The sequence below is a fragment of the Zonotrichia leucophrys genome, chromosome 7 (assembly GCF_028769735.1).
Source record: "Zonotrichia leucophrys gambelii isolate GWCS_2022_RI chromosome 7, RI_Zleu_2.0, whole genome shotgun sequence".
NCBI classification, from domain to species: domain Eukaryota; kingdom Metazoa; phylum Chordata; class Aves; order Passeriformes; family Passerellidae; genus Zonotrichia; species Zonotrichia leucophrys.
In genome coordinates this window covers 24,882,428-25,004,323 of record NC_088177.1, presented here as the reverse complement: position 1 = coordinate 25,004,323, position 121,896 = coordinate 24,882,428, and the positions used below count along the sequence as shown (strand labels likewise).

Genomic DNA, 121,896 nt, shown 5'->3' with positions numbered 1-121,896 from the left:
CCTGCGATTGTGTGATTCTGAGAAGCTGACGCTCCGTTCCGTTCGCCTCACGCCAGCCCCACCACAGCGCTCACGGCGTGGGTGCAGGGTGCGCAGGCCGTAAGGGGCCGTACGACAACGCTCCTGTCCCAGGCCGGGGGGGCCACGCTGGCCTCCGCCCGCCGCCCCCGCAGCCCGAGGCGCCGGCACCGCCCGCCCTGCCCCGGCACCGCGCCCCCTACAGGCAGGGCACCGCGCCGCCCGGACCCCCGAGCCGGCGGCGGCCGCGCCTCCCCGCGGGGCCCGGCGCGGAGCGCGGGGTGGCGCCGCTGCGAGGCGGTGCGGGGGCGGCGGCGGCTTCGGCTCCCGGCACCAACCGGAAGCGCGGGGGACGGAGCGGGAGACGCGGTCGCGCCGGTTGTAGCCTGCCTCGCCGGCTCCGGGATCGGCGCCGCTCGGGTCCCGCCAGCCCGGAGCCCCTCGGGAAAGGTGAGGACGGCGAAGCGCCCCTCGCGGAGGCAGCGCTTGGGGCGGCGGCGCGGTGGGCGCGCATTCGGCTGGGCGGAGGGAGGCGGCGGGCAGCGGGCCGGGCCATGGGTGTCCCCTCCGGGTTTGACGTTCCCCGTGCTGAAGCAACTTCAGAAGCCCTGTGGAGGGAGGCGGCCGGCCGGGCACACGGGCCTGACCTTGCGTCGCCTTGGTCCCGCCGCGCCGGCCGAACGCTCCCGTGGTCGGCGGCGGCCACGTTTGGCCGCGCAGTGGGACGGGGGTCGGGAGACGAGCCGTGCCCCGCCGGGAGGGCAAGACAGGGCAGAGCGCAGCGGTGTCCGCCGAGCGACAGCCGGGCAGCACGGCCCCGCGCGAGAAAGGCGCTGCTGGCCGCGGCCGCCCGTGAGGACGGGCAGCGGGACCCGGGCAGCGGGACACGGGCAGCCGGCGTCCGGCCGGGGCTGCTGCGCTTGGCCACCCCTGCGCTCTTTAGAACGTCTTTCAAATGCGGCGCACCTGCTGCATTTTGCTGTTGTTTTGGGCATAGAATCCGTCGGGTTGAGATTTTATTCCCTCTGTTTTCCTCCTTTTTTAAAGTAAGCTGTCGTTGTTTGGTTTTGCTGTGTTTGCTTAAGTTAACTCGTTTCCAGCAGTATGATCTTTTATTAAGCTCGCGTGTGTGAGCTATTACCCTGTATCCAGCATGCTCTGCTGGGAGTTTTAGCGACAGAGCCATCGGGAAAGCCATGGATCATTACTTTTTCTAAGTTCCAGAAGCAGAAATAATTTGAAAGCACTGGATTAACTGGGTCACTGCCCGAAAACATCATAGCTTTCTGCAGGAGGCATGTGGTTAGATGTTTTCAGGACTTTGTCCTGGAATTGTAAGTCCTCTGAAACCTACTTATTTTATCTGTCCGTAATATGCTTCGCATACCGGTGGCATTGTGTTAATAATGGTAACTCTGGAGAACCTGGCTCACTGTGAGGGAAGACAGAAACATGGACAAAACTGAGGCCCAGGTCCTGCAGTCTGGCCTGTGCCAGGACCAAGCGGTGTGATGGGCCTGGGTGCAGCCTTAGCTGCCTTGTCTTTCTTGAGAGCTGTTGTGTGTGTACTACTGGCAGCATCACTTACAAGGTATAGTGTAAGTGAAGTGACCACTTTAGGGCATTTCTGAGAGAAAATGTTTTTTATTCAGTGTGAAGTCTTTATAGCCTTCAGTCTCTGCCAATGACACAGCTTCACTTGTAAGTGATTCTTTTCCTAAGTACTCAAACCGTTTAGGTGGAGTTGAGCCTTTTTTTTGTTGCAATGGTTACATAAATTAAAATAAAATTAGAAATGTTATTAATGGAAGTTATGCAGAATTCTTAGGTTCTGACAAAGGACAGGCTCAAATGTTGTTGAGTCTGTAACTAAGGTAGGTAGAGCCATTCCTCCAGTCTCACCATCTGCAGGACTGCTACTCAGTCTGATTAAGAAAGTTTAGGAGTTGAAGGGGTTGTTTGCTTTATTTTAAGTCATTGGGAGATTAGGAGATTACAATATATTTAATTTGGATTTGTGCTTGGAGTTTGTTTACATCTTATCGATCAACAGTTCATTATATGATTAAGGGTTTTTTTTTTATTTATAAAAACTTTTTATTGCAGCATGTTTTGTAGCTCAATGTCACTAACTCCTTTTTTGTTTTCCATTTGGACAAGACAATGATTAACCATGTTTTGGTGTTTGAGAGTGGGTTTTTTTTGTTGGACACTTTAATTTTTTTTAATATATATTTTTTAGACTGTATAAATATACTGCTGAAAAAATCCAGGTTGGTATGCTCAAGGACTGCAGGCCTTGTTGGATACAAAGGATGATTTGGGTCTAAAAATGGATGGTCAAAGATCCTGAAAGCAAATGGGCTGTTTTGCCAAATAAGGAAACTTGGCACATTCAGCTGTGTATTTTAAGATAGCACAAGTGTGGTGTGCTACTACTTTATTGGCAATATGTTGGCATTGTGCCTTCTTGCAAGAAGCACTGAATCCTACTTTGTGGAACCACACAGTAAAGCAAGGGGCAGGGAGTTGCATGGTTGTTTCCCATAATAAATTACAAAGGCTGTTCCTGCAGTAATTGAATACTTGAGCAGCGTCAGGTGCACGTGCAAGATGAGAGATGCAATTTTCGTTTTGCAGCCACGCACTAAACAAAGTATGAGTTGCAGTTACTGTGCAATTTGTAAATTATTTCCCCTCTCCTGTCTCTAAGTCCCTCAAGTGGAAGCTGTGTGTACTCTGGGAGCAGTAGCTGAATGGTCTTCTGTTTTGTACGTGAATAAAGCAGAGTGTTGGGCGTGGCAGCACTTCCCCTACATTGCAGTTTGTAGGGGGCTGGGAGGTGGAAGTGAATGTGCTGAGTTCTTCCAGTGTTGCTGTGCCAAGATGCAGGGCAGCCTGCAGCAGGGTCCTGCGTGTCTGGGGGGTGCCCTCACCTTGGGGGCATCTAGAGGAAGCAGCAAATGTGGGACCTTCGCAGGGCCAGGACCCTCACATGGGTTAATCCCCTCAAGTGCTGTAATCACAAGAAGCTAGTGCTGGTGGATGGTTTCCTACACCTGCATCACTGGTGTACTGAACTGAGCTTGGGGTGACATAATGTGGTGACTTCGCTTGCTGCGAAGTGACTCTGTATAACAGTCCTGACACGTTGCATATTATTGTCAAATAATAATTTCAAATGTTAAACACTGCCAAATGCAACTCAGATCTCTTACTTTTTGGTATGAAATGAAGAGCTTCCAACAGCACGCTCAAATATAAATTACTATGTGGAAAACAAAGAGCCAGGAGAAGATCTTGCAGATGTTGCTGCAAGATTACAAGCTCATGCTAACTACTAGAAATAAAACAGAAAAAGGAGAAAATTCTTTTACCCCCAGGAAGATCCCATAGGAATAATTGAAATAACCAGCAGTTTAATTATTTCCTGAAATACCTGTCATTCACTGTTTCTGAATTGTCATGTTTTTATTTGATTGAGAGCAAGCAACAAAGTCAGTCAATGCAGTGTCTCTCTGCTGCACAGTGATGGCACTTCCACACCCCAAACCGTGAGTGGGGAAGGAGGCTGCGGGTGCCAAACCCTCCTGAGCTGTGTGCAGGGAGTTGCTGCAAGGCCCCAGGCCTGGAGGCTGTGTTCCAGCAAGCTGCTCTCCTGTCTGCAGAAGTGTAAGAGGCAAAAAAGTGCCACACATTGTTGGAATGCTGTACTTGTTTCAGATGCAAGTGGAAAATTATACAGTTTAATGAAATACCTGATTTTTTTTTCTTTTAACCAGTTTTGTAAACTCAAATTGTTAAATATATTTAAAACAGGATGACAAGTTAATAACTGTGTGTGGATTTGTCACATACAATTTTCAATCTAAACAGTTGTTTTCTCAAACATAACATAGAAATTGATCTTTCTAATTGAGGATTACCTACCTTGAATCCAAAACTGTGGAGTAATGTTTCAACAGGCCTGTTGTCTCATCTAGAAAAAGAAAACGAATGCAGCCTGGTTTTAATTACAGATCTCTAAATAAAGAGTGTCTCTTGTAAATCTCCTGTACTTTCTCTGGAAAAAAAGCATCTGGAACAACCTGATGCCAACCAATGAATCATTCTTTAAATAACATTAACTTACTGTATGCTGGTGCCCTATAGTGTCTTTACAACCACCAAAAAAGAGGTTGTGGTCAGGCAGGGGTGAGCCCCTTCTCCCTGACAGCCAGTGACAGGGCAGGAAGACATGGTCGTAAAATGTATCAGGGGAGGTTTGGGCTGGACATGAGGAGAAATTTCTTCACAGCAAGGCTGATTAAACATTGGAATGGGCTGCCCAGGGAGGTGATGGAGTCTGTGTCCCTGGAGGTGTTTAAGGAAAGACTGAATGTGGCACTCAGTGCCATGGTCTAGTTGAGATGAGAGTATTCAGTCATACATTGGACTCAGTATCTCAGGCCTTGCCACCTGATTCATTGTGTGATTCTGTGATCTGCAGCTGGTTTATTGCTGTAGGTAAATTTGAAACTGAGAAGGTGTTTAAAGAATGAATGGTAGCTTCTGCAAGTGCTTGTGTGTCAGGCACTGCATTGTGAGTGCATGGAAATTGAGATAAAGTTTAAAGCAGTAAGGAGGACCCATCAGAAAAGTACTTATTTGTATTTGTCAGATGTCTGGTGTGCATGTTATTCTCTGCTAGTGTAATTTTCAGAAATCAAATAATCTACTAGTTTGTACGGTTGATTTGGTGATTCTGGTGAATAATAATGTTAAATAATTTGACAGCTCTTCAAAGCTATTGAATTGAGATAGTGAAGCCCAGAAATTTCTTTCCTGGGGTGTGTTTTTCTTTTCACTTGGTTTCCTTTTCCTTCTGCCATCCCAAATGAAATTATCTTTTTTTCAGCTGTTTCCACCTTCCTAAATTTATAGTCTAGTCAGTGCATATGCTTTTGCCTGTGAGTAACATCACTCTTCTAGCTAATTCTGTTGTCAGTAAGGAAATTGTTCACTCGAGTGTGATTACCTGTGTGCATAAATATGTGCAGGGCTGTAGCCTTAAATTGTGAGGTTTTTGAGTTGGGAAGTCAATCTGTTTTATTTGTGTGTAAAGTGTCTCATATGCTTGTTCATGTACAGAGCATGAACTCGGAGAAACTGCTGGAGTAAATAATGCAAATGAACTTTTGTTTCTGAAGATCTGCTAATTAAGCAGCAATGGCAAGGAGCAAAACATTGAAACTTCTCTTGGTTTGTAGGATTGACCAATTTCCTTTGAGCTTTCTCTAAAGAAAACGTGTGTAGGCTGTGCAGAAGATGACTATGGGATGACAGGAAATTACAACAGCAACAAGGTTAAAACAAGAACAGAAGGTCAGCAGGACAGTTCAGGCACTTGTATTAGGGAAGAGGCTGCAGAGCATTGGAAGAAGGGACTTTATTTCATATCCTGCTGGTAACCCCTGCTCTGACGTGCAGCTCTGGGGAGAGAGCATTCATGTTCCCTCTTCGGGAGCTCTGCAGGCTGGCTGTCAGTGAAAGGCTTGAAGCTGGCTCCTTGCTAAAAAGCCTTCAGTGCACATAGTAAAGTTGTCGTGGTCTGGTCACCATTTATCTTTATGGGTGGTCAAGAGGCATAAAATGAAGCAGACAGTTTCAGAGAGGGCTCTGTTATGTTGTGTGTAGAAAAGTGTTGATATCATCATCTCTCATTTGGAAAATAGCTGCAATCAAATAGTGCCAGAAATTCCTGATGTCATGATACCTTAAAATTTTAATCAGAGTAGCTACACAATCAGGAGAGACAGGGGACAAATAATGCTTTTGTGTTTGTTACAGAAGGGACTGGCATAAAGAGATTGTGGCAGTCAGCAGTACAAGGAGTTAACACAGTTGTGTTTTGCAACTCTGGACAACACATAACGTTTTATCTCAAAAAGCCCTATGGAATGGAAGCTCCCAGAAGACAGTATATTTTGATACTGTAATTTACCAGTGAAATTGGATGTGTTGTTTTCACCACCAACCCAAAATCTCTGGTTCTTTTTTTGCTTGTTTTATTAAAACTAATCTCTCCTTTTATGCTGATAAATTTACTGTCATTAATTGCAATTATAGTAACTTTTGCTGGTAATTAAACCTACTTTGTCTAGGCTGGTGCATATGAACTGAACCCGCAGCAGACTTGCAGATGATCTGGAGTATGCCGTGTCCTGCAGTCCCACTAAAGACCTGAGCTTTCTGATCTTATATCATTAAAAAAAGAAACCTAAAATTAGTCATTGTTCATGCATTTAGGTGATAATGTTTCTTGAAATTCGCTACAGCCATAAGCTTTATCACCATGAAATCTCCGAGGAGGACATTCTGTTCCTCCGTCAGCAGATTTGGGATCATCTCCTGAAACTGCCAACACCAGTCTTGGCACAGGCTGCAGAATTTCACATATTGTAACCCAGATGAATTACCCTGTACTTGCGCTTTGTTACAACGTGCAAACAGATCTGAGTCACTCAGGAAGAGAGATTTACCATGGCCAGGTTTTTCCACATCCTTGCACCAAGCGCTCCAGGCCTGGCCCAGGGCGCGCGGTGTTTGCCGAGGTGCCGCTGCTCGCTGTCCGGCCGGGCTGCCCCGTGCCCGTGTCCGTGCTTGTCCCTGTCCCTGTGCCCGTGCCCGTGCGTGGCCATCGCGGGCGCAGGCCGGCGTGCCCGGCGTGCCGGAGCGGGCAGGCGGTCGGGAGCCGGGAGCACGCTTCCTGTCTGTCCGCGGAGAAGGCAGCCACGTGCCTGCCTTTTGCAGAGCTGCTTCCAAGGTGCTCGGGAAACGTCAGGGTTGCTCCGAGGAATATTGTTAGTTGTTTCTGTACCCCAGCTCCTCCTAATAGATTGTGCAGATTATGCAGACTTTATCACTCCCTGTTGGAATGCACGTTCTCAGTCTCTTTTCCTCCTGTGGCCTGTGGATGTTACTGTAGTGTGCTTATGATACTGATTTTGGGGTGACTGAACATGGGTAAGAAAGTCCATAAATCCTTGGAGCATGTGCATTAATAAAAACTTTTCTCTTCACAGGTTTTGCTGTGGTATATTTTGTCATTATGAGATGTCGTCTACCAGTGCTTCATTTGTGCAAATTAAATTTGATGACTTGCAGTTTTTTGAGAACTGCGGTGGAGGGAGTTTTGGGAGTGTCTACCGAGCCCGATGGATTTCTCAGGACAAGGAGGTGGCAGTAAAGAAGCTGCTCAAAATAGAAAAAGAGGTAAAAGTTTACTTTTCATTCACTTTGTCTGCTGTGGTAACAATAGAAATTATTTTCTAGTGTTTTTGATCCTCTAGGTAATGCAGGCAAACAACCTTGGGATTTTTGTTTGTTTAATTACAAAACTCTGTAACCGATGATGCTACAGTAAGGGTGTAATGAGCAGTCCAACCCTTCACTCTTGTTGCCCACTTTTTTTGTTTTGCAATTCTCCTCTACCTGGCCCTGAGGAGAGCTTGCTGTGCCTGTGGAGCTACTAATTTCCTGTTGATACTACCAGCATGTTGCTAGATAGGAAGTGTCCCTGTCATTACCTGATTCCATTTTGTCCTCTTGACATCTGTTCTGTGGTTCACATATCTATGTTCACTACAGGCTTAGAGTTGTCTCTTCCCTGCCTGATGAAGATTTTGATCTGGGGCTCCACTAACTCCTAGTTAGTCATAGCCACATAGTCGTAGCTTGGTTTTGCAGTGAGGTAGTTTTAACCCTCACTGTTCTACCCGTCTCCTTCCCTTGGGGCATCTTGTGACCTGGAAGGGTGGATGAGTCCTTGGCAATCCTGGGGGAAAAGGCAGAATTAACTAAGGGCACCTTTACCACCTTTAAGGTTGGTTTGTTGTTTGTTTTTTTTTCAAAGCTTTTTAAATTTGCCTGAAAGTCCTTTTGACCCCTCAGCTTTGTACAGTTTCAGCAGAGGTGTGGTGTGTGTGGTCCTCACAGTGCTCCAGTCTGCCTGATGGTCAGCACCAGTGATGGAGCAGTGAGCACAGCCCAGTGTGGTGTAGTGATGGACAGCAGAGTTACTGGGCTGTTGTTCCATCCTGACTGGATGCAACTTGTATACAATCTCCTCAGACTGTTGCAGGAAGACAGTTACAAGCTGGAGGACAGCAGAGCAGTGCTAGGCATGATAGACAGTAAGTAATCAGACACCAAAGTTCATCCACTGCAGCGGCAGCTGAGCTGCCATGATTGTGTCATGCTTAGTGATGCAATTAGCATGTTTGATCATGATTAAGCATGTTGCAGTCTAAAATAATGTAAAAGGATCTCAAGATTTTTTCTAGGAGAATGGAGGATTTATACATTCTGTCCAATGTCAGTTTGTGGTGTTCTCTTTATCTCTACTATTTGTTAATATCAAAAGATAAATGAAAAGTAAAATTTGAGCTATGCAGTATCAGTAATGTGCTCCTTAAAAATAACCTGGCTGGCAGATCTCAGTCAGGGTCAGTGAAATACCTTTATTGAACATGTGTGTTTCTGAAGGAGTTACACCTGTATGTGTGCTAGACCTGTTGTTATGTACTTAAAACATTTTTTGAAAGTAAATTAAAGAACAATATTACTATGTTTTGTGATGGCATAAAACTTAATGAAATGGGAAAGGATAGAGGAAGAAAAATCCTGTGTATTACTTGACATAGTTTGACCATTCAGCAGAAATACATTTTTTTAAGGCAGTGCAACACAAAGTTCAGCTTGGAGTAGCAAGGAGCACAGGTTGTATAGTAGGAAAAAACCCCATATGCCAGAAAGAGCTTATTATAGTGTAAGGATTTATTTAGGGATTAATGAAGACTTGCAGCTCAGTAAGAGCTCATATCATGGTGCAGTTAGGCAAATTTGGTTAATTGTTTGGCATATGCAAATCAGGATAAAGTAATTTGTAACAACCAGGTGTGCTTTATCTTGTTATGTAGCACTGGGAAAATTGTTGTTAGACATATGTGGTTCTGTTCTGTTTAAAAGAGTGTCAATGAACTGTAAGAGCAGCCCAAGTGAATCTGCAAAACACCAAGTGGAAAGTTGGTGAATGTGGGGGTATCAAGAGGGATGAATATTATCCATCAGGATGAGTTGACAGAAGGGGAGCAAGTGCCTTCCATCACAAATTTGTTTATTTTTCTTTGGACTGGTTATAATTTACAACTTAAACTAAATCAGACAGGTTATGGGAACATTGGTATGGGCACTTTCTCTTGAAAGTTTTCTGAAAAGGCAGTGGAGAGGCAAGTGGTGATGCCTTAAATAACTCTGACAAGCTTTGGCAGAACTTTTCTGTCAACAGCCCTAGAGAATTAAAAAGTAAGAGCTTATATACAAACATTGCATTTTCATATGGAGAAAATGATGGGATAGTTTAATCTAGTGCATAAAGTTATTGCAGGAACTAGTGCTTGGAATCTGTAGCCAGAAAAATTAGAATGGAAAGAAAAGCACAAATTATTGGGAGTGAGGATGAGTAACTCTTGGCACAGACTACAAATGAAAGCAGTGAAGATGGAGGATCCTTTTCATCTGTCTTCTCATTGAGATGTCTTTTTAGACAATTGTTTTTGTCAAGTTGTTGAGCTCAACACAGGAGGAGCATTTTGCTGAAGTATAGTGGCCTGTGCTGTACCAGAGGCCAACTTGGTGGCCAAAAGGTCTTCTGACCCTAGTGGCCCTCACATGTTTACATATGTAGCATCTTCATCTGTAGTGATGACAATAATGAATGTCTGTGGCTGGACTGCACTGAAGTCATGGTGACTTAATGACTCTTCTGATATCAATACAAAAATAACTTGCTGTAACTCTTGTGTATCTGTTTTTAGTAGGTGTTTGGATGCGTTTAGTCCAGAAAACTAATTATTCTGTGCATTTGGACAGTGCTCTCAGGCACTCTTGGGGATGGTCCTGTGTGAGGCTGAGAGTCAGATTTGATGATCTTTGTGGGTCCCTTCTAGCTTGGCATAATCTGAGATTCTACTCTTTCTAGTTTATTTGGAAGGAAGTGTCCTTTTATCTCCATGACTGCATGTCTTGTATTTCTGTTAACTGCTGCCAGTGATCCATAACAACTGATTAAAGGGAAAACATGGGAGAGTTGTGAAAAACTTGCTCAGAGGCATTTCATGCTAGCCAAGTCCAAGGGAGCAAGCCAAGTCAATAGAGCTATGGTATCATTCTGCAAATATGTTGTATCTATGTGTCATTTTATTAAACAAGCCAATCACAACCAGTAAAGATCGTGGAGGTTTTATATTTGCCAAGGGACTATCAAGTTCTAACATGTGAAGCAAAGCAAGGTTTGTTCCAGCATCGCATATTAGAATATGTGCTTAGAAAAACCAAAAAATACTTGGAAGAGTGTTGCTTAAACAGATTGCTTTGAAACTCTTTGAAATCTGAGAAATACCTCTGCAAGGCATTAACTTTTTTATGCAGGCAGTAAAACAAAACTTAATGGGAAGAGATGTGTGTATATGTGAAAAAATACACCTGAACAAGTCTGGTAGGAAAAATACATATATGCTGCAAGGTCTTGGTTAGAATATCGGATGTGATACTGGGCAAGAATTGTGCTGATTAAGTAAAACATAGGAATGTAGCCTGAGTGATTAAATAGCAGCAAAACAAAAATTAAGTTGCCATTTTACTATCTAGTACAACCACTACAGTGGTTATAGGTTTAAAGTAGGAAACAGGAGTTCCTAGTGAATTGTTTTATAGAAAATTAAGCTGTCAGCGTGATGTTTATGATGCATGTGGCAGAGTAGAAATGCCTCCTGTAGCAGGATCAGTCCTTTTGTCCTGAGTCATAATTGTGTCCACTCATTGAAGAAAATTGCACATCTACCACTCCAGAAGTTATTTGGTATTTTTGTGAGGGATTTATATGAATTATTAGATAAACCCATAATTTGGCTCCCACTGAAATGAATGGGAGAGACTGAGGCCAGAGGCCTTATTCTGCAAACTGCTAGCAGTTCTTTTGACTCCATTATCCTGAGCAGATAACTGCTGGATTGAAGTGTTACAAATGTTGTTTTATGCCTTGCCACGACTGCTTTTCACTGAAGGGCACTCACCTCCTTTGATTGCCCATCTCTGAAGTTTACCTGTTATTTGTCATTGCTTTTGGTGGCAATTTGTTGGCAGCTGGTTCTTCTTGGTGTGGTTCTTCACCAGGAGGTTTATTACTGCTGGAATTTCACCTGAAATTTGAATTTAATTTTAATACCACAGGTCTTTGAAAGTACTCCATGGTCCATAATCTGTCTCCATGCTATTGATGGGCAGCAGTATTGCTTCAGCTTTTACAACCAGAGTACTTGGGTACGGGATTTCTTGATTTCATGCAGAACATATTTTCCTGGACTTCTTCAAAATGCTGGCAGTGGTCTGTGCAAACTGCAGGAGAGTGGTGGAAAAAAATCCAGTAAAATGTAATTGTAATCTTACTGGAAAATACTTAAATATTTCTGGTGAACTAACAGAACTAACTTGTGGATAGAAGAAGTTGAATTGAGCAGCATTAACTATGCATGCCTTGTTCAGTCGTGTCTGTACTGCATTTGAGTTTTATGAGACTCAAAAATAAAGACATGCTTTCTCTGTTTTTGTTGCTGTATTGCCTGGAGTCTGGCTACCATGGAAGTTAATTTTATGTTGTCAGGGTTTCTTATATGTAATACATGTGTTGTAAGCTTTAGGGGATATTTTAATGTTTTATAAAAATTTTCATACAGCATATAATGCAGCTTGTTCACTTTTTTGATTTTTATGATCCACTTCTGGAATGGGCTGTCCAGAAGGCGTAGATTGGGCTTGTACCTTCTGAAGGGGATGAGTTAAGTATAATCACATGCATGTCACTGGACTTACCTCATTCATGTTTGTAGTGCTAAAAGAGAGCATGTGATAATTTTTATGTGGGTCATGAGAGTAAGGACTGGCAATGATTTGCAACAGTAACAAGAGAAAAACAACAGAGTAGAAGCAAAACAAAACAAACTGAAATTGATACTTTAGCCCTGACAGGACTAAAAATAGTAGATGTTCCTTTTCTTTGTAGTTTGTAGCTGGTATGGGTGCTCTGGTGCCAGCCTAGAATGACTCTCCACACTGGGCCCTGGCTGTAAGGAAGGGAAATTTTGTTGTTCTATTAATATTTTATTAGCTCTTTCTAAGAGCTTCTACTCCCTTACCTCTCTCAGGTCTGAGTCAGCAAGTATTGAGAGTAATGAACACTGAGAGAGGACTTAGAGTGTGTGCTGTATGAAATTATTGCAGGGTGTAGGAATCTAATATATGAACTTCCCAGGGATATCTGCACCTATACTGAAAAATTACAAAGTTCACAATAACTGATCTTATAGGAACCCATCCAGCCCCATATTCATTGAAAGAAAAACAGAATCACAGAACCAACTAGATTAGATGAGACCTTTTAAATCATCAAATCCAATCTGTGACCTAACACCACCTTGTCACCTAGACTGTGGCATTGACTGCGCATCTGGTGTTTCCTGAAATACCTCCAAGGGTGGTGATTCCATCACCTCCATGGGTGGTGAGCTCAGTCACCCTTCCTGTGCTCAGTCACCCTTCCTGTGAAAAACTTCTTCCTGATGTACAGCTCAAACCTTCCCTGGTGCAGTTTGAGTCTCTGTCCTCTTGTCCTATTGCTAATTGCTGGGAGAAGAGACTGACCTTCACCTGGCTACAACCTCTTTTCAGGTTTACTGCTATGTAGTGTTAGCTGCTAAAAGGAGATAAAACTGTATTTACTATACCAGAGGAATGTCTTAAAATGTCTTAGTTTCTGTTTTACAGAGTGGTTATTTTGCAAGGTTTTCTGTTTAGGTTTTTAAAATATATTTTGGTAAAGGAATTGGCTTAGAGCACTCCTCTTGGTGCTGACTAGGGTATTCTCAAAAGGTATCAAGAGGATACTTAGCACTCTTTATAGACTGGAACTTGTCAAAATTGCTTCAGATGCTCCAGCTGTTCTGTATTCTGTATCTTGCAGAATAAATCATTTTGGATAGGACAGACTTCTGCAGTGAATCTGACTGATTCTTTATTTGCCTATTCTTGGCTTTCATTCAAGGGGTAATTTTCTGGAGGACTTTATTTTCTAAATGAATGTTACATTTCCAGGAATCAAGAAAGTCACTGCATGAGATTTTGTTAGTGGATGCTTTGGATATGACTGTGTTGTGTCATGGCATATGTGTTGCAACCAAAACATTGTCCAAACCCCATATTTGGGAGACACCAGTATAATGAAAGATGCCAGAATGCAATTATTCTTGCCCAGAGCAGGCTTTAGTTTCATTTTGACTGTTTTAAGAAACTTCATTCCTGTGTCTCTCTCTCCTAAAACAATCTTGGAAACACAGTAATCAGAGATAGAAAGGAATTTGTCAGTATTTTGCTACATTTTATTGTAGTGGATTTTTTTTACTCATGAATTTAAACATTTTTATACCAAGTTTTTCATTAAATGAGTAACAACTTGTGAGTTGCCTCATATAAATAGTGAGTATTTGTAGTACAAGTTGTGTGGTTTAGTGGTTTTTTTGACTAACTTAATTTGAGATTTTTACACTGGCTTGTATATGCATGGTTTTTTAAATCAAGCCAACTTTGGGGTTAATTTGATATGGACATCAGCTTCAGTGAAACTGGTTTGTCAGGGCCCACACTGGCAGTATGTGGCTTCAAAAGTTATTTTGAATCAGTTGAGACATAATAACTGTCAGTGGTGCAGGCCACTGGATTTTGTAGTAAAATTGTAAAGGGGCAAGTGCACGTCCTCTTGACTGGTGGCCAGTGTTGAACAGTTGCTACAGAAACAGATTTGATTAACAGATAAATTGTTAAGCTAAGATGCACCAGGTATGTCTGTTGCTTCCTTTTGCTTGTGTTTTGAATTGCCTTAAACTTTGTAAGTGAGAATTGAAATTACCTTGCATGTGCTGCTCGTAGGAATATAGGTACAGCTTCCTTAGCTTGGTTGAGTCACAGGAAATTACTGTGTGCCTGACCCTGGGTTAGGAATATCTCTAGGATATCTCTTGGACCCTTTTATCTCAGTTATCTCCAGTTGGTCTTCAGTTTCAGTGGTTTGTTTGTTTTGGGGATGTTTTTTTCAGAAGGTGCAATATCTGCAAGTGAACAAGTTTTTATGCTGGTTTCCTATAAATTATGAATAAATGTTGTTTAGAATGGGGAGAAAATGTCTGATTGTTTAGAAAACACTCTTTCTTATCCTCTTTGCTGTCCACAACATGCTGCATATGTCCACAACATTAGAATATTATTAAATATTCTTTACTTTCGTAATTAGTTTAATTCCATTGCATATTGTCATAAAAACTATTCTGTCAATTGCAAGTTTTTGACAGTGGGCTGTTCACATTTCCAGTAGATATTTAGTTGCAATTAAGGGCATTTTTCCAAGAGAGATTTATTTTGTTTGTTTGCTTGTTTCTTTATTTTGGGCTTTTTCTGTGTGGGATTTTTGCCTTTTCAAAAAATTTTATTTTTAATTTTTCTCTAGATAGGTTTCTTCTGTTTCAGTCTTCTTTTTGCATGCACTCAGTTGTAACTTATAATTTGGAAGAGAGATTGTGTTGCTTATTTTTTTATGCCAGCAACCCTTGACATCAAATGGCAGCTCTTCTCTTTCCCCTCCCACGACATTTTCTGACCCTGAGCTTCTGTTGAAGTGATTAACTGCAAAATGGTATTTTGGGGTATTTAAGCTGTCCTGAAGCTTTGCTGTGGAAATCTCATGGATACAGAAGAAATCCTTTCTTCTCAAAGTGCTGTTTTAGGCTGTTGCAGGCTCAAGCAATTGAGGATTGGTTCAAGTTAGACTTATGTAGACATTTATTTAACTATATGGTTTTCTTAAAACAGTGTTACAAGTAGAAAATCACAATGACAGGTGAGTGGTAATTTGAGAGATGATAAGCAATTGCATGTTTGAGTTTTGTGTGCTTTGAGGGGACAGCTGACAATTTACATGATCCACATGGAAATCTGTTGGTGTTGCAATTCCTGGGGATGCTGATTAAATAGCTTGCACTGACTTGCAGCATACAGAGTGAGAAATTGTTTCTGATGATCCCAGAGTAGCTCTTGAGGTGAGTGGAAGTACTGTTTCAATCCGACAGGGTTTCTAAGTTGTTGCACGCCTGTGTGATGGTTCAGATGAAGTCAGAGACCTGTGCTGGAGTTGATGTGATCTGAGGCTGGGACCATTCATCTCCTGGAGGCTGTTTTCCTCAGGAGTATTCAAAGCTGAGCTTGGGGGCTGCAGTCTCTGGCTGGGTCCCCAAACAACCTGGCGCACTCATGGTGGCAATGGAATTTGGAACAACGTGTTTTGTGCTCTTAAGAGGGCAATAAAATCCTCTATAGAACTACATAGGCCCTACTTTACTCCCCTTTTTTTTTGTTGTTTCTTAGTCCTTAATTTTAAACTGGCTGCATGTGAGTTGTGTAAGGGTCTGGAGAACAAGATTTCTCTGAAAACAGAGTTGAAGAAAAGGGAAAATATGTCTTAACTTGGATACAAGCATCAATATAAGTCTTTTTAATTGTAATTAAACAACTAAGACTGTAAAAGTTATTTCATATTTACCTATTTCCACTCACTAAGGTGCTGATAGAGAAAGTTTCCTTTTTAAGAGGACAGTATAAACAGTCACAGGGAAATATTCAGATGTGTTTATGTTAGCTGGAGGCTGCAGAGGAGCCCAGAGAACAGCTTCAACATTAACTCTTTCTCTTATACTCAGTTAATTGTGCTCACACACCAGGGAGATGAGGCCAGCAAGGGCAAACAAAGAGCTGTGCTTCTGACCCAACTGCCTCCAAAGTGCCCTGTTTATATTTTAAATGTTTCATCTGTTGCAATTCAGCCACTGGGGAAGAATCCCAGTTGCAAATACATGTTTGTTTATTAGACTAATGTTTAGAGAACCTGCATTCTGTGCAATTTCTATTTAAGAGAGCCAGCTCCACAGGGAAACTGGATGTCTTGCACACAAGAGGGGGGCCCCCTATGGGTGTACCTCTTTGGCAAAACAGGGCCTGGCCCTTGGATGTCATTGAAGGGGAACAGTGCCACACACTTACCCACTTATCTTCTGCCTCTGGTTGCTTATTTTTTTTACTCCAAATCTCCTGAAAATTGAGGTTCCTAGTGGCTAAATGGCGGAGGCAAGGGAGAAAAAAAATTGTGTTATGATATACCTGACTGACCAAATAGCTGTAGGTTTTGTGTATTGGGCACCTGATTTACCAGTAGCCACATCAGAAATAAGCATGGGTGGTAAAATCCCTGGAGCTGTTGTAGGAGGAGTGAGGAAGCTCTTGGTAGACAGCAGAAGATGAGATGCAGTTGCTTGTACCAAGTTGCTCTTGGAAGGTGGGATAGCCAAAAGAGAGGTGTGCAGGCTGGGCGGGTGGCAGCCTTTCAGTGAAAGCTGGGGCACTCTGCAAATTGTTATCTGGCAGAGGTAGCATAGGAGAGATGAGTAGATTGTTCTGGAAACTTGCTAAAATCAACTAGAAGTTGCACCTTTGAGCAGATGAGTGACATTTACTGAGAGGTTATCTTTTCCTCTTGGAAGGATTGTACTGCTGAGAAAGTGTAATGCATACCCATGTGAAATTAGAGGGGGGAGAAGGTGCAGAAATCACTTCTTGTCTAATCTTGTAACAGCTCTAATTTTAGTAATGTTAGATGCATTTGAAGCAAACATGAAGGCTTATAAGTAGTGATTGGTGGGTTTCCATCTTTGTGAACTGTGTACTTTTAATCTCCTAAACAAAGGAAAAGGCTTTTTGACTTTTCTGTGATATGTCTCTGTGTGCTGAGGGTGCTGTGTGTGGTATAAGTATGGAGCAACAGATGGCTACCATTTGGAGATGTTGAATTCCTCTTTCTTTTGGATGTTGCCTTGCTGTTACCCCTGTAAGAGTTTGTGAGAGCCCTAAAGGCAAATGCAGGATCCAGATCCCACTCAAAAGGACCACGCATTTTGGAGTTCTGCTCTTAACTTTTGGGTCCTCAGTTGTTTTTGTATTTGTACCAAAGTCTTTATTGTAAAGTCATGTCTCCAAGCCAGTGTCTCATCTGTCCTGTGCAGAAGTTGGCAGTACTGTGGTTTCTGGCACTGTGCTCCGAGTGGTTTACTCTGTTCCATTGCAGACCGATTCCCTGTAAATGCTGTAATTCTGGAAGGAGTCCTGCAATTTTTCACTGACTGGGAATAAAGTTCAGTCCTCCTAGGATCAACAAGTGTTCTGTTTTTACTTGATAAATTTGAAACCTGCAGTAAGAAATCTCCTGCCTTTTCACTCGTGTGATTCTGCGCTATACTGTGAGAAGCAGGATATTCACTGCCTGTTACAGCTGTTAGTGAGATGAATGTGAAGTAACAGCACTAACAGGGTGCCTGACTCAAGAAATTCAGGCCGAGTGACACTTGATTCTGCAGCAACATTGGCATCAGCTGTTAGCTCTGGTGACATGGTCATTGCCTTGAAACTGTGACCCGAGCTCCCTTTTTGAGAAATGAAGAACCTGCAAGCCCACTTCAAAGACGAGGGCAGCTGCTTTGTTTGCCTTTTAAAAATCTGTATTTCTGCCTTTTTGCTTGGTCAATGTTTAGAACCATTTAAAAAGTAAATGTGACATGGGGACTGAGATCCTGCAGCTAGAGCTCCTCTATAATTACATATTCAAGCACAGCCACACAAAGGGAAATGAGAGTCCCTTTTCCTTTATGTACCGTATTTCAGCTTTCCCTTAGGTTTAAATTGGCGTTTTGGGCTATGCTCGCTTGAGCCACTGAAGAGCTTATCAGAAAAAGAAGGAAACAGGGGGAGGGAAAGAAAGATAGATTTCCAAATGACAAGCGTTTGAATAGTCAGAGTTCAATCCCTAAAACAAAAAGTGGAATCTTTTTTTTTTCTAAATAATGTGCTTTACAGTCTCACCTCTCATCTTGAGAAACATAAAAGAGCAAGTAAAAGAGATGACCCAAATCACAGAGTCCTTTGAAAGGAGAAATTCAGCTGTTTTGAACACTTACAATCAAAGGAAGTGGTTTCCCTAATTACATGAACTATGTGAAAGCTCTCAGAATAGCTCTTCCACCCCAGGATTCCTTGCACTTTAGAAGTTTGCATAAAAGCTCACATGGAGAATCAGATGCAAAGTGTTTGATTCAAATTTTATTAGGCAGAAGTGAGCATACATTCCTATCTCTGGGTTTGACAGCTGCTTGGGTTTGGACCACAAGCCTGGGTTTGATGGATTTCAGTCCTATACTTAAATCTTTCACTCTTCAGATTCTCTGGTGAGACACCCCTATCGAGAAAAGTAGAATTGAAAAAATGGAGAAAGGATAGAGGGATTTCTTTGTGAGCTTTCAGTTGAGGATTCTTCACCCTGATTAGGCTGTTCATTGTTGTGAAAACCCCTCCGTGTACACAGCTTTTATGAGGAATTTTGCTTCTTCACATTTTAAAGAAACTGTGTATCTTAAAATATACATTTGGAAGAATTGCAATCTGAATTCTAAGCCTTTAGTATTATTCTAGCACCACCATTTACTTCAATCCATCAAAATTCTGAATTCAGTTGAGACTTTGAACAAAAAAGCAATATTTTCAAAAGACTATTACACCTTGTGGTTTCTTTTTGTACATACACAATAATAAAGGTATGTTAGTCTAAACTAAACAATGAGGACACATGAAAAGAGGCAGGACCCTTCTAAAGGCTTAAGATCTCTTGCACTGTCCCTGAGGATACAATATGGACTAATTAATGGTTTAAATATTTAAAAATAATATTTGCAAGGTTTGCAGTAATATACAAGACCATCACACTTGCTCTGCACAATAGTGACCTCAAAATGGTCTCATTCTCCCCTCAGAGCTAACTACAGTAATTATATACAGATTTGGATAGACAGAGATAATTGATAAAATCGACCTTGAGGAGAGATCTAAAAACTCTTCAAAGTGCAACAATTCAAACTCAAGAAGGAAAAAAGGCAGGAGGATTATGGCAGCCTTCTGCATATACGGAATTAGCCAAACCCTTTTTTATAACACTGCCAGTCATGAGATGCTAACTCTTCTTGAAGAGAAGCGGAATGTTTCTCTAGGTCCTTTTTCTCCTGCCAGTATTGTTTTGTTTTTCTCCCTCTCTTCCCAGGCAGAAGGAAGGACTTAACCTGGAATAAGGGAATTGTCTCCTAGAAGTAAATACCCTCAGGAGGCCAGTGGTGTTGCAAGCAAAAGGCTCAGCACAGCAGCAGCACATCTAGAAAGGGAAGGGAAGTGTTGCATAGCCATATAGCTGTGACAGGGTGGGAAAGAGTTCTTGCTGTGGCTTCTAGAGACTTGTGTCTCAGGCAACAAAACTACCAGAGGATGGTTTTCTTAGTTGAAGAAGAATGCTTGAAGTCATTCCAGCCTTGCTTGACCTGAAAGTGGCATGGAAAATTACATGTGCTTGTGTCTGATTCTTGGTAAGAGTCAGTTTCTCAGGCAAGGGTTTGGGTATGTGTGGCACTGGAAAATGGGAAGCTGTGGTATATGTGATGCTATGCTGTTGCTCTTCTACACCAAAGGACCTATTGCAGATTTGGATGTATTTTGTGCCACCAAAACATCAGGGAGTTCTGGGCCCAGGATCCAGCTTGTGAGCTCAGTTCATTGTACTGAACTTTGCTAATCTAATCCTTGTCATGCTTGGAGCATAAATCAGTTAGTAGTTATGCAAAGACTACAGGCATTGCTGGAATAGGAAGAGATGCAAATTCTCTCTGCTGCTCTCAGATTCAGATTGGAATTGTCATTAGCTGCAGCATCATGCCTTCTTTTCAGCTCTTTAGGTACAGCCCAGGAGAGAGGTTTGTTGAACTCTCTGTGTGACCCTGGTCCTGAAAGTTCCTGTGGTCCCATGTATATACAGTTCTGCTTCCTCTTTGCTTCATTTGTGGCAGGTCCTCAGCAAGCACAGTGCAAGGCGATGGAGGAGCTAGTGCAGGTCAGTGGTTTTGTAACCACAGAATAGATGATCTTCATTTGTAACTGGCCTTTTAAATGTTATTCATTCCCCATTAAGTATGTGTGATGTTCCTCTCATATTAGTACAGACGTGGGTGGTGGTTACAGTACCTCTGGATGTTCTTCCCTAATTTGGGGAAGGAATTGGCTAGAGATATTGTGGTTTCATTGGAGAAGAGCAATGGGAAAAGAGACTTTTGACTTAATTTGATGTCCTGTAGTGGTACAAGACCCCTGTGAGTTCTCTGTTCCTTGCAGGTCTGCAGGACTCAAAGCAACTGTCTTTGTAGGTTGGTCTGTAGTCTCACTCTTCTAGATAGGTTCTTCTGGATTTCCACCTTCTATGAGTTCAGAGATACTGGTATTCAAGTTATTAACTTCCTAAAAATGTATTTTGAGGCTACCTGTTTGTATTCCTGTATAGCAAGGATTAGAAATGAAATGGTTGTTACTGCCTTATCTGTGTAAGCTGAGAGCTGTAAAGACAGATAAAATAGGGAGTTCTGTGTACAAGAAATTCATCACAGAAGAGTAAGGGAAAAGCTGAAGTTACATGTCAAAAATATGTAGTAAAGTAATAATAATAAAAGTTGATGTATGACACTAACAACACTTTTAGAATATTACTGGGTTTTCTCTAAGTTTTTTATCTTAGCCATTGTTTTACTTGAATTTTTTTAGTTCTAATGGAAAAAAGATTGAGCTACCATAAAGGCAGCATGAAGAATCCCAAGAAAAAATAAACGCTTAGTCCATGTTTCATGAAGATTAAAGCTTAAAATTTGATGAGTTTTGTCTAGTTTTGTTGTTGTTGGTGGTGGGTTTTTTTTTGACCATTGCTACCCAGTAGAAGTAGCATTTGAACCAAGTTTCCAAGTAAAATACAATTTTCAGTCCTTGACAAAGAAGAGTGACATGTCTGAAAAGCAGGTAGAATTCACCATGATTCATGCTGGATCTTTTGGACAGTTTCACATAAAACCATGATGTGTGTCATTCAGATAATGGTGACAGCTTATTTTCCTGAAATTCTCGGATTTGTGAAGTTGTGCTTTGGGATCGGTAAAAGTCACAGAAAAATGCCTCTTATGTATGGAAGACTTTCATTCACTTCAGCAGAGTGCCAACATCTGTAGTTGGCAACTACTTTGCTTCTTTTTTGTGGCTGCTGGTCACAGCTGTAATTTCTGTTCTGAAAGTTTGTTTAAGTTAGGTGGACTCCAGGTAGGGAACTATTCATACCTTTTCTGCAGGGGCAGCTCAGTTTTGAGCGACAGCTGGGGAGAGCCTTGTGCAGAGCTCTAGCAGCCCGTGAGGAAAACAAAACCTTGTGGTGTGCTGTTAACATATAACATCTTGTGAAGTGGGTTTTTTTCGTAAGGGTGGGCTCAAACTGCCTCATTGAGTTACATTTTCAAGAATTATAACATTTACTAGAATTCCAATAAGAGAGATTCCCAACAAGTGTTGTCCCTGTCATTGTCTATAGTAGGATTGATTTATCCATTCCAAGACAGGCTTTAAGTGAGTGTTCACTGAGTACATGCTGGGTTTTTTTTCCTGTGGTTAAATTACAGTTTTCATGGTTAAGATGGAAAAATACTTCATTGTAAAGATCATAGCTGCTTTAGAGGAGTGGATCAGGATGCATAAGTACAGCTGTTGCTGTCTCTGTTGCAGTCTATGCTAATTGTTCAGCAAAGGCACTGTACAGTGAGATTTGGTTTGTTCTAGGTTGTCTTATCGAGTTTCCTTACAAATACCCTGCAGAGCTCAGGAAAATCACTGCTCTAGTTACATATGTATGGCCATGGCTCCTTGAGGGTGGGTTCGTTTTGCCCATCACTTTCATACCAAAATGCCTTTCCACCAAGGTGCTCATGAAACCTACAGTGACTTTGATCTCAGAAATAATTTCCTTGGATATTTTTCTATTTCTTGGGTCTGGAATGATCCCGTGTTGCATATTAGCGATGATATCTTCTCACCTGGGGAGGATGCCAGGAGTCAAAGTTTCAAGTTTTGTTATTCTGTTGTATTTTAGGAATGTTGAGGATTTTGTTACTGTTCTCCATAGTCAAAGGCAGTTTGTCTTCAAAGTGATTGTGAGTAACTTGGAAAATTTCCCAACATTGAAAAGAGAAATTATGATTGCTGAAAATAAAGAGCTCTATGGGAGCTCAGGTATTTCAGCCCTGCTGTTTAGTCCACTCATCTATTGTTTCTACTCAGTTGCTGGTGTTGCTTTGCAGCTGGAGGCAGCTCAGTACTCCAAATCTGCTTGAATTAAAAATTACAAATATTGCAGATATTGCTCATTTCTAAACTCTTACACCAGTACAAATACATAGTTTATGCATGTTTTGAATGGTTTTGCTTTATGTGAATAACAGTAGTGAAATCCAAACTAAACTTGTTCTTGACAGATCTGCCTTTATCAGATACCTTTTATTAAATGCTCATACAACCTCACATTGTATGCTGCGAAATGCAACAGTCCTTTGGGTGTATTTCTACTTGAAATCTGTCTGAAAAATTAGATATTTTTCCATAAATTTTGTTTATGTATTTTGTTTGTTTGGATTTTTTTTGTAAATGGCAGTGTAAATGTAACAGATTTTTTTCAAGCTTACTAACCGTTCTCTAAGGATTTTCTGCAGAAAGTGCCTCTGCTTAGTTTTGTCAGTCTGTTAGCAGCCTCTTGTCTCACAGCACATTTTTAACCCTCCTCGTGAGGAAAACACCACGATCCTGCAATTTCTTAGTGCTGCGTGGGCTCCACGTGGTCATGGCACTGATGGAGGTCAGAGGGAGGATTGAGCCAGTCAGCTTGATCTCATTCCCTCTTGCTGCACAAGGCAGAGGGTCTGCTGCCACATCACAAGCACAAAGCCCCTGTGATTTTTAGAGGGACCAGCCTGCTTTTCATGGGCTGAGCAAGCCATTGCAGTGTTTTGACAGACACCACCTGAATTTGCTAGCTAGTACTTTTAATCCTCTAGCCTTTAAATTATCCATAACATACCAATTTCTGTGCCAAGGTTGCTATAAAGAAATATACTAGAGTATAAAACTCAGTTTTCTTTTCAAATGGTCAATATCCAATACATTTCACTTCTAACAAATCCTGTGGTATTGCATGATGCAGATTAAATTTTTAAGTAAATTTCGTAAGATGGGATGAGTCTAGAACAGAATAAAATAAATTTATGTCCATATTCCTTATCTGTGGTATATTATGATAGTTTAATGGAAATGAGCTCTCTTGGTAATGTGCTTTTTCTTTCTTCAAGATTGTAACCTTAGAATCAATACAAGGTATTTAAAGTGTGTGTTTCTATCACAGTATCTCCAAAAGTGAGATTTTTTTCGTGATATACACCAGTGGATTTAAAATAATGGTAAAATGATTATACAGTAATAGGAATTTATTAGTTTCCTGTACATTTCCACTTTTATTCTCTGGGATTTGTAACAGTGTAGGACATAATTTTGGATGCAGATTTGATGCTGTGAAAGATTTGCTCAATCAAAATGCTTCCAAGTACAAATTTTGTACATCATTGTAGATGTACTTATGAGAATTTAATTCTGGTATTTACAGAAATGCTGGTGACATCAATCTGAGAATGTAATTTAACTCTTTTCTCTGTGGTTTAAGAAACAGGATACAGTTTCCTAATAGAGCCTGAGTACAGAGGCTGTGTTGTAAGGCGTAAATGCTGACAGTTTTAACATGTAAATGGCCTGTAGAAACCAGCTTTTTTTGGGATAAGTTATCATCTAAATGAATACTGGAAAAGAAGCCCAAGCTCATACAGTTTTAAGTGCCATGCCAACCATAGTTTTAAAACAATGATTGCCTGTGGGAAGAGGTGGTAGCACATGTATGCTGGGAATGTGCCCATTGAAGCACTTGGTAACTGCTTATTAGTGGGTAAAAAATCTCATTGAGGATTCTTTGGCTTTGCCATGTCCATGTGATTTTCCTCTCGCATTGTTAGTATTAAAGACTGTTTAATAGGTTTTACAAAAATTCTCTGAACTGGACAATCAGTATCCTTTGCCTGTTATTTGGGCCCCCAAAGCACAGAATTCTTGTTTATAATTTTTTTCTGTAGAAAACTTTATGACAACAGACAAATCAGTAGGCAAAGTCCTAAATTTCTATTTCGTAGCTGCATAATTTTCTTTTCTGTGTTCAAAACTGTAATAATTACTTAACATCACTGCTATATAATTCTTGGTAATAATTTTATGTTTCTGAAATTCTCTAAGTATCCCTTTATTGCATATTGAAAAGATAATTTGTTAGTTATGACAGATGCTGACTGTGTTTTTATTTCATCTGTTAAATGATATTTTGGGCTTGTTCACCTAGAGAAACTGATAATATAAGAGGTGTCATCCTTTATTAGACATCAGTAAATTCAGAGCAAAGGATTAATGAGACACTGGAAATGGACATAGACTGGATATATTTCTGAGCAGGAGTCTAGAAATAAAGGTGTGGGATTTATGTGTGTTAGCATTCTGTATCTTTTTTGTATGTGGTTTTCACTAATAGAAATTATTTTACTGAAGCATCAGCTGGCCTCTTCCAGCTGCCCTTGCATGAGACTGTAAAATCCCCTGAGAGTAGCTAAGTTGCAGCTCTCCCAAGAACATGACAAAGGTCAAAGCCTTTAAAATGCTACAGGACTTAGGAAAAAAATATCTTTCCAAAGCTGCCTTAAGTGTGTCTAAATACCTCCTTAATAAACATGGCAAACAGTTCTCTGGAAAATCAAATAGCCAAACTTTTGCACAGTGTAATAATATATATTATAAGGCAGTTAAGGAGGTTGTATTAATCAGATTAAATAGCTAACCATGTACAACTCTGTAATTTTGCATGGAGTGAAGGTGCCACTTGCTGTGTGGTTCCCTGATTTACTAACAGGTGATGCAATGGTCTCACAAGGGACTGCAGCTATTTCCTGTGTTAATCCTAAACCAGTGTGCTCAGACCAGGGTGGAAAGATACTTTACTCTCCTATCAGCTGCTCCAAAGGCACCTGGAAGAAGTGGTGGTTGAGTTGCTTTGGGCTCAGTTTGTCTGGACCAATGCAATAAAAGCCTTTTGATACTGAAGAACTCAGTGAACAGATGTCCTTCTACAGTTCCAGCTGTGCTGCTGGAGCAGACTGCCCAAACCCTTGATCACTTCTCTTGACTACAAGTGTGAGCATAACAAATTTCTAATATATTTCCAAGGAGAACCTGAGTAACTAAAATATGCTGAGTTGTTTGGTCTTTGCTAACTTTAACTGCCTTGGGATAGGGAGCTCTAACAAGAGCAGCTGCAGCTGCTCTGAGTAGCTGGCAAGCACCAACACAGCTGTTGCAAAGTGCCTCCGTCCCCATCCTTGCTGTCTTTGCGGCTGCAATTAAAGATCTGACGATGGGGCCTTGTCTGATTCCCAAGTAATGCCAGCTCAGCATCAGGTGGCCACTGCCCACATCTGCAGTCAGCACCGACCTTGAAGACCTCATCAGAGCTGAACTGCACTTGCTGCCTTTGCTGCACTGGTACAAGGCAGAGCAAAAACAAGGGAGGGCTTGGGTCGTCCTGGTGAGCTCAGGCTTGTGGGTCTCATAATGAGACCATGCTGTCCAGGCAGCTTGCTTTGTGCCCTCATCTGCTGCTGGCTGTGGTTAGAATTTGTGTTTGTGATTTCTGTGCAGCTATTGCTGAACACAGACAAGACCTGGAGGAGGACTTTGTTTTTACCTGCTGAAGCACCTGAAGATATGGTTATTCATGCATGGTTGTTTGTACTACAAGGTTAAGAGCAGTACTAGTGGGTCTACAAGCAGCTCTAGGGTGATATCAGTCTTGGATGATGTAACTGTCATTTTCACATATGTCAGTAAGTAGAGATTAAACAGGCATAAAACCAAATTACCTGTTAAACACTGTGATCCATACCATGGTTCAGAGAACACAATTACACTGTTTGTACACTTAGGGATTACCTGAATTACAAACTCTTACACTGTGATTGTTTTATGAATTGGCTTGATTTACAGTAAGCCAGTAAGCGAGAATTAAATGAAAAAGTTTTCAATGTAATTTGTTCTGACCTTGAACTTTGTGGTATTTGAATTATGTAAGCAGTGGATTAGGTTTGTTTAGAAATCTGAATCCCTTTGCCTTCAAGAAATGGTGTGTAGTCTGTAATCCCTTCAGCAGGACTCAAGAGAGGAACATAATTTCATCCATACCTGTGATGTAAGTGCAGTATGAACAATTTTAGCATAGTTTGATGGTCAGTAACAGGCTGTTACTAAGTTTATCATAGTACTAAGCATAATATTCAACTCTGTTGCAGTTACCTTGTGTGTCTGTGTCTCTATGCTATGTCCAGGGAGTTTGTATTTATGTGTTTGGATGTCTTTCATTCAGCTGAACTCCACTAGTTCTGCTTCAATCCAACCTTAAAAAAATTCTGTCTTTCACACAAAAAACTAATGCAATGAAGTAGTTGAATATTTGTTGCTTGTCATCACTATTTAGGAATTGGTGCTCATTTAGCTTGCTTAAGATAGGTAGCAGCTTTACTGAGGGGAAGTGTCATGCCCAAGCCAGCGAAGGCTGACTTCTTCAACAGCTTGTAGATAGGTAGATACATGACAGAATTTTCTTCCAAGCATTTAGGAATTTTGGATTAAAATACAGTTTTGATGCTTAAAGGTGATTCTAAATATTCTTGTTAGTGTCTAAGAGACCTTTGAAATACCAGTCTTTACTCACCACTTTGTAATTTGCTATCTGAAAGTAATTTTCATTGAAATACGGCACCTTCTTGCCAAAGGTAGTACAAAAGCTTCAAAGGTATGGACTGGCTTGGATGTGGTTCTCACTGTAAGGAATAAGAGTCTAAATTGGCTAATACAGTTCACAGCTGATCACAGCAACAGAAGAGAACAAAACATGAAAGGAATAGTCTAGAATCGCTAGTGCGAACAACAGCATGGTGATTAAAAGTATTTAGACAGGATTTCTTTGTGATATAATGGTCCTTTGGAAAAGTTGGAAATTTTTTTACCCCACAATTCTTCATTGTCATATCTGTGGGCAATTAGAAGGTGCTTCTCTGGATTTCTTAGATGGAAGCTTGCTTTGGTATCCATTAAATCCCAGATTAGAGTATGAACAGCAATGTGAAGGTGATGGTATTAGCTGTGGTCAATACAGCATTTTTTTTGTAGTTCTGCAATGTGATCTTTGTGTATATAACATAAATAAGATAACCTTAAAAATATTTTATTGCATTTCCAAGTGATATTTCCGTGTGTCTGTGCCTGTGGCAGTGAAGTACTCATCTTCTTGGCCTGACACTCATATTTTGATTGCAGTCCCTGTCAAGGTAACACTGGGTGATTGGTTGGTCTGGGGTTTGCTGCAGTGCAGCCCCTCCTGTTGTCCACGGACTCTGATGGATTTTACTGGATCCAGCAGCATCTTGTATGAGATGGAGAACAGTCACTGGGTTCTGCACATAGTTGTGGTGGGATAGGGAGCTATGGAACTTGGATTTGTTAATCACAGGGTGTTTTTAATCATTCTCTGAAAAGATTCACCAAGTACTTGTTTTATAGCCAGGACCTAAATATATTATGCTATTAGAAAATTGAATATGAGACCCATCAATTTAATTCAAATGACCTGTTGAAGTGCTTGTGTTGTAAACACCACAGCAGATGGTGTGCTCATAACTTTGAAGACATGGTGTGTTTTAAGTACTTCACAAGAAGATGGTTTTATTCCATTCCTTCTACCAAGGTGTTAAGGAAAAGGTGGTTTAGATAGTTTTTGTGATTGTTTGTATTATTCCTGCCCCGTATCAGAACATTCAGCTAGGCAGACAAGGAGAGTGAGGTCTCCTGGTAATCTGGCAGTAATGCTGGTAGGAATTAGAGAATTGAATGCCCAACTGAATATTTCCTAAGGAATACACAAAGATAATACAAAAGTTTCTGATATGGAGATTGGAACGACTCAGTGGTCACCTGCATCCTCCAGCCTAGGGAAGGAGGTTGGAGGTACAACTCCTGCCTCTGCTGCTGCAGGAGTTCCTTGTCTTGGGAGGTTGGTGGGGCTGCAGTTGTGGGGCAGAGCTCCTTCTGCTGGCAGATCCCCTGACTGGCTGAGTCTTGAGTGTTGCTGTTTACCTGCAGGCCAATCTTTTCACATTTGCTTAGATATCTGCCATTTAAATTATTTTGTGACCTTCTAGATTCACTGAAAACAGGAAGACTGTAACAGTTTTTATGCAGAAACCCACAGTACATCAGCTACTGCTATTCTAATAAATTTAGAGCTATAGCAAACCAGTATTTGTTTGGCCTATGTTTTATAGATGGTATCATGATACATGTGCTTATGTGCATAATTACAGATAAAGGCATTAGATGACTCAATTTTTTGCTGTTGTTGTTGCTTAAGGACTTTTTTGAGTAACTTCAACACAGTTTTGAAGACCTTTAGCTAATGCTCAGACATTTACACATGTGCAATTAAATCTTAACTATAGCTTTGAACTTAACTTGGGTTACACTAATTCTTCATGCTGCTTAGCCTGCTCAGCAAGAAAAACAGTATTACCATCAAGTGAGTAATCTTTTTTTCACAACACCAGAAAATTAACTTTTAAAATGTATGCTGTTTTCAGCAAATCAAACTGCAGACTGATTTACCTACAAGTCCACAAAATAAATTAATTGGCAGCTTTCTGAGAACATGTGTGAAGACTCAGCTGTGGGCAAACAGCAACACTCCCACTACAAGTCAAGGGATCTGTGAAGGGATCTGTCAGATACTTTTGATAAGTTCTAAGGCGTTAATTGTGATCTTGTTTTTGTTAGATGCTCTTGCCTGGTACAGAGTTAACATAATCTCATAATCTTAAAACATTACTGTGAAGAAAAATATAAAGTAGTACATATCTGTATTTGCATAATATCTATATTTGTATAAAAACATGTGTCTAAAATCTGTTATATATTTGTTTTGATGCACTGCAGAGGTAAAACTGTTGAGACACCTTCCCAGAAATACCTGACCTTTTTTCTCAAAAACTACAGGGCTTATATGTATTAATTTCTGTGGATACAGTCTCATTGTCTTGCAGTCTCTTGCTCAAACCCAGTAGCATTCTTCAAGTGGAATTTGAAGGTTTTGTACATTTTTCCAGAATTGCCAAACATCTGTAGTCTGCTTTGAGGAGCAGTTTTACCCAGGAGCTTTGCTGGGTATTTGGCAATCTCAAGCACGCTTGCTCTGTGTATTTAATCAGACTCCACAGCGCATGCCCAGAAATTCCACATTTCCAGTAAACATTGGATGGAGCTGTGTGTGCATGGAATGCTGTAACAGCCTGGAGTGCTGGACTCGCTGAACCCATGGTACTTTGTGCATAAACACCAGTTCTGGATTGGACTGCTGCTGCTCTGCCAAAAATCCCAGATCTTTCTTGGAACAAAGTTTTCCAAGATCTTCTATTTTTCCAAAGACTTAACTTCCTACATCAGTGCCTTGGCCATGAAAGAATAATCTCAAATTTATTTTTCCCACCTTCCCACCCCCCCAAACATACAAAGCATTCATCTGCCAAACTCTCACTAGGTTTTCAAATGCCAAGGATTTGTGAGCAGTCTTCCTTAGATATGTGTGTGCTTATATATAAATATGTATATTATATGCTGTATGTGTGTATACCCAGTGGGGTGTGAAATAAGTTATTATGATAAATGACCCTTCTGAATTGTCTAACTTGTTTGCTTATTTGTTTGTTTTCAACAGGCAGAAATACTTAGTGTGCTCAGTCACAAAAACATCATTCAGTTCTATGGAGCTGTCATTGAACCTCCAAACTATGGCATTGTTACAGGTAAGGATTTTGTCTGACCTTTTCCTTGACTCTGTAAAGCTACAATGTTACAAGGTTATCTCCAGTGTTACCCAATTACAGTGTTTTGCTAATTGTTCTGGTCTTTTTTAAGAGTGCTTGGCACTACCTGCCTCAATGTAATTGGGAGTGCTGGAGGTGGGAGCCAGGCTGGGAGCATAGCTGGAGGCAGCATGAGGCAGGTGAGGCCTAGGGTGTTCTTAGTGCACAAATACAGGACTCCTTTTAACAGTACCTTTCATTGTGTTCTTGTGCCCTGTTTGGAGAATTGCTTTCCCATTCTAATTGGTGTGTCACAAAAGTAGAGGTTTTCATGATACGAAGTTCTGGCTGGTTCTGTTCTGGAAGGAAGGTGGGCTGGGTGTCTGCTCAGAGCAAAGCTGCCCCATGAGTTCTGCCTGCACTGAAAGTAGGAGAATTTGCATTGTGAGGTTCACAAAGGGAGGAGTTTGAAATAGAGTCAAGGGTTAATAAGGCATTGTAAGACAACTCCCTTTATACATGGAAAACTAGGTTTTGTTTGTTTTGATATTCCTAGAATTATGCAGAAGTTGCTTTTTGTGGTATTGTTGAGGTATTTTGTTGGTGGTTGTTTTTTTTTCTGTCACCATTTTAAGCTTCCTGCTCTTATCTTGGGAGATGGTCCAGATAGAGAATTTTCTCCCTTTCCTGTATGGGACAAACTACATAAGATAGAAGTAGAAAGTAAACCGAAAGCAAAGAAATTTCCCAACTGCTCAAACAAATGTTTGAAGAGATAAAACTCATAAAAGTGTGGATTAGGAGGCATGTTTTGGCATGTCTGTAACTTTCAAAGCTCAGTGTGAAGAGTAGTCTTTTGCATGTGTCACAATCTAACACCAATTTGAGTCACTGCTGGTCAGGTTTTTGTTGGTTGGTGGTCAGAACTCGTGAAAATTCAATTATTTCTACCTGCCTCTTAGGCTTCTGCTTATCACAGCAGGTGGCAGTGTAATCTGAAATGCAGCACGTTTCAGGGCGTGGGGAGCTTTGCTTACTCCAGGAGTATCAGCCTACTGCAGGTCATGGTGTGGCAGACAGCATTCCAGAGGTGCTTGGGGTGACCACAGTCTGCACCACTTAGAAATGCACTGATGATGTCATATAGACAGGAATTTGAATTCCTTCTGGAAGCAGTAAAATTAATAGAAAGCTAATAAATCAAGCAATGTAATTTTACTATCCTTTTTAATATAAGTGTAAACCAACAAGGAGACTAGTAAAGGTGAGGTGTAATCAATGACCTGGGATGATGTCTAGATCAGAAGACCTCAGCTTGATCTCACCAAGATCAGGGTTTGGAGGACGTATGACCTGCTTACCAGTCACAGGGCTGACAGCAACTGAAGTATTCACTGTGCTGTTGAGAATGGGGACTCTTTAACTGCCTGTGAGATAGAGACTACAGTCTGTAGTTCAACAGCTTTGTTCCACAGGGAACTTTGATCACACCTGCTTGAAAAAGAAAGAAGTTTGGGGATTTTTTAGCAAACTGTTGATTCTCCGTGCAACTTCTAAGGAGACTGGAGTCCTGTGGATTGGAATGGAGGCAAGGCTCCCTTTCCCTACACCATTTTCAAATCAGAGAGAATGGTTACTGATAAAAGAAATGTTGATTACACTTCAAATGTCTTTTAGAGGGATTTTCACTTTGTGATCTTCTGGATGGCCTTCAGTGTTGCAGACAATCCAAACAGTGTTTAGTTAGAGATTTGTTTCTTGAGAGAGAAAATCCCAAATAAGAAGAAATCCTGAGAAATTAATGTTTCTTCGGAGTGATGGAGATGAGACCATTCAGCCAAGTACTGGCATGTACTGAGCATTAGCTGCATGTAATATCTCATGTAGGATTGTTAAGGAGTTTTCTGAGAACGGCTACAGCTGGAGTTAAAAAAATGTTTTCCTCCTAGGATGCATGTCAGTGTTCCAGCTCATCCTGCTGCCCGGTGAGCTGCTGTCATGGATCCCATCATTCTAGATGTTACTGGCCATCTCTGTCAGCAGCAGTCTCAATATGTAGCTTTCAGATATGGCTTTTGGCCACAGCTGCCTCATCCCAAAAGGTTCTCAGAGCTTGTGCCCCCAGTGCACAGAACCATATGTCTGCCACAGCATCACAGGGTGGGCCCAGTAAGGCAATCAGAGCTTTTCTTTCTAAAGCAAATATTTCTTTTCCATTAGTTGCAAAACATTGTCCTTGCAATAGGCTTTCCAAATCCACAAGCTCCTAGTAAATATCTGTGGCACAGAAACTGTATGGAAGAAATACTAACAGTGGGGCTTTGTTGATTGACGCTTACTTGCCTCTGTTCACACAAAGTGGCAAAGGGCTGAAGGAGCTGAGCTGTCCCCTGACCCTGATGGGTCGAATTATGCATTGTAAAGGCATGCAAAGCATGCAGCCAACCTGTTCCTGAAAAATCCATTTATAAGACAGATGATGACATCATGGGTAAAAAAAGCTTCTGTTTTAATTGTGGAAATGTGCGGGTCAGCAGCTTACTCCTCTGTCGGTGACATCAGAAGCAACATGTCTGTCCTTTCAGTGGGAGGTTGTACAGCAGGGATCCAAAGCTCACTTGCCACTTGAGTGTTTACTTTCACAGGACTTGCTATTTTCTCCCTCTTTCATTTAGCACTGGAGTCTTCCCATCTGACCTGCCACATTCTAGGCTGCAGATTCAGTTTGGTCTCAGTGTCTTTCCCCACACAGTGATCTCCCAGTGGTTTTTATTTTTTTGGTTAGGAACAGTGGAAATTTTTGTATGCATTTACACTATCATGTATCAATCATTGATTAATATTATTATTTTTAAAAATCAGATACATTTGATGTAGTCTTAAAGGCAATGATTTTGTGGCTGCTTTGAAATAAAATGAAGATTTTGAGAGTCTTCTAGATAGGTTCTAAATTCTGCCTGAGAAGCACATTGAATAGCCTTGGGAGAGAGGGACAAAAGGCTTAAGTTGCTCCTTGTATCCCCCTGCACTGGGTGGCATCTGCCTGCCCTGTCATTGCAAGCAGATAAAAGAAAATGTATCAGCTGTTTCATCTTATGAACCTCCTGTTGTGTTTTTGGTGAAACAAATTCTAAATGAGATAAAACTTATTTCTATTAATATTTCATATTAATAAATACTGAGCAGAAGAGCCACAGGCTTTAAACTGCTGTAGATGACCTGCAGCACAAGAAAATCTGTCCTGCTTATCACAGGGTTAGCCTTCTTGTTTCATCCTTCTGTTTTTTCATGAACAAGTTATTTGATCTGCTGTTTTGTTTCTCCATGGGGAAATAGGAAACTTTCTACTTGCAAACTCTTTCTTTGTAACAAAACATTATATATTTAGCATGTGGCTTTACTTAAAAAAAATAAAAAATAATGTTTTGTTATGGGGCATAATTTATACACAGTACTGCTTACAGTGAGGAGTATCCTCTGATTTTGGAAACAATAAAATGAATCTGATACCACCAAACTCATCTGTTAATTGTTCTTTGATTAAATGTGGTTAATTCACTGTTTAAAAAAGTCAGAATTTTAGGTTATATGAAAGTGGTACTGTAGAGATTTGAGTTGTCTCCAGTTTCACACCTAAATATGTGTAGGGCTGACTAGCTTGTTGTTCCTGCTTTAAGCCCCACAACTCTGACAGTCAGACTGGATTCCATCTGCCACAGTTCCAAACACCAGTGGGCCCCAAATGCCCTTGTTTGTACCCCAGAATTCTGCTGTGGGATTCTGTAGGTATAGTTATGGGAAATTAAGAGAAACATCTGCTTGTCCTGAACAAAGAGCTTGCACAATCTTTTACTCTGGAATTTGAACTGCTTTGCCTGATGTCTCTTTACGCCAGGCCTTTCTAATACCTTTTCATTTTAATGCCTGTTTTTCTATATGATTACACTTTTTAATTTGTTTTTTTAATTTTTTGTTAGTAGTAGCTTATGTCTGCATTGGGACAATCAGATAAACTCTCTTACTGTACTGGTAATAATATTAGGCTGTTGAACGCAAATTCTTTGTCATTAAGCCAGAGGACTGCTTTCTGGAACTGGCAGAGTTTCTATTATGTCTTTCAAGCTAGGTGCAATGTTTTTAAATATCTTGGTTTTATTTTTTTTTAACAGAGTACGCTTCTGCTGGCTCACTGTTTGATTACATTAATAGTAATAAAAGTGAAGAGATGGATATGGATCATATCATGACCTGGGCCACTGACATAGCTAAAGGTAAGCAAGAAGGGTGGCATATACTGCCCTACACAGCCAGCGAATGTACAGCTTCCTTCGTCAGGAAAGCTTTCCTAATCTTCCTTATTGAGATGGTAAGAAAACCAATCAAACATATATAAATGAAAAAAGCAAAACCCATTCACTATTCTTTTCAGTATGTTCCTTGTTTATTATGAATCCAGAAATATTCTGGAGTGAAAATGGCTTCTGTGAGCCAGTTCTGGTGTGCCCTTAAGTCCCAAGAGTATAATTTGCTGATGTAGTGTAATTATGAGGTAAAGTGCATAATTACCCTTACATTTGATTTGATTTGGGGCATTTAAGGAAGCTGAGGACTTATTCTCAGCAAACATACTGAAACTCTTCATATAATAATGTAGAATAAGCTGTTCCATCCTGTGTGTTCTTTGTGACTGACCATACAAGAATTAGTGTAAATTAATGAAAAAAAAGTAAATTAATATCTGGCTTAATTGTGTAGACACCTCCTTAACTATATAGTTAGAGAAAATAACTACATATGATGTTAAAACCCATTAGCATATCCAGATAGATGCTTTGAGAGATAAGTGAGCTTTGGTTAGTGCTTTTTACTCAAAGTAGATTGTGGGAAGCTTTGGTTCTCCTTCAGCACGTCAGTATGGCACACAGGTATGGCAACTTGCAATGAGTGCAACTAGTGGGAACCAGGAATCATGACTGCAGAAATGGGATGGCCCTGCTCAGCCTGTCTAACTAGATTATTCCTTTGTTTTGTGTAGGAATGCACTATTTACACATGGAAGCTCCAGTCAAAGTTATCCACAGGGACCTGAAGTCCAGGAATGGTAAAGTAGCAATGCTCTGAAATGATCTGCATTTACTGTTACACATTAATGTGGCATTTAAATCTGTGCCTGAGTTTTGTGAACAAGCAGAATGCGTAACTAATGCCATGGTTGTCATCACTTGTTGAGGCACAGAAAAGTTGTTCCCTCCTCCCCATCCTGAGCCTGTCTGAAGTTCATTACAGACCTGGCATCATCTAGAACACTGTGGAGGACTCTTTCAACTTGTGTCTTGCTGGTCATGATTGGCCAAGAAAACTGATGAAGCTTTCAGATACTGCCTGGGCACTCTTTACTTCTTTTTTCTCTTTGGAAAGGTTGAGTACCAGGAAAGGCTGGCAGACACCAGACACAATAGACTGGATAAGGCCTATTATTTCTTATCAGAAAATCATGTCTTTGTTGTGGCTTTTTTTGAGATTTGACAGATATTCAGGCTTTTGAGTCATACACGTTCAGTGTGGAGTCTGTACTTAGCAGTTGACAGTCATTTCTGAAATTTGCTGAACATTGCCTTTTACATGAAACTTCTACCACTAGTGGTGGGATAGGAGAGTCACAGATTTCAATGATGTATAATAGTCAAGAAACATGTAGGTCTCACCTCGGTTTTAGGCTTTCTCCTTTTATTAATGACTCTTCCAGAGAGCTTCTTGTTAAACCTAACTGTACTGGGGAGAATGAAGTTCATCTGTGTTGCTGTCCTTTAACTCAGTAAGGCCTGAAAGGTTTTGCATTTGTTCAGAGGCTTGCAGGTATTCAGCAGATGTTCTGTCAGCTTCCCAATGAAACCAGGACAGATGTGCACATTCAGATGCTGGCTCACCTTAGGGTCATTTGTCTTATTGAAAAATGAAGTATTTTGCCGTAAAAATGTGTTGGACTTGCTTTTTGCATTCCTGTAACCTTTTGTTTTTTCATTTTCAGTTGTTATAGCTGCTGATGGTGTGTTAAAGGTATGAACACTTTAATTATTTGTTGTGAGATGCTGCTGCTTGACTGGATGTTTCTATGTCTCATGAATGAGGTCAATACTCACAATACCAGTTTAATATTTTATTTATTTTTGCCAGATCTGTGATTTTGGTGCCTCAAGATTCCACTCCCATACGACACACATGTCATTAGTGGGCACTTTCCCATGGATGGCCCCAGAAGTTATTCAGAGTCTTCCAGTGTCTGAAACATGTGACACGTACTCGTACGGAGTGGTGAGTGCCTCATCTCACTGTGCATTGTGGCAGTGAGACAGAATTCATGTGCTGCAACTGCAGCAATTCTGAATAAGAACAACAAGAAATGCCACAGTTCCTTCTGTGACTGACCCATAATTTATAATTATATGCTTGAAAATGATAGGAAGAACATAGTATCTTGCATGTTTGGTAGCATCTCTTTAGATTAGCAGCATGCCAGTGTAGGAAGTTCCACAGTTATTCAGCATATGTCCAAAGGCTTTCAGGAGCTACTGAAAGCATCATGAATCTCTGCTTGTGGGGCTTTTTTTGTGGCACTAAAGAGAAAAAGCTTGTCTTGTAACGGGGGGTAACATTAGCATTCCACTTTCCCCAAAACAGTGTCACTGATTTTTATTAAAAAGCAGCTCCTCTATGCTCAATTGTTTAAAAGGCACTGCTATCACTATCTGTGAGAATAGACCCCATCTGAAAATACAGAAGCCCAGCACTGCTTTGCTGAAGGGTGAGGAATCAGTTATAGTTCATAAGAATGTCAGGTTTTCAGATTCAGTAATGTGAATTACTTTACTCTGTCAACAGTTAAACTCTAATTTAGTTTTGCTCTGCAATACAAAGCAGGCTAGAAACAGCCCTACTGGTCACATCAGTTGTGTGCCCAAGCCCATAGCCTTCCTCTGGCAGAGGACAGTAAAGAGTATTTGGGGCAAAATGAAAGGAAGTGGGGCTGTAGTTTCTATGCATATTGGTGCATTAACCATTTTTCTGTTTGGATTCAACAGTGGGTGGCAGAATGAGAAATTCTTCACTACCTGCCAAATGTTGTGTCTCTCTCTTTGAGGAATGGGAGGAGGTAGATGTGAGGGAGGCACTATGATTTTAAGCTAGCACCTATGGCTGTACACATCTAAGCTGATGTCTCAGTGGAGAGTGACTTAAACTTTTTGCCAAACAGTTGTTTATAGTGAGAAAAATTTTTGAGACATGATGTGACATCACTTACCAGTGAAAGTTTGAAAGTTTGCAAGGATCCTATATGGTCAGATTCAAAATCCTTGCTTGCTTAACTGAACTAGGTCACAAAGAGTAAGAGAACATAAGCTAACAAATATAAATATTAATGTAAACTGTTACTGGAAGCAATCACATATTGTCCACTGAAGGGAAACATTCCAGTTTCAAAACAGAACAACAATGTTAGAGGAAAAATTCCAAACATGGTGTTATAGTTCAAACTTCTCACATAGTCATCCTAGTTTGAATTGACTTTAGTAATGTTTTCAAAGTGGGAGAAGGTAAGAAATTGTTTAGTATCTTATCATGTCAAGTATTAACAGTGCCTTGGGAACATTATGTTGTGAAAAGTTTATTTGACCTCATTGAAAAAGTCAGGTTCCTTTGACAGTTCTGCGCTTGGAGGTAAAACTGGACTATCCTCATTATGAAAACAGTTCCGTGTTACCAGAATATTTTAGCATTGTTATGGGTGTGTAGTGCTACTTTAGAATGTCTAGTAATGACCCACAGTTTTTTAATACATTATTTTTAAATTAATGTGTTCTACTGTGAGTAGAAGCTTATGAATTCATAAGCACTTAGGTGTAATTATTCTTTTTATAACTCTAGTCTTGGAACAGCATTATTTTCAGAGGAGATAGATGGGTAGAAATGAAGAATGGCAGTGGCCCAAGTTCTCTGTTTCTGAAATAACTGATATTAGGGGGTTATACAAGCAAGAAATGGCCTGAATATAACATTGAAAGTTGGAATCTCGCTATAATAAGTGTTATAACTACCAGAGAAGTAGCTAGGGGTCTGAAAACTAGAAATATGAGAAAGGGTGTTTTTGTCTCTTTAAATTATTATCATCTATAAAAACAAAATGTAAAGAATCTCTTTTTGAAGCATAACACTTGCCAGCAGCTTTTGTGCTAGAGAGACAAATCTGCTTTACTTCAGTTAAAGTCCTCTTAACAAAGAACAGAATCCTTTCAAATGTAAACTAGTAAGATGCTAGGAATAGATATTTCAATTGCAATATTTGTCATCTTTCCCATGGTTTTCTTTAATTTCCTTTCTTTTATTTTTTTATCTGACAGTCTTTTCTTTCTTCAAACCCATCTGTGATTTTAAATGTTCTGCTTAAGCTGTGCAAGAGCTCTTTTCCCTGAAGTGTTGAAGCCTTTCTGCAGCCTCATAGGTCTGAGCTGCTTCTCAGCTGAAATGAATTTTCCTTTTTGTGAACAGTTGTATGCATGTTTATAGCTAATGTTTAGATTAGCTTGTCCTGCCCTTCATGGATGGTTAAACAGGCCTATGTATTCTCTGAGATACATAGTCAATAATTTATAATACTGTCATGAAATGCTAAAGCTAAATTTTCAAGGAGAATTTATTACCACACAGAGAGAGATCTTACACTTTCCTTCAGCTATGCTGTAGTTCCTCTTTCTGATCCATTTCCAAGTCTGTACTCTAAACAACTAAAACCAAGTGTTACAAGTGATCAACCCTGAAACTGACTTGTATGTCACTGTGTGTTGCTCAAAAATTATTCCTTGCCATCTCTGTCATTCCTTGCTGTCTCTGCCAGATAGGAAAGTGTATGTGGAATGACAGTGTCACTCTAAAAGCTGTTCAAAATCATGAAGACATATGCTCAGAATATATTATCCTGGCAGAACTGTTTGTAGTGCACCACAGTGTGTGTTTGTGTATCAGTATCAATGTATTTAATTGCAGAAAGCTTATCCAGTATAGTTGAATTATTTTATCATTTACAAGAACAAATAAGTAAAACCATTAATTGGCTATTGGTGGCCTAGAGACTGCCATTAAATGTAGCAGCTGTTCAAACACTGCTTTAGTTATGAGAACATATGTTATTTATAGAGGGAATGTTGGCCAGCTCCAGGGGTTATCCTTTACTCTTTTTGAAAAGAATGATGCGATCTTTAACTGCAGTTGGATCAATGCAGAGAAGACAGACCTAATTTTCATGCCTAAGGGCAGCACCTCTGTGAGTGCAATGCTAATGCTTTTGCTGTACCTCTGCTAACTGTGGCTCCTGACCATTGTCTGTGAACAGTTTCCTACCAGACAAAGCATAGTTTTTCCAGCGAAGGTGTTCAGAGTGTTTTCTTTTCCTCAGATTACTAACTTGGATGTTCTCCTATCCACATGGCACTTTGAATCTTTGTTGGCTTTGCACCAACGTGGGGACAGGGTATGGGGTAGAGGTGTTGTGGATTTAGTTTTTCCTTTGGGTTGTTGTCACATAATTGAGAGGATAGGAATTGAAATGCACAGCTGAGCTGACAGAAGTAAATGTGTGAGCTTTTTCTGAAGACCACCTATTTCTTATAGTCAGGTTTGTGTATAGGGTGAACATTCATACATTTCTCTCTCCTTTCTCTTCCTCTATATACAAAGATGAGTCCAACATCTTCAGAGGCTGCAGCTTACTGCACTATATTAAATGGCCTTGCTTTGTTTTTCATCATTGTTTCTAGCTTGGCTGTTTTCTCTGTGAGCATGTGCTGTCCATCATCACAGAAATGTGATGTGATTGGGAAAGGAGGTGATGCTCACCATTACATGTGGGAGGGAAAGTGAACCACATCATTCTCAATTAGGTTGTAGACCAGAAAGGAAAGATAAAATAATTTCCAAATGAAGTGATCCAGTAAAGATAAAATAATTTCCATATGAAGTGAGCCAATTCTGAAAATGAACAGAGTGTACCTCACAATGAAGAGGCTGGGGTAAGTTAGGCTGAGGTTCTTGTCTGTTGCTGAATCACCCTGGGGAGAGCAAGAGGCAAGTGAGAATGCAGACAGTACCCATTTGCTGCTTTTTAAAAGACTGCTGATGCAGTCATGCACCTTAGCTGATGATTCAGGGTAGCTAGTCCATGGGAAGGGGTGGAAACTCCTGTAAAACTGAAAATAGAGACACGTCACCGTTGGAAGGAAAGGCTTTCTCTGTATATTTGGCCTGAATATGAAAATTGCTTTGTTGTTAAAATATTTTCTAAACCTGTGTAAGTAAATGCAAGTATTTCCAACATCCCACTTCCGTATCTTTTACTTTCATTTGTTAGTAAAATGAAGGCCATTAAAAATCCTTCCTATTGTGTCAAATTGCTGTTTTTCTCTTCAACTGTGTGCAGTCTTGGACAAATTTTTAGCTAGCACTGTTGCTTTAGGGAGGCAGTGATCTGTTGGAGCAGTGGAAATAAACACTAAAGGTGTCATGATAAAGGAATTCGGTGCAAAATGTTCTGCACAACCGTATGTGCATGAATGAAACAAGACAGCTCTTAAGATTTGCAGTCTTCTGAAAGAAAGATAGCACAGCAGTAGTTTTCCAGCTCAAGGCTCTTGAAGACATTTAACATGTATTTCATTATGTTCTTCACTGGAAGGTTATTTAGATACTGCTCTATCTGATGTGCAAACTTGAGTTTTTTCCTCTGTAGTGTCATGGTACAGTCCCAACAGATGAAGTTGTTCTGCAAGGCTGCTCAACCACATGTTTGATTTGGTCCAGGAACCTTTGTTTTAAACTGACTGTTTTATACACTGCTTTTTTTGTCTGAAGTACATGGGACTGGTAATTTTTTTTCCTTCTCTCACAATTAAATTTCCTTCTCGACCAGTAGAGAGGTGATAACTTGAGTTACAATCGAGGTGCCTTTTTTTCCTTCTGAAAGGATTGAACTGAGGCTAACAGGATAATTGAATAGGTCTGTGATAATTCTCCCCATATATTTCTTATTCTCAGAAAAACTTTTCTTATTTTTCCAAGATACCCTTACCTTTACTAATCAGCCTTCTGACTCAAGCAGAATTATTGAAATAGGTCCATTGTTGGAGTACCCTGTTCACTTGATTAAAGGCCCAACTCGGCTTCAACACATTTTTTTGCTTGACCTCCATCTGTCAATATTGTTCCATTTGCTTTTTCATTATCTTCATAGCTGTCCACAGTCCATTCAAAATGTTGCAGCTGGAATAAACCTGGGCACTAACCCAAACACTGAGGATATAGAGACTTGTATAAGGATCTTAATGCATTTTGGCAAATTCTGCATTACAGATTCTTTGTTGTTGTTGTTATACTTCATATATGAGCAGAAGAAAAAGGTTGTAGATATCTGCAGCAAGATGTGTCTATGAAAGTTTTGCTTAAAAAAAAAGGGGGACATAAAGAAGTAGAGGTACAAAGTGCTATTAATTTTGTTGAATTCCAATATGTTGTCCCAATGGCAGAAAAACAAGTTGGATTCATTGACTTGAAGCCTTTTTGATGATGCCAAACTCTTTTCTACAGAGTAGCTTAGATTCTTGGGTACTGTGTTATCAAAAGGCTAAAAGCATGCAAAACTAGGAGATCTTTCTCTAGCTAAGGACAGTATGTCTATAAAAACTCAAGGAGAAGAGAGTAATTTTTTATATGATGTATATTGCTTAGTTTAATATGATCACATACTTGGAGATAAACAATTACAGTTTTGATTGCAAAATTGTATTTTTATAGGTATATCAAAGGAGCTAAATACCTTTTGGATCATATTCACTGGTTGCAGTCGCATAGAAATATTTTTAAATGAAAAATTACTGCAAAGCAATGTCTAGCTGGAGCTGAGAAGGAGAGGAAGAGCATTGTCTTCCCAAGACCCAGTTGCCAAATGTGAACTTTATAGTGTACAAAGATAGTAACAAAGCAACCCAGTTTTTCATCTTAGCTTTTCTGTAGAGGAAAAAGCAGAAACATTCAAATTAATTTTGTGAGAGGATCTTGCACACAAACACCGGTCCAAGTTCCTGCAAATGAAAACTGGTTGCCTGGTAATTGGATACAGAATAGTGCTGTATCAAGGTTTAATAATGTATTTAAAATACAAAGTACAGAAATAAAAATTCTTTTCTTTTTTTCTCTTCCAGGTTCTCTGGGAGATGCTAACAAGGGAGGTCCCCTTTAAAGGCTTGGAAGGATTACAAGTAGCTTGGCTTGTAGTGGAAAAAAACGAGGTAAGACTACGTTTCTACATTCAGGTACATAGATCAGAAAACAGTATTGGGGTTTTGCAAAAGACTTTTTCATCTTCTTCAAATTGAAAGTAAGTTCACGCGTATGGAAAGATTAGCAGTAGGAGCTAACACAAAGGGTCAAAGTGATGTTATTCCTCATGAATGGACCCTTTACATCTAATTGTTGCAGCTTCACGTCGTGATGCTGTAGATCAAAAATTGTACAAGTACTGTACTAGTTTCTCAGTCTCAATTGTAAAACCTAGGGGTTTGTTCTTAGTGATGAAAGAAGCCATTGCGTCCAAGGTAGGGGAACAGTTTAACTCCATCTCCTGCGTTTAGGACATCTTTTTACTGGCCGGGAGTTGATATATCTGTAAGAGACCTTCAGCTACTTCAACTTAACTCTCCCAGCAGGAGTCACTATAGTACAAGAAACTGCCGCTTAGATGAAAATTTCAAAAATAAAAGAAGAAAAAATAGTTTTAAAAAAAGAGAGAAATTACAGTTTTGCCACCTACGTTCAACACTACATTGAAGATGAGCTCCTCACTGGTATCGGCAAGGCTGTGGCATAGCTGCAAGCCTCCTCATGCAGAGTCTTTCCATTTCAAAAGCACTTCAGTGGTGTAAACACCGTTTGTACAGTGTCCCCAGCCTCGCTTTTCTTCTCCTCACAAATTGAGGCTTTCAGTTAGTTGGACATGTGAGCGTATATCTGAACACATAGTCCCTTGATATCAAAGACAGTAACTACATTTAAAAAACATTTAAAGTTGTGACTGTACCACACACAGACAAGCATGGAAATCCTCCACAAAGATGAAACCTCCTCTATCTAGACACAGCGGAAGCTTGGGAAACATTACAATGGCGAGGCACCGGCTGTACAATACAGATTTCTATTATTCTACATAAACTGTTTCTCAAAATGCTTCAGAGTTAAACAGAGGAGTTAGGTTTCCTCCTCTTAGTTTAATGTTTTTTGTTGGTGTTTTTTTCCCTCTCTCTTTTTTTCTTCTTTTTGAGGACTGGATTAATTCCAGTGTGATATACCAATTAGTTGGAAATGCTACACTAACAGTGTGAAGATTGTGAATGTGGTCTTCTACTGCATTTATGAGAGCAGGGGGCACAAAGACACTCTTTCTTCTAGTCCAGGAAAAGCCTCACACATCATTTTGAAGGAGGAACCTTAAAGCTTTCCATCAACAGTATTTGGCTCTTGTGCCTACCACATGCAGTTTTATGTAAGGGGTAAGAGTGGCATTGGGAATGTTGTAAAGACATGCAGTCACATGCTGAAACATGTCCGAGCGTACAACACACATTTCTCTGCAGTTTTGCAGAGCAAGGAATTGTGTAAAATCCAGTATGAACTAAATGTAGATATGACTGTTTTACTAATGGCTGAAGAAACCTAAGGGGTGCATTCTCAGAGCCAGCTCTTTGTCTGTCAGGTACCACTAGCCTGTTGCTACCACTTTTCTTAGGGGGCTGTGAGGGAGCTTAGAGGGTATTGCATACTTTTAATTTTTTCTGGCCATGACATGGGTAACATGTCCAGCATAGGCCTTGAAAAGTCAGCTTGTGCTACTTTTCTTAGTTTTCTGTGTCCCAAAACAAGTGTAAGGGTCAGGTTCTGCTCTCAGTTCAGCCTCTTGATATCAGTGGGATTGCATGGTTCCAGTCCACAACAGAACTGGATCACTGCTGAGCCACTCCTCCATTTTTTGGATTGCAAGTCTTTTGTTAAAATTAGTGAGGGATTGAGGCCAAAGCATAATTGCATAAGGTGAAAAATCCCCTTTGTAAAGCCTGAGGCTAGCAAATGGAGTAGATTCTAATGTGTCTGTATGGATCTCTTTTGACACTATGCATAATTTCACAGTGTTATTTTTATTCTGGTAGAGATTTTTTAAAGCCATTTTTTTAAAGAAGAGCAAAGCATGAGAGTTCAGGTTATGCTAGACATGATCTCATAATAAATTGCCACTGAGAAATGTGTTCTTTATTATGACATTTGGATCCTGCTACCTCTATATTACGTATTATATAGGCGACATTCTTCACAAGTGAGACAAGTGGTGATTGTTACTGCTTGTCCACCTCCTGGAACACTGAGGGTTACAGACAATACTGCAGCAAGACTAGCCAGTGTATTTTTAGGCCAATGACTCAATTAGACATCAGGCACCAGTGCAACTTCTTTGTGCCTTGTACAAATTTCTGTGTATTTCTTCCACAGAAACCCTTGCACATTAAGTTGTGACATTGATAATCAGACTTCTGCAGTGCCCGGCCTCTGTGTCTCATGTTTCCAGTTCTTACAGGGTTCAAATGCTTTTGGAACAGGATTTAACTCTTGCTTTTGGCTGCTGTGTCTTGTAAGGCTTTGCAGGTCACACTGCAGTAATGTAATGGTACAGAGAGACATAACTTGCTCTGCTTTGCCTCTGAAATGGCAATAGTAGGGCAGATGAAAGGGTCTTCTTGAGAGGATAGTCTGAACAGGAATGTAATTCCTGGTTCTTGCCTCCTAGAGGACAAGAACCCTTTTTCCAGCTTGACCCCTCTTACACTTGGACTCACTTTCTCTGAGAAACTGGTTTTCTATCTAACTTTTTAAAAATTATTTATATAATGTGAAACATCTGAAGTCAGTTAACAGCTTTAGTGAGAGCAGAGGGATCTCCTTCAGTTGTAATGTTGGAAGCATGTGCAATCAGCTGGAGAGGCTTCAGTATCTGTGTATGTGAGAAAGGATTTGCTTTTAGGCTTTCCAGTCTGGAGGCAGGCTGTTAATGTAAAAATCTTCTAATTTAAAACTCTCAGCAAATGAAACCAAACTAGCTGCAAACTAATTCTCTGTAGTCGGTGGTCCTGGCTATAACCAGCAACTCCTTGTCTTCAGTCATTAGGAAATATTTATGAGTTCACTGTGCTCTGTGAGTGCTTTCTGAGATCTGCATGTCCTCATTAATCCTTCTGACCACAGGCTCATGAAACGTCTCTTGTGTCATGTAGAGCTTCACTTAACTCTTTTTAACTCACTTAATGTAATCTATATTTCAGCTATTTGTGTGTCAAAAGTGATTATAGTATTGTACAGCTAGATCATTTATGTGGGAGAAAGGAATTAAGGCAGGCTGTACATTATGCCCATCTGACAAGCAACTTAAAATACTATGCAGTAACCTCCACAAATGATTATGTTTTAGTATTAAAAACTGTTTGTCTTGGTTTTGCTTCTTCTCTCTGAGCTTTCTTAAGGAACCCCATTTGTGCATTTGATATGTTACTTTCTTATAGGTCTATTAAAAATTATTTGTGCTTCTTGCTAGTGTTAGTAATTTTGATTTTTCTTTCTAATATGTCTCCACATTTTTATGTTGTATTTAAAAGAGAGAGTGTATTTTAGTTCTTTGAAGTCTATTGGTGTCATAGGAAATTGCTTAGTAGCAGCTTAAAGAGAAATGCTTCCAGTAACTGATACATTTTCTTTCCATTAGAGATTAACCATTCCAAGCAGTTGTCCCAGAAGTTTTGCAGAACTGATGCACCAATGTTGGGATGCTGATTCAAAGGTAATTAAATGTGTGTCTGATTTCTGCACCACCACCCCAGCCTTGTTTTGCAAAGTGCATTAGCATTTCTTTGGGGGAGAAGTCTGAGCTGACACCATTGACACATTTCTTGACAATGATACCCAGGACTTTTTTTTTAGTGTGTGTATATATTTATACCTAAATAACTCTCTCTCCCTTTTAATCAAGAGTTGCTATGCTGCTAACTTTGTAACTATTAAAGACAATGACAGGGAATGTGGTAGGATGGCAAAAATGTAGCCGTTTTGGAGCAAGTGGGAAAATTGTGGGTTTTATATTTTCTTTCAAAGGTTAATACTTAATCCCTCTTGGATGTATGTGAGCATCACGTTATAAAATACAAATTTCAAGGTCCAATTCTGTGCCCTACTGGTGTTGAAAACAACACAAGTATAAGTAAAGAATAAATTAATCCATAAAACATGGGTAGGAACAGCAGCAACACATTCTAAATTAACATTAAAACTTTCCTAATCTGTTCCCATAGGGCTTGAATAGTGAGCTTTATAATGACTGTACTGTAATAATATGATAATAGCAGTGCTGTTTAACCATGAAAACAGAATAGAAAGTTAAAAGAGCTGCACCATTGTTACTATTAATCTGCTGTTACAAGGAAGGGATTGAATAAGTATTTAGACAGCAAAAGCTTGTGTAGATTATGAGAGTTACTTTCTTTAAATGGACTTTGTGGCCATCCTGTTGTACATAAAACTGGCTGAAAAGAGCCTGTGGGCATACTAGCTTTAGTACCAAGGATGGATTAACATCCATTTCCTTTACCTATGAAAATATTTGAGACATTGAAGAATAGTTAAGCAAAGGAAATTGTGCTCTTTTTCTCAAGTCAAGGCACCAGGAAGAGAAAGTTAGCAACTACTTCAAGGAGACCAAGATTAATTCCAAGACAAATGAGAGCATATAGGTGCTCTAAACTAGAATTTATCACCAATGAGTAGCCATAGAAGAATAATATGAGAAAGGAAATATGCATTCTTGGTCTCTCTTTTAAAAGCAAGAGGTTGCTTTCCTGCAAGACTGGAAAGACTGAGATTCATCAACATGTGATTTCCACACGAACACACATATAATTGCCATTCTTTTAATACCCTCCTTGTATCCACAGAGGGGGAGAGGGGAGAAAAATGCTTCAAGTTTTTGAATCTGCAGGTAGGCTGCTTAAGTTCTATGTCAGTAATTACTGAAGAGGACTTTCAGTGCTGACTGCTTATCTTTACTATCTTTAGCTTTACTTATCTTTATCTTTACTTGACTGCTCCCAAGTGTCAGCATCACTACCAAAGGCCTCAGAATAAGAATTATTGGAGCTTCTTTTCTGTAGTTGTCACATACTAGATCAGCTCACTTTGCTTTGTTTGAACCACATCCATAAGTGTCCAAAAGACTGTTGCTGTTTCTCAAGGAGAGGGAGGGATTTGCATGTTGTAAAAGAATGATGCTTAACCATCAGGCTGAGTTCTGTCTGATAGAGTAATTTATCTGGGTGTGGGCTGGTTCCTGGGGACATTGTTCCCAGAATTCATGCAAACTGTGAATCTCATGTGAGATGGGCTTTTTCTGACAGTCTGCTCTTCGCTAGTTTTTTCGTGCAGCTCTTCTTCTGTTAGGCAATTACAGCTTTGTTCACATGACTGAAATGGAGTAATCTGTGGTCACAATTTGGACATGTGACTGACTTATTCAGTCACGTGCTGGGAAAGGGTCGCTACTCACAGCTCTCCAAGTGCTTTGATAAAGGGCTGTGTGGCCTGCTTGAGCCAAAAGATGGAGCACGCTCCTCTGAAATAGTGCTCTGTGCAGCGTTCCCTTTTGCCAGGATTAGCTTTAGAAAATCAGATCATTGATGCATGAACAAGTTACTGAAGGTCAAGCAGGGGTGAGCTTGAGTATGTCAGCTGCTCAAAAGCAGTTGCTAAGGTGCATACTTCTAGCCCACAGAATTCATGAGGTAACTTTTGGTGGCTTACCCCTGAGAAATGAGGGATATGCATTTATGGTGGGGCTAAGGAATACACTTGGAGAGCTGCTGCAGAGCAGCTGGAGTGTCAGACACGGCTCACACCATAATTTCTTCAGACATAGTTATTAATATTGCTTTGAATTCTTAAGAATTTCTTCACACATGGAGAAAAATATCTGTAGTGCTCCATGTGATACTTGGAATGGTAGTCTCTATGCAGTTTAAACTGCTAGTTAAAACAAACAGTTCACACCTTGCAATTTCTACCGAACAAGTTGCTTTTGCTTGGGTATTAGGTAATTGTAGAAACAAGGTTGCTCATCACTGATGTCTTTGTTTACTGGGGTTACTTGCTTTTGAGTAGTAGGTGAATAATTCTTTCTCATTTCATCTGTTCCTTCAGTTTCTTTCCACATCAAAGATGTTTATAAATTACAGAGTATTTTAATGGAAATCAGAAAACTGGGAACAGAGAAGAAACAAATAATGAAAGACATATGGATTAAATATCCTGATTTTATGGAGACCTATTCAGTAAGAAATACTGAGTGGAAGGAAACAATGAAAACATTAGCCAGAATTATTTCTAGAGGGGCATATATTTTAAAGATTTCAGTATGAGACATCACAGATATAAAGGGAAACAGTTTTCAAGGGCGACTCATGCCTTGATATTTTAAGAATCCCTTATAAGGACTTTCTAGAAAGTGCTAAGCAGTTATCTACTGAAAAGAAGATTTTTTTTTTTTTTTTGGAGTTTCTCAGCTCAGGCTCCCAGTTTTCCAAATCACTTCTTGCCAGTTTTAGCCAAGGTACCACTCTGCATTTAGAATGCATTTATTAAATCTGAAATTATCCTTTCCTAGGGGCAAGAAACCATGAAAACCCATGTGACAGTGTAGGCTTGTGCCTTCCTGTCAGGTTTGTCTCCATGCAAAGCTGCTGCCTGTAAATCAGGCAGCTGCAAAGCTGGCAGGGTAACTGCTGGCTGTTTACAGAATTTGCACAGCCAGAGATGTACAGTACTTTGACATTACTGTGTGACTCTGTCTGCATTTGTTCCAGCTCCAGTTGCACCAACTCTGCAGCCCCTTTGCCTGTAGTGCAGGACCCATCACATGATTGTTGCTGCTTCTCCCAAATCAGTTGGTTGATCCTTTTGCCTGCCCTTAGTAAAAGCCCTGTTCTCTGTCATTGGCTCCACTCTGGTTACTCCAGGCAAGCCTGATAGCAGAGCTAACTGTGCTTGCTTAGTGTCAGCCCTGCCCTGTACTTTCCTCTAAACATCTGAGAAAAAAGGAGCAAGCCAAAATCATAGATGTGTTTTGTAAATTATCCTGAATAGTCCATAAAGTATTGTAGATAATGCAGCATGGGAATGTTTGCCCTTGGTGTCTTCCTGAAAATAGAATTTGTTTTGTATAGGCACATTATGTACCTGCCAGTCTGTGGGACAATGCGTAGCAGTTGCAGTACCCTTCAGGGAGCCACCTGAAGCTTCTCACCATGTGGGAGGCCCTTGAATCCCTTCAACAGTTCACATCCACTGGTGTGGTCACAAGAGATGCAGCCATTGGAACAAAAAGGGTGTGAAGGCTGGTCAAAGGTTCTTCTGCCCCAAAACTGCACTGGAGTCGGTGGTGGTGGTACCAGGGATGGATTTTGTGCTCCGTGCCCCCAGTGCAGCTCACTCCTGACCAGCAGGTTTGGGCTCTTCCCAGGGTGTGTTCAGAGGATCTGCTCAGCTGTGGCAGGTCCAGCACCATCATACATGGGGAGCGGAGGACAGCTGTCTCCCCAGCCACTGTAAGGGCAGGGTGACGCTGCTGGGTCTCCATACAAGGGACTGTGTCACCAGTGCAAGCAATGAGCTGCTGCTTAACTGGTACCTGTTGCTGTGAGCTCTGGGTGCCCAGCCCACCCCTCTCTGCATGCTGGGCACTTGTGCTGGGCCAAGCATGTCTGTGGCAGAGAAAATGTGTGAGGCTCACTGAACTGCCCATTGCCTGAAATCATGGAGGTGGACCAAAAAATGACAGACAAAGCCTCCAGTTACAGCCGAAGAGTGCAGCATTACAGTATAAGAGAGCTTGTCTCTCTTTTTGTTATGCATTTGACACTTTTTCATGCTGTTTGACATTTAAAATAAAGAAATTGTCTGTCTTTTATAATGTGGAAATCACTTGGATCTTCCCAAGAGAGACACCTCAGCATTGTTCCTAATTGTTTTTGTGCTCCCAAATTAAAATGCACGTTTTAATTGCGGCATCTGTAATTTTAGCAGAAATGGTATAATTAAAGGCACAGCAGAGAGAGAATGTGCATCATCCCCTTATTATGTATCTACATTTTGTTTCAACCTTTTGTCTCAACCTTGTCTGGGGTCTGTCAAACAGACTAACAGAGTCAGTGCTCTTTCAAGAAACACATTTAACTGGCTTTTTCAGTTTTCAGTTATTATCCTACTTCATAGCTTCCCTTTGGGACTAAGGGAAAAGTGGAAAAAAAAAAAAAAAAACCAGAGAAATTTTACCTGGTCTTTCTGACTTGTGAACACAATGGGTCTTGGATGGAGAGTCCTGGAACAAAGTTCAGTAAATGAGCCCAGGACAGAAGAGCACAGAGTCCACTAACATGAGCTTAGCTGCCAGGCAAGACATCCTTCCCCTAACTTCAATCTTCACTTCTTCCCTGGCTGCTCCTGAAGTAGCTAAGTGAGAGTTTTTCTGAAAGTATCTCCTCTGCAAGAGGGGAACTGCAGCCAGAAACCTGTTTTTGATAGGCAGCTAAATGGCTTGTTCACACACCAGAGTTTATATTAATACCTGTAAAAGGCCATCTGCATAATTACCAGTTGCTGATGGTCCAGCCTTCTCTATTTGGAAGCATTTTCTCTCTTAGCTTGAGAAAAATTATTATTTCAAATTTAAAATCTAGATGATTGATGATACTAATGTTTAATCCTGTTTTACTAGTAGACATGGCAGACTAAGCTAAGGCTTGAGTCCTACTAGCCTGTGTAACTCTTCTCAAACTTTCCTTTAATGGAAGAACAAAAAGAAACCTTTTACAGATTTACAGTCCTCTTGTAGGATGCTGTGGTCAGAAAGAAGTGTGGCAATTCCTTTTAATTGTGGGGTTTCAGTTGAAAATTTCCTGGAGATAGTTCTGGTAGTTTTATATGAATGCAAATGCTCTGTTTTGGTTTTCTTTTTTCTTCAGAAAAGACCATCTTTCAAGCAGATTATTTCAATCCTGGAATCTATGTCAAATGACAGCAACCTTCCAGACCAGTGTAACTCATTCCTGCATAACAAGGCAGAGTGGAGGTAAGTTTTCTTCCTTCCGAGATGATATGATGAGGTTTTACATTGAAATGGTATGAGTGGCTTTTTTCAGAAAGACATCAGACTCCAATGATGTACTGGTAGAAAATATGTGTGCTTGAAGTATTTTTAGAACACAACTTACCTTGTTGTTTTTCAGGAATGCCCAGAATGTTGCGAAACTTGTATTAGGAGCCAATGCACTTAGCTGTACCCTATATTTATTATTACAGTGGTTTAGGCATCATAATATTTATGGTTTTGGGATTCACATCTTAAAACCAATTACAAGGTTTCAGTCAATAGTGTGGGGGCAAAAGAACTCAGATAACATATAGGTTTGATGCCATTTTCATAGAAAGTGTATCAGTGATGTTAATATTAAAACCAAAGAAGGATAAGGGGCCTAAAAACCCTACCTTCAGAGTCAGGCTTCTATTTGTACTCACTTGAATGCACTCTACCATTTTTTATGTGTTCTCTCCTTTGTCAGCTGTGTGTTCACACATCCAGCACATGCCTATGCCAGTCCCATTTTCTAGTGTTCCAGCATTGCTTGAGCATATGATTTTAGCTATTGTTGATTGTAATTGTCATTCATAAGTGATTAGAAATGGAAATGAGATTTGAGACAATTTTATTACATTACAGTTTTGCAGTAAAGCTTTCAGCCTCTTTTTTGGAATGTGCCAAAACTTCAAAAACCTGTCCCTGAAGCTTATTTGTGGGTTAGAAAACTTGCTGCTTCCCAGTAAATCCTTCTGTTTGAGATGGAATATTGAAAACAGATCTGCACAGGGAGATGATTTTTGCAGATGATCGTGCCTCGCTCTATATTAAGAAGCGTTGGCTCTATGCCGAATAAGCAGCGAGCACAAATACCAAAAGATTCCCTGCATCGAAGAAACCGGGACGGGGTGGAGGATGGGGCTTGTGTCAAGCCCGGCAATCCCGCGTTTCTTCCGCTGCCTTCCAAGGAAAAGCAAGACGTAGATTTTTAATGGGGCGAGTGGAAAAACTGAGCTGTCGCTGGGACGCCCCCGGTCACACGGCGGGGTATAAATAGCCCGGCCCGGGCCCGCCCCGGCTCGGCCTCGCCGCCCGCGGCCCCGGACCCGGCCGGGCGGCGGGGGCTGCGCGCCATCTGCTGGCGGCAGCGCCGCACTGCGCCCGCCGCGCCGCCCGCGGGGCCGCCCCGCTGGGCCCTGCCCCGCACTACTGCTGCTGCTGCTGCGGGCCCCGCTGGGCCCTGCCCCGCACTGCTGCTGCTGCTGCGGGCCCCGCTGGGCCCTGCCCCGCACTGCTGCTGCTGCGGGCACCGCTGGGCCCTGCCCCGCACTGCTGCTGCTGCGGGCACCGCTGGGCCCTGCCCCGCACTGCTGCTGCTGCGGGGACCGCTGGGCCCTGCCCCGCACTGCTGCTGCTGCGGGCACCACCCGGAGCCCAGTGCTGAGTGCTCCGGGTAGTGTTTAAAGTACCCCAACTGCACGGCACCGTTGCTTATGCAGACTCTGAGCATCATATCGTGGGTTTGACAGTAGATGGAAGAAGGAAGGTTGGGAAAAAAGTACATCCTACTGAGGGGTTTCTTATATTAAAAATGTTTAAAAGATGAGCAGGTACTCAATTACCTTTAGGAAAGGTGAATAACTACTTAAATCTTGCCAATATAGCAAAATAAAAGGTGTACTAGCTGACATTTGGTGAGAAACGTTGTTTTACTTAATCGGTTTATTTCTTGAAGTGTAACTCAATTGGCCCAAGTATTTCTCGCTCATTTGTTGCTAAATTTCTCAGATGAGGAATGTCTGAAAAGGTGTTAATGAAAAGCCGTGTAGCAACAAAGAGCCCTTTGGTACTATCAAGTAACGAAAAAACTTTTTACCATGGAGACTTGTGTTAAAAAGAAATGTGACATTTTTTCTGGAAGAATAAATGGCTTAGAGACAAGAAAATATGAGAGAGAAAATAAAAATTCAAGATGGGACATGATTTGCCTGAAAGCAAAGATGGTTTTTGAATTGAGCTGAAATGAAAACACAACATTCAGAAAGAGCACAAATCATGTGGGCACTTGTTTGGAAGCTGGAGGGGTGCTTTCCTATCCAAATTCTGGTAAGAGCTTCCTGCCCTGATGTGAAAGCCATGTTAGAATGGAAGTTTTCATGAATGCTTAGCCAAATAAACAGAATATATGCAAAAAATTGCCACCTGAAATAGATAAAAGATGCATAAAGTGGTCCCAAAGGATAAACTAAAAGAGACTTAAGTTTGTTACTAAAAACAACTGCACATTAGTTTAATGTATTTTAACTTCTGTATTGAAAAATCTTTGCTTTTACTGATTTTTTTTTCCCCTGGTTTTTTATCCCATAGTGATTTGCAAAGAGATAGTGAAACCAGCAGTAGGGAAAGTATGAGATATGTTACCACAAAATAGGGAATTTTAATGAAGCCTGGATATCAGAGCACTGGAGAAGGGTGGGCTTGGAAAAGGCAAAAATTATGCTTGTTCCTTTGAGGGATCTCTGAATTAATGATCCAGATACTGCACTTTCACAAGGATGCTGCGCTTACCAAAGCAAAGCTCAGACAAACTGGATTGTGTTTTTCCCCACTCTTAAAAAAAGGCAAGCTGAGGTGCTTTTTATATAGACGTGCCAAAATTGTATCTGCAGCAGGAAGTAACTGGAGTCTTCAGTATCACTGACTGGCTGGCATGAAAACTGAGAGTGGGCTGAGTCTATACATGACTGCTGAAGTTGATAACAAGAACGATGCTTTGACTTATCTATATAATGCAGTCTTATTTGCAACATTTTCTGGTATTCATTTTTATATTAATATCACATTATGATTTGCTTGTGCTGTATTTCCCTAAAATAATTCAGTGTCTTTTTTCCTAACTGTTCCACACATGTTCAGCATGTTTTTATTATTAATAAAATAGGGGCACTACCTTATGCCTGAGTTGCATAGATCTAGTTGCATAGGCCCTATGTTTAAGTTTATATTCTGTGATCTTTTTGGAGCCCTTTCTGAAGTCACTTGTATTACAGTCAAAAAAAATTACTGTAGAAGTAATGATGTTCCAATTCAGTGAGAGATCCCATTTGTCTGCATTTAGTCATATATAGTAACTGCATTTCTCCTTCCATCCTCTCCCCACGAGTGGCTGCTCCAATGATTAAAACAGTTTATTAGTGATACTTACATTAGTGTATTAGTAGCAATTCAAGGCGTATAAAGAAATGCCAGTCATTGTGTTTAATCTGTGAATGTCATTTGATCATTTCTAATAATGTATTAGTATTTGTTCTTCAGTGTCACAGAATGAAACTATTCTAGAAAAACCAGTAAACTCACACTGCAGAACTACAGAAGCAAACAAATCCACATGTCCTACCATGTATAATGTTTCAAGCTGCTTCATTTAATAAGACTCATTAACTGGGCAATGTACAGTAGCTTTCTCTTTAATTACACAATTTCATTATGCACTGGAATTTTTTTTCAGAATACAACTGTTTTTGCAGACTAACCTTATATTTTAAGAGAAGTTTCTGTCTAATGAAGAGAGATAATTACAGTACAAAATAGACTTTTGACACAGAGAAAACTATTGTTACCAGGACTCCCCTAGCGCATAATATTATTTTAAAAGAGAATGTAATTTACATATTTTAAAAATTATAGAGTTGTATGTAAGTAGCAGCGATGATGAGAGACAAACTAAGAAAAGCAGTGTGTGCAACTGCCCTCAAATTGCTCTGTAGTTTCCACAGTAGATAGCATAGTATGTGTTTTACCTGACAAAAGGGGTTTATGAGGGATATGGGTGTCTGGGGATGAGTCACTTTCTGACCTTTGGTCCAGTGCCTTTTAGTTTGTTCCCTTGTTGTCTCTTTATTATGATGTCTGACCACTTTCTACCCAGCACAGGGATCAGTCTTAATTTATGCATGCCTAAATATGATAGAGAATTTTTCTTGAAATCTTAAGCATGATAATTATGAGGGGCATTTGTTCTGACCACCACATAGAACAGCTCACTCAGCAGGACTCAAGTGTGATAAATGCCTTTGCCCCCAGGTGGCTGATTTCTGCAGTAGAATTAAGCATGGTGGTAAAGTTTGCAGTAGGATTTTCTGGTTATTTGAGCTCTGAATCCTTTCACTGTACTTTTTAAGCAATGCTCTCTGACAGAGATGTCTTATCAAAATGAGAAATTCATAGAATTTGGAAAATGCATATTATTTTATTTGCTTAGACTCTTTGGGTATGCTATTTTCCCACATTGAGAGGCTGTTCTATTTTAGTCAAGAAGAGTTTAATCATTCCATGCCAGGACATGAGATTTACAGAAACAAGTAATTCTCTTTCTCCACCCCAAACAGAAATGACAGCTAACTCTGTTAGTCCTTCTACTTTCTTTTTTAAAACATGAGAAGGAGCATATTTTGTTCACAGCATGTTAACACAAGAAAAATAATGTGGAAGTTTGAGCAGAATGTTTAACCTTGCAGAGTCCAGATAGCTATCTTTGGAGCTCTCTTTAGGATTTCTTGTCTTCTTAGGAGCTCACTTTTTCAAGGAGAAAAACGAGACACTGTGATTGACTCTTCCCACAACTGTCAGGATACAGTGCACAGTCTCCCAAACAGGCACAGAAATGTTAAGTGCATTAATAGGAGATTTTTCTTTTCTTACCCCACAAGCAAAATATATGTCTGAATTTGGTGACAGAATTGTTGTTCACCTTCTGTGTATTTGTGTAGTGCAAAACTTGTTAAACTCTTTTCCAAGAGCAGTTCAGTTGATGTGTTTAAAATACACCATCCATCAGAAAGCATGTCAAAGGAAACTACTTTGTTAAGGGAGGTACGTGCAGTGAAACCAAATACAACTGGTGTCTGCAACTTCCTTAGAGTACTGCCTTCATTTCCTGCCCTTCCTACTTTTCATAACTTTGCAAGTGTGGTGGAAACTGGAGAGAAGTCAACCAAATCCTTTTCACAACTGTTCCAAACTTGAGAAGCTTGTATTTGTAACCATTTGCGGGGCTGGCTTATATCACAGTTTGCATTTTTGCTTTTGTATCTTCACCTAAAGAAACAGAAAGGTAAGTGGGGAAAACATTCCCCCACAAAATGCTTCTGTGCATTTTGAGTGTAAGTCCAAGTAGTATTCATAGTCAAGTTATAAACCCAGACAAATGGACTTCTTGGACTGCCTGTATTTATTGTTAATGCTTGTCGCATTACCAGTTCTTATCTTTACGGATCAGACCATGTTTCATGATGTTGGAGGGAAAGAAGGCATTTTCATTTTAAAAATGTTTTTGTTATATGGTATTTTACTCTTTTAAATGTTATTTTTCTTGAACTGAAGGTATTATGGTCTGATGTATAAACATTACCATTTCTTCCTAAAGCCGTGAAAGACTTTGCATTTGGTAATTAAATGAACTGCTTGAGTTAGTATTGTACTTTTCAGCCTTTCACATTTAATTAACATTCAAGTGGGAATTATGAACAATTTATATCTGTCAGGAAAAGACAAGACGTAACAAATTGTCTCCGTGCAGATGTGAAATTGAGGCAACCTTAGAGAGACTAAAGAAACTGGAGCGTGATCTGAGCTTTAAAGAGCAGGAACTAAAGGAACGGGAGAGACGTTTGAAGATGTGGGAGCAGAAGTTAACTGAACAATCAAATACTCCTGTAAGTAGACAATAATTCAACCTTTCATCTTGTGTCAGAAGGATTTGGAGCTTTGTCTATATAAATCTCAAGACATACTAAGGAAGTAGTGCTCCTGTTTTTAGTTGTTCCTCTGGGCCAATTTTATTGCATCACTCTAGATAACAATATTTTTTAAAATTTCACCTAATGCATTAGGTACCACATTTTACTGATAGTTCATATGGTGACATGGGCATTTTAAGTAGTGTCCATTGATTTATTTAGAGTTCTCAACTTTAAAATTTGTTTACATTCAATAAATTCTGTTTTCAGTTAGAAAGTTGTAGACTTTATGGGATGCAGGATTTGGTCTTAAATGTAAGAATAATTGTATCTTCCAGAAGGCATGTCATGAAAATTATGCAGATTTTTTTGATTCTGTTCTTTTTCTTTGAGAAGTAGCAAATTCCCATTCTGTGAAAAAGGGGTCAAAATTCAAAGTATTAATTTAAGGTTTTGTTCATAATTATAGCTAACATAACTTTGACTGGCCAGTTACCAGCTGGTAGAATTCTCACATTTCTATTAGTAAATTGAACAAAAAACTTGCTTGCATTATCTTGAATTTCTTGATGAAATACTATGCTCTTCAACCACTGATTGGCAGAGGGAGGACCACAGGGTTAGTGCATGGCGAGACATTACAACAGAGTTGCTAAAAAAATTACTGTGATACCTCCTTGTTTTTAAAGCACTAGCTAAGACAAATACCAAATTGAGATTGCAGTAGCATATGATTTTTCTATGCACAATTTTATCCTACTAATAACCTTGATTCCAGCCAGACCCATTTACATATGACTTGTTTTTAAGGCATAGCTTATTGCTGTTCTTTGAATGAAGTTGCATTTATGTTCCAGCTGCGAACATGCAGCAATGAAATCACAGAGGATAAATGTTTTCCTATGTGCAGATTCTGTGTTTTCAGTAGATATCTCTATGCCTGCTTTAACACTTGCCATATTCCAGTAACTGAGCTGTGGGCCATCCTCTATCCTGAGCACAGCATGAGACACTGCCTTAATGAGCAAACCTTTTCACCAGCAAGGCCCTAGGGTTTTTTTATGCTGTACTTGCTTATGACTTGTACTTTTCACTTAGAGCTGGCATTGCTGCAAGAATAAAGCATTGTGCTAAGGCCTATTGTGCTAAGCATGAACTGTCTTTCTGCATAGCATTAACCCAACTGTCCTATTGCATTTAGGTACAATTTCTTCTAATAGACAAATACAGGATTGTTTTTTCCATACATCTTAAGTAAAATTACACAGAATGTATTTTTTAAAGAGCCATTTTATAGGAAAAAATTGGATATACTGGCACAAAAAGGGCTTATTCAAGCAGGATTGGGGTTTTTCATAGCACTGGTTACACATACAACTATATTGTAAATTCATAGCTGTAAGTCATTTGCAAAATATCTTTGGGATTCTGTTTGCAAGCTGTAATCCTTGGGAGTCAAGCATCTGTCTTCCTCCATTAGCTCAGGCAGTGTCTGGTCAGCAGCATCAAACTAAAGGGTTACAACAGAGAGTTGCAATGCTTTAAACTACCTTGACTATAAAAGCAGGAATAAAGATATGGCAACTAGAACTGTGACACATCTTAGAGTTCCCACTAGGCATAAACCTGGTTCTTAGCCAAAACTAGGCCTTGTGGTGTCTTAGCTGGTACTCTTGGCCCTGCTCTGTGTTCTGCAGTTACCTTTTCACTTGTCTCTGCAGCAAAGACCAGAGGCCAGCAGTGGTGTGCAGGAATAGAATCTTAATCACCAAGTGACAGGAGAACAGTGAAGCTGTCTCTGCCACTTGATTCTCCAGTGTTGTAGGATTGGTAGAAGCTTCATCCTGCGTGGTAGGTAACTGTGAGTGGCAGGCTGCTTCTGCTCCAATGAGTAAAGTATAGCTTCACACACTTCAGCATGAAGGAAGGATGAGGCCAATATTGAGGCCAATATTTAGAAATGCTTCTGTGCATTTCTCCCTGCTCTTGTTTTGACCCTTTTTCTGCTGCATCTTATACAACAAGCTCCTTTGAGTCTGATCTCTGCAAATTCCTTTGTGTGCATCTCCAAAAGCCTCTTACACAAGGGAATCAGGAGCATTTTGGTGGAGTAAAATATATCCATAGCTGCCATGGAATGGGAGACTTCTCTTGAAAGAAGATTTGACTTTGCGATGGTAGTGGATGTAGCTGAGATGAACAACTTATTAGAGGAAGACAGTAAGCAGGACATGAAATCCATATTTCACCTGTGATGCCCTGTACCTGCAGGTGGTCATTTAACCATGGAACTTAGAGGGCCGGTGGATCCTAGTCATTTCTAAGGGTCTCTTCTGATAGTCATCATATGCAGTGTGTCACTGAAGGCATGTCCTGTCCCAACAAACTCTTTAAATTCTCCAGATAATGAGATGGCAAAATATGGAGGAAGTAATGTGATTATAACTTGCAAAATGAGCCATTCACAGCTTACCCACTCTCAGACATTGAACAGTCAATGACCCAGAAAGGTGTTTCAGTGGAGAGCTGATTTGCAGCTTTGTTGATTTTTGCTGGGAATTCTTCCCATGTCGGGGATGCTGTTCTGTGGATCTAAAGTAACTATAACTACCTGGCAATGAAGTGTGTCTGCTAGGTCTTGTTTTTGAAAGGTTCCTTCTTTTTATCAGGAAGAGCTTGATCCAGCTAGCACACTGTTGATGGTGTAGCTGGAGGTTTTTGTAGAGCCAGGTGTACAGAAGCTTAGCTGCAGGTTCTTTCATCACATAGCAGTAGGATGCATGAGGGCTGTTTAGGGCACCGCATCATGCCAACTTCTTCTTTTTATTTTTCTTTCTTAAATGCTGATCACTAACTGTACTTAACCACGATGCAAATAGTAAGTCTTTGTAAGCAGGAAAATCTCAAGTGAAACAGAAGACAGATGCTGTCTTTTTTAATGATAGAAAATTAGTCAATTTAAGTGGTTTTACCAAGAAATGGGCACTCTTTGGGCAACCCTGGCTGTGAAGCCTCTTGTGTTACAAAAGCAGGGCATCACCATAATCACCCCTGTAACTTATTTTGATCAACTGCCATTGACTCTTCAGTCAGTTTTCTGAAAAAAATATATGAAAACCCGTGAATTTTGGGTAGGTAGTTTTACAAATGCTTTGGAAAGAAATGCTAGTGCAGCTCCTTTGCTGTTGTTTTAGTAGTGCCTCAGTTTGGCACTCCAAGACAAGTAGGTAGTTTAATTTAGGGTGAAACTCCTGAGGTTTTATTCCCTGTGAAGCACAGGCAAACATGTCACAGAGGTTACTAGCCTGGCCACTCTGAAGAGGCATTAATCATTAACCTGAAGAGGGCATATTTCATTTGTTACTACAAACAGACTGGGTCAGGAGAATGCCATTATCTGTAGGTGAAGATCAGCGGAAATTTAATATGATGTACAAGCAATTGACAGATGTCTCTTGGTACCACTAAAGAAAAAAAAAAAGCTGAAGAAGCTGACAAGCTGACCAAAACCACCCCTCTTCCCCTGCCTGCTTGTCCCTGGGATGGCTTGTGGAGGTGTGGTGCTGGTGCAGGCTGGAGGCCAGTTCTCCTGTCCTTTGCATTGGTGAGAGACTCATTTCTGATTGTGGCTGTTGCAGGGTGACCCTTTCTCTCCTTTTGAGCATACACTCAAAACCAGTCTGCTGCTGCTTTCATTTCTGATATTTAGGGGCTGCTGCTTCTGCATCAAATGCAGAGCTTGTTTGGCTTCTCTGGTCTTAACCCAATTTATTCTTCAATCCTGAAAGGTTGAATTAAGCAGCTCCAATTGCCTTGGAACCAGTCCACCTGATTGGGAAATGTCATATTCTGTTTTGTGCCATACAAAATGAAGGATTGAAGAGTTTGAACCTCCTTTTGTCATGAAAGCTCTGTTGCCTGTGGTTCTTGCCATGCCACTCAGTGATTTTGGTTTAAGAACAATGACCCCAGAAGGATGCTATCTGTTTTAATGAATTCTTACTTGACCTCCATGTTTAGATTCACTAATCGTATGCTCTCTGTTGATTGCTGACTAATCTGGTGGTGTCTTTTTCCTTGATTTTTAAATTGGTTCTAACTTTCACTTTTGCTCTGTCCTTTCCTCCTTTTAAATAGTTTTTCTTACCTCTTGCTGCAAGAATGTCTCAGGAGTCTTACTTTGAATCTAAAACAGAGGAGTCAAACAGTGCAGAGATGTCATGTCAGATCACAGCAACAAGTAACGGGGAGGTAGCTGGCATGAACCAAAGCCTGAAGGCCTTGATGATGACGGGCTTTGGGGATATCTTCTCTCTGAACAAAGCAGGATCTGTCCTGCATTCTGGAATGCAGATAAACATGCAAGCCAAAAAGAATTCTTCTAAAACCACCTCTATGAGAAAAGGGAAGAAAATCAACATGGCTTTGGGTTTCAGTGAATTCGACTGGTCAGATGACGATGATGATGATGATGATGATTTTGATGACACAGATGATAGCAGCGAATGAAATAAGTTGTAGAGTTAACCCTGAAATTGTTTTTAGCAAAGCAAAACAATAAAGTTTTAGAACAAGAATCCTGTCAGTTTGGTCTGTTTAAATCCTGTAAAAGAACAAAAAGCAAACAAACACCAGCAAAAAAGATATTTACCAGGCTGAGCATATTTGTATGTTGAAAGATATGTTGTTTCTGTTTCAATTGTGCTGGCTTATTTCTGCTTTGATGAAATTTAGAACTAAACTTTCCAAACTAATTGAGATTATTATTATTTCATTATTATATCTATAATTCCTAGTGCCTGATTACAGAAACTATGGCTTGATAAATTTAAGATCCAGAAACACTGGGAGAAACTTCAATGCCATTAATGCCATTAATGTACTTCAAATTTTTCTTTTGTGTTTTTTGTCATTTCCCTTACCCCTTTAATTGTTGGTCATATGCATATGCTTGTACTTCCAGATTTGCTATTTTCTACATCCGTTCTTTCTTCCTGTTGTAGTGAAGGGGTTTGCTGTGTTTCTTAATTTAAAGCCATTTTCAAGGCAGCATTGTGGGACGTCACAAATAAGTTTCTAGGAACAGAGAAGCTTGGGGAGGAAGAGAGGGGTTAGTTAAATATATAGTTTAAAAATGGAATAGCAGCAGAACTCAAATAATCCCTATTAGTAGATGATTTCTATAAATGTGCTTTTTTTTCCCCCTCACGTGTATGTGCATGTGTGTATAATTCACTCTAGCAAAGTAAACTGCAATCAGACCTCTGCATCTATTATCAGATATTGTGATCTAGAAGATAATTTTCAGTTATGTTGATGTGAATCCATGAAGCCTCATTAACTTTGATGGACTTATTCTTGTACCTGAGAGCAAAAATTGGTGTTTGTAAATTTTGATTCTGTTGTATCTGCTAAACAGCATGTGCCATCCTTGGGAAAGGACAAAGAGAAGCCACTGTGACATTTCAGCTTGTGCCCTACTACTGTGGCTTGTGTGAAATTCTCCATAGTAGAATCTGGCAGTAATGTCAGGAATATTTACTAGACTCTGCATAACTGTTTTTTGCAGCTACATTACTTTTAAAGTATTGTCACTGCTGTTACAGCTTACCATAAAACTCAGTGCCTAACAATCTGCTGCAATAATTGCCTGCCAGGCACTTATGTTGAGAGCAGTGAGGATGTTTCTCCTGATGACCCCTTTAGTGGTGATGCAGAAGGAGGGAGGGAAACCAGTGCGAACACAGATGCAGGTTAGAAAGGAAGATGATGTAAAATATTTGCCAAGGAAGAAGGGCAGCATTTCAAAAGAAAAATGTTACTGTGTAGTTCAGCAGTAGTGGGAATAAGCCATCAAAATTCCATTCTCAATTACTGGAAGGGTTTCTTTTATAAAACTTGTGGTTTTGAGTGGCTTCTTTAATTATAGGCTTGCCTGTTACACAGCTCTAACCTATATGTTATGGTGTTTTGTGGATAGCTTAAAGAAAAATGGATACATTAGATAACAGCAAGCTTGAAATCATTATCTGTTCACTCAACAAAACAAAGTTCTTCAAAAAGTTTTTCTAGAGTGGGCACCTCTTTGGGTTGTGAGAAAGAAAGAATTGTTTCATCCTTAAGCGTCAGCACTGATCCAGTCACCTGCAAGGCACAAGTGCTGTGCTCAGGCTGGCCTGCTCCATTTGCTCTGCATGGGATCATAGTTCCTGCAGGATGTCATTTAACCCTCTTCCAGACACTCCCAAACCTCTTGACTTGAACTTCCCTCTTGTATCTGGAAGCTGTTCTCATGGTGAAATTATCATTTAAATGATGCAGTAAATGTTCAGGGTATCCCAAGGAGAAACTCTTTTGGCTCACGTGGGGATGGCTTCTTAGGTCCATCAAAGAAACCTGATTTTAGGGAGGAAAAGAGAATTGAAAGGGCAAATAGTGAAATGGAAATAAGAACAAATAGCCTTTTCCAAGATAGATTTGTACTATTTTTGTAAGTCTATGTCTGCTAACACCCACAGCAATGATACTATTTTTGTAACTGCCACTTTGCACTCAGCAAAATTGTGATGGATTTGTGTAATGTAATATGTGCACTTTAGATCTTAAGGTGTGTATCATTGTGCATAAATTACTGTACCACATAAGCAGTGTAGGGATGTACAACTGAAAACAAAATTTGGTTCAGTACATTTCTGCTTCAAAAACCCAAAAAAATCTGTTCCTAGCATTGATATTTTGCACTTTTTTGGTGTTTGACAATCATAGAGCACTTCATACACATTTATGTTTGTGTGGGTTTTAAGTGAATTTGTAAATTAACTCCTTAATCTTTACAGAAATAAAAATAGTTTTTAAGTAGTATGACACAGATTTTCATAGTTGCAACATCACAAGGTTTAAGTCTGTCTTCAAGGTTTTGTGCTTACCCAGGTGTGTAACCCTATATCAGCAAATATCATCAGAATTTCTGCCTACTTGTTTCAGTATTTTTTAATGAAGCAAGATGGATTATTTCCCCTTCACCTTTTTTCCCCATGCTGTTTCTCAAAGCAAATTAAACTATATTAAGGAAAAGTTTAAGCTCTTCTAAAACTTCCCCATGCATTTAAAGTAGCAAAGGTGACCTCTGAATTGTAGATAAGGTGATAACATGCCAAACTCTTCTGATGCAGTTGAGATATAGTATTACACTTAGGATTTTGGCTGTGCTTACTAAAAAAGCAGTGGTATTAATTGCATTTTTACTTTTCTGTGATGAGTTGCACACCAGGTGTCTCCAGTTTGCAAGCCAGTTATCATATGTGAGAATCAAGCTGTGTTTTCTGCCTCTGAAATGCTTCTCACTAGATAAAGGCTTTGAAAATGGCTCTGGCAGGCAGGTATGGTGGTTGGAGGAGGGCAGAGTATTTCATCTTCCACACCTGATTTTGCTCTGCAGTGTATCCGAGTCCATCTTCTACCTGTCTCATCATCAGGTTATACAAATCTCCACAAGAGTCCAGAGCCACATCGTGTGTCAGCTAATGCAAGCATTAACCAAACCCAGAAGGCATTTCTCTGGCTGCTCTGGGCCAAAGCCAGAACAAACCGCCAAAAGCCTTCCTGTGCCTTGTACACCTCTCAGCTCACTAGGCCCTGCCAGGCTTTTTGGGTTCCAGTTTCCTCTGTCTTCCATAAAGCCTGAAGGTATTTGCAGTAAAATAATATCACTGCATTGATGGAGGGGAAAGGTAAGAACCAGGCCTGAACTTGGCATATTTACCAGGCTGCTGTACTGCAGACATGAACTTAGGTGGGTAAATGGCCTCAGAGGAGAACGGGGAGGATCAACTTTTGGCTTGCTTAATGGTCAGCTGGGACCAAGACAGGATGTCCAGCTCCCAACTCCTTTTCTTCAGCAGTGGGGAAAAAATATGGGAATGGGACTTAATGAAGGAAAACTTTTGATCTAGTCATTTTTGTGATCACTAATTTCTTGGAGTAGCAAGTGCCTTAGGGTACGGTGTGGGTGTGCTGCGTTGCCAGCCATTGTGTGCTCCCTGACATGGAGCTTGTCCCCTCTGGACTGGAAGGGCTTTCTGGAGGTGAGGTCTGGCGTGGCCTCTTGTCACACAGTCATGTTCGTGGCTTGTCATTTGCTTATCATTCCAGAGCTTTTCTTAGATGTTGATTCCCTTCTGGGTTTTAAAGTGTTTATTCTGAGTTAAAATATCTGATGCAGTAATGATGGGTATTGCTCTCAGCAGTAGCAATGGATCTGTAGTGTGCATATAGCTGTTAAGTACTGAGCAGTGTTACTGTGTGTCTTTAGTGGTGTACTTCCTTTATCTGTAATCAGGCAGCTTTTACAGGTTTTTAATAAGACCTCTGACTTGACAGAGGCTTTGACTACAGTCCTAGTTAGAATGTTCAGGTAGAAAAAGTAAGTTCATTTAGTAATTTTCACAGCCCTTAAAATGCACTGGTAGAAATCTGGAGGAGAGACCTTTCCCCTTTCCCCCAGGCTTCAACTTAGTGTACACTGTAAAATCTGCACAGAAATTTCTGATGTGTGAAGATTTAATTTTAAAACTGTAGAACCAATGATTTTCTTTTAACATTTTATATTGTGTGCTAAATACTCATATGCCTTTTAAAGTCAGATATAGTCCACTGCATTTCTTGCTTTTGCACTACTGAAGAAGTTTTGTACTGAATAGTAGGAGTCGATGCTACTTACACTTCAGGTTTGAACTGATGGAATTCGAATAGAAAATATTTTCACAGTGTTAGAAAACTTCATTTTCCCTTCTGAAAAAGCAAAGCTGAGCGCAATGCCTATGCCAAGACTCTTGTGCTGTAAACTGAATATATCATTTGTGTGGAACATGCAATGTTACACTTGTGTGTGGTAAAATCTTGCAGTGTCAGTTATTCTCTTTATTGCACTTGACATACAATGTCTTGTTTTATTCACACTGTGGATTCGATTTTCCAGTGTAAAACCAAAGCAAACAAACAAAAAGAAATCATACAATGTATTCAATTTCCTCAATTGGTGTCATAAACTTTCTTTTGGTGTGAACTTTTCCCTTGCTTCTCTTTTGTTCCAAACTTCTATTTTGCAATAAACATTTTGACAGTAAATTTTATGCATTTGTGTGACTGTGTAAAATGCTGGAGTTCCAAGAGGTTCCTTATTGTCTACTGGTTGAAGTCATTTTTCTGTATTACTATGTGACATTTCTCCTTTATTCTCCCATTAATAAGAAGAAGGAAAAAAAAGATAAATAATACAGAACTATTCTGCCACTGGTTATATTTAAACCAGAAGAAACCAGAAAAAACCCACTGTACATCTAAAAATGCGTTATTGGACTTGTGCAGTAAATTATTCAGTTGTACAAATCATTTTACCAGGCTCCTGCTGCAGCACCAGCCATTTTTTCTCTAAGTACCTACAAAAGGCACAACTCAGCCTCCTGAGGGGGTTCATGATTGCTACTTGCCCTTCCTTGTCCTTTAGTGTTGCCCCCAGCACTGCTTTTGTCCCAGTGTTGTGCCCAGGCTGCAGGTCACTCAGTGTGCACCTGGAGGTGCTGGGGTGCCTAGGGGACCTGCTTGGCCTGTGGGTGGGGCCTGGGGACCCTGGGGGTGGCAGGGTCCTCTGAAGGAGGGGACAAAGCCATGGGGGGGCGGGGGTAACCAAGCTGAGTCTCTCATAAATCACTGTTATCTACATCAAATAGTTTGCAACTACATCATGATATTGAGCTTCTGGGAGACACTCACTGTCCATATAGATCTACAATTAATGGTAATCCTTTAAGCTGAATAAAAATGCCAAGAAGATGACACTTTGGATACCATATATTTGAATGAGTATAAAAAAGGCAATCACTGTTACAGTGACATCTTCTCCTCTGTCAGTTTTCACATCATCCCAGAATTTTGTTAATGCAGCCATTCCTCCGTGGTTTCCTAGTGCTTCAAGAGCTAACATCACCTTGCATCCAACAAAGTGTAGGAGGAGGCTGGGAAGTGCTGCACCCCTCCAGCCTTACAGGAGTTGTTACAAAGCAGTGGCAGAAACCAAGAGAGACTTGTCTGTACATGGGTTGGAAGACAGTCTGCAGTGGCCAGACTCCAAATTCTGTTTTCACTGCTGTCCAGTGAAAGTTTCCCTTCATTTTGCAGAAAATATCCATCATTTGGGAGGGAGTCATAATCCCAGCATTATTTTCGTTGAAGACCAAAGCCATAGCAAAAGCCTTCCTGTAGTGTCAGAACCAAGAGGAGAGGCAGATAGAGTCCCTTGCCATCAGAAGATTTACTTTTGCTTCCTAAGTTGTTTTTGTTGGAGATCTGCTGGTAATTTTATCTGCAGAGGGGAACAGGATCGATTTAACACTGCCAACATGCTGTTGGAGCCAGCCCACAATCAGTGTGAATGCAGTGGTTTAGTACATCAGTATGAGTTACAGCTTAAGTCCTGCAGTTTGCAGGGAAAAAGGAGCAGAATGTATCAGCCACCAAAGTAAAATTTGGGTGGAGGGGAGAAAAATGGTCGGATGGTTTTCTTTTCAATTCGTATCTCTCACACAGTTGCTGCCCTCCTTTGATATTTGTGCATGGACCGAGGAAGATGTGGTGAGTATTCTGTGTTAATGTGGCCAAGGTCCTGATGCTGGAGCTCTCTGACAAATTACAGCGGGCGTGGTGGGAGGGAAGGCTGGATCAGAACATCTAGGTGAGATCTTACTGCTGTTTGGTAGCTTGTGTCCCAGAAAAGCTTGAAAATGACCAGGAGTAAATTTGAGTTACCTTCATAAAACAGGCACATTCTCCAGTGTCCAGAAAATAGTGGGAGCTGGGAACTGCCAGCAGTCAGGACGGCACTCCTGGGTCCTCGTTCAAGGAATGTGGAAGTGCCCAATGACCCAACCCTGGACAGGACAAAATGAGTTCGAAGGTTTTATCCCACTGTGTGCCACCTGGATGGCAATTAACTGAAAAAAAGTTTAGAGCTTTTTAGGGGTGTGGAACCTCTCTTTGATATAAAATAATGGCATTGAGTACTTTATACTTTTTTATTCAGTTAAAAGTCTAAACAAGACAGATTAGTGATTTATCTCTGACACAGTGATGTGTCAAAATGATTTTAATGTCCTATCAAGCACTGCCTTTGTGTCTTATGCATCATGGGGTTGTTTGGCTGACATTTACCGAAGGACTGTCTGGAAAGCCAGTGTAAAAACCATAAAAGCCCTGGCTCCTTCACTTCAGCCCTTTTAGCACATGACACTTCTCAGTGGCTTTGGTCATTTCAGTTCTTCATGACAATAAACTGAGAAAGGTGGGTGCAAAATGGAAGGCAGTTTGGAAAAGCTAAATAGAAGTAATCACTTGCATTGGTGAATCCTGAGTCCTTTATCCCAAAGTGAGAAATATTTTTAAATTTTGTTTTAAAAAAGATGATTACTTGTGAACTCCAAATAACTTTAATATAAGACTTTGATAATTTGAAATTCAAGATTGATTCCTCTTTTTTGCAGTTTTTCTGGATGCAACAACTTACTAGAAAAGGTAAAAGCTATTCGTATATCCTTTCACACTCACATTTATGAATTAATATACATTTGCTCATTTTCCCCCCTCCAATAAAGTGCCATGTGGATTTCTGAATAACCTCTTTTATCTTAAGGCGATGCTTCTGGTGAAATGAGTGTCTATGCTAGCTTGTTTAAGGAACATCATATCACTGGGAAGCAATTGCTTCTTCTAGAAGAAGAGGATTTAAAGGACATGGGAATTGTTTCCAGAGGACACATCATCCATTTGAAGGTATTATCGGCATATATTGAATGGTGCAGTAGGTTGTAGTGTGAGTATTACAGAGTCTATGGATTTTCAGTAGTATTAGCAGCAAAAAAAGTTACAAAGCTAAATAGAGAACATATTTGGTATCTAAAATAAACAGAATTATAGCTTCATATGGATCTAGAACTCAAAGCAGCCTGAGCATTTTATGAGGCAAGAAAATGTGCTGTGGTCTTTATACTTCTCTGTAGTTCTTAGTTTTCTTGTGAGCTTGATGGCATTACTGCTGCAGCTTCACCTAGGAGGGCCATTCTCCCAGCAGAAAAGCTTGGGAATCTTCAGAGAGAACTCTCTTTAGCTGAAGGAGAAACAGATACGAAACAGTTATTTGAACTGAAATCTCAGCTTCTCAATTTCCACATCTCATAGCATAAAGCATATTTAGACTAACAAAACTCAGTTGGACAACTTTAAAACTGATTGACAGACAGGTTTCTTTGCTCTTAGAACTTTGCTTTTAAACAGTGTTTTAATGTCTAATATTTGCAATGAGTTAAAAAATCACGGTCTGGAAAATGTGATCATGACAGCAGTAATGGTATTAGTACTGTATCCACAGGAGAGTTTTCTGGCAGTCAGCTTAAGAAAAAAGATTCTATAAAAGCAGTGTCTATAATTCTGTGGAGTCTCAATCATTTCAGATCCCAATTTGCTAGTAAAGAGATACTTGTATTGTAATTGCTAGTCCTGCAAATTTAGCTTTGTAAGTCACACAAATTTATTCCCCTTTTGCTCATCAGCCATTTTTTCCATGCCTACACACTATTACTGATATATTTAATTTACATTTCCTACAGGGAAAATTATTGAAACTTAATAAAGTCAATAATGTCCAAAATGAAAGATCTCAGTTTCCTGCGTGGATTTGAGCATAAATAAAAACAACAAAACCAAGTTCCCTGAACATCTCTTTTTCTGATTAAGCAGATCTGATTCTGAACACAAATCAGGGCCAATCTACCACAACAGTTTCGAGAACAGAGCTATATTTTAAACTCTTCTCACATGCCCTAATGTATCCACAGTGGAAAACAGGGCATGTGGGGTTGTGCTGTTTTTCATGCTGGCATTTGCAGGATGAGATACTAAATAACTCCCATCTGGTTTTGTTGATTTTTTTTTTCTAGACTGCTATTGAGAAGTTGACCCACGACTACCTAAATCTATTTCATTTTCCACCATTAATTAAGGTAAGTCTCACTGTTGATATAAGACATGCTTCTCGTGCTGGTATGAATATTTCCCTGTTCTCGTGTCTCAACTTTCCCCCATTCAGGGGAGGGCAAGGTTGCAGTTCCTACAGAGGGTTGTAACAAATGTGGAGAGCCAACAGCAGCAATGGATCACATAAGAACAAATAATAGGATAATAGAAATTGTTTTCAGGGAAGTTCTCAGTTTGAGTACTTCATACCTTTTGTATCATGGAGCCAGTAGAATTAAATTAAATGACAACTGATTGCAATTTGCTTGTTGTCATTAATCAGAAACTACTTTGAAGAGCCATTCCTCCAAACTGCTGCCACCAACTGGTCACCACTGAAGAAGCAGACCCCTGGCCCAGAATAAGCCCATAATTCCCCAGTTTGCTAATGTTATAGGAGTGAAGGGTGACAGGATGATTTAGTGTCTTGCCACCCTGACATTAACCCATTAGTTTTCTGATAATCAGTAATAAGACCCATGCAAAAGGGAGGGAGTGTTTGGGAACCTTGGTATTGCTAGAGCAGATATTTGCCTTATTTAATTCAGTAAGCTGATCAAGGAATTCTAGACTCCAAATCCTGAAATAGCTTTTTTGTCACAATTTATTGCACAGCAATAGAGTGAAATCCACATAAAGAAAATTTTCATATAGCAAGACTCTGTTAAGACTCTGTTCCCTGGAGGGGAAAATGAAAGTCAGAGCATTGCTACTTTGCTTTGCTGTGCCAGCTGCAATTCCAGTGGCAGAGGCTGTCACAGTGCTTGCAGGGACACTGCACTGTGCCAGAGCAGCTCAGCAGGAGCAGGAAATGTGCAGCATCTCCCACTACCAGCTCTAAACCCATGCAGAAGCCTCTGCCCCTCTTGGAGTGTGATGTCTCCTTTCTGCTGCCTACCAGACTTGTAACACCTGAAAGGCAAATTCTTTCTGCCACCAAAGGGTGTGCTGCTGTCTCCCAGTGGGTTGTGGTAGATGTGAATTCTCACCTTTGCCTGTTTTTTTTTGGCAGGATTCTGCAAGTGGAGCTGAAGAAAGCATAGAGAAAGTAGTGAATCTTGAACTTGTGTTTGGTTATCACTTGAAGCCGGGAAATGGTCCAAAGGTAAGCTGGGAGTGCCAGATCAGTTGGTTTGGTTAAGAGTCTCTACCCAGAGGGTCCAATATATTCTGGACACAAAAGATAAATCTGCATGAGAATTCTCTTGTTTTGGAAAGTGCTGGCTGAATGTCAAGGAAGCAAATGGGGCTGCATCAGTGATGATGATGTTCCTCCAGAACAGTCAAGGAAGAAGAGTGGCACGGAAAGACTTGGCTGAAAGCTTTTGTTTCCTTTTGAACTATTTTTTAAATTGTAATTTTTATAATTTGGGATTTAATTTTGTTCCTTTTATCCCAGTGAGTGTGAAATGGTAATCCATTTATTCAAAAAAAAACCCATTGACAAGTTGAGCAGTGGCATATGCCTGATGTTGGTGGGCAGACTTCCTTTTGTCTCAGCAAAAAGGAGATACTGTTTTATGCAACCAAGAGGAGTTTGGGAAATATATGGTGTGCATGGCTGCTGGCTGGGCAGGACTGGTCCTGGTGGAGACTGTGTGCCCCCATGGCCCTGGTGAAGGAGGGAGGGGTGGTTGGAGCACACTGCACAGAACTGCTATGCTCCAGCAATTGCCAGCGTGCCACATGCTAATCAACCCTCAGCTCCAAGCAGAGCTGCTTCAAGGATCTCTCGATACACCCTGTGTAACAGGAGCGTTGAGGACTCCAGATGTTCCAGCAAAGGATTTCTACCACATTGTTTTCTCTCAAGAGTGAGGTTTGTCCCATGCTTTTTGTTTGCTTTGTCCAGATTGCCATGGACTCTGAAGTCAAGGGTTTTAGAATTAATCATCTATGTGGAAATGGTGTGCAAAGCATTTCTGAGCTAGAGTCAGGGGTTGTGACAGCAGGATTTATTTCCTTTTGTATTTGATAAATCTGCATTATGTGTCCACCCTAAACTTGTGGGAGGCTGACTTTCATCTTGTGTTATCTGGCTGCTTTGCTTTCAGGGCATATTGTTTGCAGAAGTCTCTTGATTTCTGTACTTGGTGGTGCTTGCAGAGAAAGCATTTAGGTTTGAACTTAGTAGGAACTTGTACTCATACTGAAATAATTTCGTCAATTTGAAAAAGCTTTTGTCTGGAGATTTCTTTTTTTAGTTTGTTTCTTTTATCTTGAGTACTTCTTTTTCCTATAAAAATCTTCTTTATCACTATGTGAATTACTTAGACTGTCTCAGTGCTCTTGAATGCATGTTGCTTATGCGGCTGTACAGCTGCTTTTTTGTAGGTGTGCATTTTTCTCTCCCATGTGCAACTAACTCTTGAAGGAACTAAAAGTCCATGAAAAAACTCATATCTCCCTTCCATTTCCAATATGGGCTGTGAGCCATAGTACAGGGAGTTGGGCAACCACCTGCAGGAAAGAGCAGAAGAAGGAGGAAATAGGCCTCTGAGCACTGGAGAGAAATTCATGTTGTACTAATGCCTCCTTAAGTTTGAAGATGAGTAGGTGTTTTAGCCATGACAGCAAAATGTGCAAATGAGACTGTATGCAAAGTCTATGGAACAGAAACTGAATTGTTATGGGAGGGCAGAGTTAGTTCAATGGGCCTGTGTAGTGTTGTCATAACCTCTGCAGGCTTCTGACAACCTTTTTTATTTGGTCCTGCCTTCCCTGTGAGCTCCTAATTGGTCCTGTGTGCTCTGTGTGCTGTTGGGCCCTTTTCTAAGAAAGCCATTCCCTCTGAAGCTGTGGTTGCATGCCAGGCATGCCTTCCCTGTCAGCTGCCCTGCTGCAGCACCCTGTGTGCTCAGTGATGCCATTCCAGGGAATGTACAATTTGTCACCTGAATATGTCTGGGCTGGAACATCTGTCTGAGATCTGCACATTAACTTGTACCTGCCTTTAAAGATATTGCAGCAGAGCCAGTTTGAAAAAGCGAATTGGAAGGAGCAGGTTGTTTGAGTTTTTGGGCAGGGTGCTAGGGCCAATATAGGCAAGTAATTTGCATTAAACATAACACTAACAAAGACTGGTGTGGTACAAACTGTATAGGAAATTTGGCTAGCTTGCTTCTTTGAAAACCCCTGCATACAATCTTCTGGCTCCCCTAGAGGCTGCTTTGAGCTGCCATCTAGATTTGTTCCAAAATGAACTGGGAAAAGGGTGAAAACCAGGATTGAAGGGTTTAAACTTCTTTTATTGTCCCACTTTTGTAAAACAGTGGTGCCTGTTCCTGTAAAACTAGGTCAGCAGAAGCACTTGGGATCATACCTTCCACCATCTTTGTAGCTAAAAAGCTGGCCTACATCAGTTTAAAAATAAATTTCTCAAAGGAACTTTACCCTAATCAGTCCCTATAACCAGCTGCCTAACTAAGAAGCATTTCTCCTGTTTTAATCATGGGGAAAAAGAGGCAATAAGCTCAAATCTGGGTTACACATTGAGGGTGTGTGTTCCCTGGCTGGTGTGATGGCTGCTAGACTTGTGTACACTGAGAGAGGAGCTGGGAGGTGGTGCAGTGCAGCAGGAAGGGCTCTGTAAGGAGAACAGGTCATGCTGGGAGGTTTTACACCAGGCTGGCTCTGTGCTGGTCTCTGAGTCCACGTCCCTTTAGTTATTGTAGTGCATCTTCTGGTCTAGTTGCGCCTGGAACCAAGGCATCCATGTCACTGGAGGTGGCTCTGCCCAAGCTTGGGACAGGATGGACACATAGGACAAAAGCCTCCTGGTCCAAACAAAAGCTGGGGAGTGCATCATGACATACAGCAATACCACCAGATATAAAAGTGCTGGAGAAGCTGGTCCAGGACCCAGAAGCCATTTCAGGGGTGCTGGTTAGTTCGGGTGTGTTTGGCTGGTAAGAGCCCAGCACCATCTGTGGTGTGAGGATGGTTCCTCAGGGCACAGGTGTCCCCTCCTGGGCACTGTGCCCCATCAGCACAGCCAGCACACCTTTCTTCATCAGCAGGCAGAAAATTAAGGCCTTAGGAATGGCAGTGCCTTTTAGCAAGGATCCTGCTGGATATGCTTCAGGACAGCATTTGAATGTTCAGCCTTTTCTGTATGCTGAATGAAACATTGACTTCCCAGTAAACAGCTTTACCAGCCCCATATTTTTTATCTAATTTAAACTGCATCTTGTAGTGGGATTATGTTGGTTTCCACCAGCTGACAGATGCAGTCATTTCATTACAGTTTCCTTCCTTTTTTAGCTGCATCTTTGGAGGCTATAAAAGCTCAGTTGACCTTTGTGCTCTCTGAATGCATCAGGAGTGAGCACTGCAAAGCTAACCTGGTTTTTAGAGGTTTCTTTTCCAAGTCTTGTAGTTCAAGTTATGTGGTTACTTCCATTCTCTGCCTTTTCATGACCTTTCTGTACACAGTTCCCAATGAGCTGAAAGGTGATAGATTTAGACTTTTTTCTCCCCCACAAATTAAAAAAAAAAAAAAAGCAGGGGACCACCAATTAAGTCCAAGACGGAGAGTAAAACAACAAACCCTGGCAGTTGTGGCTTGAGCTGATTTGCAGGACTGCAGGGGGAATTTTCAATGGCTTTCTCATCCTAGATGGCTCATTAAAATTTCCCAATCAGGGAAAGGTGCCTGAGCTATGTCGGCTCCACACTGATGAATCACCAAACCCCTTGAGAAGGATGCCTTACAGTCTTTTTGCCTTCTATTGATGCATTCTTTAGTTTTGGTCCTCAAAAGGGCAGATTTCACTATGCCATTGAATGTTTTCATTTTTTACCGAGAGTGGCACAATTTGACCTATATCCAAACACAAAGCCTTGAAGTTAGCTCACCATTTCGCCTGATTTTTCCCCACTTCCCTCTCCCTCCATTTGACAAGGTAAGGAGCAGAGCCTCTTCAAAGCCATCTGCTAACTGTGTGAACTATTTTCTAGCCTTGAATATCCAAACTGAGATGTATTTTAATGCTATTATTTAAATGTGTAGTGGCAAAGGTAATATACTATTAAGGCTACTTTAAAGCGACATTGTGACCAACTCTTCATGTGGAGAAGCCCAGGCCAGCAAAATGCAGGCAGTACAAAAAATCAGTACTGAAACAGTTGTAACTGGAATGTGGTTTCACAAGTGCTTGAGACCATTTCTGCTGCTTGTTCCTCCCCACCCTCCCACTATATCAACGCTCAAAAATTCTTTCTTTACTTTCTTAAAAATAAAGCAAGAGCCAAGGTATAACATTTGAAATTTCAGCTCTACAGTTTTTCAGTCTTTTTTATTCTCCATGCTCTGTAGGTATTTTAACCCACTTCACTAAGTAAAAATGGAGGAGGAATTGGTTTTGTCTAACCCTCCCTTTGCAAAATAATCACAGGTACCCTGACTTTCTAACATGAGGCTATTTGTCCTTATCTCAAAACCTCATCTTCTAAATCCTCCCTCTTTAATTCCATTTCAAAGCACAATGCTTTCAGTACTAAAGACTAATAGTTAATGCAAGAATCAGAGTAGCTGTGTTCAGGTGCTATTTTCATAAATTTGTTCCTATTCTATCAAGTACTCAGTGAGGGGACATAAAAGATTACCTAAGCTGTAAAATAAAACCACAGCCACATTAAAATATTGCCACCACCATTGAGAACAGAATATTGTAGTCTGCTAAGAAGGTGGATCAGTGCAGGTGATCTGAGCTCCTGGTTTTATCTTCCAAAGACTCTTTTCAGGACCATGTATTGTTTTTGCATCAGGTGGAGCTGGTATAACTCCATCATCTCCGCTGGGATTGCTCCAGGAGCTGTAGCATCCATGTGTAACTGAAGTCAAACTCAAGCCAAGACCTTTTAAAATCCTTGTGTAGGCAATACTAGAGCAGGGATTCCTGTTAGAAATTATTCCATAGCCCTGAAGAGACACAGACTTTTCAGGTAGGTATTTTGTTCACTTGACTTTCTAGACTTTTTAACCTAAAGATTTATTTTTATACCTTGGCCACTGAATTAACTTGCTACCTTCCACATGTTATCTCTCACGTACTGCAGACAGGTCTGCAGAAGCACAGACAGGTGATCTGTAGGCTTGGCATGTGCTATCCAGGCAAAAGCCTGGAAGAGAAGCCTTTGTTCCCAGCAGAACAGTGGCCCTGCCATGCCTTTCCTGAGCTCCTGAGCACCCTTGTTCCCTCAGCCAATGTCCTGCAGAGCTGCAAGTCCCCAGAGTGAGAGCAGTCACTCACGTGCTGCACTGGGGACATGGTGTCCGCACGGCTCCAGCTCGTTGTCCCCACAAGTGGTCCACAGGAAATGCCACTGCAGGACAGGACAGGAGGGCACCCATGCAGCCCTCAGGGAAGGGACTGGTTTTCATGCTTCCACCTTTACCATCCCACTGTTGCAAGGAGGCTGCTCATGTGGATGATGCCTGTGACTGCAACACCCCCGTTTGCTTCTGATCCCATGGCATCTCTTGGTAAATGCTGGGGTGTCACTGAGCTCTTGCCTTGCCTGCTGCAAGCCCCTGCTGTCAGGGCACACGCAGCAGTGCCTGGTAGCTGCCATTATGTGCCACTCTGTTGTGCACAGAGCTCCACAGCCCTGGATGCTAAAGAAGGGCACTGCCAGGGGACAGATAATTTTGGTAGTGCTGGCTGCTCTGTGTAACTGTTAAGGGGCCTCGTGCTTCTCCAGGCAAAGCTGCAGCCAGTCAGTGCCTGCCGTGCAGGGAGTAAGGGCTCCAGCTCAGAGGAGGCACCCAGGCAACTGATAACATAAATATATCTTCCTCTTGCTTTGTTTCTGTACATTTTAAGACCATCTCTCTCGCAAGGCCTCCCCTCCGCCCCTCTTTTTTTCTGCCTGCACAGCTGAAACAAAACCAGCGGTGGAGCCACCTTCTCTTGCTGGAGCCTGGCTGGCAGCAGCCTGCCCTGACCTGAGACACCAGCCATTGTTAAGGGTATAACACATTTACATATTTTGCAATAAAACATCAGTTATTTGCATTACTGTGTCAAGTTTTATTTGATTCTTTCACCTAAAAATGACTCATTTTCCTTTCTTGTATTTTAAAAACCAACTACTCTAAGCTTGTTTGAGAATAATCAAAAATTGCCCATTTAGCTAGAAGTCATTTTCTTTTCAAAAGGCAAATGTTATTTAATCTTTCAGCTGTTCATTGTGCCATCATAAATACTTTCTTTTCAGCACAGTTGTGGGGACTGAAATGAGCCCACTAATTGCCTCCCATTTCGACTGACATGTGGTGGTTTAGTGGAAAGAGAACACAGCGGGGAGAAGGAAATAGGAGGCTGAGAAAATGAGAGCTAATTATTTTCACTGCCTCATGTCAGGCTCTGTGTCAGCCTTGTTTTTACAAACTGGAAGGTTTAGCACTAAATAAAACAAACTGGCGTCATGTTTTTATATACTGGCAGTGTCATGGAAGCAGCTGCACATCTCAAAGACAATATAATGCCTGCATTCGCATGGACACCATCTGACAGCCACTGTGAGCCACTGCTAATGAGGATATCACAGTGGTGCCAAGTGAAAGGTGCTGAATTATGTATGATTCTTCATCAGTGCAGCAATAGTCCTGTACATCATTATGAGACATTGTTTTGCTGAAGAGATTAAAACATTCTTAGTTCCAGACCCTGCAACCTATACATGCTACAAGAGGTTATTAATGGAATTTTTAGGGAGAGTTTCTTGTGGATTTCTTTTTGGTTAAAAATATCTCATGGGACAAAGCTGTGGTGGGTCATGACACTATACATATAAAGAAGAGAAGCAAATTAACCATAATTGTGTTATCTTCCTTTAAATCCAGTATAATAAAATATAGTGTAGCAGGGTGATACATAATGATAAATAACCCAAGTGCTGTCACTAGATGTTCAACTCTAATGCCTTTAAAACAGCAGGTTTCAGCAGCTGAGATAGATAATAGCTAAGAATGTAAAGGAGCTTCTGGGGACCTAAATCAACAACATGCTACTACTTTTAGTATCAGCATGGCCAACATTTTTTTTCTTATTTGTTTCATCCTGCGCTACATCTTACTTTTCTTCTAATATCCAGTTATCTGCTGCAATGCCATTTCCATTTTTATTTCAATCTTTAAAAAACAAAAAAGTTTATTGCAACCACTGATGTTAAAATGAATCCTTGATTTGGGCCCCCTTGAAAAATGAAGTGCCTCCCCAGAAAAGGTTTTAAGCTGTTGTTGCAGGATATGTGTTTGCTGTTTAGAGCCTGTGCCTGATCTTTTTCATTTCCCTTTCAGGTTTTTTTTGCAGACATAAACGCATATGGGGTTAAAGGAGTATTGTCACCACAGTAAGCTGGAGACTTAATTTTTAAAGTGTTCTTACTTCCTGTTTCAAAGAGAAAGAAGCAGCTCAAATACATGTGTGATTTGATTTTCTTTTCTACAGTAATTTTCAGAGGCTGTTGATTTATTTGCTTTGTCAAAGTGTTATTTGGAAATGTTTTCATACAAAGTTTTGCACATTGTACCTTTCAGTTCTGGAACTAGATAATTTTGTAAAAAAAAAGCTGATGTTTTTATTTAGATCAAAATCAAGCAGGTAGATATTGGGAGGTATTTTAATGCTTGAATGACAAGATATCCGGGGAAGTCTCTTTGAAGGACTTATGTAAGCATATCTATCAACCAGACACATTGAACAAGCCATTTCCAAGTTATTTTCCCACATATGCCTGGCACTAAATGTAGTTTTGATCTAAGAAGTCATATGGCTACAGTTCATCAAAGAATTGAAATTCATATGCTTGGTTTTTCTAGCCAAATTTTTGCTTAAATGGATGAGCATCTCCTATTATAAGAATCTGGAACTCGGTTAGAAAACAGGGAAATATGTCCCTTCCTTTCTACAGCACACAAATCTTGCATTATTTACTGTTTGGTTGAACAGAATGGTTATTAGGTTTGTAAGACAAGTAATCACCTACTGATCTTAGATTATTTGCTAAGTGCCTTGATTCTAAAGTCACCTGCCTGCTGCCCCTTCCCTTCCCCTCCCCTCCCCGGGTATCCCGTTATGGTATCTTGGTATCTGCACAGTCTGGCTGGAAAGGGCTCCAAAGAGGACGTAAAGGTTTGGAAGCTGGATTTGAGGGACAGGAGAGTGTGTGTTTGTGTGAAGATGCAGTTCAGAGCTGAGGAAGGCAGTGTTTGTGCAGGCCTCAGGCATCCACCCCTGCACGGGGCACTTTGATCCATGACCGCATGGAGAGGGATGCTGCCTGTGCAGCCGACCTGGCAAGGGGACGGGCAGTGGCAGTGCCCACCCCCTGCCAGACCCTGGATGATTTATTGACTATTATTGATAATAATGGGATTATTATTATTTATTTTGTTTATTAAAATGAGATCATATTTGTCAGATCTAGTCTGCAGGGAAATGTGAGTGCACAGCACAAAATCCTGAGTCAGGAGGGCATAGGAGCCCTGGCACAAGGTACAGCTCTAGCTCTCAAGTGCTTGGCACTGGTATGACTCAGAGATGGCAGGAGATGTGCTGAACTAACTGGAGGATAGTACTTTATGTTGATATTTTTTTCTTTTCTTGGCTCTGGTGTTTTTGTAAAACTTAAAAATGTCATCAAGCATCTTGTCTGTAACCTCAGGTTTGATTTGCACTACCATGAATCTCCTGCAAAAAAGTCTGGCAACAAGAACATTGGGCGGGGAGAGGAGCACAGTTCCAGAGATGAGAAAGAGTCAGAGACAATTCACTTTGCTGTTGCTGTTCTGTTTCAAAGCAGGTGCCCTCCTCATGTCAGAGCCAGTGCACAGTGCTGAACCTGTCTGGGACAGGACAGGCATTTCCATGGGTCAGCTCACAAGTGTGAAAAACAGGACAGAAAAGAGACGTGCAAGGACATACAGTCTGTGATTAGGAAATGGAGGCACTGGGTGATTTCAGCACCTGAGCAGGTTGCAGAGGAAGCCAGTAGCAGAACTGGAAACTGAACTTGGTGCCTCTGAGTCTTGGTTGGTGCCCTGACCACTGAACTGCAGTTCCCATCACTCAAACTCGCATCAGGGCAGTGCAAAAACCAACTTGCACGGCCTCTCTGCTTGTAAAATGTGGAAGCTTTCAAAGCAGACAGATGGACACACAGGGCCAAATGCTGTCATAAACATAATTTCTTGTTGCAGTTCATAAATTATTGTATTTCCATATTCTTTTAATTTGGAATTGCCAATTCAATGTGTGATGGAAAGCTTTGAGCTTTCTGAGGGGCTGAGCTCCTGTGTTACACTTACGAGAGACACACGTGCAGACACCACAGATGCACCACCTGTGCAAATGGGTAACTTTTAGGCTGCTGTATGTTTGTCTGTGCAAATAACTGCTTACACAAGCCCATGGCCCTAAGTGTCCACCTGTGTCCCCACTGAAAGTTTTTCTGAGCAAAACCAAGGTGAAAACTGCCTTCTGCAAGCGCTGAGCCCACACCTGCCTTACAGGTGGCATGTGGCAGACACAGACCCCTGAACCCCTGGCACATCTGGAGGAGCTTCTGGCATTGTGAAGGGAAGATTCCCTCCTCCCTGTATGGAGGTGGAGACACTCTGCTTCAGTGGGACTGATCTTTGGAGGAGCTCAGTGCACTGCACAGTATCTCATCCCCAAAGCACCTGTTGGGCAGACAGCAAATGTTGGCTGGTTTGCACCATGGACAGGCAGTCTCTGGCCCCCAGTGGGGGCCTCCCTGGCCACAGACACAAACCCTAGCTCCAGCACTCAGTCTATGTGGGATGTCCTGCAGGATGCTGCCAGTTGTCACTGTTCAGATCAGGGGATTAAGGATATCTTTTATTGCTGTGGTTTATTAGACTCACTGATTATTTTCTTAGCTGAGCTTCTTTATCATTAAAATGCAGTTGGAGGCAAGCAGAAGTGGAGATGCTCAGTGCCTCACTGGGCTCTCAGTATCTGAAATAACTGAGCTGTGATAACAAGCTCATCCTTTTGCCCATTATTTGAGTGCTTGTCTTGAAGGTGTTGCACAGACTTTGTCCGTTCATTGCTGGGTTCACTGGGACAATGTCCTTGTGCCTGGCTGCCAGCTCTGGCTGTGACCCCAAGTGGTGGCTCCCATCACTGCCCTGTCCCTCCACTGCCCTGGGGTGTGCAGAGCTCCCAGCCCACATGCTCCAGCAGGCTGTCTGTCCAGGTGAGGCCATTCAGGGACACCACACCTGAGAAGATATCCAGAGCTGTCAAGGTGGCAGCTGCCTCACAGCGTGAGCTGAGAGAAGAGGGAACAAGACAATGAGAGTTTTCCATTATCAACACTGTACTGCAAACATGTATAAAATGCGTACATGCCCCTTAACTTTCTCACTGGGTTATTTCTTCCCTTCATATATTGAGGATTAGATATCAGTTGTTTCGGCTTTCAGTTTTGTTTCATTTTGGGTTTTGTTGTTGGGTTTTCTTTTCCTATTTGTATTCTAACAATCCAGCACTCTTTTTTTTATTATTCATAGGATTGTAAATGGAAAATGTACATGGAGATGGACGGGGATGAAATTGCAATAACCTACATAAAAGATGTGACATTCAACACTAACCTACCTGATGTAGAGATTTTAAAGATGACAAAGGTATTTACAGCCTTAAAGCTTTCAGGAATTCACAGATCTCAAACAAAGACATTAAAATACCACAGCAGTCGACTTTTGTGCTTGCAGAAGCTCAATCTCTTGACAGCTTTTAAATAAAATGCACATTTTAAATAGAATTGTATCATAATAGGAGTTAGGTATTTTGGTTCTCCTTTAAGCTGACAATAATGTTTACAATAGACAAATAAGAGAAGGAACTAATTTATATTTTCTTGTTTTAATTCCATGTTATATACTCTGAATTTATTACCCATTTTAATGAAAAGAATCTTCCAAGAATTGATTTATTTTTCAAGAGAAGAAACCAATTTAAATGTTCCAGAAACCTCATGCGATTTGTCGGGGGGGTTTTGTCGGGGTTTTTTTTCTCTCTTTCTTTTTTCTTCTCTCTCTCTCTCTCTTTTTTTTTTTTTTTTTTTTTGTGGTTTTAGAACTTTTATCTGGTTCTAAAACTCTCTCTTTCATGCAACAGTGAATTGCAAAGACTGAAATCCATCGCAGACAGTGCAGCACTGAACATCTGTAATTCATTGTCACTGAGCATTTTACCTTGTGTCAGAACCTGCCTGTAAATATTTACCAGTAAGCATTTAGACTGCTTTTCCCTAAGGAACAGAAGTTTTGTTGATGCAGAGGGCATTTTGTTAGCTATTATTTTAATTGTTTGTTTTTATTAATATGCTCCACTTGATAGTAGCTAACAAAATAAATTTCTAACTGAAAAAATATACAGCTTGATTGCCAATTAGAATGCTGCTCTAATGTGCACTGGTAAAAACACCCAAACTCTTGAGTGCTTTTAACTGTGAATTTTTGTGGCAAAATTGGGGGGGAAACTTTTAGTCATTTTTTCTAAAGGAAAAATGTAAAACAGATTGTCAACAGTCAGAATTTTAAGGAAAATGTGACATAGGTGTGTTTGCCAAAAAAGATTCTAATATTTAATCAATGCTAACACTATTTTTATGGTTAGTGATTTCTGGAACAACACTTGGGATTTTTTTTTTTGTTATTATTACTGTTCTTATTACTATCATTATTTTTCTGTCTAATTTTAATCTTGGACATTTCCATTTTTGCTTTAAAAAAAGGCATGAAGTTAAATAAACTAACAACTAGATACAGTAACATTAACTTTTCACATACTTCAACATTTTTATATTTGTCAAGAAATATCTTTGAGAATCTCTAGATATTTGTTCTTGCTTTGAGAATCTCTAGATATTTGTTCTTGCTTTCCTCTGTAAATCTAGCAGAAGAAAAAGTGTACACACACAAAATTGAAAAAGGTTCATGCTCCCCTGAAAATATTCCATGTTGTCTCATCTGCTGTGTGTTTTGTATGGAAATATCTTCTCAGTTTCCTTTTGTAAACCAGGAAGGAAATATTTCAAAATTATACTGCTTTGTCTCACAGAATTTTAAGGAAAGTATTGATGTTAGCAATATAGGAATGAATGAAAAGAGGCAAATGTAAATCCCTTCTGGGTGATTTAGAAACAAGTTGGGAGATGAAGAGCACCTTATAAAACTCCCACCATGTTTTTTCCAGCCACCATTTGTAATGGAGAAATGGATTGTGGGCATAGAAGAGCACCAGTCTGTAGAATGTATTGTTACGTATGAGGTAAGCTCTAAGAAACAAATAAAATAGTTGATCCAGGACAAAACCTACACAGGAGGTGTGGAAATAACATCCTCTGGCTTTGTTATATCCTATAATCAAGTTCTCAGCAGCCTGTAATTAGTTGTAAAGTATAAAGTTCAGAGCAAAAGCTGAATGAAGTTTACAGAGACAATGGCCTCAGACTGCTGCCTGGGATGATTCTTCTTCCCAAGGATGAAAGCTCCTTTTGCTTGAAGTGTAATGGTCAGTGTTCCTTGCATTATTTAAAGAGGCTGGTTTTTCTCTTTTCAATGATGTGCTAATTAGGAGAGCAGAGAAGAAATAGGAAAAAAAAAGAGAGAGAAATCAAGAATAAGATAAAATAAAACCCAGAATACAATTTGATGTGCTAGAAATTAGCTTTGTAAAAAAAGTTTGCAGTTACTTACAATACTGATTTTTTAAAGACTAACTCTGTATGTCAGAAGAGGGTTAATAAATGAGATTCCAGCTCTGTCCTGACCAAGCATTCAGGCAGTGATGGAGCAATGGGGAAATCCTGGACCTTGCTTGTTTTTGGCAGAAGTAAAGAAGTAGTTTTCTTTCAGGCTGAAGTTTCTCTCAGGAGTCATAGGTCCTTAACAGCAAACTGAAGGATACTCCAGGAAAATTTTGTTGGGGGTCCCCCTGCAAAAATACCTTAGTCCTACCTCTTTTAGCAGAAAGCAGTGCACATTTGATCTTCATTAACAGAACTAGTAAAATGTATTTTTGTGTTTTAGAGGAAGGCCTTCAGATCTTTCCTCCGCAGGGTACAGGAATTAAAGCAGTTATTCACTACCACATTTTTAGCATAATCACAAGTACCAGCCAAAATTATCCAGAGTCTAAAAATATTTGAGAACTAGCTAAGTGGTTTTGCAAAACAGGCTCTATATTGAAACAACTGCTGCCACCCAGGCACTAGTGGAAGTTCCCTCCTAGGGGAGTTTAGTGTGTTGTGTGTTTGTTGTTATATCCTCACATTGTTGTGTCCTTCCTGAGCAGAGTGATGTTAGAGCTCCCAAAAGCACGAGGCACATCCAGGCTATCTGCTGGAGCAAGCTGAAGGCACAGGATGAGGTTGAGGCAGTGCAGCTCCTGATCCAGACCTCACTGCCCAGTTCGGAGGGGAATTCACGGAGCAGATCTGACTCGGGTAAGTCAACACACATGAACTTTATTGCTGACATGGGGAGGGCATGTATGGGGAGGACAGCAAAAAGTCAGTGCATGTCACCCACTCACCTTGGTGTCACCTGCAGGTGTGCTCAGTGCTGCATGTCAGTGATGAAGATAATAAATAGCACTGGTCCCAGTATGGACCCTCAGGGACACCACTTGTCCCTGACGAACACCAGGACTCCGAGCTGTTGATCTCTGGATGCAACCATTCAACCAATTCCTTATTCTAACAGTGCACCCATCAAATCCATCTCTGTCCAATTTAGAGAGAAGGATGCTGGGGGGATCCTGTTAAAGGCCTTAGAGAAGTCCAGATAAATGCCATCTGTAGCTCTTCCCTTGTCCACTGATGTTAAGATCAGGAAGCTCCCCCGGTCCTCATCATGCTGTCCATTGACTTGATAGGTGTGGGAAGAGGGGCTGACATTGAAGATTGACACAAAGTCTTCTCCCCATCTGTTGTTACCAGTTTTCCAGTGCTGTTTATCAGGGGGTACCCCTTCTTTGAACTTCTTATTTTGTTACCATAGCTGAAACCCTTCTTGTTATTCTTTGCATCCCTTGCCAGGTTCAGTTTCAGCTTTGTTTTGCCCTTCCTCACTACATCCCTATACAACCAAACTTCAGGTCTATACTCTTCCCAGGCTACCTGTCCTTGTTTCCACTTCCTGTGCATTTGCTTTTTTCCCCTTACTTTTACCAGCACTTCCCTACTCAGACACACCAGTCTCTTACCTTCCAGTTTCTTGCTCCTGGAGAGCTCTTGCACTCTATGAAAGACTTCCTTAAAGATCTGTCAGCTCTATTCCACTCCCTTGTCCCCAGGGGATCCTTTCCTTATGTCCTTGAGGAGCTGGAAGTCTGTTTTCCTAAAATTCATGAGCCTAACTACCCAACCCATGTCCCTCAGGACTGCAAACACCAATGCATGATCATTGCAGCACAGGCCGCCTCCAGTCCTGATGTCCCTGATTAACTTGCTTACATTGGTGGCCATCAAATCCATTTTCCCTCTGGCAGAGCTGCCTGTTGCCTGTCTCTGAAGGGTAAGGGGGATGCCCTGTATGCTCCTGAAGGAAGTAGGCTGGAAGGAGTCCATGGTGAGAAGCTCACACTCAACTGGAGTGCTTTGGCCCACTCTTCCCTCCCACCCTTAGCCACCCAGCACACAGCCTTGCACAGATGTGGTGCTTGGACAAAGGGCACCTCCTGTTGGAGATGTGTGGGTGCTCTTGCTCTGGCCAGGGCTCTTGCAGGGGGACACACATACTGAGGCTGTAGCCTCAGAGACAAAAAGTGCCCTGAGGATGATGCACAGTTTTGGCAAGTACAGTCCTGCCAGCCTGGCAGGCACAAGTGCTCCTGACATCCTGCTCCTCTCTGAGGAATTGTGGAAATCTTCCCACAGCATTCTTCTTCCACAGCTCAGCTTGCCCATTTGAGCCAGCCCTGGCTCATCATTGTCTGACCTCTGGAGTGGTGTTTGTTATGTTGTTTCTGGGGCTTAATTTGTTCAGTGAGATACATTTAATAATGCAGTGGGCTCTACAATGCAGTTTTCATTTCCTAATACATTTATGCTGCTGACAGATTCACACTCATCTCAGTTGACTCTAGCATAGTTCTGCCTTTAAGACCTGCTGTTGGTTTTTATAAAGATGTTTGTTAGCCAAGCTGTTTTCCACTTTGAGGTCACAGTAGGGCTGCAGAAATGTTTGGGTTGGGACACCTGAGGGGCAGTACAGGAGCTGGAACAAGACACCAGTGAGCAGAGGAGGAATTTCTCAATTTTTTACACTACTGGCAACTGTAGAAGAATGGCCCTGTGAATTGAGAGGTGCTGGGTTTGGGCTGCAGACATATCTAACATGAGTGTGCTTATTCCTAAGCAATTGTGATCCATTTGCAACATGTTTTATAATGCAAATGCAATCTAGAACATGTCCTAAAAGATACATCTTTACTCCAGATTAGCTTTGCAGATAGAGGTTACCCTGGTTTTGGGGTGATGAGCCCTGCAGCCATACCAAGTGTGGTGTGTATCTTCACAGGTTGGCTCAGCTGCTGTAAACCCAAATGGTTGCTTTTTTTTCAGTGAGTGGTGGGAGAGCTTGTCTGTCCCTTTGGCACACTGGAGGAGTTACATGGAAGCACTAATGTTTTGTCAGCAGCCAATTGAATAGGCACTGTTCAAAGGAGGTGGGTTACCAGTCAGCATGAAAGCTGTGCCTCAGCTCTAGCAAACCTTCTGGCCTGTCTTCTTTACCAGACCACCTATCCCAGGTTTAAAAGACCACCAAATCCAAGCACAAAGGTAAGGGTAATACCTGTCTAATAGGCTAAAATAACTGCCTCTGTGGGCTACCACACAGAGCACATAACTCAGTGTACAGAGTTGGTGGCTCAGAGACCATGTGAGGGAGAAGCCCCCAGCCCATGAGAGGCATGAGAAGCCCCTTCTCCCAGCCCCAGAGGGCACACTGGAGATCCTTGCCGGGCAGCTGGATCCTGGGCTGGCAGCTGCTGTTGGCTGTAAGGAGCCAGGACTGAGCAGCCTGAAGGGAGCCCCTTGTTCAGGGAGATCAGCACTAGTCCCATAGCACATGTGATGGCCACCTGAGTGCTGATAACAAATGAGGGTCCAAACTTGAGTCCTGAGCCTGCTGTTTCCAGGTTTATGAGGTCTGTGATTTACATCCACAGCCTTGGTCGGAGGGCACAGGGGAATGGCAGAGGCAATAGTGTCTAGCAAGTACATGGTGGCATGCATGTTTCTTTTGAAACCAAGACTTTCAAGGAGGTTGAGAAGCAGAGGAGGCAATTCCCATCTGTCTTTCTGTGAAAGAAGGTTCACCTCTAAGTGCAGGTGGAGCTATCTGCTGTGTCAGTGTCATACACACTATGACAGGGAAGACAGTTTCCTTTTGACATACTTGACAATAAGTTGAAGTGATTTAAATCTCTTTGGATTCAAACAAAGTCTGGGGAAAAGAGGAGTGGAAGAGATCATCCATTACATTTTAACAGGAGAAATCCTAATGAGGACAGAGCTGCTATCCAGCTCCCACAAAACTCCCCATGGTCAATGAAGTGTTCCAGCAAGAGGCAGAGAGGGTTATGCTTTCTTGTTGGAATGATATTAGCAATCTTTAAGGACAAATAATTCAAATCTCTCTAGAACAAAATTATTTTAGCTGCTCCCCATGAGTCTTTGGCCAGAGCTGTGGCCTCAGATAAGAGGAATTCCTGTTCTCTGCTCTACCCACAAAGTAGCAAACCAGGCAGCCTTTGCAGTTCAAATGGAAAATTTACAGCTATTGTATTTGCTAAAGGCTTTCATGGAAACCACAGGACTGACTTTCAAAACCACTTCAGTGTGATCTCTGAAAGCTACAACTTTTGTTACAACCCCAGGGCTGTGACAGTAGGTGTAGAGGGAACTGTAATACCCTGAGTTGCTCTCAGTTAAGCACTGTCTGAGCCAGCCTGCCTGAAGCCTAATGCCTCACTGACTTTTCCACATACAGAGTCACTTTTCTTCATGAAGCTGGATGCAAAGTAGATTGAATTCTAAATTTGTAGTAGCAACAGCAACTAAAGTAGCTCTGGTTTTTATGGTGTGTAGCAGTTTGAAAAGAAATTGGAGGCAGAGGAGGTGAATGTGGCTGCCGCAGCTGGGATTTGCACTGTCTCTGCACTGCTTCCTCTCTGTGCTGGGCTGCGAACAGCACGACTGTGCCAGCTGGGAGAGGTGCAGCTGGAAGGCAATGTTACAGCAGTACTGGTATCTTGGGGTCACCTCTGTGTCAGCTCCAGAGGTCTCCAGGCCCTTTTCTAATGAAAACTGTGCAAATCTGCTGAGGTTGCCAAGAGCATCACAGGGCATGCTTAAAACCAGGCGGGGTTCAAATGACCAGAAGGCACCTGGGGGTGGGAACCCACCTGAACAGCCAGGTGGATGGCTCAGTAACTGTTTTCTAGTCTAAGCTCCGTAATCTGCAGTGCCATCAGAAATACTTGTATCACTTGCTATTTTAAAAGCCCAACATTATGTTCAACCATAACATTGAACATACTCAAATCTAGGACTATTTGCTGCAAGGCTGGGAGGGGAAGGGTGGTTTGAGGTTCTTCCAAGAGAAACCCCGGTACGTAACCTCACACCTTCGGTAAACCTGAGAGCGGTTTTCCATCGATTCACAGAAAGCTGACTCTGTTTCCCTTCCCTCGGCAGGCACGGACAGTCAGTGGATGCAGACACTGCGCATGCAGCAGCTGGCCAAGGCCATTTCGCTGCAGCACGGCCACCCGCACAGCCCCAGCACGGTCACGCAGTACCTGCCCTACCTGCGCAGCCAGGACTCGTACGCCGCGGCCGTGCGGAGGACGCGCGCTCCCGTCAGCCAGCAGCTCACGTCCATCAGCCACTCGAGGAACTCCTCTCCCCTGTCGCACAGCTTCATGAGAAACCTTTCCAATCTGCACTTGAACTCAAAAGGCAGCAGCGCCTCCAGCACGGCCTCTGACACCCCTTCCGAAAGGGACAGGTCCGGCGGCCAGGGCAGGACGGCCTCGCACGGCGCTGCCTCCCGCAGCTCCTCGGGCGGGCGGCGCAGCGGCACCGGCTCCCCGGCGCCCCCGCGGCCCTCGGCAAGGCCCGGCCGGACTGCTCTGCCCGCGGGCCCCGCGGCCTCCCAGCACCGCCGGTACCCCCGCGCCCCTCCGCAGCCCGCGGCCATCCCTGGCATGCCCCCGCAGGATGACGGCGAGCCCAGGAGGGGCGAAGGGGAGAGCAGAACCAGCGAGGGCGGGTGGATAAAGGTGCAGCACGCAAGGAAACCCCACAGGCAGGCCGCCGGCAAGCCGGGAAAAGAGAGAGCCAGGGGGAGCTGGCGGGGCCGGAGGACGTTCTGAGAGGAATTTGGCCCCTTATTTAACTGAACGTTCAACCTAGAGAAGATTTGCCTGCTCCTGTTCAGTTTGCTGCACCGAAGCTGGTACCCGCCTGGCTGGGGCCTGCCAGCGGACAGGGAGAGCTGCCACCTCTCCTCCGGTCACTGTCGGCACCAAGGGATTCAATTTGGTTTTCTCGCCTCTGTTTGGCTGCTCATGTTCTCAGCTGACTGGACATCCACTCATTTGCTTAATATGTCAAAAATAAAATCCGTAAGGCACAACCAGGTGCCACAGTGAAAGGCTCTCAGTTTCATCCTTGGGAGAGTTGTGCTGTAACCTCTCTCCTCACCTCACTTTGCTTTTAGGTGCTGAGTCCAGCTCTAAGCAGGGTCTTCTCACCCCTTGTCTAGTCTGCTTCTGCCAGGGCTATAGGAAGAGGTATGTATTTCAGCATAGTCTGAAAAAAAGGGACACAAGGACATTTTTCTTCAGGTCCACTTTAGTAGCTTCACTTCTCCACTTCTCAGGAATTTCTTACTTTGTTCCTTATTAAAAGCCCCAACATTAGTTACCCAACACCACTGAGCACACTCTGTCACGTACACAGTTGTCTTAGTCAGAAGCAGAATCAAAAACTAGGCTTTTATCTTTTGGGGAAAAAAAATTAAAATAGAATGAGAAGAAGGCATTGCCTTTATCATAGTTACAACTAACCCCACTGAGGTCTATAATAATATGTATCCCTGTACAGCTGGTATTTTTTAATTGAATTTTTAAATGTGGCCAGACTGTGTCGCTTTTGTCTTTCAGTATTCAGGTAGTAAAGACAAGGTCAGCAAAGTTTCTGATTAATGTGGTCTTTAGCTCTGCTGAGAACAAAGACACAGCTTAGACTCAGTTGGCGTCAGAAAGTTTCTTCGTGGCCTTTTCACTCCAAGTTGATTTTACACAATTAAAAAGGAGAAAAAAAAGTTTGGGTTTCACAAGATGCAAGAGAGAAGAAAAGGAAGAAACAGATAAAGGAAGCTGAACCCAAAGCATTGCATGGTACCCTCTGAAAGCCCAGGAACTGTAAATTAGAGATGCTTTGAACAGGGTGCTGCACAGCACCCATCCCTTGCTGGCACACCATGGTGAGCGATGCCGGCAGAGCTGCAGGCACATCACCTGCTCAGGGTGAGGGGGTATCACCACAGCCCTGTCACTGGATGGTCCAAAGGACATGTAAAGTCCCTGCTCCATACAAAGGCCACTCCTGTGGGTACTTGCAGCTCTCCTTTCTCTGATTGCCACCAGCCCCAGTGAGGGCTGAGCCCTGGGGTGAGTTTCCATTACCCACCAGAATGGACTGGGACTCACATTTCATGAATTTGGGACAGATCCACCAAAACCAATGGAGCAAGACACAAATGACACCAGGTATTGGGATTTGGATTTCTGTCACTCAAGTGCCTTTTCCTCTGACAACAGTTTAGAGCAGAAAAAATATAAGCTTTACCTTGAAGTGAATTCAGCTGCATGTGATGCCCTTTGGTATCAAAGTTTGCCATTTTCTTGTTGGCTTCAAACTGGCTGAAAGCTAGTTAGTAACCCAGCTTCTGACCCTGGCTTACTGAGCCTGACAACTAATTTGAGGGACATGGACAAAGTAGCACTGGATGTTTCTCTGTCACAAGTAGGGGACTGGGATTTTGTCTAGGTTGGAGATCCTTCCCTGACATTTCTTGCCATGACCAAAATGGGCTGGAGAATACCAACTGAGAGTAGTTGCTCAGAATGTGCTTGTGTTACTAAAATTTGGATATGCATCTCAGGAATCACAGTTGGGCCTGTACAAATCCTAAGAAAGAGATTGCAAGAGTTTGGAAGTTCACCTTTCTCTTCTAGGGTGATCAGGATGGCGGTGCAGTTGTACAAGCCTGGTACAACTGGTGGTGGCAGCTCAAGATTTATCAGCTGTCTGTGGTTGTTCGTCAAGATGTCCAGCAGGATTCCTCTGCTGTTTGTAAGCTATTTAATGCCATGCCTAATTTTAATCTGCAATGTACTGTTTGTCCACATCTGTTGTATTAAAGTGTTCATTAGCATTTAAAGAAGGAGCGGATGGTATTGATCATGCCCATTAAAATTAAACAATCATGCATTAGTGACTGATTAGAAATCCTTTTGCTGTACCAGCATTGCTGCTTAAAGCAACACTGAGTGAACTTGTGAAAAAAAATTTTAGCAAGATTTAGTTTTCTGTCTTGTTTTTTGTCACTTTTAATGTGGTTACTCCCTATCTTGATGATAATTCATTATAAATAAAAATGTGCTTACATTTTTACACATACTCCCAGTACTTTACAAAGCTGAACCATTTTTTTTGCGTTTTACTAACATGCAGCTAGAAGACCATGCACAGCAATGTGTAAAATCAGACTGTCTTGGGCAACTACGCCTCAGGAAATGCTCTTTGGAAAGGAGCCATGTTATGTTCATTTAGAATTTTCTTACAAATCTGTTAAAGGCAACCATACTGAAGTACCAGTATGTCTAGGTTTGCATGCCAGGAGCTGGACACACTATCCTCCCTCCACACACATATCCTTGGCAGTGCTGCAGCTGCCAGACCCTCCCTCCATGGCTGACTCTCCAAGGGGCACAAAATACCACTGCTGTAGAGCTGCCCCTTGGTTTCTTGGCTTTTCTTTCTCTTGGGCTTCATATCTCCATGCTTGGATGTTGACGTTTTCTTAATCCCCAAAAGGTACTTGCATTTTCCCCTTCCAGGGTTGAAAATGCTCTGAATTGTAAGAAGCGAGCTCTGAGATGCCTGCTGGAGTGGATGATGAAAAACAGCAAAGAGCTCATGAAGGCAGATTCAGAACTGGACGTCCAAAGTGAGTGAGTATTTGCATCCTATTGAGAGAATATTTACAAAATCAGATTTTCTTTTCATTTTTTTTTTTTTTTTTTTTAAGGTGAGACTTGCTGCCAGAGCTTACACAGAATCTTTCTGTTCATTCAGCAGCATTTTACTCTGGATCTTGTGGGAATCACAAGAGCTGCCCCGCTCTCTCTGGATGCCAGACATCAGCAGGAAAGTTTCAGGGTGAACAGCAGCATATTTCCCCAGCAATTGGTTCTTGACCCTGTGGGTGGGTTGTGAGGGAGGAAGCAGTGCTCAGTTCAGATAGGAAGAGCAGGTTAACCTCAGCATCATGGTCCTTGGTTTTCTGAAATTTTACAGCTTTACCTCCACAGCTGATATCTTCATACCATGAGCAAAAAGACTTCTTTTCTGCCAACAAGATATGTGGTTCAGATTTTTCAATGTGGTTTTCTCTTTTTTTTTTTTTTTTTTTTCTTTCCCATAAACCTAGGAATGTCTTAAAAAAATGGGAAAGAACAGGAGAATGGAGAGCAGTCACTTACCACTGAGGGTAGCAATCATTCTTCTTCAGCTTGGTGTCCCAGAGCTGGGTCTGACCCTGTTCTATATTGGCTTCTGAAGAGCACAGGTTTCCCCGGCAGCACTGGGGTACCTGGCACTGCCATCAGGACTGGCTGTAAGAGAAGAGTGTCCTGGGGAGCTGCTCCATAGAGGGAGTGACAGCCAGAGCAGCAGCTCAGGGTGGCATTGCACTCTCCAGGAGCTTGTCCCCTGTGTCCTGCAGGTCAGAGGCCAGAGGTGTGCTGCTGTGCTGTGAACCAGCTGGCATTCAAGTTCCTGTGAAACCCCGCTCCTAAGCAGGGCAGCACTGAATGTGAGACTCCCTGGAGCAAAAACACTGCCCTGGCCTGCAGACACTGGCTGCTTTTGTTTGCATGCAGCCAGGACAAGTCCCCGTTTAGCTGGGAGGGTAGAGTGCCATTTGTGCCTCCCCCAGCTCTGCCATGACTGAGCTACTGCCCCATGAGAACCTGCTTTCTTGCTGTGAAATGGGGATGGGTGGTTTTGGACATGGTTTGCTTTTTAAAGAAAAAAATGGCTACTGCAATTTTTCTCTATCTTATCTGTTCCCACGGATTATTTTCTAGCAGTTGGCCATGTATGACAGCATGCTGACCAGAGTCTGGCAACGTGCTGAGCTGATTTACTGAGCAGAGGTTGCCTCACTGGGAACAACAGCCCACTATGGCACCCCTCACCTCTATCCTGCTCTTTAGCTCAGCTGACACTGCTCAGGATCAAACCCCATGTATTTTAAGACTTTCTGTAACTTGCAGACTTGCTGCCAAGAACATTGGACTGTACATCAAATATATGCAATTGATTTTTTTGATTGTGCTAGAGAATGCACTTTGACATAGCAATAATAATAATAATCATTATTACTTTAGACTGGGAAAGATGGGCAGTGACTTATATAACTGTGGAAAAACCCCAAACTGAGAGACCTCCTGGCATCTCATGTCACTAAATGGAATCAAATAGCTGTGCTACCTCTGAAAATTACATCTGACAGAATTATTTTCTGTATATGTGTCCACCATAGAAAGGTTTTTACATAATATTCTTATTTAATGAATTGCCATGCCTAGAAGTTCAAGCCAGTTTGTTGCAAAAATTTGGAGGTTAGACAGGAGAAGTCTATTAAGGCAATAACACTAATAAGGGTCTGCCAAGATCACGTTTGAGTGAATGTAAATACAGGGCATTTGAGATTAACAACTCAGAGGACAGAGGAATGGCGCCGGCAGGCAGTGTCCCCCTGGGAGGAAGGCGAGCTGGGGCTGCAGCATGCAGCCCTTCCCGCGTTCCCAGAGCCCCTGAGCCCCTGCCCGGGGCCGGAGCCTCCTCCGGGACACCTCCGGGACAGGTCCCGGCCACCTCCGGCGCTCTTTGGCAGGGGCCGGCGGGCGGAGACACGGACATGGTGCAGTGTAGAATGCGCAGTGTACCCGGGGTTCAACACACACATTCCTTTCCCTGCCTTAGCAAGCAAGGTGAGGGCTCCCTGCAGCAAAGAGGCATTTCCCTCATGCTGTGGAAAAATCCCAAGGGCTTGAAAAGTTGAAATGTGCCCTGGGGACCCCGGGCAGGCACTAGCGAGCCCCGAGGGAGGCTTTCTACTCGTTCCCCTCCCTGCTGAGAGAGCTGCCTGGGGAGAGAGATCCCTGGCGAGGAGGTTATGCCACCACCTCTCCTCTCACCCTCATCCTCTCCCAGCAACCACAGCTTGCTGAAGGCTGCTGGAAGCAATGCAAATCAACACTTGCAAAAAAGCAGTGGCAAAGCTTATAGAAGAGGGCAAAAAAACAGACTACAGTAAGTATTTTGGTTACTTCCTGATAGCCTTCTGTTTCCCACAGCTATACATTTGCAGAATATTTTGTAAGTGATTTCTTTATGATGTGACTAAATGTAATTTGCGTTTTCAAAGGAAAATAAAAATCAAAGCCCAACAATGAAAGAGCTGGGATCTTTCACTTTTGAAAGTGGCTGCTGCATATCAAAACCAGCTACTTTTGATCAACATTTTTTGCTATGCATTTTGTGGAATGGCTACAGGGTAACCAAATGAGCATTGTAATTGCATTCCCATAATGTGCATCATAATGCTCTGGGCTCCAAATGATCTACTATACCTTTGGAATAACCATTAAGGTTTCTATCAAAAATGACCACATTTCAGCCATTCTCTTAGTGCACTGATAAATATAGTATCAATTGCACTTTTTCTGACTCTGACTTGTATTATTCCTTTGGTTTTTCTTTTCTCATTCTTTCATTTTTTTGTGGTCTTGCCAGTTTGTGTCAAAGAAACACGGTATCAGATAGGATTGGACATGACCACCTTCAATTCAACGTGCAGGATGGATTGGCACCCAGCCTTTACTAACAAGAAAATCACAGCAAAGCACAGGGAGATACAAACCTGTTAAATTAAAAGGAGAAAATCTATTTCTCCTTGGAGACAGAAAAAAGGAAAAAGATACTAATTGCATTGTGGAGGTATTTTATGGAGCTGGTACAGTTGGTCTTACTAGAAACTGGTTGTACATGTTATATATTTAAACATATTTACTTTACAAAATCTGAATCTGCCTATCAGAGCATAGTGTTGAAGTATTTACATCACAAAGGTATTCCATATAAATCCATGTACAGCAAACATGTGGAGATCTAGCTGTAATTAAATCCCCAAAAGTGGCTATCCTCCTTCTTCTGTGTAAGAACAAGTGTATCCTTTCTGGATTGCAATCAATAGCAGGTTACCTGATTATACACCTTATTATGTCTTATACAGTAGTGTGAGCCACTGGAGGGTGACATGTGAACACCCAAATAGATATGCTTGATCAGATCTTTTCCAGAAACACACCTTACAGGAGAGAGAAAAACAATTAGTGTGTGTTATAGGTTACCGACTTACAATTTACATCATAAATCAATGTCTGATTATTTTAATGCAAAATATTTTTTAGCTTAATTTTATTGCACTAATGGTTTCAATAACACACTATAATTTTCTCAGATGAAGAGGTGATTGGACAGCTCTTACAGAAATTTTTAATTACTGTCATTAGTGGCTGCAATATTTTTTTCTCTATGGACCTAAGATATGTGTTACTGCTTTGTACTGTGGGTACTCTCTGGCCACGAGAATCCAAACTCTCCCTTTGCTCCTAAATGTTTGCATCTGTAAACATATGTCACTGTGCAAGTCTCATCACAATAAATACTAGCATCACACAAACATTAACTAATGTATTGACATGCTATTTTAGGCAGGTGTGGTGGTACATCCCCACCCTTGGGCCATACTGTGATTTCAGAAATGCTTATTAAGCCTTGGCCTTGACAAGCACCACCTGGGCTAAGCTCTTGAGCTTATCAGAAGCACTGCCTGCGTGCAGGAGCTTATGCTTTCTAGCGAGGCTGTTTTTTAACGAACAGCCTTGAAAACTGATTGTTCTTGCCTGAATAAAAACCCAAGTGGAACAAGATTTTTGTCACCACACTTTTAAAGAAAATTACCAACCCAAATTTTGGCCAGGATGGAAGATTACTATGACTAAAGCCAACTCTTTAGTGACCCTCTGAAGAGCAGTCCTGAGAGCCTTGGAGCCCTGCTGGGCTGCAGCAGGCTGCGAGCAGCACCTCACCCTGAGCGGGGCCTCTCTCAGCCAACTCTCGTTTCCATACCTGGGGCACCACTGCTGATCACCAACAGTGGAGCCTGGGCTACCCCCGCTCCTCCAGACTCAACCCTTTGCCCATTGAGAAGATGCAGAGAGAAAGATGAGAAAGGCATCTGATGTGAGTACTGTGATGAATTCAAAGGGAATTTTTCAAATGTATATATACCTTGTATGTAGTCCTTTGGGTCTGTGTGTGAGCACGCTATAGCAAATATACTATGAATGTTGCTCTCCTAGATTCTTAAGTACTTTAGATTTGTAAGTTAGGCCTGTTACTGAGTTACTGTTGTGCTACAGTATATTCTATAAGAATATTTTGTTAAATTGCTTACATTAAGCTGTCCATTAAGTGCTGTTAAGTTTAAGTGCCATTAAAACTTTTAGGCCTAAGCCATTTTTCAAGTGTGGGACTGTTTGGCAAGGAAGTCCATTCTGAACCTTGTGACCCAATGGGAGGGTCTCCCTTATTCTTTTTTTTTATCCTTACTCTTTCTTAGCCTTATCCTTTTTCCATGTAGATAATTTTTGGTTGATTTTGGTTTTAGATTGATTTTAGACTTCAGTAAAAATTTTCTCTGTGTGCTTTAACCATCTAGTAAGTAGTAGAGTGAACCTTGCCAATGAACTTTGTCATGCTTTCATTTTTATATTAAACATACCTGATACCTTTGCCAGGGATCCTTTGGGTGTCCAAAAACACTCATTCACGACAGCAGATAAAAATGTATTACTTCAATTAAAAAAAAAAAACAGGAGGGAAAGGAGCATAAAGAGTGTTGAGTGTAGTTAAGATAGGAAGTGTGTAGGAGAGCCAGGGACAGGGCAGCAGGAGTCCTGCCTCCAGAGAGAAAAGCTGTGTTACAATGCCAACAGCCGAAATCCGTGGGGTGACGCAAAGGACAGCACTTGTCCTTTGTCCCAGCAGATCAAAGGTCACATCTATTGTTTCTGACAATGGAGCTATTGTTGGAGGTCCATGTTCTTGCTGCTGCTTGAAGCTCCTAACATGTAAACAACTTTGCTTCCCCCCAGATAAATGCAGAAAATGTTGCATGCTCAATCTACTGCATGTCCCTCCATGATTCCAGCCTATTCCCCTAGCAGGTCTTCCAAGGGCTGCTACCACATAGTCACAACTCATTTCAAAAACAGGCAAGACCTTAACAGATTATTTTCTTGAAAACACCTGATAAAATACTCCAGATGATCATTGCTGATATGTGAGCTCTGAGGAAAGAGCTTGCTGGTAGCACTGGACAGGCTATGCAGGACCCTGACTGGGGGACTGAACAGGCAGAGATGTTTTCCTCCAGTCACATTAGCTTTATTTAAGTGTGTCTGAAAATGCAGTGTTCACCTTTGAGTTCAGCTTTGCATGTCTTCAGCTACTGTTAATAGCTATATGTAGGACAGTGGTGCTGCCTATGTCTTGACAAACACAGAAAAACCTTTTCCATCATGGCAAACCAGTTGGTAAGTTTGTTATGTCCATCCACCCAGGGCACCTGGGCCCTGCAGGGCAGAGCAGGAGCATGCAGGCCTTAAAGGTGAAAACAGGGGAAATCACAGTATTGCAGGTCACAACAACCATCTCCTGAGTTACAGACCTTCATTTTCTGGTACCCTTGCTGTGTGCTGAAGGAAGCACATTTCCCATTTCTCTTTTCCCTCTCCTGAGCTCTTCTCCCCAGTCATCTGTAAAATATGTGAGCTGATATAGACAATTTCCAATAAAATAATTATTTTTCCCATATTAAAAAAACCCCTGACAATACAGTCCACAAAATGCCCTGTCTGGATTTCCCACAAAGTCTCTGCTCTGGCCTATTAATCTGAAAGCCATTTGACTACATATGTAGTTTGAAGATTTGAAGAATGCTGTTTGCATTAAGCATTAAATGGACAAGTAACTGGAGTCTGAAGTTCTGCTTTAGCTAGTGCCATCAGCACTCCATAACATTTCATGTGATGCTCTTGAAGCTGTGAAGGTTGGCTACTTCTCTAGTAAAATTCTGATAACTGTGATTCAAGATATTAAGGGCTTTTACTGTTCATAAACTGAATCTCTTCCTCCATGTAAGTAAGCTAGTATTTGTAGATTTCTTTTTCTGAAAGAAGTAAAAGTACATAAAACTTCAAAAAACAAGCTGTCTTGTCTGGAAGCCAGGTGGGTGGCAATCCTCCACTAATGTGGATTTAGAGGAATGGAGTGTGGTCTGGTCTCTGGAGAACTGGTTTAGTTCATCTGCTTTTGTGTGTGCTGAGAAGCCAGCAGTGCAGGTAAGTGTGTAATTATGGGCTTATTTAAAATGGAGATTCTTTTACAGAACAGATTGCAGCACGTGCAGGAAGAATAATGCCCACAGAAAATAGAACACCTCCGTGAGGGCTCTTGTACCCTATTGTGCCGTGGGCTATTTACAGGCTTTGGCTCAGAGATGATTCCCGGTTTGCCTTACAGGGGCACAGGTTTGCACGGGCCGCGGCCGCCTCCCTCCAGCTGATTGCAGCGGGACTCGCTGCTGCCAGGGAAGCACCTGGAAATGCTGAGCTGCCACAGTTGCATTGGTATCGCCCTGCTCAAACCGCAGCGCAAACAGGATTATAGCAAACACCCGGGCCACAAATCCCGTACAGCTTCTTCAGGGCTTCTCCCGTTACTACTGCTGCCAAACACCACGTAGCAGTTATTTTGCTGTGCTTAACGGCTGTACTTGATTTAATGTACTATTATACATGTTACCAAAAATGGTTTAAAATGACTGATCTATTTTCTCCTGGCCTGTCTTCAAATAGTATTGTGATTGCAGAGGGCAAGGCAGCCAACTTCTTCGTAAAATTCTGGTGAACTGCTGTTACCCGAGGAGCGGAGGCGTCGCCCAGAGTCTCACTGCTGACGCTGAGCCGTGGGGCCCCGGTGAGTGATCCCCCATTCCCCGGGGGGCTCTGGGCAGCCTGCGCGCTGCGGGCTCGCACCACGCTGCTCTGCAAGCACTGCTGGGTGCGGGCACTGCTGCGGGCAGCCAGCACACAGACCCTCGGCTTTATTTCGTGGAGAACCCACACTGCCCTTGAAAACTGCAGGTTTAGGGAGTTTATTTCCGTTTATTTTATTTGGCATATAAAAGTATTTAAAACAAAAAAAGGAGAGCTAGAAACCACGGAGGCTTCCCAACTGGCCCTGGCTAGGCACGAGCGGCCCCCGCTCCCCGCCCCCCTTCTGCAGCCGAATCCCGCCACGTTCCGCCCGGGAGCTTTTCGCGCCACAGGGCCAGGCCCTTGCAGCTCCACAAAGCCTACACCGCGAACAGAAAAAGAAAAAGGGGACCTCCGCAGTGGCCCCTTCGGGGACATCGCGGGAGAGCTGACGAGCTCCTTAGCAGAGGCGGCCGGGCGGGCGCAGGGGAGCCCACCGGGTGCCGGACCCCGCGGGGTGTGCGCTGCATCTGCCAGGACGCGGGCGGCAACGCGGGAAAGGCGCCGCCGGCCCCGCCCCCCGCGGTCCCTCCGCTTTGGCGCGAACCTTCAGTTCCAGCGCTCGCCGCCGCCGCCAGCATGGCCCCGTCGCGCCCGCAGGTGAGCGCTGCCCGCCGGGCTCGCCGTAAGGCCGCGGGAGAGGTCGCTGCTGCTGCGGAGAGGGGGGAGGCTGTAGTGCTCGCCGCCGCTCTCGTGGCGCTCCGGGGTCTTGCGAACCTGGGCAAGCCGGACTGAGCCGCGCTGCGGAAGGCCGGTGGGGTCGGATGGGGGGGAGGGGGTCTTTAGTTTGGGCACCCCAGGGAGAGCGACGTCGGGGGAGCCCAGCCCCACCCCTCGGACCCGCAGCTCCGGGTCCCCTGCCCCGCCGCGGTGCTCGGCTCCCACGTGCATGGCGCTGCCCTTGCCCTCCTTAGTGGAGTGGGGAACTCGGCGTGAGAGCCGGGCGCGGCGGGGGCTGGCGGCCCGGAGCCATGCGCCTATCGCCCCCGCCTCACCGAGGGCCCGGGGCGGTGTTGTGAGGAGCGGCCCCGCGCGGCACGGACGGGACGGGCGGAAGGAGCACAGGGGTCGGCCCGGCCGCGTGTGTGCGGGGCGGCACCATTTTAGCGGGAGGCGGGAGCGGCGCTGGCTGGGACGGGCGCGTTTGCCGCCCCTGGCTAGCCCGGGGCACCCGGGCCGGGCTGCTCCGCGCCTGAGGCCCCCCTGGAGCGGCCGGACCGCGCACTGGCCCCGGCTGCGCGCCCTCAGCCGCGGCGGGCGGCACCAAAACCCGCCCCTTTTGTGTGTGGGGCGGCCGGGCCGCGCTTCGGTGCTCGGCGGAACTGTGGAGCGAAAAGCCGCAAGCAGAGCGGTGCTGAGGAGGGGACGGAGGGCTCCAGGTTGGCCCGGGCAGCTGCTGCTCAAGGCCCGTGGTGGGCCCGTGAAGCGGCCGGGCACCCCCTCAGCGTGGGTGCTGCCCCCCGCCTCGCTGCCAGCCAGCCCCGGGGGATAAAATGGGTCACTACCACTAGAAACATCTCCTGGGAGAGGAAAACCTGAAGCCCACAAAATAAAGTCTTCTAAGTCAGTGGCAAAATGAACAAACCAGAAAGCTGCTTTGTGTAGAACGGTTGTTTCAAATCTGTGGGTAGGATTCTTTGGCCCTTCCTTAAGAGCTGCAGAGTATTTGGTGTTTGCCTCAAACTGCAAGTAATAAGGGAGTAAAGTAGATTTCTAGGTACTTTTCATCTACTTGCACTTTTTTTCATCACTGGCTGTGAGGACTGGAGAATAGCATGATTTATGTGCTTATTTCCACTTGCCTGTTTGCATTAAAAAAGTGTTTTTAAATACTGAATGAAATTTATCTGTAACAATGATCAGGACTGTATCAGAGTAAAAACTATTGTCGTTCCTAACTTAGGGATTTATTTCAAAGCTGATGTTTGTTTTCTGACTTGTATTAAAGGTTGCTAAACATCCTAAAATGTTCAAAATTCCTAAGCTTCAGTACAAAGATATTCTTCAAAGGTACTGTGCTGCAGTAGGTCTCCTCTTAATGGTGTTGCTGTTGTCCTTTTGTAGCGTCGTTCAGCAAGGAGAAACTTCACAACCTTTCGAAATACGAAACTGATTCCCATGGAAACATCCTCATCCTCTGATGACAGTTGTGACAGTTTTGGTTCTGATAATTTTGCAAATACAGTAAGTACAGTACAAGAACAAATAAGATCATGTGTGCTGGACTAGTAAAGATTGCAAAAACGTGAAGCTAATAATGTAAGACTACTTGCTCTGCTTATGTTTTTGTATAGTAGTTATAAACCTGTGCTATATGCTGTCATTTCATTTCACTCTTTACATGTGCTTTTAGGTGGTAGTTGTTGGAAATAGATTAGCTGTCAATTCTGGCCTTTGATATGTTACCTAACCTGATGTACCTGGTAATTTACAGCTGTGGTTCTAAAACCCCTTGTGAAATGCCTTAACTTTTTTTTTCTTTATTAAAAAGCTATTTGCTTGTACTGCATGCATAAATGTATAAAATTTTCTGTACGACTTAAAGGATATTTTCTTTTTGTAGAAAAGCAAATTTAGGTCGGATATTAAAGAAGAACTGGCAAAAATATTTCATGAAGCCTCTGATGATGAATCTTTCTGTGGCTTTTCAGAAAATGAGGTTCAAGATGCATTGGTAAGACAGTTGATTTTTGTTTGCTACTATTTAAATTCTTACACATTCTTAATTGAAGGATAATGCCAGCTTCAGCTTGAGGTTCACTGTTTCAGAAGTAAGCATAATTTCATTTAGTAAACAGTCCAAGTCACCAGAGTTTAGTTTTCTTTTTGTCTCCATGAAAAGCACTTAAGATATGGAGCTTTAAAAATCTTCCATATGTATTTTGAAATATACCTCTTAAACCTGTTCTTGCTGGATGTTGCTCTGTTGGAGCCTAACATTTCCAGTTTCCTCAATATGAAATACTAGGCTAGCCCATGGACTCCAGCAAGCCTCAGAAAAATTCCTGTGTGTCTTGACATGCATCCACTCTGGCAGTGTGACAGGGAATGCTGTGCATCTGTCAGCAGTAGAGAAATAGTCATAGGTAGTGAAATCTGCCTTCCTGCTTTTTTTGACATCTGTTTTATTGCTTAAAAAGATCAGTAATAATTCTCTTCTGAATATCAATCAAGTTGATATTCAGAAGAGAAACTGAAGTAGTACCACATTTGGCAAAACCAGGTTCGTCATATTTCTCAGCATGTGCTGAAGTTGACTAGAAAAGAAAAATGGTTAATTGGAAGAAATTACATCTGAGTTAAAAACACAATCATTAAGAGAGTAAGTAGGAGACAAAGCTGGAATAGATAAATAGACAAAAAGTCAGTAACTACACATAATGCACAACCAGAGTCACATACCTGCTTAATAAAAACCCTGTGTAAATAAAAATGGCCATTTGATGTCTATTCTTACTGCTGATCAAAGTAAGACTGTCTTGTGTCTAAAAAGAAAAATCAAAGCCTATTGCATAATGAGCTTTTAACTAAATTATGTCCTCACTGAGCCATTGGTTCGTGGGAAATTTGTAAGCAAGACATCAGAATTTGAAGATCAGAAAATACTGGGATTTTATTCATAATTATTTCATTGGTTGGCTCTAGAAGGAAGTGTCCTTTTTTTATCATTGTTATGGTGATATGACTGTTGTTGACAGCTCACAGAATTGGGTTTGACCTTGTGCAGACAACTGCAGAGTGGCTTCTTTTTCAGCCAAATGCTAGATGTAGCAAAATGGAGCCCTTTAAAGGCAGTTCTCTTCCTCATACCATACACACAAACTGGTTTTGCTGTTAGACCTACAAGTGAGAGCTAAGACTGCTGCAACTGCTGCAAATACTACACTTCATTTTCTGGTGTGTTTGGCACAACCATGTGGGTCTCCCTGAGGTTTTTCTCCCTGTGTCCCCTCTCCTTTCCTCCCACTCCAAAATACACTAGGACTGGGTGTCTGGATTTCAGCAAGGTAGCCTCTTAAGCTATTCGAAGACAAAATGTTGTCCACTGTATTTAACTGCAGAACAACTCCCCTGGATTTACATGCTTCCATTTTGGTTTGTTAACAGAAATTGGAATCAGATTCAGATGAGAATGATGCAAGTGCTGAAAGTGAGATTGATCAGAGAGGGCAGAAATGCTCTGTTCCTCTGAAAGTAGCCATGAAGTTTCCACCTCGACGATCAGAGAGGAGGAAGGGTGGCATGGAACCTGTTCCTGAAACACCAATGCCTGCTCTAGATTCAGACTCTGACAGTGAAGAAAATGGTGCTATGTTCTTAGAAAAAAGAGCTTTAAACATAAAGGAAAACAAAGCAATGGCAAGTACTCTATATCTTCCTGTGGACTGGCCCTTTCTCACCCCCCCTTTCGACTCTTGGGGGACGTCTGTTTAAATTCACTGTAATGGGAATTATGTGAATGCATTAAGATGAATTTGCATTCCTAAAATATAAATCTGATACTTTATATTTACTGGCATATGAAAATCCATAGGCTGCAAGCCTAACGACATAATAAGTTTTGAACATTTCCAAATTACTTGCAGTCACTAAAACATAAATAAGACATAAATGCAAAGAGTTGAAGAATGACTGCATTTCCTATAAGTAATTGTACTTTTAGCCAATTGCCCTAGTAGTCTGTAATAGCACATAAATACCCTTTTAAAGCTCTGCTTCATTTTTCTCTCTCTTGTTAGCTTGCAAAACTAATGGCTGAGTTGCAGAATGTTTCTGGTATCTTTGGTGGGAGAAAATCGTTGCCAGCTGTCAGTCATGTGAGTATAAACTTACTGGATTTGCATTCAGATTTCTAAGAGTCAAATTCTGACATTACAAAGCAGGATTCTCAATGTAAAAATGTAATAAACTCTGCAAATCAAAGTCCAGTTAGAATTTTATTGCTTCCTAAAATGGGTACCCTCATTGTGTCATTCTCTTTTGATTTGCCATGGTACAAAGCAGAACAGATTAATTTATAAAGGTTAAGTATCTCCACAGGCCAGTAGAACCAAACGAGGTGCTGTGTAAATATGTGTTTATACAAAGGCTGGAGATAAGGGAGGGCAGCTCAGACCTGAATATTCTGTGAATTTGGAGCCTTGAAAAACACCTGGCATTTAGCCCAACTTTTAAGAAGGTTGGGTTGTGAATCAGCAGTGTAATGAATTTCACTGCTGATGTATTTGTAATTTGGGTGAAGATTAGAACAATGCTGAAAATCGCAGCTCCTCATAGACACGGCTTCTGCTGCTTTTGGCTCTTTCTCAGTGACTAGCACAATCCCTGACATGAACTTGCTTAGGATCTTCTTACCTTGGGTTTTCTGACTGAGACAGGGATAGACATGTCTTTGGAAGAGATGAGAGGAAGGCATCTTTAGGGGGCGAAATTCAGTATAGGGTCAGGAGCTATCTGTGTTTTCATCTGTTTAATTAGGGGCTTTTAAACATTAGCAGGGACCAAAGCGACTTCCAAGGCGTTCACTGCCCAAATGTGCCTTGAGGAGGAACCCAGACCGGAGTTCTCGGCCTCACACAAGGTCCAGGTCCTTGATTGAAGGCCCTCCTACTGTTGCACCAGAAGAGGAAGAAGATGACCCATACATCTTGGTGAGAAGAAGAAAGATGTCTGATGAATACCTGGAGGTATGATGAAAATCTAGTTCTCCTGTTGTAGGTTGTGAGGGTGGTTTTGTTTGAAGGTTTCCCTTCAAGAAAATAGAGAGTTGATGAGGTTTATCAGTATGCCATGGCCTTAGAAGCATTAAAAAAAAAAAAGCCATTTTATATGTGCTCTCCATTTCCCCTTCCTTGTCCTTGAAAAACCACTTTCTCTTGCACCCCAGCAGGATCAGTAGCACCTCTGCACCCTGAGGGGGACAGATCAAGTAAAGGTGCTAAAGCTGCATCCATATCATTCATCGGTACAAAGTTCTGTTATATCTTGGTTAAATATATGATAGGGGTTTGAGCCTTTAGCATTGCTGTGAAGATCCTTGCTTTTGTAGAGTTTTTGCTGAAACTAGTAGTGCAAGTATTGTGTCTTTGCTATTCAGCATGAAGCCCGTACTCCCAGGAGGGGTCACCGTGGTGCCATGGCTTTTCCACATGTCGTGCGCCCGGTTGAGGACATAACAGCAGAAGAGCTGGATAACATCTGTGGATCTGCAAGTGAAAAAGTATATAACAGGGCCTTGGTAAGTATATTCCAGCTTTGTGAAATGTGTAATTAGTGAAGTAATTTTTTCGTTATTCTGTGTTTGTATTTTAGCATCAAATAGGGCACACTCCCTCTAAATGACAGAGAGGATGTAATTTTTGGGAGAAATATGTCTGAGATCTTGAAGTGTCCCTTCTTATTTTTGCCTGAATTTGTAGAATGGCCCTTACCAAGCCAATTAGCTTGGTTTCACTCTGGAACAACTGTAATACCTAAGTGATTACCAGACACTGAAGATGCAGTGTCAAAACAATCTGAGTTCAAACTTGCAAGGTGACTTTCTGTTTTGGGATAAGCACTGCTGGCTGCCAAAGAGATTTTGTTCAATGCTTTTTTTCCCCTATCTAAAATGCCATCTTAAATGTCTCATTTGTTTTTTTTGTGTTCTAGGGGTCCACCTGTCATCAGTGCCGCCAGAAAACCATAGACACCAAGACAAATTGTCGTAACCCTGAGTGCGTGGGAGTGCGGGGCCAGTTCTGCGGGCCCTGCCTGCGCAACAGATACGGGGAGGATGTCAGAGCAGCGCTGCTGGACCCGGTAGGACATGCTCAGTGCTGGCTTTTGGTGCTCGACTTCCACAGGCGGGGCTGTTGCTCACTGGCAGCAGTGGTTTTAACAACTGCTTACAGTGCTGTAGTGCATCATGCACTCGTGGCCTGATTCACCCTGAATCACACAACTGTGTTGTGTAGAACTTGTTGTATTTACTACTTCTGTAGTTTTAGTTGCAGGAGTAAAGTATGAGAACAGAGCAGCAGCCAGAATATTCTTGTGTTCGAGCATCAAAATAGTGTTCTCTTTATCTCTGCATTAGTGCTTAATGCCCTAGGGAAAGGAACTGTATTGTGAACAAAGTGCTGCTGCAGTGGGCTGTGATGTAGGAGTTAAAACAAATGCTTCCTGTGGTTATGTGCAAGGCAGGCAGTGGAGAGCTGAATCCTCTGCGGACTGAGGAATTTGTACTCTTGTACTGGTTTAGACACAGTGCTGATGTTCACTGCAGAACTCGCTGTGGAGCAGGGCACTCTCCTAAGTGAGTATGAGTTAATCTGGCAGAGCATCTCAGCTAAAAGGGCTTCTTGTTGTCTCTCCTGTGTGTAGACATGGAGGTGCCCCCCATGTCGTGGAATCTGCAACTGTAGCTTCTGCAGACAGCGAGATGGCCGATGTGCCACCGGTGTCCTGGTCTATCTGGCCAAGTACCACGGCTTTGACAATGTCCATGCCTACTTAAAGAGGTGAGTGTGCCAATGTGTCAGTGATATGATTGCATTAAGTGGGATAAGCATCTCAAAAGTGGGAGGGAAAGGATGTCCACATCCTAGTTTGTCAGGTAAATCTCAAGATTACTCTGTGTTGCCTCCAGAATCTGAGATTTTGCCCTATGATTTTTCTGATAACACTGAATTTTACCTGAAACAAGTGATATATTCACTCTGCCTTTTAGCTCTCAACCTCAGTGTGTATTGTCAGGGCTTCCACTAATTGGTTCAAAGAGTTTTCAGTGTTTTGCTGCAAGCTGACTCATGTTTTTACTTGCCTTTCAGTCTGAAACAAGAACTTGGAATGGAAGACTGAAGCTGTGACTGCCTTTAAATTACATATTCTTTCACCAACATAATATTATTGCCTGCAGTGAATTGTTTAATCAAATGAGATTACAAAGTGCCTTCTCTGCTTCCCTTTCCTTTTGGGTAAAAAAGGATAAAAACCTTTCATTTATTTTGGTATAAATCATACTTGGGAAAGCTGTTTAGTGCAGGTCTTCACCCCCAGGCCATCGTTTTCTCTTCAGACAACTTTGCAAATCAGATAGTATCAGTCCTTTTATTCATGATAGTAACTTTTTCTTCCTGAAAGGAGATGGGGCTTTAAGCCATCAGTTTCACTCATGCAGCAATCTATGCTGCAGGTTTACTTATCCTCCAAAATTGGTTACAAAAAGATTGAGATACTCTGAAAATTTGGGGTTGTTTTCTCCACAGAACAAAGCACCCAACTTCTGCAATACCGGCACTTCATGATCAAATGGAATTGTAGAATCCTCTGAGACAACAACAGCATGTTCTTAAGTTCAAAAAGGAAGCTCTGTAAGTTGCAGCTGAGCAGTCTCCAAGCACTAATATTCGGTTTTATAGAGTACTAAAAGTTCACACTGGCCATTTCAAGGGAGATTGTATGAATTAAAAAATGCAGTAGATGCTGTTTGACGTGGCACTTTGTGTGCTCAGATGAGAGAAGGCCACTGCTGAAAGCTTCCACAGCACTAGCATTGCCTACTGGTGACAGTGATGGGAATGTACTGGTATACATTGTGTGGTGACCACTGTCTAAAACAGAATGTTCCGTGTGGTAAATGACTGTTTTGGTGGACTCTTTTCCCTGTTCCTGCTGCAGCTGCAGAACTGCTTTGCAGAGTCAGCAGTGGTCCTGGGGAAGAGGGATACCTCCAGGCCAGGGCTTGGTCAAGTAGAGGGGTGACAGTTCGTGTGGCTGTTGGCCATCTTTGAGTGGATGAAGGGTGGTAACTTGTTTAGTTTGGTTGTCAGGAAAACAGGCAATGAATGTTTCTGTATCTGCCTCTTTGTGATTGTGGAAGGTTCTTTCACATGACATTTGTGAAATGTAAGTACAGCAGAAACACAGCTGAAGAATTCTGATACGCTGAGCACATAGGGGTCTCCTGTACTCTGTTGTAAAAAAGAAGGTGCCATGAAAGTTGCATCCAGAGAACCATAAAGTGTGTAAATGTGCTTAGTTTTGTTATGGAAACTACTGTGTAAGCTTTGTATAAGGTTTAGAATGTAATGCTATAAATAATGTACAGTTGAGCAGTAGAAGAATCACCATGGGTTTAACTTCTGTGCCTGTGCAGTATTTGCACTGTGTGTATACAAAATGATCCATAGTTCGTACCTTTCTGGGAATTGCATCAGTGTGTGTGGGAGGGGAGGAGAGAGGAATTTAGAAACAACAGATATTTATGTCTCAGACTTGCAGTTCTGTTTCATAAATCATCTCTCCTATTGAAAATCTCTTGTCCTCTCTTTGTCTGTTTTTATAGTGTGAATAGCTGTGCAATCTGAGGTGTGGAGAGTGCTCTTCCCTCTAGGTACATTTTGTGAAGAAGGAACTCATTTTAGAAATACATGTTCTGACAGATAAAAGTGGTTGGGTTTTTTTTTTTTCCTCCTAATTGCTTGGCTTGCCTTCTGATTGCTAGAGTGTAAAAGTACTGTGCTAAAAGCAGACCCTTGTGTTATATTACAGAGACTGCTGTATTTAGATTTCTTCAGATCTACACTGTTCTGTACAAAATTCTTTATTTTGAAAATAAAAATTTTCAATTTTAGAATATTTTTGTCTCTGAACTGGATTTTAAAAGCCTGTTAGAGCTGTACTTCTCTTTTACCACTTTCAGGTGAACTTATACTGCAAAGTAAAGGATTTGGTTGTTCCCATCATACCTGGGGGATCAGTGGGACTCTGCAATCTTATCATCTCTGGCTCTGTGTTCCTGAATCAGGCTTGCTCTGATATTCTTGCTGCTTGGAGTGAATTGTTCAGTACCTGGTGACTAAATGGTGATGGTCAGAACACAGAGTGCTTAGTTCAGGCTTAACAGAGGCTCTAGGTTGATGTGCTGTGTGCTTTACTCTTCTGCTTTTTCTCCACTTGTTTTTAAACCAGATGTCTACATCCTGAGTTGACAAGGATGAGCATCAAAGTTTGGACATGAGTTGGAGTAACGTGTGTGCCATTTAAATTTATTTATTTATTCTTTTACAAACAAGCTCTTAAGTAGCCTCTCAGGAGCTCTTTCCTGTAGCAGAGGATTACCTGAGGGGCCTTGATTGCATGCTGATAGTGGAGGCACTTGTGCTGCTTTTGTGCCCTGGGTCTAGAGACAGGAGTTGTATGAGGCTGTGGCAGAAGGTTACACAAAAAGCTGTAACCTTGTGTAGTGAGAGGAAATGGGAAAGAAGTGATCCAGTGGAGTAACTGAGCTGTCCCAGATACTCTTCACTGGTGAAATCCTCACCTGTTACTCTCACCTAAAAGCTGTCTTTAGATGTGCCTGTCATCACACTGCTCGTGATGTGAGAATAAATTCATATTTATGAATTGTGGAGGATGTTAGTTTGTCTGATGACTTTGAGGTGTCTCAATATCCCACTTTCAGCAGGCCCCTCTACCACAGTTCCTTAAGTGCTATTAATGTGGACCTGAAATACAGTTTTAACGAGCTCACAATTTATAAGTGCAGTGAATGAGCAGTAATTTAGGAAACTGGAGAGGTAAAGGTCCTGTCAGCTTTAAAAACCAAAGATGCATGGAAATAGAGTATCACTGTGTAAGTGAGAGCAAAAGAATGAAGCTCGTGTGAGCTGATTTATACTGATTTATAATTGAAAAAGGCTGCATGAGTTGACATTCCCTCAGTACTCAGCTTTAGAGCCAGGTCATCTTGTGCATAGGTCTGAAAAAACTTCTTTAACCTGATATATAATAATTTAGAGTGACTTCATATTATACATACTGATTAAATTGGTAATAAATTCCTTATTACCAGAAGATTTTCTTAGGCTGGTATATACTAATATATATGTTGTTTGCTTTTCCCCCATTCCACTTGCTTTTTAATTAAGTCTAACATTGAAGCATTAGGTCTCTTCAAATTTTGAGAAAAAAATTTTTGTCTTCCTTAACAATTAAACTTTTTTTCATTAAATGTAAGTTAAAAACCCAGCATGGCAGTGTTGCTTCACAGGCTGAAGCAGACAGTAAACACAGCAGAGCAGCATGCTTGGCTACTTAACCAGTTATATTAGTGTAGGAATTGGAATATTAACTTTGGAAAGTACCCCTCTTCCTTCCTAGCCTCATGTGCTGATATACCTTTATTTTGACTGCCAGCAGCCTAAAAAAACATTTTGACGAGAAAAGCACAGAAATGATGGCAACATACCAAAACATCACCGTTTGCTTAGGAAGGCAAATGAAATGAAAACAGCAAAATGGTGGCGTCTGGTTAAAGAATTACTCAAAGTGTTTCAGGGTGAGGGAACTCAGCTGACTTTGAAACCATCTGTAATACACTGGGATCTGAAACTTTTGCCAAGAGTCACCCACTGACCTCTGCTGGCATCATCCAGTTTGTTCTCAGCCTTTTGTGAGTGCAGCTTTTGCATGGCTAATGGCATGAGCTAGTGGGGCGATTTGGAAACACTGCCTACTGTTCTTTGAGGTTCTTTACCTCTAAAGCAGGTGAGTAAAAAGATGGACCTGTCAAATAGAGGCTGGCCAGTCTGTGGGATCCTGAACCCAGCACCCAGATAATGCTGAGCTGCATTGTAGATACACGTGAGTGTGTGGGCTGCAAATGCCAAGGAGAGAGGACAGCACTGCACCTGCATGACTGTGTCTCAGTGTTCTTCCAAAGAATAAGCCTGCGTCTCCTAAAGACCCCACAAGCCCTTTGGACCTGGAAAATGGCAGGGGAATTGTATGTTTGAACTCAAAAATGTAATGATCAGAAGTCCTGGAAACAGAAGATGAGAGGGGAACTAGGAATCCTATTGTGACTGATACAAGAAGTTGTGGATATTGAATCTGTATGAAAATATGTGTAGAGCATAGAGATGCTGTCATATTTAAACAGCTCTTGTTGCTGTTTGGTACAGGCTTTCTTCCAGCTAGAATTGATCTAGCTCTTGTAAGGATGGCAGAAAATTCTGTTATGTAAAAAAAAATAAACCAGAAGTCATGGTATGGTCAGGATGGAGTAAGAAGGCATTGCACCTGTTAGTAGAACTTTAGTAGTTTTTGTACTGATCACTTGGGCTAGAAGAAAAGTCAGTTGAAGTGTAGCTCCAGCTGTGTTGAAACCTACTGGTACAGTCTTTCCATTGGAATATATCCACAGGCAAAACTTGCATCTACTCCTGAAAGCAGATATGAAATGTTACTGAAATTATACATTTGTGTTTGGACTCAAACTAGCATTATATCCTTTCCTGTCTCTTAATGTAACTGCAGACCCAGAGAATGAATAGATGTGCTAGGTTGTGTCAAGAGGTGTAGATAACAAGCCTATGGCAACCATCCTCATTCTGTCTTAATCACATACACAATAACAAAGCAACCCTACCAGCACTCCTTTTGGCTTTCCCTTACCTCCTTTTAGCTTGAATATCCATGTAAAAATGGTGTGTTTGTGAATTGCTAGATAAACTTCACAACTGGCTGACATTAGGAATGAGAGTGAGAGGTCTCCCAAGAATAAAAATTGTTATTGTTCATGTTTTCAGGGAATTAGCAGTTAGGTCTCCTCTCTGGATATCCAGTCAAACTGTTTGAAAGTAATGAAAGACTGGTAAGACTGTAATGAACATTTAGACTGGTAAAAGACTATTTAAACATTTTAGACTTGGAAGAAATTTAGATGGTTTCTCCTTTATTATATAGCTGAAGTAAAATAAGTCCAATCAGTGTCCACCATTTTGTTTAACACCTTGGAAGTTCACCATTTTTAGATGTGCCCTAAAGTTCCAGATATAGAGGCTTAGCAATGTTCCTACTCAAATGTGAATGAACACAGGCACTCTTATCTTACATGATCCTCTTCTTATATAGCTTATTAGCAGAATTTAGCTGTAGGAAAGACTCTATTTCTTAGTGCTTTTGTGCTGTGTATTTTTTTTGTTGTTGGGTGTGTTGGGAGGCTGGTTTTGGTTTTGGGTATTTCTTTTTGAGGCTAGTTGTAATGTGAATACAAGTGATAACAGTGAATCATCAGGAAAAAAAAAACCCTTTGGAAATAAGCCAGAGTCAAATTCTTTTCTCGTGCTCTGTTCAATCTGCTTCCTCTTTAAAAGAAAACTTTCACATTAGCAGAAAAATAAATGCTTAGCCAGAGTTCTTTTTGTGTCCCTTTCAGCAGGGAGAAGGGAATGAGTGTGCTGAGCTCAATGCCCATGCTGGCTTCCTCCTGCCGTGGAGAGTTAACACTCTAAAGCTTTTTCTTCCCCCTTTATTTCTCTTTCCATTTAATTCTTATGAAAAAGTTGCGATGTTACAATTTTAGTATTGGAAACCAAGCACAGAGTTTTGTTGTGAGGAACTGAAATGCTTTGATGTAATCCTAGATTTTTTCCGGGAGAAGTAACTTCTAGTTTTCAAATAGTTGGTGTGGCTAGAAAACAGCATTGGTATTACAAAGCTCTGAAAAGCACCTCCAGTAAATAAAAATATACCTGTGTGTAGGATATCTATGTGCCCATTACACAATACAGATACAGGGTTCTGTCAAAACCTGCTGGTGTGATCTCAAACAAGTCACTTTTCCTGTAGTTGTAAGACCAAACCCCCATTCACTAACATAGCTAAAGCCTGCTTTGGAAAATAATTAACACTTGAATGTTCTTAATGTGAGTACAATTAATTTTCATCAAGACAGGCAGACTCACCCACAGCAAGGAATTTTGCTTTTCTTTTTTTTTTTTTCTGGGTACCTACAGCACAGGTGTGTGTAGCACAGGCTGAAGCACACACCCTTTCTCCTTGCAAACAGAGATAGTTTATTTCTTTGACATACTCAGTAGTAAGTATAATATGCACTATTTGTTTGGCATACTCGCTAGTTAGTATATTTTACATTGTAGCTGATGCATGGGAGTTGAGAGTATTTTAGTCTCTTAAGTACCATTGGTTTTATCCCCATCTGTCTTTCTAGTTTCTAAAATCTCATGTCTAGCTTTTGATTTCTATTTTTCTTTCCAGTTCTGAAGAAAAGTTATGAATGAGATGAACAGTTTGGCTGATGTCAGGCTTAACTAACTTGCTAATTAAGCCTGACTGCTGAAATGTAGCTTCTGTTTTCCCCTGTACAGATACTACATTCTACTTTTTACATTTTGGAATCCACAGGGAAATGTCTTTCCTGCCATAACTTGGAGTTCCCTGATACCTGTGCAACAGCTGGCCTTGCTGGAGCTCCCTTGCCCCTCCCAGTGAGTCACAGCTTGCTGTATAATGTGCAAGAAGACGTGGATTTTGTAAATGGCAAGCCACTTACAAACCTGAACATGTTGACCTTTTCCCTCAGAAAACAGTTGCTGCAGCCAGAAGAGGCACTGGAGATGTCAGACCAGGGTACTGTTGCTAGTGCTTTTGCCTGTAGTTGTACTGAGCCCTGCAATGCTGGATTAGTGTGCTTTTGGGACATGGAGCACCAGAAATAAAAAGTGGGGAGAGAATCTGTCTTGTAGTTGCTTTTCGTTGCAAAGATCATTCAGCAGCTGCTGCCAGCTCCCACCACTGGTGAGATGAGGGAGGTTTGCTTTGTTTGTCAGCCTTTCTGGAAGCACAGGTATTTTTCAGCCATTGTTGATGAGAATGAGGTTCCTTCACATCTGTCACAAGAGAAACCTGGGTATAAGGAACCTTATGAGAGCAAATGCTAAGTGTCCTGAAGTAGAAATGTTGTTAAGTGAAGCAGCAGCTAAGGTGGATCTGAGTCCTGAGGCCCTGTGTAGAGTTAATGGCCTGTGGTTTACTTGGAGGTGATGTGTGTGTGCTGCTGAGAGCCAGAGAGGCTTTTCTGGGGACACAGCTACAGCTTGGTGATTGTGCTCAGCCCAGGGCATCTGGGGGAGAGAGCAGGCATGGGAGACTGAGCTAACAATCTCAACACTTCCCAGGTTTCCTTAAACTAAACAATCAAGAGAGAAAATGCAATTCAAAAATGTCCATTAAATAGGAAAAAATCCTTTCAGGTACATTAATTGCTCCTAATGACCCTAGGTTTACCCACAGCCCTTTTACTTTCGCCCTAAATGGAAGTCTTGTTTGAACAGAAAATCTGATAGCACAGATCAGCAGTGCTATTTATTGATGTAGATAAATTTACTTTGAAATTATTTAAGTAGTGGTTTAGCTAGGGAATTAGATCTATCTAATATGGTACAGTATAGCTGGAGGTGCAGAAAACATTCTTACATGACAAAAATGCAAAGGGTTTCCTCCTGGTCCTCAGCTCCTCTGATGCCTTTTGTTACAGTTCCCTGCTTTGTTACAGTTTCGTGTGCTACAGTCTGCAATTGCTGAAAAAAAGGCATAAATGATGCTGGAAAGTAAATATAATTTGCAGCCTTGGTTTGAACTGTAGGTTCTTGTTCAGCATATTGTATATTTCTTTATTTTTCTTGAACCTGTTAGAAGAATGTTCTATCTGAGCAGTTGCTCTAAAAGCAAATGAAACATAAGGCATCAATGTTTGTTCATGTGCTAGTTCTCGGAGATAAAATGCTTTGTTGTATCCTGCTAATAAATCCTAAATTTTTTTTTGATATCACAGGCTTACACATCAGAGACTCCAGACTGGAGCAGGCAGCTTTCTTGAGGGCTACCAGAGACATTCACATTGGAGCACTCCTTCTTAACCTCCAGACAAACCCTTTATCTCCACTAACATGCATTCTTTTACTTTTTGCAACAGATACCCCAAATTCTGTTTTGCCATCTGCTCTGCAGCAATTGAGGCTTCAGAGGATTGGCTATTTATTACTTAATAGCCATGGATAGAAATACAGTAAATTCTTTACAAAATAAAAATCAATACTCACTGACATACTGCATATTGAGGAAAATAATTGTTTATGGCACACAGCTTAAGCTGTTCTGGTAATCACGTTGAAAAATACAATATTTATTCATTAGATCAAATTTAATGAGGCCTCCTGGCAGTAATTATAAAAATTACTGTAGCAGTAAATTACTAATGAGTTGTGATGTGCTTCCTACCTGTGAGGAAGGACTGGGGGTTGAAAGAATTGATATCCAGACAACACTAGGGAGGGTGAGAACTTGAGGCTAGGAGTCAAGCTCACAGCAGCGCAGAAGTTGTTCACTGCACCGGAATGGTTAAAGTAAAAAAAAAAAAAAAAAAAAAAAGGGAAAAAATATCTGAGAGACTAATAATCATGAGTTTCACTTTAAATTGTAGCCCTACATTTGTTTCCAAACCGACACCTATAGGCAAGGGAACAATGTTATCAATGGGAGGAACAGACTTCTGTACATCCTCTTGCTACAGACGCAGCTGAAGTGACCTAATTTACTGTAGTAGATCTTAGGCTGGGAGCAGCTTCTTGCTTCCCAGTTCTTATAAAGTTCCATGCAAAACACAGCAAAGAGGACAATGTTTTCTTAGTGCCCTTAAATCTTCAGAAGAGTCACCTAAGATGTGGAGCTAAGACAAAGGTTTAAATCCCCCACCAGCTTGCTTTCAGGCAGGGAGTTTGACCCGGATTTCTTTCTTCTGAGACAAAGCTTTAAGGAATGCAGAGGCTTTTGGCAGCAAATGGTACACAGTATGAATAACACCAGGGCAGAAAGGTGTAAAAATGGTGCCACTTCCATCAAAGTCCAGGTTGCTGCTGAGCACGGGGTGTTGCTGCAGTAGCAGAGGCTGGCTAGAGAAAGGGGTTCTGCTGCATGCCAAAATGAATGCAAAAATGAACTGGCATATAATTACATTTCTATCTGTAGCTTTTAAAGGTGCCGTAGCTGTGACAGGTGGTCTTTGGTATTGTAAAACACAATTAAATTGGCTAGCTTTTAGCAGTTTCTTTTGCAAAAATATTTTTAAAAGATTTTTAAAAATCTTTTGCTGCAAAAGATTGATTCTGGACTGAAAATCTACCCAAAATCAAATGGAAAAAGGCTGTGCATTCTTCTCACTCATGGCACAGAACTGCTCTTAAATACACTGTTGAGGCTTTAAAAGGAATGGGGTAAGCTTATTTACTCCTTATGTTGGTATGGTTTATTAAAAAGAGCCACTAGGCATGGATACTTCCACACACTCTTACACATTGTGAAGTCAAAAGGGGAGAGAAGTGTGTCCACTCACCCTGCAAAAGCCTTGAAAGAAGCAGAAATGCAGGTCCCATGGACACAGAGATGCAGAGATGCTGGCTTTTGTGGAGCTGAGGGTTTCTTCAGCTAAAAGAACCCCTAGGAGTCAAGCATTACAGTACTGAGCCTAAGCCCCTTTGTGGCTTAAGCCTCACACCTAAAAGGTTGTATACAAAGCCTTGGGCAAGCTAGGAAATGAACAGCTACCTGTCAGCATACAGCAGCATTATTTTTGCAGTTTCCATACTTTCAAGACAAGGGTACATCTTTTTCTCCCCTCTAAAAAGGAGTGATTTGCAGTGGTTTGGCTAATTCACATTACCTGGCTTATTGTTATTGCAATAAGGCAAGAAGAGCTTTTGCCATGATGCAATCTCTCAGCCACCCAGAAATTAACCTTATTTAACTTCATTGCCACTAAATCCACAGACCTGCTCTGTCTGTGCTGTTATGTCACACTGCAGAAAAAACCCATCTGGTTTTGGCTGTGAAGATGGTATCTCTGCTGCTCGAGCGCTGAGTTCTTTTCCTAGCGTTGCCACACATTTCCTCAGTGACCTTAGGAAATTCTGTCTTCCCCTGTTTCTCTTTTTAAAGCACAGAAATCCTCTCCAGGCATTCCCTTGCAGTCTGATCCTGTCTGGAAAATAAAATAAAGTGTGGTTTTTTATTATTAGCTAAACTGAATTTGGCAATGGACAGATGTTCACTTTGCATACAGCTGTGCTGGCTGAAGATATATTTTTCTGTCTTTCTGGAGGCTAAATTAACACTGATAGAAAATTCTGTGGTCTTCAGATAGAAAACACTTTAGAAATAGGAATTATTGTGGGTTGGATTTTCAGAATTGCAGTCAGCCACAGCTGAAATCAGTGGAAGCTGTGGGCTGTAAAAACCTGGAGCCCTGAACTACAATAGTTTACATGAATGTAGAAATAGTTAGTAGTTGGCACAGGATTTTGGATCAATCTCCAGTGAGAGCTCTCAGGTAAATACAAAAGGTAGATGTGGTGGAATGCTCCTATTTGCTTTTTCTCTTCCTGCGTTGTTTTTTGATGTTTGTTTCATTTTTTTAAGCTGCAGAATGCAGGTCTGAAGACTTACTGCCCAGAAGGCTACGAGCTTTCACCATAGGCTGTCTGACTATTGTCTAATGATGCAGAATAGGTTTTCAGTTTGTATTGTGAGTTCTTAGGGCAAAATGAGAGCAATTTGCCTAATGTTTCTTCTTCTACACCTATGAAATTAATTTACTGTATGTGGAGGAAGGGGGGGGGACACTGGAACTAAATCAAAAAACTAAATAATAACGATGAAGCTTTTAAAAGAGAATGTCTCACAATCTGATATAAGTAATAAGATTGTTGCTGTGCACTATTACTATAATTAAATTACATTATGCTATTGCATTAAACTAATCCGTCAGTAATACTGTACTTAGCAGCAAGATTTTGTCACACAAACATTATGTGCCCTTAAACTTCTTCATTTTGTCTTGCAAAATGCAGGGAAAATACAGAAATTGGAGGAGCAGAATATAACATGAAAAGCTATAGTGCTGGAAAAAGGCCAGCTGGTTCAACATGCCAGTCCTTTTAAAGCAGGTAAGTAGAGTGTTAGAATACATTTACCAAAAGGGTGGAACATGAGATGCATGCATGAAGCACCTGCTATTACTTTGAAAATGTTAGGTACCGATCTAAAAATTATCTTTCCAGCCTTTTCCCAAACAACAGAACACATAAGGCTAAATCAGAAGCTGCTGAGAGTAAACTGTTAAGAAAAACATGCAAACAATAACTGAAATGAATCTGCAATCTTTTATCTGAACAGAGGCAGAAAAAGAAGGGGGCTACGGATCACTTAGACTGTGATCAGTGAAACAGCAGCTGATCAGAGAGGTGCAGTCTTTAGAACAATGTTAGCTTTTGCAGACCTAGGAAGCATAATAATATTTTTCAAACTGAAGACTTCATTCCCATCGTAACAGATCAAACCATCTTTCAGAGCAGCAGATCCTGTCCTCTCTCTGCCTGGTAAGCTGTTGTACATTTATTCTGGTGCTAGCTCTTTTCCAAATGAGTTACTGGTGCTTTCATCCACATCCTGTTGACAGCCATCCCTTTCTCACCTTTGCAAAATACAGACTGTGTTAATTGTTCCTTTTTGTTATCATGCACAATTACTTGGATTTTAGCAAAAATTCTCAAGAAAAATGACAAGCAGATTTCTGTCCCTTTGCTTACCTGTCCCATAGATAGCATACAGATACACACTATAAACTTACTGTATGCCAAACTGCTGTAACTAAGACTGGAGCATTTGCTGTCCTTCCTGTATTTGCCTCTGCCTTACAGTGTTCAGTGCACCATCCCAGCCTGCACTCCCTGTGATCTGATTGTGCCGGCAATATGCCGGGATGGACATGCTGTTCATTAAGGATTCCGATGAATACAGGGGTTCTCTTCCAGCTCCTGGGGGTAGGAACAGGATGAAAACATTGTGAGACTTTATTAAGTCTTATAAGACTGCCACCTCTTGCCTCTGGCAGCTTCAGGGGTGGGAATTAGCCTTTACAGGGAGGTTATCATCTGTAATACATATTTATGCTGTGTCCATCCTGTATAAGAATGCTCTCAGTAAAACTTAGGCTAGGCTGTAATAATACTTTGCACTTCTTTGTTGCCTTTCATCTGAGCATTTCATTGTGCCTTTAAAAGCTTTCATTAGCTAAAATTCACAACCCTGTTGTGCAGTAACTGTGGATTAACACCTCCACCACATGCAAAATACAGTTCTGAGAAGCAAGGACTGGAGTAAGTGATTTAAAAAGCTGGAAAGAATGGAGGGTGTGGAGGGAAATGGAATTGATTATTTCCATATCTATGTGCTAGCTCTGTGTTTTCTGTTTAAATGTCTTAGACTTGGATTGATGTTCTGGCTTCATTCTGCTGCATTTTTAAATGCTGATGTGTGGCAAATTTAGCATTGTTTCAAAATTCTGAAGATACTCATTTGCAGGTTCATTTATTATCTGCTGGAAATCTATCCTTTGATAACTGGATGCAGATGTAGCCACGAGAGTGATATAATTGCCTGTGGAGCTAGGTATGCATTTTAAGTATTGCTAAGCTACAGGGTCTAGTTTCCCTGGGATATGTATGACACTTGTGAATGCCAGTTACACACATTCCAGAGAAGAGAATATGCCCCTAAAGCTACAGTGTCCTTCGTGCATAGCCTCCAATCCTCTACAAAGCTTACATTTCACAGGATTCAACATTATTGGTTCTTTTGGGATCAATGAGAAACTCACCACCCATCTCCAGTATCTCTGAATTACAGAGCAGAACCAGATCAAACACAGAAGAGTTCCCTCATTTATCCTGCCTCTGTAATACATCAGAGTGTGTGCTGCATTCATTTTGTGTAGGCGGGCTGGTGTCTAATGTACTCTGTGAACATATTTATAAAGGATTAACCTGTGCCTGGTGTTCCTAAAAACTGATTTATTTAAAATACATATTTTATTCTACTTGTCTCAACCATACAAATCATTCCTGTTTAGCTTTGATGTTAGTCATTTTTGCTGCAGTGTAATGCACTGCACATTATCAGTAGTCCTGCTATGTGTGACAGGCTTTTTTCCCCCAGCCAATACTTCTCAGTGCATTGTATCATCTGCGTCTGAAAATTTTAACCTGCAGTGAAAGTGTTCACTAATAGAATGTACTGCTTAGCAAATGCTGGAACACTGAGGCTTTGAATAGGGTGCTGTTGCTTTCAAAGTGTTTAGAAGCAAACTGGGTGTAGAAGGTCAGGAATCACAGGTGCTGGAAAAGACCTGGATGCACTTTGTAGTTGGAATGTTCTCCGTGGTCACACATGCTGTGACCTGGCACCTTCATGCCAAGAAGGATCCAGTAAAGTGAAGCTCCTGGACTGCAAACAGTTGCAGCCCTCCCTCCCACCAGCCCCAAGTTAAGTATGTATATTTAAATTATTTACTTTGACACAGGCAATATTTAGAAATTTGTTTTGTATAGGAAAAGGATTAAAAGGAAATACTAATGAACTTGGCAACAGGGAATTCTTACCTTCACCTGCAATACGTGAAGATAACTCCAAAATGTGAAGGGCAGTTTGAAAAGTTGCTGACTAGGAACTTGGGATAAAACTGAGGAAGGGCAGACTTCTGATGAAGGATTAAGGGTAATTATTGAAGTTATCCACCATAGGGAAAATGACAAAAGCAAACACTGGGAAACTGCTTTCTTCTGATATTTGACAGCCAGACTTAAGGTTTCTTCTCACCTTGATCTTCAACCAAGAATTCAGGGCTTGGTTTGGTTTTGGTGTTTTGATTTTAATTTTCTATCAGCCTATACTGGGAGAGCAACTGTGTGAAAAAGCTTATAGAGTTTTCGGTATCTTCTGAAAGGAATAGTGGTACTTGATTATACTTTTGTTGCTCATTTGATTGTCATTGAATTCAAGGACTGCAGGCCGCTGTAAATTTTTGTATAACTCCTGTGTCAGATATTATTTGTTGTACCATCAGTCCATCTTATCTGGATATAAGAAAACACAGAAATCAGTCTGTGTATCAGGGGGAGGAAGATTCTTCTCAGCAGCCCATCAGGCAGTTTTTCTAGTTAATTTTCTTCCCCATTGTTCAAATACTAACTCGGAAGCTTGCAAATGTTTCTGTTTCTTGCCAAGACAGTGGTTCTTTTGCCCTGGCACACATTAATGTTTTTTTCCCTTTTCTTGTGTTTTGAGTGCAGCTGAACAACAAATTTCTCTCTGTTTAACAAGCAACTTCCTCATATTAAAAGTTTTTTCCAAACCAAACTATCTTTTTTTTTATTTCAGCACAGTTCTGCATTTGTATTTGTTAATTAAATACTGACAAGTGAAAAACAGCAAGTGTAGCAATATTGTGTGTTTGTGGGCTTTCAGAACAGCCCCTCTGGAACCTGAGCCTGTCTGTCTCATGGAGCCACGGCCACAGCCATTCTGTGAGATGTGAGACAGTAAGACAGCAAGTTGGT

The 121,896-nt window shown here is 41.5% G+C and overlaps 3 protein-coding genes across 7 annotated transcripts; all 3 read left to right on the top strand.

The window, feature by feature from the left end:
* Positions 1-331: 331 nt before the first annotated feature.
* On the top strand, positions 332-90,142 carry MAP3K20 (mitogen-activated protein kinase kinase kinase 20). 2 transcript variants are annotated; one of them, XM_064717987.1, is made up of 19 exons: positions 7,087-7,272; positions 29,999-30,086; positions 34,256-34,357; positions 35,122-35,187; positions 36,115-36,143; positions 36,261-36,398; positions 42,332-42,418; positions 45,931-46,005; positions 51,230-51,336; positions 56,921-57,056; positions 67,665-67,709; positions 68,615-68,645; positions 68,764-68,903; positions 70,067-70,129; positions 71,155-71,247; positions 81,688-81,804; positions 83,378-83,452; positions 84,479-84,629; positions 88,890-90,142. In XM_064717987.1, exons 1-19 carry the CDS (start codon positions 7,114-7,116, stop codon positions 89,567-89,569), a joined length of 2,382 nt encoding a protein of 793 aa, XP_064574057.1. In that variant the 5' UTR covers positions 7,087-7,113; the 3' UTR covers positions 89,570-90,142. The 2 variants fall into 2 exon arrangements, with proteins under 2 accessions (XP_064574056.1, XP_064574057.1); XM_064717986.1 differs by lacking the exons at positions 67,665-67,709; positions 68,615-68,645; positions 68,764-68,903; ... (4 more) ...; positions 84,479-84,629; positions 88,890-90,142 and adding exons at positions 332-468; positions 61,218-66,206 and having other exon boundaries at positions 7,083-7,272.
* A 1,306-nt stretch (positions 90,143-91,448) lies between these two features.
* Positions 91,449-100,232, top strand: LOC135450645 (uncharacterized; the record flags this gene model as incomplete). Its single annotated transcript, XM_064719023.1, has 5 exons — positions 91,449-91,556; positions 92,301-92,433; positions 94,191-94,483; positions 99,144-99,250; positions 99,533-100,232. Coding segments are annotated over exons 1-5 (1,341 nt in total), but the record flags the coding sequence as incomplete, so codon positions are not given.
* Positions 96,370-109,277, top strand: CDCA7 (cell division cycle associated 7). 4 transcript variants are annotated; one of them, XM_064718813.1, is made up of 11 exons: positions 96,370-96,800; positions 99,493-99,599; positions 101,723-101,842; positions 102,222-102,332; positions 103,766-104,017; positions 104,398-104,475; positions 105,154-105,345; positions 105,756-105,896; positions 106,310-106,459; positions 107,024-107,160; positions 107,470-109,277. In XM_064718813.1, the coding sequence occupies exons 3-11, from the start codon at positions 101,777-101,779 to the stop codon at positions 107,498-107,500; spliced, it is 1,158 nt and encodes a 385-aa protein (XP_064574883.1). In that variant the 5' UTR covers positions 96,370-96,800; positions 99,493-99,599; positions 101,723-101,776; the 3' UTR covers positions 107,501-109,277. The 4 variants fall into 4 exon arrangements, with proteins under 4 accessions (XP_064574883.1, XP_064574882.1, XP_064574881.1 ...); XM_064718812.1 differs by having other exon boundaries at positions 99,479-99,599; XM_064718811.1 differs by having other exon boundaries at positions 99,144-99,599.
* Positions 109,278-121,896: the final 12,619 nt, after the last annotated feature.

Coding starts and splice junctions, on each gene's coding strand:
- MAP3K20 (XM_064717987.1), top strand. CDS start 7,114: ATGTCGTCTACCAGTGCTTCATTTGTGCAAATTAAATTTGATGACTTG. Junction 57,057..67,664: donor CTGAACAATCAAATACTCCT/GTAAGTAGACAA, acceptor TCTCTCACACAG/TTGCTGCCCTCCTTTGATAT. Junction 71,248..81,687: donor AGCCGGGAAATGGTCCAAAG/GTAAGCTGGGAG, acceptor TATTATTCATAG/GATTGTAAATGGAAAATGTA.
- CDCA7 (XM_064718810.1), top strand. CDS start 100,238: ATGGCCCCGTCGCGCCCGCAG. Junction 104,018..104,397: donor TAAAGGAAAACAAAGCAATG/GCAAGTACTCTA, acceptor CTCTCTTGTTAG/CTTGCAAAACTAATGGCTGA. Junction 106,460..107,023: donor GAGCAGCGCTGCTGGACCCG/GTAGGACATGCT, acceptor TCCTGTGTGTAG/ACATGGAGGTGCCCCCCATG.